This window comes from Eptesicus fuscus, chromosome 12 (assembly GCF_027574615.1).
Source record: "Eptesicus fuscus isolate TK198812 chromosome 12, DD_ASM_mEF_20220401, whole genome shotgun sequence".
Taxonomy (NCBI): domain Eukaryota; kingdom Metazoa; phylum Chordata; class Mammalia; order Chiroptera; family Vespertilionidae; genus Eptesicus; species Eptesicus fuscus.
Genome location: NC_072484.1, coordinates 7,473,760 through 7,617,938, shown reverse-complemented (window position 1 = coordinate 7,617,938; position 144,179 = coordinate 7,473,760). Strand labels below are relative to the sequence as shown.

Genomic DNA, 144,179 nt, shown 5'->3' with positions numbered 1-144,179 from the left:
TTTAGGCTGTTCCGTTCAATTCTGTTTTGTAGACATAGGAACATTTCAAAGTAAAAAGGGCTATTATATAAAAAGGGCACTTGGCTATTCTTTGTAAAGCTTCCCTTGCACTTTGTAGAATGTTTACCAGGTTAGTAAGTATGCTTTTTCATGGCTCTACATTTTAGATGGCTCGAGGTTGCTCCCACGCTTACTTGAGAGTCGCTGAAGCTGCTTGAATCCAGCAGGGGACATCCTTCGTTTCCCGTTGATGTGGAAGCGGAGGACTCCGGGAAGAAAAGTGTCCTCTGCTGCTGAATGCTGTATGCAGATGAGTGCATTGTTGATTAAATGAGTCCAAGGAGCTGAAGACTCTTTCAAGTCCTACAGCCGAAGGACTTAGAGTCATGGCACAGGGTCCAATTTGCCCTCAGCCTTCATTTGCCCCGTTGTGCTGGGGCTGATGTGGGTTCTTTAAGTCACACCCCAAGAATTCAGGAATAATAAAGAGAAACAGCGTCAACAAAGGCAAAAGTTGCTGTGTTGTTTCTTAGGTGGGAAATACGACGTGGACATCAGAGGTAAACAATGCCCTCCACCGGTCTGGTCTTCATCGGTCTTGATCGGGTCCACTTTCTCTAGGCCCAAGGTTCAGACTTTTGGCACTGCTGACACGAACTGAATCACTCTTCATCGTGGGGGGCTGTCCTGTGCGCTGGAGTGTTTACCCGCATCTCCTGCATCGTCATGATAAGCAAAAACTGTGTCCCGGCGCTGCCAACTGTCCCCTGGAGGGGGTGGGTTGCCTCTGGTAGAGAACCACTCTTCTAGGTCATTCTACCCACAGGATCCTGTATGAAGACAGAAGATTACTTCTGTGCTCAGCTAGTTACTGTGAATATGACTGGTTACAAAGCAGTTATTCTAATCAGAACCCATAGAGTTAGAACTGAAAATATGAGGGAGAGAGAATGAATCAATAAGGACTTTGAGATAAATTAATAGGCAGCCCTTCATTTTATAGGTGAGGACCACAGTGGAAAGTGCTTTCCAAGAAACACAATTAATGGTGACTGAAGACTTGTTATTTCTATTTTTTTCTTATTATTTAAGCAGTGCCTGGTTTCATTCACCTATCATCATGATACCATTGCAATTATCTGGTTATAAATAATAGGAAAGGAGCATAAAGGAGGCCAGGGATTATAAGCATGGCCAGCTGGGCAACTTCACCAGGAAGCTGCAATTTCACACTCCCCAGGGAACCGCCAGCCCATCCCCTGCAGATCACTGGGGAAAGAGCCTGGACACAGGGGAGGTTGGACACATGCACAGTGAAGTTGGGTTGACCTAGGGAAGGTATTTGTCAATCAAATCTGAGAACAAAAATCATTGTCTAGAAGAGGTGCAACCAATGCAAGCCACTGAAAATTTGGGGATACATAATCCCTCAAACAAAGGAGTTGGCGCTCTTGGCTAATGGGGCTCTCTTGTTCCTGCTTTCTTGCATTCATCTGTGTTCCCTCCTCAGCCATGTGGCCCTGTGGCCCCCACATGCAATGGACTAATGAAGTGCAGCTGGGAACACAAACTGAGCTAGCCTGATGCTGGATTAGATTGCTCCAACGTGGACCGGAGGCTCAGGACACTGATTTTAGTCCTGCTAAAGGCAAAATGTGACTGGACCTTGGAAATTGGACCTTGGAAACGCGGAGGTTTGCATCCATGAAAATAAGTTTTCTACAATGTTTCATTCTTCCAAGCAAGTCTCAGAAAATTCTTTTTCTGGGGATATCGCAAGAATTCCACTCCCCTGAGCGGCAGGTCTCTCCACCAATAACAACAGAGCCCTCCTGCTGGCGGCATCCATGAATCATTCTTCATTGTCGGGGGCTGTCCTGTGGGCGTTTACTAATTTAAATTTTAGTGGCTAATTAATATTTCATTTTAATTTTAATTAAAATGGGAATGTATTGTGATAATAACATACACTGATATTTCATGGAACACTTAGGATAATACAGAAACAGTGTATTGTAATGATTGTGAATGAATACAGCTATAAGAAGTTTAAAAATATTTTGATATACAAAGATATATCTGTTTTTCTAATATGTATTATTCACATTGACTATTTTTATTAAATATCTAAAAAAGAGAAGCAATGCCCAGAACCACATAATCTGAGCCCTGTATACACAAAGATAATAAAGCTCTGACTGCTTAATTTTTACTTAAAAAATGTTTGACATTGTGGACGAAAGGGGCCACATGCTGACCTGACAAGCTCAGGGGAGGCCTGCATGGCAGTCTTGCAAACTCAGAGACCTAAAGGAACCACAAAGGATGGTCTGAAATTAAACTTTAACTAAAAGCAGTTATGGTGGATAGTTACATCCTAGGCCGGTATCTTCACTGACAAGGTCAACCTTTACCTTAACTGAGCCTGTATGTCTTTTTGCATCTATGATAACATAACCTTGAAATGTCTGGGTAACTTGTAACTTCCCTTTTTCTGGAGCCCCTGGGACACAACCAAATGTGGTGGGCGCCAAGACAGATACCACAGATTCCTTCATTATCATGTTAATTGTTCCTGCACCCACCTGAGTATGTGTCCATCATTTTACTTTTTATCCAATCCCAGGGGTTTGCCCCTGCCCCCTCCCGCCCCACTTTGCTTTATCCCACCTCCTTAATCTATCACCAATGAATTTCATGTAACCCACCTACATCCCTCCTTTGATTGCAATGTATAAATACAAATGTAACCTGCCATTCTCTGGAGCATTATCTCAATTCGTTGAGGTTCTGCTTTCTGGCATATGTTGACAGTTTGGCTCAAATAAACTCACAAAAATTCTTTACAGGTTTCAATGTTTTTTTTTTTTTTTTTTATGTTAACAACATTATGAACAAAATTTTAATCCCCACCTAAAGATATGGTTTTCATTAATTCTAGGGAGAGGAAGGGAGAGGGAGAGAGAGAAACATTGATGTGAGAGAAACATCGATCGGTTGCCTCCCATATGCACCCAACCAGGGATTGAACCCAAAACCTGAGTATGTGCCTTGACCAGGAATCAAACCCGAGACCCTTCAGTGCATGGGATGATGCTCCAACCAATCATCCCTTCAGTGCATGGGATGATGCTCCAAGCCACATTGGCCAGGGCGATGCTATGAAATGTTTGAACACTGTGACAAGCGGGCGGGACAGTGCAATAGTCATGTGATTACCGAGAAGCCTCACTGGTTCTATTTCTCCCATCTCAGGGCCTTTACCGGTCCTTGTGAAGGAGATCATTCTTCCCTCATTTACCTGCATGGCTCCTTCCATCCTTCCCTTCACCAGGTCGCTGCTGAAATGGCCCTCCTCAGGCAGGCCTCTGATTGTCCTCCACAGATGCAACTACAAAATGTACTCTATCCCATAAAACAAAGCACCACCCTTCTCCCCTTGTCACTTGGCATCCAGCTCTGTGCTCATTTTTTTTGTAGCACCTACATTATTATATATAAACTAGAGGCCTGGTGCACGACATTCATGCATGGGAGGGGGTTGTCCTTCAGCCCGGCCTGCACACTCTCCAATCTGGGAACCCTCAGGGGATGTCTGACTGCTGGTTTAGGCCCAATCCACCCTGTGATTGTGTGGACATTTCTCTCACAATCCGGAACTGCTGGCTCCTAACTGCTCGCCTGCCTGTCTGCCTGATTGCCCCTAACCACTCCCCTGCCAGGCTGATTGATGCCTAACTGTCCCCTGCCAGCCTGATCACCCCCAACTTCCCTCCCCTGCCAGCCATCTTGTGGCAGCCATCTTGTGATGATGTGAGGGTGTCGCAAGGGTGCGAGGACCACCTAGGCTTTTATTAGTATAGATGTTTGGTTTACTTATTTATTGTCTGTTTTCTCTAAGTAGAGTCTAGGTTGTGACTCCCTGAGGGATCTGTTCAATCTACAGAGCCCAGAACAATGCCTTGGTGCATATTAGGTGCTCAGTAAATGTCTGCTGAGTGAAAGTGTAATTGTGTGGGCAGACTTTGGGGGCACCCGCTGGCTGGGAACAACTTGGTGTGGGTGGATGAATTCTTGCACTCGTGTGAATGACCTTTGTGTTTTTAAGTATAATAATACATTACACTTAAAAACACAAAGCATATTTATTTAAGCAAATATATTTACTATTTAACTGGTTTGGCATGACAAGTTAAATATTTCAAGCAGTTAACATTTATTCATTTTAAATAATAGGTTTTGTTTTTATAGAGAAAGTGTAATGAAGAAAATACACACAGACTGTCAGGGAAGCCTTACTGACATGTAAACAAGCAAACAAATAATTTTAAAATGCTTACAATTAGGAGCTTCAAATGTTATAGAGAGTTATAGAATGAAAAGTAGAAACATTCTCCTTTCTACTTTTCTGGTTCCTTTCACAAAAAGAAACCCTTGTAACCAAGTTCTTGTGGATTATTCCAGAAATTTTTTATCTATGCCTGTAGGCATAAATTTACTAGCAAAATATACATTCTTTTAAATTGCTTTAAACACACACACACACCCTGGAAGAATTACTGCCACAACCCTATACCGTACAGTTTGTACTTAGTTATTTGCTCAGCTATGTGTTGAACATCTGTCTCGCCTCCTCCTGACTGTCTCAGCCTAGCCACCTTGTCCAGAGAGCCTAGCACACAGCCAGCCTCGCCACCTGTGGGTGAGTGGGTGGCTGAACTGGCACCCACCTCTCCAACAGCAGGCATGATGCTTTTATGAATGTACCTTGACAGAAATGGAATTCTTTTTAAGAATTTATTTATTTATTTAAAATATGTTTTTATTGATTTCAGAGAGGAAAGGGAGAGGGAGAAATAGAAACACCAATGATGAGACAATCACTGAATGGCTGCCTCCTGCACGCCCCACCCTGGGGATCGAGCTTGCAACCCAGGCATGTGCCCCGACCGGGAATCAAACCGTGCGTGACCTCTTGTCATAGGTCGATGCTCAACCACTGAGCCACGCCGGCTGGGCAGAAATGGAATTCTTATACCACTAGTGGATTTCTTTGAGATGCCTATTAAATGAACATTTATTGCTTTAAAAAAACTGATTGTATTCTAGGTGTTTTCACAGGGATTACCTCATGTGATCCTCGGGCAAACCTCCTGAAGTGGTTATTTTAAACCCTGTTCTTCAAATGAGGAAACAGAGACCCAGGCACATCAAAGCAAACTCTAGATTAATATTTTAGTATCAGGAAAATGTTCTAGGCATTTGTGCTCTGTTGATGTTTCTGAGTATCTTCCTTTCGACCAGGCTTAGAATGCTATGAACGGTTAAACTTAGCTCTGAACACCCAGATTTCTGGATGGTTTGCAGTGGGCCCAAAGATAACCTCCAATCTCTCTAATTAGCCCAGCAGAAAAAGCAAAGGGCTGAAGACTCCAAACACTGACGAAAACAAACACCCACAGGGCTCCAGAGAGGCAGGCCGAGCAGCTCAGAATCAAAACACAGGAAGCAAGTTGTAAAGGGCATGATGAATGGGAGGACTGTTGGGGGTGACACAGACCCGAGCCCTCTGGAGTGAGATGTCTCCCCTGGACCCTCAGGAGGGGGCTGGACGGCAGAGCGTTCGCACTGGCTCCATTTCCCAAACGCCACAGCCAGTCCTCAATTCCTTAAACAAGCGAAACCATTGAACTGCACACTGAAAACGGGGGGATTTTGTGGCACGTGAATTATATCTCAGTGAAGCTGTTTGAAAAAGGAGAAAGGCCACATTACAAGTTAAACGTGTTTTGGCCACGAGTCAGCCAGGACAGATTGGGGTCTCGTGTGCGTATGTGTGCCTGTGTGTGCGCGCGTGTGTTTGGAAGCGTGGGCTGTGAGTTTGAAGCACACCAGGATGTGGGAGGCTCAAAGGTTACTGTTTGATAGTATGGAGGAAAGCACGTGAGCGCAGCCAAGGAGGAGAAACAGCTCTCAAAGCAAAGGCCCAGGCCAGGGTCTCCTGGGAAGTCTGTCTGATGGAAAGACTGGCTTGTGCTCTGCAGTGGCTCCCCCTCCTCGGGGCGGGGCTGCCTCCCCTGTAGCTTGTCTGCCAATGCAGATGCTCAGAACAGCGGCCGGTTCCATCTGCTGGGATTCAGAGATGTAGGAGGCAGAGCATGAGCGGAATTATTTCCGGAAGAAATAATCACAGGAGTAGTGACAGGGAGACAGAAAGGGAGGGAGAGAGAGGGAGTGGGGTAAATTAATTTTCAGGACGGAATGGAGTTGGCTGTATTTTCATTAAAATACTAAAATGAACACTGCAAAAAACTACACACTGTCAAGGATGCCTTAAGAAGAGCCATCTGTCTGGCTGGACCAGAAAAAGGCACCTCAGGGGAAGGGCTGGGCGGAGAGGACTTGCTGCTGAGGAGGGCGCGAGGGTTTGCTCCTTCCCGGGTGGTCTGGGGCCTGTGACTCACAGTGTGGGGGGGAAGGGGGGAGCGGGGTCAGGTGGCAGTTCACTCACACCCCAGGTTAGCACCTCCCTTGGAAAGAAGGAGAAAAAGACAAACATGCAGCCTCAACGTTACAAACAACAAAAAATCCGATTCTGTCTAAAAGAAAAACCAGATGAAATATTTTTCTGAGAATTACATGAACCAATGCCCCATGCTTATCTCTGATTATCATCTCTTATCAAAGGCTTAAAAATGCCAATAACACCCGGCCGGCGTGGCTCAGTGATTTAGCGTTGACCCATGAGCCAGGAGGTAATGGTTCAAGTCCCTGTCAGGGCACATGCCCCGGGTGCGGGCTCCATCCCCAATGCGGGGTGTGCAGGAGGCAACTGATCAATGATTCTCATCCTTGATGTTTCTGTCTCTTTCCCTCTCCCTTCCTCTCTGAGCTCAATAAAAATATTTTTAAAAAGATGCCAATAAAACTTCTCTCTCCTGAAAGGCTAGGCCAGTGGTGACCTTGGGGAGGGGATAGTGAGTGAAGGGGCACAGAGGGACTTTCAGGTGCCGGTTACCCAGCTGGGTCACCGTGGGAAAACTCATGCAGCCAGGTTCTTCTGAATCGCCCGCGCGTCTGTCTGTATGGAGGATTGTGCTAACACTACCGAAGTGCCAACATACACCCCCCCGTTCCTACTTCCTCGTTCATTTCAAACTTCACGTGACGAAAGAAAATGTGGGTTCTTCTCCTGCCCTCTGTCCCCTCCTTAGTCCCTGGGAGCCTTCGACCAATTACTCACCCCAACCCTAGGGTCGTCCTGGATTCTTCTTCCTCTAATCCCCTCGGTCAGTCTGTGTGTCCTGTCGTCTGTACCTACAACACAGGTCCCACATCTCTGACTTGTTCTGTCCTCTCCACCTCCCAAGTCAATGTCAGATTTTGGGTGGACAACCATAATAGACGCCCCAGTCTGTTTCCCCGAGTCTCCACTGTCTCCCTCTCGTGCTCATCCATCTAAAGGTCACCTTCAATAAAACAATGAACTCAGAGGCCAGCAGCCTTCCTCCCTAACCCTCCTGATGGCTTCCCGTCACTTAGGTAAAACCCAGGCTGTCGGAAGCCGTCCGGATTCTGACAAGGAGAGCGCCAGCACCTCGCCTCTCTCCTCCCGTTGTCCCCCTTCTTCTGTCCCAGCCACAGTGGCCTTTCTGTTCCTCCACTCGATACGCTCATCGGGTCCTCGGGGACTTGTCTTTGTTGTCCCCTGTCCTGGGTCTCAGCTTTCACGTCACCTTCTCACAAAGGCCACCGATCACCTACAACATAGTTGCCACTCACATCACCTCACCTTAACAGCACCAGCACTAGGTGGCATATATGCTGTCACTAGAACAGGGCCGGGGGCAAGGGCTGTGTCTGTCTGTCCTTATCTCCACGTGGGTGTATAAAAAGTTTCAACCGTCACATGTCCAAACCCGATTCCTGAACTTTTCACTCTCCACCGTCACCACCTCCCTCCAACCTGCTCGTCTCAGTCCTCCCACCTCTGCTCATGGCCACTCCGTCCATTCAGCAGCTCAGGTCCAAAGTACTGGACCTGCCCCTGACGCCCCTGTCTCCTCACGTTGCACACTCAGTCCAGCAGCATCTTCTGCGTTACTGTCAAGGAGCCTGACATTGCTCCCACCCTGGTGCAGCCCGCACAGGGCTGCCTGGAGCTTCGCCCCTTCCCCAGACCCTCTGTGCCTCCTCCCATCTAGTCTCCAGAGCGGGGTTGTTTGAAAATAATGTTAATGCTGCATCTCCTTGCAGACCTCCTCAACGACTCCCATCTCAGAGCAAAGCCTAAGTCGTTCAGTGACCCACACCCTCTTCTCTCTGATCGCCTCATGGCACCCACACTGCCAAGGACAGGCCCCTCAGAGCCTCTGTGCCTGCTGCTCTTTCTGGAATGATCGCTCAGATGGCCACACTGGGTTCCCTCACTTGGTCAGGTCACTGCTCAATGAAGCCTTCTCCAGCATCTCCCTGTACAATGGTTCCCCGACCCACCCTCCCCTACTTTATTTTTCTCCAAAGCCATTATAACTCCTTGGACATACGTCATATTTATGTATTTGTTGATCCCTCTTCCCACTACAAGTTCCATCAGGGTGGAGAGTTTTGTCATGACTGTATTCTCATTGCCCATGCCAGTGCCTGGCAGATAGTATGCACTCACAGATTACTAATGAATTAATATTTAATTGCATGAACTGTCAGATAGGATGCACTCACAGATTACTAATTAATTAATATTTAATTGCATGAACTGTCAGATAGGATGCACTCACAGATTACTAATTAAATAATATTTAATTGCATGAACTGTTCATCATTGAATAGCATATGCTAAAGATTTAAGTCCTTGTTGAGCGAGTGAATGAGTGATAATTATAAGGAACTTACCAACATCATTAGATCAGTAAAGATACTTAGAGTTTCTGTCTCGGGTCTGGAACAGATTTACCCTGGCCTATAATAGTGAACACAGCGGGTAAGCTCTCTGGCCGCCTGGAACTCACAGTGGGCAAAGCCACCGATCCAACCATCACAGAAACATCTCATTACAAACTTGGCATTGCTGGGAGGGAAATGTAGACAGCACTCTGAGAGTGCTGCTTCATTAGAGAGAACTGGGAAGGCTTCCTGGAGGAGGTGACATTTGAGCTGAGATGAGAAGGTTGAGCCGTGCAGGGAAGAGGTTTGGCAAGAACTTTTCTGGCAGAAGAAACTTTCAATGCTAAGTCCCTGAGCCCATGGGTCTGGATTAACCATTTACATCTTACTATTCCTGAGATCCTAGGGAGCCTTTGCATTGGCTGTCTGATGCTGAGCATTATTTTCGTGCTGTAGCTGTCAATAGAGTATGGATGATGGCTTTGCTTCCTTGCCCTGATGGAGATGGGAGCCCCCTCCAAACTCAGGGTCCTGACTGCATCTCGGAGACCTCAGAGTTTATGCAGCGAGGTTGGCTTTGTTCATCATCCTGCTTGTTTTCTTCTCTCGCCAGGCCTTTGACACTGCCTTATCTTTAAAATGTAGAGCTGACCCTGGGTTAAGTGCATGATTTCCTGGAAAACAGCTGGTTGAGCTCCCCGCTCTGTGCCTCTGAAAGCAACATCCCTTTGGGGAAAGGGCTTCTTTACTGCCTTCCTGCTCAGCCTCTCTTCTGCAATTTCCACGCCCAGTTTGTGTGACTTCTCAGAAGGAATCTAGAAGAATAAGTGCAATCACAGCCACGGGTTCTTATGCACTTCACTGCATGACCCGCCGGGAGCCGGGTGCTGTTCTTACCCTGCAGCCAGGTGACCACCCGAGGCTTGGAAAGTTAAGTGATGCGCCCCCATCAATGAATAACCAACAAATGGTGAGGTGGGCTTTGTATCCAGGACTGTCTGACTCAACAGCCTGTGCTCTTAGTCATCAAGCCACAAGGTCTCCCTGACCCCAAATTCAAAAGTCCCCCCCTTCAGTGTCCCAGCTGTTCCATGAAGGCGTTGGACCTAAAGTTCTAATTCTTACCATCCATGTGCAGACAGTTGTGTGGGTCTTTTTCTCTCGCAGAGGTAACCGTCTCTGGCTAACTTGTGCTGGAAAAAGTTCAATGGACTGATATCAAGTCACTCCCACACGGGGAACAGAGAATGAAGAAAGAGAGAAATAGAGAGAGAGGAAAAGAGATTGAGAAAGAGAGAGAGGCTTTCCAACACCAACCTCAGGATTAAATGGTTCCTCCAATTCCAACACAGGAGCAGAGGACATGAGTCCCAAGGCTGCTCCCTACTCCACAAGGAAACTAGTTTTATTCTTCCCAAATTTACCAACCAGCTAGACCAAGCACTCCTCTCCTGGAGCAGAGTGAGTAACAGCAGAGAGAGGTCAGGCGTCTTAGGAGCTGGGCTCTCTCCATGTGGGAGCACCAGGATGGGCAGAAGCACCAGGGTGGGGAGAAGCGCCAGGGTGGGGAGAAGCGCCAGGGTGGGGAGAAGCGCCAGGGTGGGTAGAAGCGCCAGGGTGGGGAGAAGCACCTGGGTGAGGAGAAGGGCCAGGGTGGGGAGACATCCTCTCTCTCAGCTTCCTGACTAGCCGCCATGGGGTCTGGGGAAGGTGCACAGGGGTGCTGCCTCTGAGCTGATAACCATCTACTCTGCAGGCCTGTTCATAGTCTTTGTGGCTATGTACTGATTATGTTTCACAGCTTGTGACTAGAAAAATTTCCATCACCCGAGACATGACATTAAAACACCCAGTTTTGAAAAGTGGAAAAATCTGTCAAAGGACTGTGAACGTTCTCTTAAAGTAGAGACATTAAGAGCCCTAGAAAGGAAGGTGTAATAGTGATTATCATCATTGACCCGGCGACAGCCAAGAGCCAGGCTGCCTGATGCCAGGACTGAGTTGATGGACAGGCCTGAAGGACAGTGGCTCAGCTTTGGAGTCCTGACCTTGACCTTCTGCTCCTGATTGGCCCCTGCTAACGCTTCAGGGCCTGGTGTCCACAACTGTAAAATCGGGGTGAGAATAGCTTCCATGCCACAGGTTTTTTGGGAAAGATCTATTGAGATAATGCATTTCATACACCCAGACCAGTATCTGGCACATAGTAAGCTCTTAATAAATGTTAGTTAATGCTGCTAATTATGATTTTTGTCATTGGCAGTGATGGGTAGGGTCCTTGTGCTGCCACGAAATATAATCTATTTCACCTGTATTATCCTCTGGTTGTCTGCTAATGTCCAGTAGAAAGAATGCTGGGAGAAAAGTCTGGGGGCCAAGTTCAAATCCAAGCTCTGGTACTTTCTGGTACGTGGTAGTTGACAAGATCACTAAACCTCTTTGATCTTCAGTTTTTTTTTATCAGTTCTGGGTGACAAGGAGTACCTGAAAAGCTTCATCTGAACTTGGAATGTGGAATTTCTTTTCCTTGGGACATTCTTCACCCTTTCCACGTATTAACACGTGTTCAGCCAGGGGTCTCAGGGGTCTCAGTTTAGGTGCCTCTTCTGCGGGGCAGTTCTTCCCCTCCTGTCCCCCGTTGTACATATCCATGTGCTCCACACATCTTATTTTATTGTTTTAAAATATATCTTTTTTGATTTCAGAGAGGAAGGGAGAGGGAGAGAGAGATAGAAACCTCAATGATGAGAGAGAATTACTGATGGGCTGCCTCCTGCATGCCCTCCACTAGGTTTGAGCTGCCACCCAGGCACCTGGCCTGACCAGAATCGAACCATGACCTCCTGGCTCATAGGTCAACACTCAACTACGGAGCCATGGCAGCCGGGCCGCTCCACACATCTTAATGAGCAACTGTCCTGCCTGCCAGACAGCATTCTGGAGTTAGCGTTATGAATAAGCAAAACCTGGTCTCCGTCCTTCAGAACTGAGAGGAAAAGTCAAGAGACTTCCTTATCATATTGTGTCCCTTGGGGTGACCCCTCCCCCAGATAGGCCTGCTCTAGGTTGTGGACATGATCCAGACCTACACACACACACACACACACACACACACACAGACACACACACAGACACACACACACACAGACACACACACAGACACACACACACACACACACACACACACACACACACACACACACACTCTCTCTCTCTCTCTCTCTCTCTCTCTCTCTCTCCTCCCTGGAGTAAAGGCCTTGGAATTCTACTTATTAGATAATTCATTAAATTTACCCAACAAAGTCCTCCCCACCTCACCTCCTCTTCACCCCAGAGCAAGATTATTCAGAAGCATTAACAAGCCTTGTCCTTGGAGCTCCCATCAAAGTTCTGACTCAATCTACCAAGTGGTGGGGTGCCTGAGGGGCCTCGCCACAGGCGGACGTGTGCAGAAAACAAAATAAAACAAAACCAGCCAGAGGAGGGTAGGCACAGCCTTTCTCACTGCCAGGTCTGGGCCGCCCTGGGCGAGCTTCCCTGGGAAGGGAGGCTGGAGAGCTGAGCTTGGACAGCACATGCCTGGGTGCCCCCATACTGCCACTTAGTACCAGTGTGGCCTCGGGCAAGCAACTCACTATCTTTAAGCCTCAGTTGCCTCATCTGTAAAATGGGGATGATGGCATTTTCCTCCTGAGTCATCATGAACATTAACGGAGATGAAGTATTAGAAGCATTTAGTGTCATGCTTGGGGCATAACTGCTCAATAAGCATTAACTATCATTACGACCAGGACGTGTGTCATTCTCGCACAGGAAAGAGACCCATGTAGTTTGATAAAAACACGACTGCTGTTCATCTTCGAGGTCATTTCTGAGGCATCATTTCCTGAGAGAAGCCTGCCTTCTGAGGCAGTTCCTTTCGACCTTGGCTGTCCACGGGGAGCACGGGGAGCTTCTGCACCCACAGGTGCCTGGTCCCCGCGAGGTTCTGGTTTAACCAGGTGCTCCCAGGAAACGCTCGTGTTCAGCCGTGGTTGAGAATCTCCCTTTTAGAGAGAGCGCAGCGTGGTAACTGAAAGTACAGGCCCCAGAGCCCGGCTGCTGGGGCTGGACCCCCGCTTTCTGTGATTCACTAGCTGTGTGACGTTGCAAGTTTTCAAAATCCTCAGTGCCTCACTTTTCTCATCTATTAAATGGGTATGATGTTGATAACAGAACCTACCTCATCGTGTTGTAAAGAGTAAATGAATTGATATGCAATACTATGGTTCTGTTGGGCTCTGTGCCAAGTGTGACACTTTGTTATAATCCCTTTTTTACTTTTTTATTGTGGTAAAATATACACAAAAATTGACCATTGTAACCATTATTAATACAATCCAGTGTCATTCAATATATCTCCAGTGTTATATAACCATCACCACTATCAATTCTCAAAACTCTTTCATCATTCAAAAAAAAAAAAAATCTCTGTACCCATTAATAACTCTCCATGCCCCCCTCCTCCCAGCGCCTCTTCTTTATACTCTCTGTCTCTATGAATTTGCCTGTTCTATGTACTTCATATAAGTGGAATTGTACACTATTTTTCTTTTTTGTGTCTGGTTTATTTCATTTGGTGTAATGTTTTCAAGTTTTATCCACGTGTCAGAATTTTGTTCTTTTTCATGGCTGAATAATATTCCATCAGATGCATACACCTGCTTATTCATTCATCTGTGGATGGGCATTTGAGTTGTTCCACTCTTTGGCTAGTGTAAATAGTGCTGCTATGAGGTGTATACATATCTGAGTCTCTGCTTTCATGCTTTGGGTATGTACCTTGAAGAAGAATTGCTTAATCACGTGGTTATTCTATGTTTAACTTTTTATTGTTTCCCACAGTGGCTGCACTATTTTGCATTCCCACCAGCAATGCACAAAGGTTCCAATTTTTCCACATCTCCACCAACACTTGATCTTTTCTTTTATAGAAGTAATAGCCGTCCTAATGGGTGTGAAGTGGTATCTCATTGTGGTCTAGCTATAATTCCTTTTGATCTCACCCAAAGTAGATTATCCACTGCCTATTATTCTCTCAGCCACAGAACAGCTCTTTACTTTCATGCTGTTATCACAGCGTGTGCTCCTGTTTGTTGAATGTTTGTCTTGCTGAGTGGCCCAGGACTTGGCAAGCTCCGGCCTGAGGCTGCGGGTCAAATCTGGCTGCTGTTTGTTTTCCTATAAACCACAAGCTAAAAATGACTTTTTACATTTTTAACTGGTAAAAAAAAAAAAATCAAAAGAAGAATAATATTGTGTGAAATACAAAAATTATATGAAATTCAAGTTTTGTTGTCCATAAACAGTTTCGTTGGCACACGGCCATGCCCTTGTGTTTACTGATTTCCCACTACAAAGGCAAAGTTATGGGGGCCGTATGACCTGGCACATGGAAAACATTCACTATCTGGCCCTGTGTGCTTCTATGTAAAGAAAGACTTGCTGGACCCTGCACTAGACCGTGACCTTAGGGACTGTCATCCTCATATCTCTAGGCCATGGAGTTGTTGGTCCGCTTTCCAGACACAAAAATAAATCGGAGATGGCCCTGGCCAGGCAGCTCAGTTGGTGAGAGTGTCATCCCAGTGTGCCGAGGTTGCAGGTTCAATCCCTGGTCAGGACATGTGCAGGAGTCAGCCAATGAACGTGTGGATGGGTGGAACAACAAATCGATGCTTCTCTCTCTCTTTCTCTCTCTCCCTTCCTTTCTCTCTAGAATCAATCAATCAATCAATCAAACAAATAAAAATATCTGAGATGGATCAGAGGACTAAATATAACAGTTAGAAGAAGACATCTTTTAGAAGAAGACATAGAGAATATTTTTGTAAACTTGGGCCAGGCAAAGATTTATTAGGGCGCAAAAGGCACTAACTGTAAAATAAATAAATTGGACAACATTAAACATTTAAATTTCTGTCCATCCAGAGTTATGATTAAGAAACGGACAAGCCTCAGACTGGGAGAAAATTTTTGCTAGACATAATGCGTGGTACAGAACTTGTATCCCGAGTATGTAAAGACGCCAATTAGCACGTGAGAAGGTGCTTAACATCTTTAGTCATCGGGGAAATATAGTTTAAAACTACCATGAGATATAAATTCATGGAACGGCTAAGTAAACAAAACCCCCAAAACACAGTAGTGAGTGTGGGTGATGAGATGAGCAACCCGAGCGTTGACTATGGTTCCGTTATTTAAGGGCTGAAGGAAGTACATTTGCTTTGGAGAAACGTGTGGCCTTTCTTATAAATTCTATTTTCTCTTGGGTATTACCCAAGAGAAATGAAAACAAATGTCCACATAAAGACTGATGTGTGAATGTTTACAGCCGCTTTATTCAGCCACAAGCTGGAAAGAACCCAACCACAAAACAGACTTTTTTCTTTGCAATATTACTCTGTATCGCCATCAGGTGTACAGCATAGTGGTTAGACAACCATATGCTCTACAGAGTGCTTCCCCCATATTTCCAGTACCTGGCACCACACGGTCATTACATTCCTGACTATCGTTCCCAGGCTGCACTTGGCATCCCCATGACTCCTTTGTAACTACCTGTATGTTCTTGTCAACATCTTCAGCTTTTTCACCGGGTCCTCCAACCACCCTCTCATCCGACAACCATCAGTCTGTTGTCTGTACCTATGAATCTGACAAAACAGACTTTAAAAAAGAAGGTACGTCCACACGATAGACTACTGCTCGGCAATAGGATGGGATGAGCGGATGAGTTACGCAACGGCACAGATGTATCTCAAATTGTGCAAAGCAAAGGGAAACAGCCACAAAGGGGCACACGCTGTAGGATGCCATTTCTATGAGATTCTAGAAAAGACTAATCTCATCTACAGCGACAGAAAGCAGGTCTGTAGTTGCCTCTGTGGGCGCTGGGGGTGTTGGTGCTGCCTAGAAAAGGGCATGGGGGTGGGGGGCTTTCTGTAATGAGCACATTGCATCCTTTGTTTTGGGGGGATGTTAATTACAGGCTTGTACATAATTGTCAAAACTGAGAACAAAACTGCAGACCTGCGTTGTACTGTATGTAAATGATCCTGCATTTACATAAGGGGCGAGGAAGAGCTGGCCTTCACGTGAGGAAACGCCCCTCTACAGCCGACCAGACTCAGTCAGCCTCTCCCAGCCTTGATGGGCGCAGGAAAAGGAGACTCCTCGGTGCTCTGATGTCTGCCAGCTGCAAAGGGCCCTGGGCAGCGCGTTTCCTGTCTTAACCAGAGCTCTCGCTGAAGGAAATAGCAGCGATCACTCCTCTGAGCCCTGGAACTTGGAGACTAGAAAGCCACTTCCTGGCCCTGCAAAATGCCAGCACCCTCTGCTCAGCTGGGAATGGCTTCTACCTGCTCCCTCCTGGAGCCTGCTGGTGGCTGGGCCCAACTGACGGCCTCACTGTCTCTGGCCAGAAGCCTGCTCCAACCCACGCTGCACAGACCCCCTGAGTGAGCACATGGTCCCCCACACAGGGGAGGTGGAGAAGCCGAAGGCATCTAGTTATTCTCAGAGGGCAAGTGCAACACAGCTGCCTCCATCTGGCAAGTCGTCAAGACCTCTGACTGCCTTACAAATCTGAGGTCAAAGTCTGAATCCTTCCTGGCCAGTATGAGCTTCCTGTGGCTGCTGTAACAAATGACGTCAAATGGAGTGGCTTAAAACCATAGAAGCTTATTAACTTGCAATTCTGGAGGTCAGACGTCCGACACAGGCCTCCCTGGGCTAAAATCAAGTGTTGGCAGGGCTCGCTCCTTCTGGAGGTTCTAGAGGAACGTCCATCTCCTGGCCTTTCCTCGCTTCAGAGGCCGCTGGCATTCCTTGGCTCCTGGCCCCTTCCTCCAGCCTCAAAGCAGCAACATTGGATCTCTGTGCTGTTCTTCCGTAGTCACATTTCCCCTGACTCCTTTCTGCCTCTCTCTTCTAATTGTAAAGACCCCTGTGCTTATACTGGGCCCACCTGGAGAATCCAGGATTGTCTCCTGAGGCTACATCAGCTGATGAGAGAGCTTGGTTCCATCTGCAAGCATAATTCCCCCTTGCCATTCGAGGTTCTGGATATAGGATACAGGTTCTTTTTTTTGGGCAGCTGCTATCCTTCCAACTACACTGCCTAATGTTCAAGTCCGACTTCAACTCACACCCTCCTTACTCTCGTAAAATGGGCCTGGATTGATAGTTTGGTTCTGAGATTTACAAGTTGTATGGATAATGACAGCAACAATGATAATGCTCACACATGGAGAACAAGACACAGAGCAGGCACAAGGCCAAGGTACAAGGTCCCTTCTAGGAAACATTACAGATGGGGAAACTGAGGCCCAGGCAGTATAAATAACCAGCCCAAGGTTACTCAGCTTTTAAATGCAGATCCAAGGTGGGAATCCTAGTTTGTCTGACTTTAGAGTTTTTGGCCTTAATAGCAAAAATGTCTTAATAATACTAGTAAACCTTTACAATACACCAACCACCCTTTCTCTGAGCAGGGACTTTATATGAAGATTAAAGATAATGTGTGTCCAATGCCTAGCACATAGGAGAACCCAAGAGATGGAACTGTAATAGGTGGCTCAAAGATAGCCCTGTGGCCTCTTTATGCCTGTCCTGTGCCTATCTCCCTCCCTCCCCTCCCTCCCTCCTTCTCATCCATGCAAGACATCTAAAAAAGTAGATGCCATGTGGTGTAGTAGTGAAGACCTAGGCTTGAAGTTCAGGCTGCCTGGGTTCAAATTCCTCTTGGGCCTACATTGCCTTTATAAGCCTCACTTCTTCCCTGTTTCTAAAACTTGGCATGTTATCTACCTTACCAAGCTGTTGGGAGGATTAGAAACCACCAGGCATGGACACAACACACGGAAAACCATCATGATTAAGCCCCTTGTGTGTGTCCATTACTGAAGTCGGTTGTGTGATAAGGAAAGGGAGTGTAACCTTTGTTCACAAAGATCGCTCTCGCCACACACACACACACACACACACACACACACACACACACACACACGTTAATGACATAGAATGGGAAATTAGGAAGAACTGAACACTGGAGGCCAAGACAGTTGATAACATGGTCCTAACTTGTGGTTAGGAAATCCATCAAGGACGAGGTCAACATTTACTCAGTGAAAGGAAGGACTCAGTGAAAGGAAGGACTCAGTGAAAGGAAGGTGAGTCACACAAACCGTTGTTGTCTGCAGTCCTCGGAGGGGCCCCTTGACCATCTTGCTGGGCTATTTTAACCAGCAGATGTGGTCTACCACAGCACCTCTCAGCACAGCCCCTCGTGTACAAATGTCACGATTTTTGCTGTATCTGTCACGGCCTTGTCTAGTACTTAATTAATATTTTTCTTTAAATCAACTCACTACTTGCACGTAACTACATTTATTTTTTTTAAATATATTTTATTGATTTTTCACAGAGAGGAAGAGAGAGGGATAGAGAGTTAGAAACATCGATGATAGAGAAACATCGATCAGCTGCCTCTTGCACAACCCCTACTGGGGATGTGCCCGCAACCAAGGTACATGCCCTCGACCGGAATCGAACCTGGGACCTTTCAGTCCGCAGGCCGACGCTCTATCCACTGAGCCAAACCGGTTTCGGCAGTAACTACATTATATAAACAGGAAGCTCTGCATCATGATAGTAAATGGGAGACGGATTTGCTTGTCACAGATAGAAACTGTGGAAATAAATACATGACCTTAAAAGTAATAATAATTTTGCCCATATGCCGGCTAATGCCATTCTGGAGCCCACCAGAGGCTGCATAACACACCTGGGATGCAGCGTTCTCGCGGAAAGAACTGGGGATTGTGCACCTTGAGGTCTTCCATGCTTGACCCTCTGCTCCTCGGATGCTTGTCATTGGTGGTGTTCATAAACATAGCCACCGCTGCTGAGGAATGACTGAGCTGAGCAGTTGATGCGCAACAGCTCACTCAGTTCTGACGAAGGTTCCAGAATGATGTGTTATTATTGAGGTTGGATCTGTGAGGAAACTGAGGCCCAGAGAAGGAAAGTGGTTTCACCTCGCCACGCAGCTCATGACTGGAAGAGCAGGAGAGTGAACCCCAGAGCCTTGACTGTTGGGCAAGATGCCTCCCTGGGCTGGCCACTTAGGGCGACTGAGAACCCTCCAGTGAGCTAATGGGCGCTGAGGATGGGCCAAACACACGTGTAAGCATTTTTTTGGTACGAATTCATCTTGTCTTCAGAGCAGCCTGTGATGGAGGTTTCACCAACATCCCGGTTTACAAATGAGAGGTTTGAGGTGCAGACCCTTAAACAACTTGCAGTTAGTAAACGGTGAACCTGGATTGGAACCCAACGGGTCTGGCTCCAGAGCCCACATCCCCACAGCTGATAAAGGCCCCACTGTTTATGTTATCGCCCTGCCGGTTCCAGCTCTGCAACGGAACCTTTATAGTCGGTCCCGGGGCTTATCTAGCCCCTGCCAAGCCCTCCCTTGCTTTATTTCCTGTTGAAGGTGAAACTCAGATGACCTTGGTTTTCTCAGAAATTCACCTCATGCCCGGGAAGGTGCACATTCATTCATTCATCTAACCGACACCATGGGTATCTACTCTGCCAGGCGCTGTGCTGTGTGCTACAGAAATGAGGCAGCAGTTAGGGTGCTGGCTCAGACGGGAGACACTGCAATCGCATGGACCCCCGCTTGCCCGGCACCAGCCTCCGCCAGCTGTGGGACTTTGGCTTCCAAACCCTCTGAGCACCTGCTCCCTCAACTGTAAAGTCAGATGACTACAGCAGCCCATAGGTTTTGTTTTTATTTTTTCACAATTTACTTCTTTGGAGAGAGTTTTTGGGTGAGTGTTTACTTACTAATACCTCCTTAATTCATTTATTCTGTCAGGTAGAGGCATGTCATGAGGCTTGTCATATGTTTTTTGTTTGTTTGTTTAGCTGATTGTAACAGTAATACAGGCTCACAGTCCTTTGTCCCCGAACCGAGGGGCCAGATACATTTTGTGAGTCAGATTTTTTTCAGATTTTAGATGCGTTTTGCTTACACTGAATATCAAATACCACGTCAATATTTCTTCAGAGCAATGTATAAGTATCCCCACCACCTGAGCTCATGAAAGCCCTCATGTAAACTCAGAGGAGTCCAGATTTGCTGCCAAATGAGGTTTGTGGATTTTGGAATTTTGGGTGAAAAATTATGAATGGGACTAACACGTGGTTATGGTGGAAAACTTGAAAAAATACAATAATGTACTAAAGAGAAAATAATCGTTAGTAGTGAGAGATAACTACTGAAATTTCCCTGTATCTTTTCTAATTCATTAAATTATCCAACAATATTTTCTAACACCTACTATATGTTCTAGGCCAGGGGTGCTAAACTAGGGGTGATTTTGTCCCGAAGAGACATTTTGGTTGTCTCAACCAGGTGGGGGGATGGGTACTACTGACATCTACTGGGTAGAGGTCAGGGATGCTGCTAAACATCCTACAGTGCACAGGACAGCCCCACAACAAACAAATTACCCAGCCCCAAATGTCAATTGTGTCATGACTGAGAAACCCAGGTCTAGGCTCTGGGCATACAGCAATGAACAAAACAATAAAAAATTAATCTGCTTATTATGCATTGATACAATATATGTAATGTATACACACAAATATATGTATTTTACAGGTTTAGTATTATTTGCATATAGTTATTTTTAAAAATATGTTTTTATTGATTTCAGAGAAGAAGGGAGAGGGAGAGAGATAGAAACATCAATGAGAGAGAATCATTGATCGGCTGTCTCCTGCACACCCCCTACTGGGGATGGAGCCCACAACCTGGGCATGTGTCCTTGACTGGAATTGAACCCAGGACCCTTCAATTCTCAGGCCAACAGTCCATCTACCAAGCATAACCAGCTAGGGCTTGCATATAGTTTTTTACTTAACATTGCTTCAGGAACCTTTTACAATATTATCAAAAATTCTTCAAAGACATATTTTTTTATGCCTATAAAATGTTCTTTCATCCCTGGCTGGGTGGTTCAGTTGGTTGGAGCATTGTCCTGTACACCAAAAGGTTGCCGGTTTGATCCCTGGTTGGGTGTGTACTGGAGTCAATTGATTGATGTTGCTCTCTGAAATCGATGCTTCTCTCTCTCTCTCTCTCTCCCTCCCGTTCTAAAAATTAATAAACACATCCTCAGGTGAGGATAAAAAAAAAGTTCCTTCAGAAAGATGTGAAATTATTTTTTTAGTAGTTCTGCTATATTAAAATAGATTTATTTCCATTTTCCCTATTATTTAAAACTAGAGGTCCGGTGCATGGATTCATGCACCAGTGGGGTCCCTGGGCCTGGCCTGCGGGATTGGGCCAAAACCGGCTCTCTGACATCCCCTGAGGGGTCCCAGATTGCTAGAGGGTGCAGGCCAGGCCAAGGGATCCCACCGGTGCACGATCGGGGCCGGGGAGGAATGCGGGAGGTTGGTCAGCTGGGGAGGGACCAGGGGAGGGCTCCAGGGCGTGTTCGGCCCATCTTGCTCAGTCCTGATCGGCCAGCAAAAAGGTTGTCCCAAGTTTTATTTTGTGTAGTTTACATTTAAAAGTCAGGGGTCTTATGGTGTTAAATAACAAATATAGCTTACTAGTAAGCTACCATAACACATCTAGAACATTCTGGAAGAGGCTTTCAGAAGGAGGAAAGTAGTATGTTGGGCTCAAATTCAACTGGCCATCTGAACCTGAATGGAAGGGGTCTGTTTCCTCTCCATAAGTCCCATGGTACTCATTGTATTTTAATCACCCCAGAATGCAAACAGATTGATTACAGTTCAAAGACTAGGCAACAATTAAGAAGGGACTGACTTATGGGAAAAGACAAAAAGAGATCAAAGTTGGAAAGCTGTGTGGCAGAAAACCCTGGAAGGAGATGATCACCATTTCCAAGCATTGAAATTCAGTAATTAAAAGGCTAGAAGAGGAACTTCTTGTGGGTCAAAAGGTTATGGGATATGCTGAACAATGAGCCTTCCAGAGGGAAATGTCAAGAAGAAACTTCCGTGTGGTTCTGTATAAGAATAATCTGTTGAGGAAATGCTAGCATTCCTTAAAGAGTCAGTAGGCGAAGCAGCAAGGGAAACAGGGGCTGGTCAGATAATGGGATCTGTTCTCCAGCAAGTGTTGAAGGAGAACTGAATAGAACAGCTCAGATTCTTTCTTCTTCAGTGAGTGGTCTCTGCTGAAACTGCAGTTGACTGGAGAACCTTGATTTGAAGGGAAGAGATTTCACATTTTCTCTCTTTTTTTTCTTAATAATTTTTTTTCATTTCAGTTGACATACAATATCGTATTAGTTTCAGGTGTACAACATGTATATACCTTACGAAGTGATCACCTTCATGGGTCTAGCACCTGACACCCTACAGAGTTACTATGATCTTATTGACTGCTAGAGGCCTGGTGCACGAAATTTGTGCATGGGTAAGGTCCCCAGGCTTGGCCAGCAATCAGGGCCAATCTGTGGGGCAACTGGTGGGGCGATCGGGGGACGCCCACTGGCACCCGCCTTGGCTGGCCTGGGACCTGTGGGCTGGGGCAGCTCCTGCTTTGAACATCTGCCCACTAGTGGTCAGTGCATGTCATAGCAACCAGTCATTCCACCTGTCATTCTGCTATTTGGTTGATTTGCATATCAGGCTTTTATTATATAGGATATTCACTCTGTTGTATTTTACATCCCTGAAACTGTTTTCATAACTGGCAATTTCATCTTCATCTCTTCCTCTCACATTTTCTCTTTATCTGAAGCTAAAGGACAGCAACGATGACAAAAAGCACATATTTTCTATAAAGAGAAGGATCCTAGATATTTTTGGCTGTGCAGACCTCCAGGCTCTATGTTAATTGCTCACCTCTGCCTCTGAAGGCTGAAAGCAGTCATGGCCATATGCCAATAATGCACATGGGCTGTGTTTCAATAAAACTTTATTTACAAAAACAGACAGTGCCCAGGGAGTGTAATTTGCTGACCCTTGACCTAGAGAAGTAGGAAAGAGCCTGTGTAAGAGTGAGGAGTTTCTGAGAGATCTGGGTTCAAATTCCCTTTCATTTTTCTTGAGTCTAAAAAGGGGTTAATCACCCTGGTCCATGTTGCTCAGTGGTTAGAGCATCTTCTCATGCACCCCAAGGGGCACAGGCTCAATTTCAGGTCATGGGCACATATCTGGGTTGCAGGCTCAATCTCCGGTCCAGTAGGGGCTCGCAAGAGAGGCAAACATTCGAGGTGTCTCTCTCACATTGATGTTTCTTTTTCCTCTGTCTCTCTTCAGCTTCTTCCCTCCTTTCCACTCTCTCTGAAAAGCAATGGAAAAAATATCCTTGAGTGAGGATTAACAACAACAACTAACAAACAAAAATGGTTAATCAAAATATCTACCTTAGGAATTTGTTCTCAGAATCAAATCGAACAAGGCCTAAATAATGGTTAGCCTAGGCCTGGGCACACAGACCCCTGGAATAAGAGAAGGGAATGAAAAGGAAGGCGGGTGTTGTTCTGGCTCTTATCTCATTGTTTGTGAGTTTGGGCAACTGTTTGCATGCACCCCTGAAGTTCAAGGCCCACATCTCAGTTAACACACGTCCGAGTCCCTGTGCGTGGGCACAGCGCAGTGGTGTTGCCGGCTGTCTAAAGGAGAGGGGGTGGGGAGGGGGTGAACTTAGGAAAGGCAGCTGGGGAAGGCAGAGAGGGGCCGGGCAGAGCAGAGAAGGAGGTAAGCAGAGACCCTTCTCCACCAGCCCAGCTTCAGCCAGACCCGGCAGCATTAGTCTCCCCGAAGGCAGAGCGGTTGGCCTTTCACCCCGGGACAGTCAGCTGGGCTCCCCTCTGGGGGGTGAAGGACAGTCTCCCAGGTAAACGGGCTCCTGTGGAGCTGAAGGCAACTCTGAGAATTGACAGCTGGGAGCTGTTAGCCTTACAACAGCCTGGGAGGGTGCCCTGCCCTCAGGGCGGTCTGGGGGGACACGCCAGCCTTCCATACAGTGCCCGATTGTTGCCGGTTACATAAAAGCCTGTGTTCTGAGGTTATGCTCTAAGCCACCCAGGACACAGCTGGCTTATGGCAAAAGGGAGAAGGCAGAGCCAGGGTGACTAAGTCATCACCTGTCACTCCAAAGAGAAATTGTTTAGCTTAGAGGCTGACCCCCAGACGGTGAGGACCTTGGTGGTGATGCTCTCGCTCTGCAGGGACAGGAAGTGGCCGCTTTCCCAATGGCCCGTGACAGTTCCTTCACCCCAAGGAGTGAGTGGCATATCCAGATGACCCAGCACTGTGCTGGGCACAGGGAAAATGAGGTCACAGTTCACACCTCCCTGGGTTCTGACGTCTAGTGGGAGTGGAGTCAAATCCTAGCTCTGTCACTTTAGCTTGTGACCCTGAGCCAATTATTTAGCATTACTAAGCCTTGGTTTCCTCATCTGTAAAATGGGAGTAACAGTATTTCCTAATTCACAGTTGTTATTGTGTGTGGATTAGAGTTAATGCTTATAAAATACTTAATACAGTGCTGGGCATGTAATTAAGGTTTAATACACGGCAGTTGTTTTTTAACTTTCTTTGTTGTGGTGGGGTTTTTGTTTTCTGAGAAATGGTATTGCCTCAGAGAGAGAGAGAGAGAGAGAGAGAGGGACAGACAGAGAGAGAGAGAGTATTGTCTAGTACTAGTACACTGTTTCTCAACTGTCATTTGCATATTGCTTTGGATGGTAACCCTATCTATTACCTCACGTACTACTATTTATCTAATGTACATTAATGGACTAAAAAAAAGAACCTTCAACACTGTAAACTTGCAAATCGCACCAGTGCATCACGGTGCAGGCGAGCGGCGCCTGGCACACAGGGAGGTAGCTGTGAGCCTGTGGACACGTCAGCGCCGACACTGCTTCGGTCAGTTGCATCCTACCTGGGAGCCTGCCGGGGTCCATCGCATTCCTTCCTGTTTGGATCCAGGCCCTTGCATCCCCTCCCCCGAGTGAGGTCACCTCTGCTCCTGCATGAGCTCATTGCGTGCTCCTGCTCAGGCGTTTTATGCATCATGTCAGGGCCGTGGCTCTCTCTCTCCGTTAAGCATCGGGCTCTGACAGACTATGAGGGAGGGTGACTGAGTGGAGCTCACAGGGATGACAGGAGCGTGGAAATCCCCCTTCCCTGCCTGAAACAACTGGGACCGGCGCCCGACAATATGAGCTTTGTCCAGGGTGGACACAATCTCCTTTCCCAGCGACTTTGCATGGAGATACTTGCCAATACGTGGTGGCAAGCCTCGCCGACAGGCTGGAGAAGGCTTAGGCGTTCTGGGCTCCGCAGCCGAAAGAGTCATTGTTGGTAAGGATGCGTCCCAGAGGAGTGGCATTTCAGTACGAGGACGTGGGAGTATTGGATGCACCTGACTCTCCCTGCCCCTTATCCCGTTTGATTTCTTTACTGTCGCAGAAATCTAATTGGGGAAATAGACTTGCTCTCCATGGATCTGGTTATGGTTATTGGCAGCCTGTTTGTGACATCCTTCCCCGGGCACTCCCGAGCCGACTCGGAGGAAATGAGGGAAGGAAATGCCCATGTCCTTATGCAGAGCAAACTTCAGAGGGGCTGAGTCAGGACCAAGGTCTGTGGCTCAGATTCCACGGCAGTTTTAATCCCGTGCCTGGACCTGGGTCAGAAGGTCTGTAATTGGAATGAGGGCAGGTGTCCAGCCTGCACCCAACTCGGGAGGCAAACAGCCGGGATTTGGTTTGGATGACTCCCGACACCGAAATGTTATTCTGACTATTGTAGACTCTAAAAATAAAAATAAAAAAATAGACGGGGCAGGATCTCAAGAAAGGCTTCATTCTGTTTTTAAGAAATTTTATTTGTTATCATTTATTAGCATGTATTCAAAGCTAAGAGGAAAAAGGGGGGGGGGGCAGGCATAAAAGTGGGAAGCCGTAAATACACTGTTTCTGAGGCTCCAAGAAATGTAATTATCGCTGCCGTATTTGCCAGTGCTAGTATTTTTCTGGAGACCTGCTGTCGCTTGCAGCTAAAGTAGTCTTGGCTATTACATCTTCCTTCTTCTGACCTGAACTCTAAATAGATAGCTAAACACTTGTTTTGGTTTATGACCAAACTTTGCAAGCAGAAAATCCACTAAACCAAGAAACAAGTGCTTCGGCCCATCCATGCTCAAGGTTGGCCACTGATTTTGAGGAGACGGCCTGTTTCAATTGCAGGCAGTTTGTCCACAGGAACCTAGAAGGTGTTCTCATTGCTGATGAATAGTCACTTATGCATAACCTGGGATCAGTCCAAGCCATCAAATGCGGATATCTGTGATGAATCTTCAACAATCGGTTTCCATCACAGACATGTAAACTCACCCCGAGTCACTGGTTGGCTAATAGTTCTTTCCTGCTCTCTGCGATGGCTCTTCACCCACATTTTTAGTTTGTGACAAACACACTCCCAAATATGTGTCCTTAATGAGCCTCTATGTCACGCTCTGGCACGTGGGATGCTGCCCCGTGACCCTGTGGCCAGGTACCCTTTTCTGTGGCTGCCCACTGAATGGGTGGTGATTTCACCATCAGAGGCATCAGCCTTGGACTCGTTTTTCTCGTGCAGACAACGCGTCATGCTAAGTTACCCACAGAACAGCACGCAGCCAGGAGCAGGGCTGAGCGGTCTAGAGATGCAGGGGAACATTCTGTAAGCCAGTTGCATAACCACCAGCTCCTGTTCGAGCCTGTGTCTGAGAAGACTGTCTTCCTCCTCAGCCTTCCAGAGCTGTGCGCCCCCAGGGCGCCAGGGAGCTGGGAGCGGTCTCCAACAATGTGGACAGGTGGGGGCCCAGGACCACACAGAGGCCGGGAGAGGCCTGGGCCGCGCCTACTCAACAAAGCTTCTGGCATCTCAAGAAACAAAAATGAAGAGTTGCCAAAGCAAGGGTTACCAAAAATTATGGAATGTTTTCAATGTTTACATTAAACAGAATAAGAGCTTGGATGTACATAAACTACTGTTGACGGTAACGACACTGTGCTGTATATAGGATTATAGGATTTATGGGACGAATTATCTTAAAATTCGCTACAGGCAACATAATTCTGCGAATGGGACGCCAGTTTAAAGTTGTCTTATTACTGCTTCCCCCGAAGTGTGCGATCTTTTTGAAGATGACCTTGAAAGTTCGATGAGAGGCCAAGGATCTCTCGACCCCTCACTTCCAGCCCCACTGCATGACATTAAAATCAATGTAAAAAATTTAAGATTAAAAAATGATTACGTTGTGTCTTGTGCCTCCTGCCTTCTTAGACCTGGGCATAAAAGGCAATGTGAAGTAGCAGAACCATTACTTGATAGGAATCCAAAAAATTCAAAGCTTGCTCTGTGGCTTTGCCCCAACCAGCTGTGTGACCTTGGAACAGTCACTTAACCTCTCTGGATTTCCCCACCTATAAAAACGTAAGTGTTGGATGATGATGGTCTTGTAAGTTCCTTCTAGAACTTAATGATTATACCAATTCCATGTGAACGGCCAAGGTAGGAGGGATACAGCGGTGGGGTAAAAACAGAACATAACACAGCGTTCCACACAGATCCAGTCCCTACCTACAGGGAGCTTACATTCTATGTGGGGGTGGCATGGGGATGGGAGTCGATAGTGGTGTGTGTGTGTGTGTGTGTGTGTGTGTGTGTGTGTGACAATCAGCAAAAATGATAGCTGTACAATGTCACAGCTACAGAGTGGTCAGGGACGGCCTCTGTGGAGAGATGAACTCTAATGCTTCCCAACTGCTGGGATGCTGTTTAAGCAAGACACCAACAAAGGGTGTGCCATAGAGGTGGGTGGAGGACTCAGTGGGCAGAAGGGCCATTGAAGGATCTGATGGATACAGGAAATGACTCCCTGGTGAGTCAAGAGGAGGAGAGGAGAAAGAAGAGAAAGGAGAGAGCAGGGAGGATGAGAATGGGATTTCTGTAACACTTCTGGGTACGCAGGAGTGAGGCAGGTCTGGATGTGAATCCGGACTCTCAGTACTTAGCAGCTGTGAGACCAGTCTGATCCTTAGCCTTTTTTTTTTTTTTTTTTGCAAGAGGGTATTAAGAAGCCCCGCCTCCTCAGGGAGAAATGGGCTGTGTTTCCAAAGACAAAGCCCAGGGCTGGGCGCATCTGTAAAGGCCCAACCTGTAATTAGCATAGTGCTTGCTGATATTGACTGTGCATCGGCCAAATCCTTCTTCACCTGCACTCCTTCCTCTCACCCTCTCTCAAACCAGCCTAGGAGGCAGGCACTGCTATGGTCCCATTTTACAGAGCGGGCGTGATTGTGAGTCATCTTTATTATTTGTCCTCGGGCAACCCAAGAGAGGGTAGGAGACCCAACGGCTTAACAAGAATGTCAGCACAGACGGGCAAGACTTTAGCTGGAGGTGGAAAGCGAAGAGATACCAACTTTATCACATACTCGTTTTTTTTTCATCCGACATGCATGTCTTTTTATTGAGGTATAATTTCCATATGACACAATTCCCAGGATTAAAATCTTGTGGTGAATTCTGACAAGTAATCTTCATCCAACCACTGTGATAGCTGATTTGCTCTCTCTCTAGTTTCCCCCTTTCTAGAATTTTTAATAAATGAAGTTGTGCACTTCTTTCACTGAATCTGTTTTTGGGATTCACCCATGTTCTTGAGCAGATGAGTAATCCCTTACCTTCTGTTGCTGAGTGGTATTCCATCACCGGGATGCACCACAATTTGTTTTTTTCACTCACCAGTTGATGTACATTTGGGTGATTTCCAGTTTTGGGCTGTGATGGATAGGGCTGCCATGAATGGTTGAGTTCAGGTTTTTGTGCAGACGAACACTTTTATTTCTCCCGATGACACCTTGTGGGGGCATCGCTGAGTGGTATGCGAATTGTATGTTTCACTTTATAAGAGACACCAACCTGTTTGACACTGTGGCTGCACTGTTTTTGCATTCCCTGTACAGAAGTTCTAATTGCGCCACCTCCTTGCCAACAACTGCTATTATCAATCTTTTAAATTTTAGCCATTTTAGTGGATGTGTGGAAACATCTCATTGTGTTTTTATTAGCATTTCGCTAAGGACTGATGATATGTGCTTATTTGATGTTCTTTTATATATTTTTAACTTATCTGTTTAAATATTTGGCCCATTAAAAATTGTTTGTCTTCTTATTATTTTAAGGAGGTTTTAAAAAATATATATTCTTGATTTTCATCTGATACATATATTCTGAAAATATTTTCCCATTGGTGACTTGCTTTTTTGTTTTCTTAACTAGTATCTTTTAAAGATCATAAGTTTTGGAGAAACCAAGATGGCAGCATAAGGTAAACACCTGTACATGCTGCCTCTCACAACCACACCAAAACTACAACTAAAAGACAAAACGACTACTACCCAGAACCATGGGAAAGCTGGCTGAGTAGAAGTTCTCTACAACTGGTAGGAAAGAAAAAAGTGCATTGAGACCAGGTAGGAGGTTCAGAGGCGTGGAAAAGCAGAGGTACGGAGGCGCTCGAATTGGGCTGGCGACTGGGTGCGCTGTTTTTCCAATTGGAAGGGAGATACAAGCTCCCAACTGCTCTGAACTCATTTCCGGCGAGACTCTGGGGACCCAGAGTCCTACGGGGAGAAACTGGACTGTCTGGCACTGGGTCGGAAAGTGAGGGTGGCTTTCTCTCAGAGGTGCACGCAAGAATTGTTGTTTACTGTGCTGGGGCGTGGGACGCAGGGACGCAGAGATGCGGAGACGCAGAGACAGCTGACTGGCAGCCATTGCTGTTTGCTCTGCCCTGGTGATTCCCTGAGACCGCCCCCCGCCCCCCAATTTATAAACCCACCCAAACTGTGTGCAGCGGCTTTTGCATATGAATGGCCTGCCCTTTCGCAGCTTAACCTAACAAATTGCAGCTGGGTCAGAGAGCTCCAACACTTCCAAACCCCAAACAAAGAGGAGAAATCTGCAGATCTCACTGTAGCTCCTGCTGGGTGGCCTCAGACAGTAGCTGACTTGCACCCCATTGGAGATCCAGGAGCCAGTGTACCTAGTGGTCAGTGTGAGACAACACCAGATTGCAATGCCTCACATACATAAGTGACACACTCAAGAGGCAGACTCAGTGAGCACCAAAGCCCCACTGAAGCAAGTCCTGCCCCATAAGGGTGTCTCCAGCACAGCAGTTCTTCCATTATAGACACAGCTGATCCTCACAGCCAATTGGCCTGGAAGTCAATTCCTCCCAGGCTTAACTACAACAAGACTGTGCACCCAGCCCACAAAGGGGTGCACCAAGAGTGTCCACCTCAGGTGATTGAGGAGGCTGAGCCACTGGGCCCTATAGGTCACCTACCACACAAAGCCACTCCATCAATACAGGGAAGCAGCCAAAATGCAGAGACAAAGAAACATGTCATGAATGAAAGAAATGGAAGAAAGCAAACTACTGGATATAGAGTTCAAAACCACAGTTATAAGGTTACACAAGAATCTTCTAGAAACCGCCGAGAAACTTAGTGAGACCTCCGAGGAACTTAGTGAGACCTTCAAGGATCTTTTTTTTTTTTTTTTTTTTTTTTTTTTTTTTTTACCAATGGTGGTTGTATTTTATTTGTATTGCCCATTCAAATGCAGTTTTTTTTTTTTTTTTTTTTTTTTTTATTTCTTTATTGATTAAGGTGTCACATATTTGTCCTCATCCCCCCATTCCCATCCCACCCCTCTCCCCACGCATGCCCCAATCCCCTGTTGAACTTAACTGTTGGATAGGCTTATATGCATGCATACAGGTCCTTTGGTTGAACTCTCCCCCTCCCCCCACCCTCCCCCTACCCTCCCCTATCCTCCCTCTGAGGCCCGATAGTCCGATCGATGCCTCCTTGCTTCTGGTTCTGTTCTTGTTCCTCAGTCTATGTTGTTCATCATTTCCCCTAGATGAGCGAGATCATATGTCACTAGATATATACTAATAAGAACTGAATGTGAGACGAGCAATAATAGTTATGCTGACAGGCAAATGAATCAATCTGTAGCGAGCTTCCCCCTGGACCAACAGTTCTTTTGAGACCCAATTTCAATGTCCAGTAGTTCCTTATGTGTACATGTCAGCACTGACCCCTCAGCTCTGGATGGTGGACAAATGGTGGTAATGGAGGTCCGACTCCCTCTGGTTTGGTCTCGGCCGAACCCAGGGGCACGGCGTCACCCGGACTAAGGGGCACGTGGCCTCACCCATACCCAAGGGGCGCGTAGTCTCACCCGGGCCTGGGACCCAGCCTCACCCGGATGGATCCATGGGCGCACGGCCTCACCCGGACCCAGGATCTGGCTTCACCCGTACCCAGGGACGCTTGGCCTCTCCCAGACCCAGGGGCACGTGGCCTCACCCGGGCTTAGTTTCACAAGGCCTCACCTGGTTCCAGGGACACATGGTCTCTCCTGGACCCAGGGACGCTTGGCCTCTCCCAGACCCAGGGCCACTTGGGCTCACCCGGGCCTAGGTGCACGAGGCCTCACCCGGATCCAGGGACACATGGTCTCACCCGGACCCAGGGACGCTTGGCCTCTCCCAGACCCAGGGCCACTTGGGCTCACCCGGGCCTAGGTGCTAGAGGCCTCATCCGGATCCAGGGACGCATGGTCTCACCCGGACCCAGGGACGCTTAGCCTCTCCCAGACCCAGGGGCACGTGGCCTCACCCGGGCCTAGGTGCATGAGGCCTCATCCGGATCCAGGGACACATGGTCGCACCCGGACCCAGGGACGTTTGGCCTCTCCCAGACCCAGGGCCACTTGGGCTCACCCGGGCCTAGGTGTACGAGGCCTTAACCGGATCCAGGGACACATGGTCTCACCCGAACCCAGGGACGCTTGGCCTCTCCCAGACCCAGGGCCACTTGGGCTCACCTGGGCCTAGGTGCACGAGGCCTCACCCAGATCCAGGGACACACGGTCTCACCCGGACCCAGGGATGCTTGGCCTCTCCCAGACCCAGGGCCACTTGGGCTCACCCGGGCCTAGGTGCACGAGGCCTCACCCGGATCCAGGGACACATGGTCTCACCCGGACCCAGGGATGCTTGGCCTCTCCCAGACCCAGGGCCACTTGGGCTCACCCGGGCCTAGGTGCACCAGGCCTCACCCGGATCCAGGGACACATGGTCTCACCCGGATCCAGGGATGCTTGGCCTCTCCCAGACCCAGGGCCACTTGGGCTCACCCGGGCCTAGGTGTACGAGGCCTCACCCGGATCCAGGGACACATGGTCTCACCCGGACCCAGGGACGCTTGGCCTCTCCCAGACCCAGGGCCACTTGGGCTCACCCGGGCCTAGGTGCACGAGGCCTCACCCGGATCCAGGGACACACGGTCTCACCCGGACCCAGGGATGCTTGGCCTCTCCCAGACCCAGGGCCACTTAGGCTCACCCGGGCCTAGGTGCACCAGGCCTCACCCGGATCTAGGGACACATGGTCTCACCCGGACCCAGGGATGCTTGGCCTCTCCCAGACCCAGGGCCACTTGGGCTCACCCGGGCCTAGGTGCACCAGGCCTCACCCGGATCCAGGGACACATGGTCTCACCCGGACCGAGGGACGCTTGGCCTCTCCCAGACCTAGGGCCACTTGGGCTCACCCAGGCCTAGGTGCACGAGGCCTCACCCGGATCCAGGGACACATGGTCTCACCCGGATCCAGGGACGCTTGGCCTCTCCCAGACCCAGGGCCACTTGGGCTCACCCGGGCCTAGGTGCACGAGGCCTCACCCGGATCCAGGGACACATGGTCTCACCCGGACCCAGGGACGCTTGGCCTCTCCCAGACCCAGGGCCACTTGGGCTCACCCGGGCCTAGGTGCACGAGGCCTCACCCGGATCCTGGGACACATGGTCTCACCCGGACCCAGGGACGCTTGGCCTCTCCCAGACCCAGGGCCACTTGGGCTCACCCGGGCCTAGGTGCACGAGGCCTCACCCGGATCCAGGGACACATGGTCTCACCCGGACCCAGGGACGCTTGGCCTCTTCCAGACCCAGGGCCACTTGGGCTCACCCGGGCCTAGGTGCACGAGGCCTCACCCGGATCCAGGGACACATGGTCTCACCCGGACCGAGGGACGCTTGGCCTCTCCCAGACCTAGGGCCACTTGGGCTCACCCAGGCCTAGGTGCACGAGGCCTCACCCGGATCCAGGGACACATGGTCTCACCCGGATCCAGGGACGCTTGGCCTCTCCCAGACCCAGGGCCACTTGGGCTCACCCGGGCCTAGGTGCACCAGGCCTCACCCGGATCCAGGGACACATGGTCTCACCCGGACCGAGGGACGCTTGGCCTCTCCCAGACCTAGGGCCACTTGGGCTCACCCAGGCCTAGGTGCACGAGGCCTCACCCGGATCCAGGGACACATGGTCTCACCCGGATCCAGGGACGCTTGGCCTCTCCCAGACCCAGGGCCACTTGGGCTCACCCGGGCCTAGGTGCACGAGGCCTCACCCGGATCCAGGGACGCATGGTCTCACCCGGACCCAGGGACGCTTGGCCTCTCCCAGACCCAGGGCCACTTGGGCTCACCCGGGCCTAGGTGCACGAGGCCTCACCTGGATCCAGGGACACATGGTCTCACCCAGACCCAGGAACGTTTGGCCACTCCCAGACCCAGGGCCACTTGGGCTCACCCGGGCCTAGGTGCACGAGGCCTCACCCGGATCCAGGGACACATGGTCTCACCCGGACCCAGGGACGCTTGGCCTCTCCCAGACCCAGGGCCACGTGGGCTCACCCGGGCCTAGGTGCACGAGGCCTCACCCGGATCCAGGGACACATGGTCTCACCCGGACCCAGGGACGCTTGGCCTCACCCCGACCCAGGGCCACTTGGGCTCACCCGGGCCTAGGTGCACGAGGCCTCACCCGGATCCAGGGACACATGGTCTCACCCGGATCCAGGGACGCTTGGCCTCTCCCAGACCCAGGGCCACTTGGGCTCACCCGGGCCTAGGTGCACGAGGCCTCACCCGGATCCAGGGACACATGGTCTCACCCGGACCCAGGGACGCTTGGCCTCTCCCAGACCCAGGGCCACTTGGGCTCACCCGGGCCTAGGTGCACTAGGCCTCACCCGGATCCTGGGACACATGGTCTCACCCGGACCCAGGGACGCTTGGCCTCTCCCAGACCCAGGGCCACTTGGGCTCACCCGGGCCTAGGTGCACGAGGCCTCACCCGGATCCAGGGACACATGGTCTCACCCGGACCCAGGGACGCTTGGCCTCTTCCAGACCCAGGGCCACTTGGGCTCACCCGGGCCTAGGTGCACGAGGCCTCACCCGGATCCAGGGACACATGGTCTCACCCGGACCCAGGGACGCTAGGCCTCTCCCAGACCCAGGGCCACTTGGGCTCACCCGGGTCTAGGTGCACGCGGCCTCACCCGGATCCAGGGACACATGGTCTCACCCGGACCCAGGGACGCTTGGCCTCTCAGACCCCGGGGCACGTGACCTCACCCATGCCTAGGTGCACGAGGTCTCACCCGGATCCAGGGACACACGGTCTCACCCGGACCCAGGGACGCCTGGCCTCCCCCAGACCCAGGGGCACGTGGCCTCACCCGGGCCTAGGCGCACGAGGCCTCACCCGGACCCAGGGACGCCTGGCCTCCCCCAGACCCAGGGGCATGTGGCCTCACCCGGGCCTAGGTGCTCGAGGCCCCACCCGGATCCAGGGACACATGGTCTCGCCCGGACCCAGGGGTGCGTGGCCTCTCTCAGACCCAGGGGCACGTGGCCTCACCTGGACCTAGGTGCACGAAGCCACCCGGACCCAGGGGCGCGTTACCTCTCTCAGACCCCTGGTCGCGTGGTCTCACCCGGATCCAGGGGCTCACGGCCTCACCCGTACTCGGGACCCAGCCTTACCCGGATCCAGGGGCCCACGGCCTCACCCGGACCCAGGGTTCAGATTCGCCCGGACCCAGGGGCACATGGCCTCACCCGAACCCGGAATCCAGCTTCACCTGGACCCAGGGGCGCGTGGCCTCACCCAAACCCAGGGGCGTGAGGCCTCACCTAGGCCCAGAGGCGTGTGACCACATCTGAGCCCAGAGGCTCGCAGGCTCGCCTGGACTCGGGTCTCAGCGGGGTTTCGTCTTCTTGATCCCAATTCCTGTTGGTCAATTCCCTCTCAGCAATTCCTTCGGTCATTTTCTCAGAGCTCCAGGGCGGCTGCCGCAGAACTCGTTGGGCGGCGGGCTCGGCAAGGCTCCGGTGTGCCCGGTGCCCGGCGGTGGGCTGGTCCGGTGTCGCTGCGTCGGCCCTTGGGTCTGCAACGGTGGCCAGTCGCTGAGCGTGCGCACCTGGCCACTTCGGGGCATTGAGATTCTTGAAGGACTCGGAGGTCAGCAAGCACGGAGTCTCCCACCCCATGTCTCCCAGGGGCTCGTCTGTCCGTGCTCGGCAGCGAGTGGAGCCGTCCCCTCAGCCGGAGACCGCCGGGGGAACTGCGCCGAGCACGTTCCAGGCCACCATTGTGTCGCCTGAGCCATAGTTCTTAAAGTGTGGACTTTGGGTCACCGGCATCAGCATCATCCTGCGTACCCCTCTCTTTTATTCTAGTTGTAGAGCATCTGCTCAGCCAGCCCCCCGGTCTTTCTGGCTGGTGTCTGCTCTGCTCTCCCGTCGTAGTCTCAATATTGTTGTGGTAGGCAACGATCAGGCTGCCGCCCTATGTCTCCATCTTGGTCCTCCTTTGTACAGTTAAGTCTTGATTGTTGTTGGTGTCACTGGGAGGAATTGTCCTCCAGGCCAATTGGCCGTGAGGACCCTCTTTGTCTATATAGGAAGAGTTGCTGTGCAGGAGACATGTTTGTGGGCCAGGTCTTGATGCAGCAATGCCTTGGCGCTCACTGAGTCTGCCTCTAGAATGCCTCCCTTATGCAAGTGATTGAAATCTGGTGTCATCTCACACCAACCACTAGATGCCCTCGTTTCTGGGTCTCCAATGTAGTGTGGGTCAGCCACTACCTGAGGCACTCAGCAGGAAAAAGCTTCTGCTCAGCTTGGCTGGGGCGGAGCTACAGGGTGGAGCCTACAACCTTGGCTTCCTGTCAGCCCCGCCCTATGAGGCTCCTGTGTCTGTGTCCCTCTGTATTCCCCGCAAACACCCCCGAGAGAAACGCGCCCTGGAGTTTCGCCCACTGCCAAACAGTCCAGTCCCTCCCCTAATGAATCTGGACTCCCAGATTCTCGCCTGGAACTGGGCTTCAGTGTAGTTGGAACTGGGTCTCAGCGCAGTCTGGCGTCCCTGTCTCCTTCCCAGCAGGGCCACCCAGTGGCGCAGGCAAAAGTCCGTCCTCTGCGCACCTTCCAGTGCGCGCGTCTGGAGCCGCCGCTTCTCTGTGCCTCCGCCACCACAGCCCAAATTCATTCCCCCAGCGTGCGCCTGGCTTCTCAGGGTTTCGCCCGGAACTGGGGTTCAGTGCAGTCGGAACTGGGGTTCAGCACGGTCCTGAGCTTATGTCTCCTTCCCGCTAGGGCAGTTCAGTGGCGCAGGCAACAGTCCGTCCTTTGCGCCCCTTCCCGTGCGCGCCTCTGGAGCTCTGCCTTCCTCCGCTCCTCTGTGCCTGCGCCCCACAGTCCAGATTCATTCCCCCAGCCTGCGCCTGGCTTCCCAGGGTTTCGCCCGGAACTGGCACTCAGTGCAGTCGGAGCCGGCGCTTAGCGCACTCCGGAGCCTTTATCTCCTTCCTGCCAGTGAACGCCGGCCAGGCCGTCAGCCGCCCCTTCCTCTCCGGCTCCATCCTCCCCGCAGGCGCGCGTGCTCGTGTCTCCGCCAGTTTCTCCATACCTCAGGCTTTTACGGCTCCCCCGATTGTCCCCGTGGCCTTCTCCTTCCCCCCAGCTGTGGGCATTTCAGTCCGCCAGCTCTCCTGTGGTTCTGGACGATGTCCGTTCTGACCTCTAGTTGTGCCTTTGAAATTGTTGTGCCCGGCTGCAGGTTAGGTGTTTCACCTATGCCGCCATCTTGGTTTCTCTCCCTTCAAGGATCTTAATGCGAATGCCAAAAAAAATGGAAAAGGACCAGTCAGAAATTAAGCATACACTGTCTGAAATAAAGAATAATATACAGAAATTCAACAGTAGACTACAGGACCCCAAGAATCAAACCAAAGATTTGAAATATGAGGAAGCAAAAAACACCCAACCAGGAAAACAAAAAGAAAAAAAGAATCCAAAAATATGAAGATAGTGTAAGGAGCCTCTGGGACAACTTCAAGCATACCAACATCTGAATTATGGGGGTGCCAGAAGAAGAGAGAGAACAAAATATTGAAAACCTATTAGAAGAAATAATGACAGAAAACTTTCTCTACCTGGTGAAAGAAATAGAATTACAAATCCAGGAAGCTCAGAGAACCCCAAACAAAAGAAATCCAAAGAGGACCACACCAAGACACATCATAATTAAAATGCCAAGGGCAAAAGACAAAGAGAGAATCTTGAAAGCAGCAAGAGAAAAACAGTTAGTTACCTACAAGGGAGTACCCATACGACTGTCAGCTGATTTCTCAACAGAAACTATGCAGGCCAGAAGCGAGTGGCAAGAAATATTCAAAGTGATGAACAGCAAGAACCTACAACCAAGGTTACTCTACCCAGCAAAGCTATCATTCAGGATTGAAGGTCAGATAAAGAGCTTCACAGATAAGAAAAAGCTAAAGGAGTTCATCACCACCAAACCAGGATTATATGAAATGCTGAAAGGTATTCTTTAAGACGAGGAAGAAGAAGAAAAAGGTAAAGATAAAAATTACGAACAACAAAGTGACAACAAATACATATCTATCAACAAGTGAATCTAAAAATTAAGTCAATAAAAATGTGATGAACAGAATAAACTGGTGAATATAATAGAATCAGGGGTATAGAAAGGGAGTGGACTGACAATTCTCGGGAGGAAGGGGGCGTGAGGGGTACGGGAAGAGATTGGACAAAAATCTTACACCTATGGATGAGAACAGTGGCGAGGGGTAAAGGGATGGGTTGGCGGGGGAATCAGGTGGAGGGGAGCTGTGGGGGGGGGGGCGGGAAAGAGGAACATCTGTAATAATCTGAACAATAAAGATTTATTTTAAAAAATAAAGATCATAAGTTTTAAAATTTTATGAAGACTAATTTATTCATTTTTTAAAATATGGATGATCTTATAGCCTAAGACATTTAAAAAAATGTTTTTACTGATTTTAGAGAAAGAGGAAGGGATAGAGAGATAGAAGCATCGATGAGAAACATCTATTAGCTGCCTCCTGCAGTCCCCCTACTGGGGATCAAGTCCACAACCCAGGCATGTGCCCAGATGGGGAACTGAACCGGCAACCTCTCAGTGCATGGATCCATCCTCATCCATTGAGCCACACTGGCCGGGCCCTAAGTCATCTTTACCTAGCGCAAGGTCACAAAGACTTTTCTCCTATGTTCTTCTGGGAGTTTACAAGTTTATCTCTCACATTTAGGTCTATTAGCTTTATGGTCCATTTCAATTTTTTTAAATTGAATTTATTGGGATGACATTGGTTAATAAAATTATATAGGTTTCAGGTATACAGTTCTACAATGTATCATCTGTATATTGTGGGTTTAACCCCAAAGTTGAGAGTCTCCTTCCCTTATACTGCTGAGTGGCATTCCATCATGGATGGTCCTTCACCATCCCCTCTTTTCCCTCTGGTCCATTTCAAAGTACTGTTTTATGTACACTGTGAGGCAAGGGTCAGGGTTCATTATTTTTGCATATAGATATCCAATTGTCCCAGCATTGTTGTGGAAAAGACTACCATTGTCCCATTAAATTCACTTGGCACCTTTTGGCAAACTCAACTGAACATATCTGGGTGGGTATATTTCTGCCTGTTCCATTGCTCTACATATCTGTCCTCACACCATTAACACACTGCCTTAGCTACAGTACCTTTACAGTGAGTCTTGAACTCAGGTCATTGAAGTCTTCTAAGTGTTCTTTTCAGTGTTCACTTATGGAGGGCCAACTGTATCCAGCCTGCCCACTGTTCACTGACTCAGTCAAGAAATATTTCTAGAGCATCTATTACATGCCAGGTGTGGCTTTGGTGCTGGGATACAGTGGTCATATAAACATACACACTCCCGCCCTGGCTAGTGTGGCTCAAACAAAAAAATAAGTTGGTTGGAGCATTGTCCCATGCTCCTGAAAGGTTGAGGGTTCGATCCCCAGTTAAGGTGTGTAAGCGAAGCAGCTGATCGATGTTTCTCTCTCACATTGTATTTCTCTCTTCCCTTCCTCCCTTCCTCTCTCTTTAAAACCTGCCCTCATAGAGTTTATAACCTATTGGGAGTTGGGGGTGGGAAGCTGGAATGATAATCAGAAATATATAATGCTAGAGGCCTGGTGCACAAAATTTGTACACTGGGGGGGGGGGGCGGGTGCAGGGGTCCCTCAGCCTGGCCTGTGCCCTCTCGCAGTCTGGGACCCCTCTCACAGTCCGGGACCCCTCACTCCTTACCACCCGCCTGCTTGCTGCTCCTTACTGCTCAGATTGCTATTCCTTGGCACTGCCACTGCACTCGCCAGCTGTGAGCCCAGCTTCTGGTTGAGCAGCGCTCCCCCTGTGGGAGCGCACTGACCACCAGGGCACAGCTCCTGTGTTGAGCGTCTGCCCCCTGGTGGTCAGTGTGCATCATAGTGACTGGTCATTCTGCAGGTTGTTCTGCCATTTGGTTGATTTGCATATTAGGGTTTTATTATATAGGATGTTTCATTTGTCAGATATGCACTGTGTGTGTGATGTGTGTTTGTGTGTGTGTGTGTGTGTGTGTTCAGATAGAAATTGCTGCGAAGAAAAGTAAAGTAATAGAAGGAGGAGAGTGGTAAGGGAGGGGCTCTCTGTGGAGCTGAGAGTGAGCATAACCCCACAGAGCTGAGGAGGGGGCGGGGTGTGTGTGAGTGTGAGGTGTGGGGGGCTGAGCCAAGTAAGGCATTCTCCTCAGGGCAGAAGGGACCAGGGGCTCAGGGCCCGAGCAGAGTGGGGAATGTTAGATGAGGTTTCCGCACTGTATTTGTATAGAGGAAACAACCCAAGTTTTCAATAATTCCACTTCGTGGTCATTTCTATAAACAAAATAAAGAGGCTGGACAGCATTGGGAGTAAATGAGGGGATAAAGCAGCTACAGGAAGCACTGGACAAGAGCTTTCCAGGAGAGGGAACAGCAGGTGCAAAGGCCCGGAGGCAAGAAAGGGTGTGGCCTGTTCAAGAACCAAGATGCAGGCTGACATGGGAGAGTCTTTCCAATGAAGTGCCACGGACAGACGGAGAGCGGACGCCCCCCGGGCTTTCTGAGGCCAGGTGAAAGTTAGGATTTTTTCACTGTTAACTTAGTGTCCTGTATTTCAGAAACTTCTAGAATCCCGAGAAACCGCTGACGTGGGGTGGTGCCATCTGGCAGCTTCCTGCAAACCCCCGAATCTGGGAGAATTTATGAAACTGTTCAGGGACAGGTGTCCCTCACATTTTGACTGTTGAGGTGTCTTGGGTGCAAACAGGATCCTTGTTTGTATTGGGGTGAGTGAGTATTCATGGATGGGGCGTGTGTGCGTTTCAGATTCTGAAGCTGGATGACTCATGAAGTATAGTTCCACATTCTGTTTATTGTTTCTAATCGTTCTCTTTTCCCAGCTTCTAAAAACACCTTATATAGAAAAATAATTTCAAATTTACCCAAAAGTTGCAAATGGAGAAATAACATAAAGAATACCTGTATACTCCTTATGAGATTTACCTATTAATAAGTTACTTCATTTGCTTATTGGGTTGAGTTCTCTGTCTCTCTACACACACATACACAATTTTTTCTGAACTATTTGTGGCTGTTACATTTATCATGGCCCTTTACTCCTAAATTCTCCAAGTGTGTATTTGCTAAGAATGGGCAGTCTCGCCCTAGCCGGTTTGCCTCAGTGGATAGAGCGTCAGCCTGCAGACTGAAGGGTCCCAGGTTCGATTTTGGTCAAGGGCACATGCCCAGGTTGCAGGCTTGATCCCCAGGAGGGGGCGTGCAAGAGGCAGCCAATCAATGATTCTCTCTCATCATTGATGTTTCTCTCTCTCTCTCCCTCTCCCTTCCTCTCTGAAATCAATAAAAATATTTTTTAAAAAAGAAAGAAAGTATGGGGCAGTGTCTCACATAGATAGCCGCAGTAAACAACTTCATTCTCGTACACTGATGTAAGCCTTTGATCTAATTTATCATCTACACTCTGGGTTCATCAGTTGACCTTACACCATTCTTTAGGACATCCCCCGCCCCCCCCCCCCCCCGGGCTCCAGCACAGGGTCCAGTCGAGGGGCAGGGCTGGCATTTAACTTTGATGTCCTTTTAGCCTCCTTTAATCTAGAACATTTCACAACCTTTCTTTGTCTTTTGCGATATTAGCATTTTTGAAGAGTCCAGTCCCTCCCCTTCCTCCTGCCCCATATAATGGAGTGCTTCTCAGTGTGTGTTTGTCTGATGTTTCCTCGTGATTAGATATAGGTTATGCGTGCTTGGCTGGAATGTGGGGCTTAGAGGATGTTGTATCCTTCTCAGGATATCGCCGCCCGAGGCACATGATGTCCATCTGTCTGTCATTAGTGCTGTGAAATACCCGCAACCTTTCATCCAGTGTTGGTGGATGACAGGAGGTGGGGGAGGAAGGAGCAAAGTGGGAAAAAAAGTGGGAGGCACATGACTCAGCACTTAGTTGAGTTCTTGAGTCATGTGTATTGCTGACTTAACCACCCAAAGCCAGGTTTTGTCTAATCACAGGGGTGGGCGAATTGGACACACACACACACACACACACACACACACACACACACACACGTGCAAACACATGCACAGACACAGGCTCAGTTCCACGTTGCCTTTTTAAAAGCAATCATCCAAGTCCTGTCTTAGCACACGGGGCATTGGGCGAAATCATTTGGAGAGATTTTCAAATTCTGCATGAAGACCCCACCTATAATCATTACTTCCTAACGATTCCTTGAGTCTTAAAGGATTTGGTGCTTTGGTTAGGGGCTTGGGGGCACGGGGCCAAATGAATGCATTTGCTTAAAGCAGTGGTTTTCAGCTCTGGCGGCTTATTCCATTCATTTATGGAATCAACTGCATCAGAGCCTCTGAGGGTGGGGCTGGTTGAAAGAGGTTTTAAAACTGCAAAAACTTCTAGTGCCCTGCCAGGGAGAGACCCACCAGCTTACAGGCACGGTTCCAGAACGGCACTGATCCCCGTTTGGTCAGGCGCCCCCTGCAATAGCACAGGATATCCTGGTCATAGAGGTCATAGATTCTGTGTTCACAGCGTCCACGTCCACCTTCTCTTCTCTGGGTAAAAAGCTCCCTGCTGTTCCTCTGGCTCATGACCACCCTCTGCTTGCAGCTCATGTGGGTTTGGGGGGCTGACCCTGACCCCCAACTTCAGGGGTGGGCGTTGATGCCTAGGCTTGGCAAATTGATCTAAGTTGTTCTGATGAGACTCGAGCCAAGACTTGTGCTGGAATTACTGGCAGAAAGGTGTTCTGTTTCTCTCATCACACGGAGAGAATGTAAATGTGAAGCTCCCGGGGCTACTAGGGAAGGGGCCTCCCCAGGAGTGGAGGGGACCTGGAAGACAGCAGCGAAAGGCATGCGTGGTGGCTATAGGCTGAGCCCTGGGTCGGTTGTGCCTGAAGCTATCGATTCCTAGATCTTTAACCCTTTGCACTCGCTTGCTTTTTTCTCGATTCCTTTATTCTACTCTGGATTTAATTTTTTAAATAACCCCAGATTTTACAAAGCGCGGCAGTAGAATAAAAAACTGGTTTCTTTTCATACAAACTTATTTATTTGGATTTTTTTTATATTTCAAATTATTGATACATTCAAAGAGTATAAAAAGAGCTGCTACTGATGCTAACCGTGTCGAGTCACACTCGACATCCGAGTGCAAAAGGTTAAGTGAGATGAGCCACTCCATTTCTAGGTTGCTCACGCCCCTTTGAGTTGAGGTTTAAGGAGCAGGTAAGACAAATCTTACCCAAATCCTGATGCCTTGGCCGGAGGCGGGAAGTTCTCAGGCAGCAAGGCCTCTTAGAAGGAGGAGAACGCAGAGCCTGGTGCTCCCGCCTGCGGCTGGGGGACACCCTGGTCGTCTAGTCTCCCTGGCTCCAGCTCGCCCGCCCTCGGTGGGGCCGGGGATGGGCCAGTGGGCTGGCCCCACAGGTTGCCTCAGGCTTCCATTGCACAGCCTGGTCTGGCCTTTGCGGCACATGACCGCTGCCGCCACTCTTAGGAGCCTGAGAAACATCCAAGTAGGTGTTGGGGGAGTTGGTGGAACAGGGGATATGGACGTTTCTAAATGGAAGGCTCCTCCGAGGACAGGCCGGGAGAAGGAGCGGGGGAGTGGAGAGGGAGAAAAGGAGGGGGTGGACAGAGAGAACAGAGACAGAGAGGCAGATTGAGAAGGTGGGAGAAAGGAGAAGAGAGAGAACACACACACACACACACAGAAGGAATGGGGAGAGGGGAGATAGGAAAGAGAATGGAGCAGTGGGGAGGGGTGAGAGAGAGAAGCAGAAAGAGAATGGAGGAGGGGAGGGGAGAGAGATTGAGGGGTTGAGAAATGCTGAGGGAGCAGGGGAAAACAGAGATTGAGAGAGATTGAGAGAAGGGGGAGAAAGAGAAAGCTTGAGAGAGAAAGAGTGACAGATAGATGGATGGACAAATAGATAGAATCTGATAGATGATAGTGAATGTGGACTGACATGGCGGGAGGCAGCCCAGCAGGTTGAACAAAAGTCCCCTGAGGTCCCTGCCACCACCCTGCGGGGCCACCACCATTTTGTTGCCTGGCCCGGGAGTGACATGCTGGGCTGTTCCCGGAGCCCCACAAGGGGGTGCCAGTCCCAGGGGGTGCAGCCTGGGGGCAGCGCCTTGCCCCCCAGGCCTCCCCACTGGGCCGCACGGACATCTGTCCCAGTTTAGACCTCACTTCTCAGGTTCTGCAAAATGGTGTCTGCCCAGGTCCCCCCTGCAGGCTGCGTCCCTGAGCCCAGGCGGGTCCCCACCGCGCGGGCTGCGGCCGGCCCCCACGGCTCTCGTCTCCCAGGTTCGACCACAGGACCTTCAGGTGACCTCTGTTATCTGGTACCTCAGATTGCTGCTCACAAAAAAGTATCACTGAAGAAGAAAAAAATCCCTAATGAGCGTGTAAATATTCTTCACCCAGAATATTAGACTTGGATGCCCTCTGCTGGGCGAGATGGGCAGGGGCGGAGGCCAGGGCGGCGCTGGTGGCTGGTGGCTGGGGCCTGGGGGCCCCCCTGAGGTAAGGGGCCCTGGATAGAGGCTGTGCTGGGAGCTCAGAGGAAAAGTCACAGCGGGCCTGTCCCCCTCTTCCATGACCCCGCACAACTTTCAGAGCAAAAGGGCCCCTCTGAGCTCTTTCCAGCGAGGGGAAATGATGAAACAAACCCGAAGCAGCTCACCTGTTGATCATGCATTTGGGAGAACTGGAAATGCCTTCCCCTGCTTTTTGGCTTCTGTTCCTGACATTGTCAGACTTGGCCGGCGGGAGGGAAGCAGGAGGAAACAACAGGGGCTCTGCTACACTTCCAACGTCTTCATCCAGACAGAACTGTTGGGTCTCAGGGAAGTCGTGGCAAAGACGAGTGGCTCATGGGGTTGCGTAGAGATGGTGGCCAAGTTCATTTTCATTACTAGGTTCCCCAACCAGGACGTGACGAGAGTGAAAGAGGGTGCCATTCATAATTATACCAGGTCAGTAGGTGTGATCCAGGATGTCCCAGGCCAGTCACACAGTCTAGTCAGATGGTCCCAAAAGAACTTTTCCACGACGATAAAAATATTCTAGGCCTGTGCCATCTAATATGGCAACCGCTGGCAGTCATGTGACTACTGTGGCTATGAAAACCGAGATGCATTGGTAGCTTCCTTTCATGTTTGTTCATCTAAGTTTGAACGGAAATACTGTGTGTGTGTAGGGCTAGCGCATGAGTAGAACCCTCTCGCCACGTTATTCCTGGGAGGAGATCATAACCCTGGATGACGGCAGCGAAGCCCCAGGCATAGGACTTGCTGAGAGAGGCCCTCAACGAGAATTTGTTGAACAAATAAAAAATCAACAATCAAAGCTCACTGTGGTCTGTCTCCACAGTGGCAGGAGTTCAGACCACTTCTCAGAGACTTCCAGGAACCTCGAGAGGCCCCGTTTTGCCTGGGAGAGCCAGGAGCCCCGCGACATTTCCCATCAAACGTCTGAGCCTAACCCCGGGTCCGGAGGGTTCCGACGCGGCCCTGGGACCAGCCCTTGGAAAGATTATTTGCCACTTCTTTCCAGTCCTTTCCTGCTTGTGTCCTGAAAGCCAGCGGAGTTTCCGTCTGGCCAGAAAAGACCTCTTTCTTTGACAATTTTTCTAAATTTCTCCTGGTGTCACAGGTTTGGAAAGAGGCATGTTTGTTTCTAATTAGATATTCCTGGGTGATGTCATTCAGCCCCAGCACCCAGTGGGGCTGTGCTGGCGAGGGGGAGACAATATGCTAACAAGCTATCTCAGGGTGTCAGGAAGGAATGATGAGAAGCAGTCCAGTTTGGGGAAATGTTTTCCTGCCTGCTTTCTGGTTTTAGCAACTGCCTTGGAGGAGATAAGATACACATGGCTTTTATGGAGGCAGCGGGATCTCCAGGGGACATGAGGCAGGAGAAAAGAATCAGGCTGAAACATGCAATCATCACAGATTCACTGAGAAGCAGATTACAGTACAGCAGAGGAAGCTCTTTAAGGAAGGGCTCCTGCAGGGACCGTGGGGCAAAGATTCCGTGGGCTCTGGGACAACTTGACTTCAACTCAATGGTATTTGAATAATGTGCCAGAGAGAAAACAGATATAGCACACACTGTCACATTTAGCGTCGAAACTCTCGGTTTGATTATGAGTAATGTTCAGCTGTGCCCAGAGGTCAGGTCTATACTCACTCAGAAACAAGCGGGGAATTGAAGCAGTTATTCAGATAGCCGCAAACACAGCTACTGGCCAGGGTTGCAGCCCCAATTTAGCCCAGAAACAGTAATCCTATTACAAGCTGATTGCGATTTGTGGCGCTATCTTGAATTTCTTAAGGAGGGGAGATTACGGAAAAATCCAGAATGGCCCTGGGAGCGTGTTCAGGTTGAGTCACACAATCAGAGTAAAGTGAGAAATTGGGAGCCTTTCAGCATCTAGCTTTCAGCCAAAATGGAATTAAAGATTTGGGTTTAAATTTTTCAGATGGCTCAGGCCTCCACATCACTGTTTATTACATGCACAGTTGATAAATTTAATGTTGGATTGCATTTGGGCCAAAAGGCAGAAAATGGTGAAATAGCACATGAGGAATTTTGAGATACTATGAATAAAGTAACAGTACTTACAGCTGTCCCTTAATTAGTCTTTCCCTGTGATTTTTGGTGGGCAGCCAAAGGGGGACATGTCCTCCCAACCCCGTTGTTTAGAGTAGCTTGGAATAGAATACAACTTATCTGCCTATAAGAGAAAAACCAAATAGCAGCAGCTTAAATAAGTTATTTCCCCCTATTCAGTAAGAATCCAGAGATAGGTGGTTGCTGGTGTTGGTGTGGTATGGACTTTAAGGCCAGATGTTTTGGCCTTTTTTTCATAGTCACATGGCCTTTCAGGTAGCAGAAAAGAAGACCACCTGAGTGTTCACCCGCCCCCGACTGCCTCTAATGAGCTTTTTGGGAAGTCCACCCAATGACTTCTGACAGTTCATTGGTCAGACCCATTGAAATGGCCATGTATAGCTGCAGAGGATTCTGGGAAATGTAGTTTTCAAAGCAGATCGTCTTAAAGCTACAGCACCCGCGCGCCCCCCCCCCCCAATTAAAGCTGTGTTCTGTGAATAAACATCAAACAGACTTTACCACTTTAAAGAATCTTAAAACAAAACAAATTTAAAAAATTTTTCTAGTTTTGCAAAAATAAGCCTATCTCAATAGTCTTCATGAACAACTAATCACCATGTGATAAAACAATGATCATTTATATTATCAAATTTGTAAAGGAAGAAAACCAGTTAGTTCAGAGGTATGTGTCTGTGTGTGTTCGCCATGAACGTGAGCTGCACTCTTACTGAAGGATCTTCAGTATATTTCTCCTGGGGGTTTCAATGAATTAGGGGTGACTTTGTCGGTCGGCAGCGCAGTCTCCTTCTGTTAGAATCTGACATGAGAGGATACTCCTGAGAACTGAATAAAGAGCTCCAGCAGGAGTTTCTTCAACCTGAAACGCACTGTGTAGAGCAAGTTCAACTTCATTAGTGATTTGAAGAGAGATTTATTGAGCCAAAGGGAAGACCTCTCTGAACGGAGTGTGTCTGCCTTGATTTAAGTAACTAAAACAGTCATGGCATTTGAGTGGTTCAAGTCTGAAACAATTTCTTGGAGAGTCAGCCAGTGTTAGTGATGGAAAAAAGGAAGGGGTGAAGGGAAGGGCTGTGCGTTAAGGCTGGGGGTGGGAGTGTCAGGACCACATCACACAGGGTCTTAAGTGCACATTAACAGAATGGATTTCAGCTCGTGTGTCAGAGGTTGCAACCCCCTTTAGGACCAGTAACACGGGTGCATGAGGCTGACTGAGGTAAGGAAATAGGAAAGGGAGCAAAGTGCCTGGCTTCCCAAAGCCATGGTCACTCCTGGGCTCAGGCCAATTGAGTCCATGTGACAACTTTTGCTTACAACTAATTACCATGTAACAAAACAATGATCGTGCATATTGTCAAACATGCAGACCCAGGGTTGTCAGTCAGTCAGATCTTTCAGGAAATATCTGAATCCAGTATCTGAATATTTATGTGAAACCTGATTTGATAACGTTGGGCCAAATTTTATATTGCTGGGCCACGTGCTGATCAAATGTGGCCGCCATTGGCAACTTTCTTTATGGGGGATATGGCGCCAGGAAGGCTGTCTGAGCAGGGTGGGGACCTGGACACTTGCCCCGCCTTCTCCTCTTCCTTCTCTCTCTCCATCAGCCATGGGGGGTATGTTCTAGAATGGAGAGGCCTGTAGAGCATAGGAGGGAGGGGTGCAGGGTGGTATCAGCTGGTGGCATGATGCTCTAGTCACAGCCAGGATTCGACTTGGTGAGCGTTGGGATGAAGGTAACAGCACTGAGGAGGGAAGGGCGGGCTGAATCCTGGAACAATTTCTGAGGTGGACTCAGGAGATGAGTGACTGGTTGGGTAAGGGACAGAGCCAGTTTAGAAAAAGGGGAATTTGAGGAAGGGAGGGGCTTTGTTGGAGGTGGAAGTTCCAATGTGACATCTTGGCAGCTGAATCAACCTCATAGGTGTGTTTTATGGACCACATGGGACTAAAATTCCCTTTAATTTTATTTTCAACTCTTAAAAACTGTGAGCATTTACATACAAATCTAGAATTCTAGCTCCTTTTGTAAAAAAAGATCTGAGAGTAGTAGGCACAGATTCCAAAAATGCAAGAACAGCTGGAGGTGGGGATGGCGGGGCTTGGTGGTGGGGGACCCGTGGAATTTTTTTACCCACTGGGTTCCTGTAAGCGTTTGAGTCTGTGACCCCTGAGGGAGCTGTTGTGCCAACCACAGGAGTATACGTGGTCACCCAGTTAGAGCAAGTCAGGAATTCCCGGCTCCAACCGCAGCTCAGGACACTCAGGGAACATTGCAAAGGAGACTTACAGACTGTGGACGAAAAGGGGCCACGTGCTGACCTGACTAGCTCAGGGAGGCCTGCGTGGCAGCCTTGCAAACTCAGAGACCTAAAATAACCACAAAGGATGGTCTGAAATGAAAACCTTTTAAACTAAAAAGCAGTTAATGGTGGGTAGTCAAATCCTAGGCCGGTATCTTCCATGACAAAGGTCAGTCTTTACCTTAACTGAGCCTGTGTGTTGTCTTTTTGCATCTACGATAACATATCGTTGGGATGTCAAGGTAGTTTTTCTTTTCAGGACCCTCAAAGCACAGGCACAAATCCCCTCATTGTTATTGAGTTAATTGCTGACTGTTAACTATCCTGCACTCACCTAAAATGTCTATATTTTACTTTTTATCCAATCACTGATGTCCCCCCTCCTCCCACCACACCCCCTTTTGCTTTCTCCCTCCTTTCTTTTTTTTTTTTTTTTTATTTATTTATTTATTTATTTTTTTTATATTTTTTATTGAGGTATTATATGTGTACATATCTTACCATTACCCCCCCACCCCACACCCACACATGCCCTCCCCCCCCAGAGTTTTGCGTCCATTGTTTATGCTTATATGCATGCATACAAGTCCTTCATTTGATTTCATAACTCCCCCACCTCTCCCTAACTTTCCCCCTGTAATTTGAAAGTCTGTTTGATGCTTTACTGTCTCTGTATCTATCTTTTTGTTCATCACTTTATACTGATCTTTACTATCCCTAAATGAGTGGGATCATGTGGTATTTTTCTTTCATTGACTGGCTTATTTCACTTAGCATAATGTTCTCCAATTCCATCCAGGTTGCTGCAAATGATGAGAATTCCTTCTTTTTTATGGCAGCATAGTATTCCATTGTGTAGATGTACCACAGTTTTCTGATCCAGTCATCTGCTGACGGGCACCTAGGCTGTTTCCAAATCTTAGCTATGGTGAATTGTGCTGCTATGAACATAGGGGTGCATATATCCTTTCTGATTGGTGTTTCTAGTTTCTTCGGATATATTCCCAGGAGTGGGATTACTGGGTCAAATGGGAGTTCCATTTTCAGTTTTTTGAGGAAGCTCCATACTGTTCTCCACAGTGGCTGCACCAGTCTGCATTCCCACCAGCAGTGCACGAGGGTTCCTTTTTCTCCGCATCCTCGCCAACACTTGTCGTTTGTTGATTTGTTGATGATAGCCATTCTGACAGGTGTGAGATGGTACCGCATTGTTGTTTTGATTTGCATCTCTCGGATAATTAGTGACGTTGAGCATGTTTTCATGTGTCTCTTGGCCTTCCTTCTGTCTTCTTTTGAAAAGCTTCTATTTAGGTCTGTTGCCCATTTCTTTATTGGATCATTTATCTTCCTTTTATTAAGTTGTATAAGCTGCATGTAGATGTTGGAGATCAAACCTTTATCAGTGATGCCATTTGCAAATATGTTCTCCCATGCAGTAGGCCTTCTTGTTGTTTTGTTAATGGTTTCTTTTGCTGTGAAAAAGCTTTTTATTTTGATGTAGTCCCATTTGTTAATTTTCTCTTTAGCTTCCATTGCCCTAGGGGCAGTGTCAGTGAAGAATTTCTTTTGGCATATGTCTGAGATTTTGCTACCTGTGGATTCCTCTAGTATTTTTATGGTTTCCCGTCTTATGTTTAAGTCCTGTATCCATTTTGAGTTTATTTTTGTGTATGGCGTAAGTTGGTGATCAAGCTTCATTTTTTTGCATGTATCTGTCCAATTTTCCCAACACCATTTATTGAAGAGACTGTCTTGACTCCATTGTATGTTCATGCCTCCTTTGTCAAATATTAATTGAGCATAGTGGTTTGGGTCAATATCTGGATTCTCTATTCTGTTCCACTGATCTATATGTCTGTTCTTGTGCCAGTACCAGGCTGTTTTGAGAACAGTGGCTTTGTAATACAGCTTGAAATCTGGTATTGAGATCCCTCCTACTTTATTCTTCTTTCGCAGGATTGCTGTGGCTATTCGGGGTCTTTTTTTATTCCAGATGAATTTTTGGAGAGTTCTTTCAAGGTCGGTGAAATATGCCATTGGTATTTTAATGGGGAGTGCATTGAATCTATAGATTGCTTTGGGTAGTATGGACATTTTAATGATGTTGATTCTACCAATCCATGAACATGGTATGTTCTTCCATCTGTTTACGTCTTCCTCTATCTCTTTTTTCAGTGTCCTGTAGTTTTCCGTGTATAGGTCTTTTACCTCCTTAGTTAAGTTTATTCCTAGGTATCTTAATTTTTTTGGTGCGATGGTAAATGGAATTGCCTTTTTAGTCTCTCTGTCTGTAAGTTCACTATTGGTGTATAGAAAGGCCATAGATTTCTTGGCGTTAATTTTGTATCCTGCTACATTGCCAAATTCATTTATTAAGTCTATTAGTTTTTTGACGGAGTCTTTCGGATTTTTTATGTACAATATCATGTCGTCTGCAAATAAAGACAGCTTTACTTGTTCTTTTCCAATTTGGATGCCTTTTATTTCTTCTTCTTGTCTAATTGCAATGGCTAATACTTCCAGTACTATGTCAAACAGGAGTGGTGAGAGTGGGCATCCCTGTCTTGTTCCTGTTCTTAGGGGAAATGTTTTTAGTTTTTGTCCATTGAGTATGATGTTTGCTGTGGGTTTATCATATATAGCTTTTATTATGTTGAGGTATGAGCCTTCTATTCCCACCTTGTTGAGAGTTTTTATCAAGAAAGGGTGTTGGATTTTGTCAAATGCTTTTTCTGCATCAATTGATATGACTATGTGATTTTTATCTCTCAATTTGTTTATGTGATGTATCACGTTTATTGATTTGCGGATATTATACCATCCTTGCATTCCTGGGATAAATCCTACTTGGTCATGGTGTATGATCTTTCTGATGTGCTGCTGGAGCCGATTTGCTAGAATTTTGTTGAGGATTTTGGCATCTATGTTCATGAGGGATATTGGCCTGTAATTCTCTTTCATTGTGTTGTCTTTATCTGGTTTTGGTATTAGGGTGATGCTGGCTTCATAGAAGGAGCTTGGAAGTGTTCCTTCCTCTTGAATTTTTTGAAATAGTCTGAGGAGGATAGGTTTTAGTTCTTCCTTGAATGTTTGGTAAAACTCTCCTGTGAAGCCATCAGGCCCCGGGCTTTTGTTTGCCGGAAGCTTCTTGATGACTGCTTCAATTTCGTCCATAGTTATTGGCCTATTGAGCTCTTTAGATTCTTCTTGATTGATTTTAGGAAGGTTATATTTTTCTAGGAATATGTCCATTTCCTCCAGGTTGTCCAGTTTGTTGGAATAGAGTTGTTCGTAGTATTTTGTAACAATCCTTTGTATCTCAGCGGGGTCTGTTGTTATTTCACCTCTTTCATTTCTGATTTTGTTTATTTGGGTCCTCTCTCTTTGCTTCTTGGTGAGCCTGGCTAGAGGTCCATCAATCTTGTTTATCCTTTCAAAGAACCAGCTCTTGGTTTTGTTGATCTTTCGTATTGTTTCTTTGGTCTCTATGTCATTTATCTCCGCTCTGATCTTTGTTATTTCCTTCCTTCTGGTTACAGTGGGCTTTTCTTGCTGCTCTTTTTCTAGCTCTTTGAGTTGTAGGGTTAAGTAATTTATTACCATTGATTCTTGTTTTTTGCAATAGGCTTGTAGAGCTATGAACTTCCCTCTCAAGACTGCTTTCGCTGTATCCCAAAGATTTTGGATTGTTGTGTTTTCATTGTCATTTGTTGCCATGATGTTTTTTATTTCTTCCTTGATCTCTCTGGTGACCCAGTCATGGTTTAATAGCATGCTGTTTAGTCTCCAAGTGTTTGATTTCTTTGGATTGTATTTATTGTAGTTGATTTCCAGTTTAATGCCACTGTGATCTGAGAAGACGCTTGATATAATTTCTATCTTCTTGAATTTGAAGAGACTTTGCCTGTGACCCAGCATATGGTCTATCTTTGAAAATGACCCATGTGCACTTGAGAAGAATGTATATTCTGTGGCTTTGGGGTGAAATGTTCTAAAGATGTCAATTAATTCCATCTGGTCTAGTGATTCATTTAGGATTGCTGTTTCTTTGCTGATTTTTTGTTTAGAGGATTTGTCCAGTGGTGATAGTGGGGTATTAAAGTCTCCTACTATGATTGTATTGCTATTAATCTCTCCCTTGAAATCTTCCAGGAGTTTTTTTATGTATTTGGGTGCTCCTATATTGGGAGCATATATGTTTACCAGAATTATTTCTTCTTGTTGGATTTCTCCCTTTAGTATTATGAAGTGGCCTTCTTTATCTCTTGTTATGGCATTTACTTTGAGGTCTATTTTGTCAGATATAAGTATTGCTACCCCAGCTTTTTTTTCATTTCCATTTGCCTGAAAGATATTTTTCCATCCCTTCACTTTCAATCTGTGTGAGTCTCTTGTTCTGAGGTGGGTCTCTTGTAGACAGCATATATATGGGTCGTGTTTTTTAATCCATTCAGCTACTCGATATCTTTTGATTGGAGCATTTAGTCCATTTACATTTAAAGATATTACTGAAAGGTATTTGTTTGTGGTCATATCTATTTTTGTGTCTATATTCCTTCTTACCTGTTTATTTCTTCTTTTTACAGTATTCCCTTTAGCAATTCTTGCATTGCTGGTTTGGTGGTAATAAACTCCTTAAGCCTTTTTTTATCTGCAAAGCTCCTGATTTCCCCTTCAATTTTGATTGATAGTCTTGCTGGATATAGTATTCTTGGATTCAGTCCTTTGCTTTGCAACACTTTGTATACCTCCGTCCATTCACTTCTAGCTTGTTGTGTTTCTGTTGAGTAATCATTTGACAATCTGATGGGTGTTCCTTTGTAGGTAACTCTCTGTCTCTCTCTTGCCGCCTTTAAGATTCTCTCTTTATCATTTATATTTGCCATTGAAATTATGACATGTCTTGGTGTGTGTCTTTTGGGGTTGATCCTGCTTGGGACTCTCTGTACTTGCGTAACTTTTATCTTTCCCATATCCGGGAAGTTTTCTGTCATTATTTCTTCAAATAGATTTTCTAATCCCTGCTGCTCTTCTTGTCCTTCTGGCAGCCCTATTATACGCATGTTACTTCGTTTCATGTTGTCCCGAAGCTCCCTTAGGCTTTCCTCCTGCTTTTTAATTTTTTTCTCCAATTGCTGTTGAGATTGAGCTTGTTTCTGTACCTGATCTTCTAACTCACTAATTCGGTCCTCTGCTTCTTGTAGTCTACTGTTGAAACTTTCCATGGTGTTTTTGATTGTAGCTATATCACTTTTCATTTCTTCCTGATTCTTGCATAAGTTGTTGATTTTCTCATCCATCCGATGTATAAATTCCACGACCATTACTCTAAACTCCTTTTCGGTCATGTTGCAAGCTTCAGTTTCACTGATTTCCTTTCTTGGCGACTCCACATTTTCTTTCCTCTGTGAGTTATTTCGTTTCCCCATTCTGGCTATCACCAGAAAGCTCAAGCTTCCGTTTGCGTGGACCTGGGCCGTGTGCTGTGGGGACTTCACTCCACCCGAGTTTCACTGAAGTGCTCTGACACTAGGACGTGTGGCTGCCTTTGGTTGGTGGGAACCAGACTTGCCCAGGGTCAGTGTCCCCAGTGTTCCGTGTGGTCTCGTGTGCACACTTAGATTCAGGGGCCCTGTCTGCACCACACTGTTGGTATGTGCCGAAAATGAGATCCTTAGCAAGTGCCAGGAGTCAGAGTTTCCCTTTGTCTGCACCAGGACTAGAGTGTCAGAGTCTCTGTTGCCTTGTGCGGTTTCTCGTTGAGACTCAGGGTCCCTATGTGTGCATGCACCAACAATTGGGGTCGCTGGCTCTTAGTGTGAATGCGCTGTGAGTCAGGGATCCCAGGCAGCTGTGTCCGGCGTGCCAAATTCCCTGAAGTGGAGCTGCGACCTGTGTGTGCTCTCTCTACTGAGCCAAACCGGCTAGGGCGCACACTCTTGATTTCCTGAAGGTGAGCTGGCTCCGTGCACTCTCCCGGAGTCCCGGAAGGGGGGCGGAGTCTGTCCTGCGCGCCAAATTCCCCCAAGGGAAAGCCCCTCTGTGCAAGCACTAAGATTCCCTGAAGGGAGAGCTGTGACCCGCAAGCCAAATTCCCCCAAATTCTCCGAAGGGGTGCCCTCTGTGCGCACTGACAGATTTCCCCAACAGGGAGCTGATTCTCTCCTGTGCGCTCTCGCGCGCGCCAAATTCCCTGAGGGGGAGCGAGTCCCTGCGCAAAGCTCTGCGGCTTGGGCGAGAGGCGGATCTATCAGTTAAAATGGCGCTGTCTGCGCGCCTGCGGGGAAGGGGTAGGCTCTTTGACTCACGGAATTCTGCCGGGACGTCTGGATTCTTGTTGTCTGTTGGTCTGAAGCTGTGATAGCAGTTCTCTGTCCCCAGTGGCTGCAGGGTCCTGGTTTGTGTCAGAAGCCAGGATCCGAGTCTCAGGCAGCTCTGTTTCTCAAGATGGCGTGGTCTCCGCGTCCGCAACAGCCGCAGAGATGTGTCCGCTTTGTGCGCGGGGCTCCGCTGTCTAGGACTGCCCGGTTAGGCAGCCCCTTGGAAGGCGTGCAGAGTCTAACTGACCCTAGCTTATACACACACACACCACACACGTCTACACTCTTCTCTATGGGTTCCTCACTCACACTCTCTCTCTCCCTACCTTCCTGCCGGTCGCCATCTTTTTCCTCTCTCTCTCCCTCCTTTCTAATCTATCACCAACGGATTTCATGTAACCCACTTGCGTCTTCTCTTTTGATTGTAATGTATAAACCAAGGCGCGAACCTGCCATTTTCCAGAACGTTATCTCAAACTGTCGAGATTCTGTGTCCGGGCAATTGTTGGCATTTTGGCTCAAATCAACTCACAGAAATTCTTCACAGGTTTGAATGTTTCTCAGGTTGACAAAACGATAGCCTGGGAGAACGAAAAAGCAACAGGAAGAAGTGGAGGAGGAAGCCGCAGCGGCCGCCTGCTGCTCCTGGAGAGCTCAGGAGTTGAAGGGTGAGGTGGGTGTTCACGTGGATCCTGCAGCCCTCCTGGAGGCCTGGTTCATCAACGCCCGTGAACCGCAAGGGGAAAACGTGGCGCTCACTGGCCTGGAGGCCCAGCGCTCTGTAGCCGCCCTGGAGGAGTGAAATTCCCACGGACCGCATGGAGAGACAGGTAGAGAGAGAGAGAGAGAGAGAGAGAGAGAGAGAGAGAGAGAGAGAGAGAGAGAGAGCTCCTTCTCTGTGTAGAGATGAATTAGAAACGCTCTTATCAGTAGAGTCCCGGGTAAATAAACCACAGTCCATGCTACATCTGTGCTGTGGAGACCCAAGGATTAGTGAAAAAGATAAGATACACTGAAAAACTTTCAAACAATACATAGCAGTTTAGCAGTATTCTTATATTCCTCTCTCTCTCTCTCTCTCTTCTCTCTCTCTCTCTCTCTCTCTCTCCTTTCTCTCTCTCTCTCTCTCTCTCTCTCTCTCTCTCTCTCTCTCTCTCTCTCCTTCTCTTAGACCTGAGGACCCACCACCACACTTAGAATGCTAGATGTCCTTTTTGAAGGAGTAAGTGTCCAAGGTCAGGAATAAGTGGTTAAAAGGGAATCTACCTTTATCTTAAAGTTGTTAATTATTTTACTGGGAAAATGCATTTCTGTACCACTTGTGCAGTGAAACATTAACTGAAAGCATAGAACACTGCATTTGGCAGTTTGCAAGGTCTGCCTCAGCGAAGCAGTGGGATGAAGAGGAGTTGACAACATCCCGAGTAAATGGCAGGTGAGGAGTGGGAATCCAGGTAAGGGAAAGAGGAACACAGGCTATAGGCTGAGTGGGGGTGGGGAGACAGTCAGGGAAAGTTCTCGGTTGGTTTACTTTTTTTTTTTTAGAGGAAGGGAGAGGGAGAGAGAGAGAGAGAGGAGAGAGAGAGAGAGAGAGAGAGAGAGAAACATTGATGGGCTGCCTCTTGCACATCCCCAGTGGGGACTGAGCCTACAACCTGGGTATGTGCCCTGACTGGGTATGGAACCAGCAACCCTTCGGTGCACGGGTGGTGCCCAACCAATTGCGCCACACCCGCCAGGGCTGGTTTGCTTTTAACTGGGTAACAGAAAACTCAATGTAAGGGCATTTTGGCTTCTCCTACAGGGCATTGCTTTTACAGCAGAGCATGGGTTTGCTTCTGAGCCAAGATCGCATCTATAATTTGCATCTCAACTCTTCTGATGTAGAAAAATCTGGAAGGATTTTGATGGGAAATTTGAAGCGTTCAATTGGGCCCTAGCTGGTTATGCTCAGCGGTTAGAGTGTCGGACTGCCGACTGAAGGGTCCCGGGTTTGATTCTGGCCAAGGGCATGTACCTTGGTTGCAAGCTTCATCCCTGGCCCTGGTCAGGCACGTGCAGGAGGTATGCAATCGATGTGTCTCTCTCATATCAATGTTTCTTTCTGTCTCTCCTCCTCCTTCCCACTCTTTCTAAAAATCAACGGAAAAATATCCTGGGGTGAGGATTAACAACAACAACAACAACAAAAAAAGTGTTTGATTGGTGGGATAGGACCCCAATACCGGTGTAAAGGCGAAACATTCATATGGGGACAACGTGGCCTGAGATAGAATACAAAGGAATGTCCACCAGTGGGAAGATGATTAGATATGTTTTAATAACCACTGGGGCAGACTATTAGGCAGTTATTTAAAAAATCACGTTTTCCAAATTTTAAAGTTTAAAACATAGAGAAATGCTTATGGATGAGGTTTGATTAAAAATTGCATGCTAGGAGACTTTTTATGCAGTCGAGTCCAATTGCACTTACAAAATTAAGTATCTGTGCCTAACGAAAACCGAAAGAAAAGCCCTCGATTATTAACAGTGCTTCTCTCTGGGTGATGGGGAAATTGGTGATTTTATTTTTCATGCATTTCTGTTGACACAACCATTTTCTAGCGAAAACATGATCGCTTTTATAATTCCCCAAAGGAACTGCTTTTAAAACTGCAGTTTGGGAATCGTTTCCAAGGGAAGGTAGCCAAGGAAGGATTCCTGTTTGGCAAGGAATCGGGCAGGCAGGCCCCAGGCAGCCTTGTGGAGACTTTTCCCAAATGTCAATGCCGGGCTCCCGTACAGCTAAGAGGATCTAGAACTGTTACCAACTCCCCAAACACTGGGCGACAAATGCGCACCCTCACCCCTCCCAACCAGGGGCTGCTGTGTGTTCTTACACTTACAAGAGGAAACGCAGAGCTCGGTGGGCTGGCTCCACCAGCTGCCGCAGAGGTGTGGCCGCACGCCCAGGCTGCCCCTGAAAGTGTCTGTGACCTGCAGGGAAGCGAAGGCTGGCCTTTTCCTCACGGGATCCCCTCCTTCCCGCCAACATGGCAGGCAGCTCATGATGAAGCCTACAAACTCTGGAATCAAACAAACCCTTGGAATCCTTGCCCTTTTACTTCACAGCTCTGTGGCTTCCGGCGAATTCTGTGACTTCTTTGTACTTGAGTTTTCTCATGTGTAAAAAGGGGGTGAAGATCCCCGCTTCATTGGGTCCCTTTGACGACGAATGAATGAAATAAAATACATAGAGTGGGCCTGTGGCAGTCATCGAATGGGTGGTCTTACTCTCGGGTGGAATCTCATTTTATTTCCTGCTTACCCCACCTGATGGCCATCAGTCAGGGGCTGAAATCAGGAAAGGCGGTTTGGAGAGAAAGATAGTCTTGTTAACCTGCAGGTTTTCCTGTGAAAAGCAAAGGCACCCAATTCCACCTTGGTATCCATTGAGAGCCAATGACCCCATTTGCTGAGCGCTTCGACCTTCCAGTCGGCGTGCTTACGCCCCCTTCAGGTGCATGTGTGGGTTGCACATAGACTACATTATTGTGTCAAGTTTTATTCAAAACAATCCTGAAAACAATTCCCTCCACCTCTTAAGCACCCACACTAATCTGAGCTACCACCCTCTGAAGAAGTGATCGCAATAGCCCTGTCCTGGGCTATTCTTCCTGGTGAAGTTTTGAATCAACCAAAATCAGAGAAGAGCCAGTCTGGACAGAGGAGCTTTATGTGTGGGAGCTCAGGAAGTTTGGAGGCAGGGAGACTTGGGACTGAACCCAGCCTTGGTCAGTTACTAACTTACCTAGGTCCACAGGTAGCCCGTGGCAAAGCCGATCTTCACACTTATGACTGTCCGCCTCCCAGACCCCACTCTGGACCAGCAGGCTTGCAGCCCTCATGGTTGCTGTGAGAAGCGAGCATTGATGTGCAGCGAGCTGTCTCACTCCTGTGCGCTGGCTGTATTCAGCTTCCTCTTGCTTTCCCAGGACCAGGAGGGAGGAATTTATCCACCCAGCACATCGTAAGATTTTGGGGTGCTGCTTCAGGAAACATAACATGTAGCTGAAAAATTTTCTTTGCAGCTTTTTAAAGCCAGTCTATGCATTAACCAGGTCGGATGAGATCCTACATATGTACTCAGGGTGAATTTGTTGGTTTTGTTCATGAATACATCAACATACTCATATCTTTTATTGATCTGTGTTGGGGATTTATGAGTTTTACTGGTTTTTTCTTTTGAAAGAATAAAAAGCAAAGCTTCAAATGAAAATAGGATCACTTCATAACCTTATCACCTCGTGGACTTAATGTTGTTACAACCCAGTCTTATGGAAGGAACCCCATTTTGGTTTCAACTTTTTTGGGCTCCCCTCCAGCTAACTTAAAGGGAAAAGAGCAGTGGTTTAGCCAAGGTTTGCAGAGTGACACAAGAAGATATACTGGAGCCATAAGAATTATAATCACGTAGCTTATAAAAAAATAAGGGGAATGTACATACTATAATTATAATATAATATAGTATTATGTCATATACTAGATTTGTGCACCAGTGAGGTGCCTTGGCCTGGCCTGCACCCTCTTGCAATCTGTGACCTTTTGGGGGATGTTGGACTGTTGGTTTCAGCCTGATCCCCGAAGGCCAAGCTGAGGGACCCCACCGGTGCACAAATCTGTGCACCGGGCCTCTAGTATGCATATAAGATCTTTGGTTAATCTCTTCCTGCCCTCCTCCCTCCACCCTTCCCTCTGAGATTCATCAGTCTGTTCCATGTTTCCATGCCTGTGTGTTGAGCATCTGCCCCCTGGTGGTCAGTGCGTGTCATAGCTACTGGTCAAATGTCAGATGGTTGGACGGTCACTTAGGCTTTTATGTATATAATCCTATAAAATAAAAGGCTAGTATGCAAATTGTCCTCTCAGGAGTTCGACCGACCGGGAGTTCGACTGCTCACTATGACATGTGCTGACCACCAGGGGGCGACGCACAATGAAGGAAGGCCTCGGCTGGCAGCTGGCAGCCAGGGGAAGGAAGGCCCCAATCAGCCCAGGTCGCCGGCCAGGCCTAGGGACCCTACCTGGGCATGAATTTCGTGCACTGGGCCTCTAGTATAATTATAATTAATGTACAAAGAACATAAAACAAAATAGTTCACATTGAATTGGACAATTAGGCAGTAAGTATGCATTTTATTGAGCACCTGTTATATGCCTGCTTTCATGAAAGGTCAATATAAAAATATTTGAAAGGACTATTTAAAATTAAGATTGATTCAGGGAGATGGGATTATAATGGTCTGTTTTACCTTTATTCTCCCCTAAGATTAAAAAATATTATGTTGAGACAGCATGGAGGGACCTAGAGAGTATTTGCTAAGTGAAATAAATCAGTCAGAAAAAGACAAGTATCACATGATCTCACTTATATGTGGAGTCTATTGAACAAAATAAACTGATGAACAAAATAGATCCAGAGACATAGAAGCATGGAACAGATCGTGGAATCTCCGAAGGAAGGCGGGGGAGGGTGGGTGGATGGGTAGAAGTCAACCAAAAAATTTGCATGCATATATGCATAACTCATGGACACAGACAATAGGGTGGTGAAGGCCTGGGGTGGGGGATGGGGCAGGCTAGAAGAGGTCAATGAGGGGAAAAGAGACATATGTAATACTTTCAACAATAAAAATAAAAAAAATATGGTGTTAGCCCAGCAGGTGTGGCTCAGTGGTTGAGTGTTGACTTATGAACCAGGAGGTCACAGTTCATCCTATTCCCGGTCAGGGCACATGCCTGGGTTGCTGGCTCAAACCCCAGTAGGGGGCGTGCAGGAGGCAGCCCATCAGTGATTGTCATCATTGATGTTTTTCTCTTTCTCTCTTCCTCTCTGAAATAAATAAAAATACATTTTTAAAAACATTATGGTTTTATAATAAAAAAGGAAAGAAATATTTGAAACAGCACAATGATAAAAGTTGCACATGCTAATTCTGTGCTGACTTAATCCCAGGCACTGCTCTGAGTAGTCTGTGTATATTATCTGATTTACTTTATAACGATGATGGTCTCTGTTCCATCAGCCCATTTTACAGTGAAGAAACTGAGATGTGCTATTTCTTACCAAGTCCAATGTCTCAGAGCTAGTTCGTAGAACTGAGTTCCAGAATGTTCTTAGCTGCTACTGCAAACACATCACACAAGGGCACATAACCCAGTGATGCATGTGAGATTTCCCCCCATGTTTCCTTGTTATATGGCCTTTGGAATGGATGCTTCCTTAGCTATAGTGGAGCATTCTCTGCTTCTCTTGTTTATCACTCTCCCAGACCCAGACTCACAGCTGATAGTCGATGAATCAACCAATCCCACTCTGATAAAAGAGGCCAGGAATTGGGTTGATACTTCATTTTTTGAGAAATGTCTGTAACTTTGTGGGGCTTTCATAGAGTTCTTTGCTGTGTGCCCACCATTCCAATTGAAACAGATGATGCCAGCCCAGTTCACAAGACAAGCAAACACTTAGGCTGAGAAGACACTGATTAAAACAGGAAATTATTTCACCCTGGGGATATTCCAGAAAGCAAATCGGAAAAATTGCTTCATGTTCAGTTGGACACAGGTTCATTCCCAGGTTGACTCACATGTATAAATACTCCTGATTACCTTATGACTGTCACACATGCACACATGCACGCACACACACATACACACATACACACACACACTTATCTTTCCAAAATGCTAACATGAATCAGTCACTCCTTTTTTTTTTTTTACCATTAAAAAAAAAAGGTATTTTATTGATTTTCAGAGAGAGAGAGAGAAGGGAAGGGAGAGGGAGAGGAGAAACATTGATGTGAGAGCAAAACATCCATCAGCTGCCTTCTGCATGCCCCCTATTGGAAATTGAGCCTGCAACCCCAGGCATGTGCTCTGACAGGGAATTGAACTGGCAACCTCTTGGTGCACAGGATCACACCTAACCAACTGAGCCACACTGGCCAGGGCACAAGTTGGTCACTCGTGGCTTCATAGCACTGAGTCCTTCGTCATCAACGTTGATTCCTTTTTCTTTCATACTCACATCCAATCCAATAGCAAACCCTGTCCACACACTCTTCTAAATTTGAGACGTATTCCATAGGTCAGCACATCTTGATTTTGGGAAATGTCCCTTGTGCCCTTGAAGAAGAAGATATATTCTGCAGTTTTTAGTTTCTTTGTTTTATAAATGTCACTTAGGTTAAATGTGTTGGTCAAAATTTTTCTATTCCTACTGATGTATTTTTATTGGTTAGTTTATTAATTACTGATAAAGGAATGTTAAAGAATGTCACTATGATTGTAGGGTTTCTTTACTTCTTTTAGATCTGTTAGTTTCTGTTTTACTAGTACATATATGGAGGCTACATTAGCAGGTATTTGTAGATTTAGAAGTTTTCTATCTTTCTGGTGGGTCTCCCTTGTATTGTATTGCTTCTTACCTTAAAATCTACTTTAATAACTAATCAGCTTTCTTTTGGTTAGTGTGTGTAGGCAATACCTTTTTCCATCCCGTTTATTTTCATCCTTTCTGTATAGGGATCGGTTATAGGGGTAAGCCTCCGACTGACCTGCTGGCAAAGCCGCAAACAAGTCCCAGCTTAGAGGGCACAGCCCACTTAGCATAATTAAGCTTGATCTTGTGACTGCTCCCTAGATCTTTCCTGAGTAGCTAATGGGCTATGGGAGGTGCAGCAAATGCTGCCAAAATAAGTGAAACTTACAAGAACATTGTAAATTACTTTGCTTACCTCTGACTATAAAATAAAGGCTCAGCTAGCAGTCTGGATCTGTTCTGTGGTCTCAGCCAGGCACAGAAGACCCACCTAGACCCAGCTTATTTTCTTTGTCTGTCTTTTCTTCATCCTTCGCCGGCCCTCCCTCAGGCTCGCCGAAACCTTGGCTGTGCTGGCGCAGCACATTTCTGTATATTTAAGGTTTGTCTCTTGTAAGCAGAATATAATTTTTTTTTAAATTTAGTATGACAATGTCTTTTAATTGGAGTATTTAGTTCATTTACATTTAATGCAATTGTTAATATATTATGAACACAATACTAATATATTATTAGCTATTTTCAATTAGTTCCATCTGTTATGCATTTATTTTTTTTCTCTTTTATGACCCTTTTCATTGCCCTAGCCAGTGTGGCTCTACATTAATGAGGTCTTATTTTTTTAGATCATTCTATTTTTCCTCTCTATAAGCTTGTTATTTTTATATTTTCTTTTCTTTTTATTATTACCCCACAGAGCACAAATGTGATCCTTGTTTTAATAGAGTCTAATAAAATTAGTGCTTTTACTACTTCTCAGGCAATGCAAGGAATTTAGGACATGTTTAATTCCCTGTTCTTTCTTGCCTACCTTTTGTGCTATTGCTGTAATATATTTTAAGTCTACATATATTTAAAACCCCATGAGACATTATCATTATTTTTTAATACAGTCAAAATATTTATTTAGACTTATTAATACATGTATCCTTCTGCTGCTCTTTATTCTTTCCTAAATTTTTATTCTTGTATCTGAGATAATGATCTTTCTCCCTAAAAAACTTTATTTAGTCTCTGTTTAGAGTCTGTTGGTAATGTATTCACTCAGTTTTTGTTCTTCTGAAAATGTATTTATTTCATCTTAAATTTTGATGTATTTTTTTAGGTGGGTGTAGAGTTATAGATGGGCAGTTATTTTCTTCCAGCTCTTAATTTTTTCCTAAAGAATTCTAGAAGAGTTGAGCCAGTCTCCTTGTCCTCTCCAGGGAGGTGGGCATTGTGTCTCTGTGCTTGGTGCCTTCACAACAATTTTTTATTTTTATTTTTTGTCTAGCTTTTCTAGTTGTTCTCAGTAGGTGAGATAGTCTGCAACTAGTTATTTGGCCAATTTTCCAGAGAGACCTTTTATATATTAAACTAGAGGCCCGGTGCATGAAATTTGTGCACAGGGGTGTGTGTCCCTCACCCCAGCCTGCACCCTCTCCAATCTGGGACCCCTCTCACAATCTAGGACTGCTGGCTCCCAACTGCTCACCTGCCTGCCTTTCTGATTGCCCCTAACCACTTCTTCCTGCCAGCCTGATCACCCCCTAACCACTCCTCTGCCAGCCTGATTGATGCCTAATTGCTCCCCTGCCAGCCCGATTGCCCCTAACTGCCCTCTCCTGCCAGCCTGGTCACCCCTAACTGCCCTTCCCTGCTGACCTGGTCTCCCCCAACTTCCCTCCCCTGCCAACCTGGTACCCCCCAACTGCCCTCCCCTGCAGGTCTGGTCCCTCCCAACTGCCCTCCCTTGCTGACCCAGTCACCCCTAACTTCCCTCCCCTGCCAGCCTCATTGCCCCTAACTGCTCTTCCCTGCTGGTTTGGTCCCCCTCCAACTGCCCTCCCCCGAAGGCCTTGGTCCCCCCAAACTGCCCTCCACTTCAGGCCTGGTCCCCCCCAACTGCCATTCCCTGCAGGCCTGGTCTCCCCCAACTGTTCTCCCCTGCAGGCCTGGGTCCCCCCCCCCCCCCCAACTGCCCTTCCCTGCAGGCCCGGTCACCCCCAAATTCCCTTCTCTGCCAGCCTGGTCACCCCTAACTGCACTCCCCTGCAGGCTTTATCACCCCCAACTGCCCTCCCTTGTAGACCTGGTCCCTCCCAACTGCCCTCCCCTGCTGGCCATCTTGTGGCAGCCATCTTTGACCACATGGGGGCAGCCAACTTGTGTGTTGGAGTGACAGTCAATTTGCATATTACTCTTTTATTAGATAGGATAGAGGCCTGGTGCACAGGTGGTGGCCGGCTGGTTTGCCCTGAAGGATGTCCTGGATCAGAGTGGGGGTTCCCTTGGGGCATGGGGCTGCCTGGGTGAGGGGCCTATGGTGGTTTGCAGGCTGGCCATGCCCTCTGGCAACCCAAGCGGAAGCCAGGGCCGGCTGGAAGCAGGTATCTGGGATTTATTTATCTTCTATAATTGAAACTTTGTAGCCTTGAGTGGAGGCCAGGGCAGGCCAGGGTGGGCGGGAAGCTTGGCTTCCTCCATTGTTGGGGGCAACCCAAGCCTCCTGCTTGATCCACCTCCATGGCCGCTGCCATCTTTGTTGGGTTAATTTGCATACTCGCTCTGATTGGCTGGTGGGCGTAGCGGAGGTACAGTCAATTTGCATATTTCTCTTTTATTAGATAGATGGCTCAGGTTTCCCTCAAATGATTAGCAGTAGTCTGGAGGCAAAGGAAAGATATAGGGGACAGAATGGCACTTTCTGAAAATAGATGGCCCCAGAACCTCAGAGATGGTGATATCCAATATCACATCTTATAGTTCTCTTTATTGTGTTACTAGAGGCCTGGTACACAAATTCGTGCATGGCTGGCCAGCCCTGCCCCCATCGGGCCTGTTGGCCTGCCGCAGTGCTTGTCATAGCGACTGGTCGTTCTGGTTGTTCCGGTCACTTGGCTTTTATATATACAGATACTTCCCTGAAGTAACTGAGATCCAGGGGGGTAAGTGAACTTGCCCAATCTCACACAGTTAGTACACCTACTGAGATTCCAACCCATACCAGTAGACTACAGAGCCCACACTTTTAACCACTAAACTATACTAAAGGACAGAGACTTTTAAACTTTTCTGATTAGAAACCATAGTAAGAAATAGATATTGGATCTATATATACATATTCATAATTTAAAAAATCTGACCTTTCACTAATCACTATTACCGATATTACCTATAATTAGACATGAAATGTTCTTTCCCATCCCATCCCATCCCATCCCATCCCATATGCTGGCTCAACATTAATGGGTTGGTCCCCAGTTGCAGATAAAAATCACAGGTAAGACAGTGCCTTCCCTTAAGGATTAATAAAGTACATAGTTCTGATTTGCCAGGGAAAGCTCAGAAAGGAAAAGTGATTGTCTTCCAGGGATTTTAATGACCCAACAGCTTTGGATCACCCACTGCAGGTTCTGGTAGTAGGCAGTCTCTTGGAGGCCCTTGAGCTTTCACCTGGCATGAAAGGGTTGGGGGGAAGTTACTCTGCCTGTTGGACACTTCCCCCCCCCCCCCCAGGTCCTCTCTACACAGCACTGGGGACAGTGAGCACTCAACAAACGTTTGCTGCCTGGGTCAACTAAAGGGTTGGATGAATCTTCGCTGCTCCAATACTCTCTGTGAAGCCCCTGAGTGAAGAAGGCCACACATTTCCCTCTGGGTGAGCATCATCAGCAAAAGAATATGCTAGAATGGTCATTTTGCCCAGAGCTGCTGTCTTAGGCTGCCGTGGCTCTCACTGAGGAATTAAAGAAAAATGCTCCCCTCATTCCAGAATTTCCTGTCCTGTCTTGTGGTTGACGTAAAGCATTTTCAGCTCCCGCCTCCCTCTTTCTCACCATCTCTTTTCTATTCCAGAGTTAAAGAGGTTGTACATTTGCAAAGGAAGTGATTAAGCAGACCAGGAGATCTTGGCGAGGGGACCTGGTTTTTCAAGGCCCCAGGTTCTGAGAGCTGGAGCAATCTGCCTGATGAAGGGTTTGCATAGTCAGGGCTGTGCATAATTTCCTGTTTTGTATCCTCAATACTGCTAAGCTACTTGTGAACAACTGGCCGGGAGAGGGCGGGGGTGGGGCTGTGGCGAGAGGACTCAGCCCAAGAGGGAGGAGAAGGCTCTTTCTCCCTCAGTTCTGGCAGAATTTCTCTGAGAGTGGAAATACTTTTTTAAAAAAGGCAATGAAGTAGAGACGAGAGGCAGGTTCTAGACATTGACATTGGGGGTTTGGGTGGCAAAGAGCAGAAACAAGATTGAGCAGGAGTCTTAATGGGCTGCCAGATATCCAGAGAGCAGCTTAAGTCTCCAGATGTTCTGATAAGCATGAGCATTTATTAGGCACTTACTGTGTGCCAGGCACAGTGCTAACTGCTTCCCCTGGAGTATATCATTCAATCCCCATGGCAACGCCACAGGTGGATTCTGCTCTCACCTCGTTTCATGGCTGTGAAAGTGAGGCTTGAAGACGTTGAGTGATTTGGGATTCCTACCAAGGCCTTTGGACCAGGCGCCTGCGTGGTTAACCATGACTAGGATCTGAAGATAAAGGAAGTGGCAGGGCCGTCCCTGGAGCCATAATCTCCATGGTCACTCTCCTCTCCAGGCTAGGGAGTGGGGCCCTAGCCAAGTGGTGCCCTGGTTTCCGTCTTCCCTCAAAGCAGGGCTTCCGGGTGTGCCTGGCATTTGCCGATTCGCTCTTAGCCCCTCTTGCCATGTTGCCCTTCCAACTGCTCTGCACAGGATCCATTGCCAACTGGCACCCTCTCGTCGTCATCAGGCCGGGCTTCTGGAGAGCCCTCTAGCCCCGGCTCCCCTCCCCCACTCCCACCCGGTGCTCCGTTTCTCCTCCGGCCCAGGTTCCCTGGCTCTGGGCACGTCACTCCTTTTGGCTGCCTGGCCTACTGTAGTTGCCGCTCCCTTCTCCGTCTAACGTCTCCTTGTCACAGGCTTGCCTGCTCCCCTCTCCCAGCACCTGTCCAGCTGGTGCCCATGTGGGTTTCCCTCCATGGAACCCCTTGGCACCAGCTAGGTTTTCCAGACAGGACCCTATGTGAGACACTGACGTGTGTGCCTTAGACACAGACCCTGAGACAAGAACATGGATGCAGGCAGTTTATTTGGGAAGTGATCCCAGGACGTACATATGGGGGTGGGGTGTTCATGAGTATGTTACTGCTGGGGGCAGCTAGGGTTCTGTCTTGCTGGGGACCCTTTTGGGAACATGGATAAGAGACCTCCAAATTGTCCAACTGAGAGATGGGGAGCTGAGATATTTGTCTGCTGTTTTCCATGCCTCATTGGTAGAGGGATGCCCCGGGGCATGAAACCTCAGTGCCCTGCATTCCCACAGTGCCCTGCAACATGGGCTGAACAAATCCCCAGCACCCCTGGACAAAGCCACCCAGAAGGACAGCAAATAAGGGAGGGCTCTTTGAGGTGGGAGGCTGTCCTTGCCGCAGGTGAACTCAGAGGTGGGCTGGAGAGATGCTGCCATGGCAACCTGGCTAATATTATAGATACATGCAACCGAGGAAAGCCAAGGGCAGTCCCCTTCCCACAAATGGGACTTTCCTTTAGAACGAGTTGGACACCAGGGAAATCAACATTTTTTTCCCCTTCTCTCCTCCCTTTCTCTTGCTTTGGATAAGCCAGCCAGCCAGCTGTTACCTGGGTGGGGAGAGACTGGGACACACTTTAAGGGTGTCCCAAAGATGCGGTGGTCTCTCAGCCTGAGCCAGAGAACACATCCATTCTACGGTGGGCAGATGTCATCAGTAATGCTGGGTGAGCACTTACCACTCACCGGCACTGTGGGTACTTGCTCTAAATGCATCGTCTCCTTCCTCTTCCCTCTAACTCTCTGGGATAAGGACCCTTGTTACTCCCATTCTACGAGGGACAAAACTCAGGCTCTCAGAAGTGAAGTCACTTGATCAAGATCTCACAGCCTCGGGTCATAGGTGGGGAACATCTGAGTGGTTGGGGCCAAAGTCCAGATTCACACCTATGACCCTGGGAAATAAGCATTTAAGCATCCACTTAAGGACCAAAGCCATTTAGAGGTTTTATGTAAGTGGGAATTTATTATTATTATTATTTTAATCCTCACCCAAGGACATGCTTAGAGAAAGGAAGGGAGAGAGAAAGAGAGAGAAACATCGATGTGAAAGAGAAACATTGATCAGTTGCCTTCTGTATGCTCCCTGACTGGGGATCAAACCCACATCCCAGGTATGTGCCCTGACAGGGAATTGAACCAGCAACCTTCCAGTGCACGGGATGACACTCAACTAACTGGGCCACTCCGGCGGGGCAAAGTGGGAATTCCTTATACTCTTTAGAAAGGCTTAAAAAAAAACGATTATGCATTATTTCTAGTATACAGTTCCGGTCACTCAATGAATATTAGTTCTATTGACTTGGCATTGGATCCTACCTGCAACCAAAACACCAATCTGAGTAAGTCGGATCTCTCCAAGGCTCCCTATTGCCCTTGGGAGAGAGTTTAAACTTACTATGGGCTCCTTCCCACGTGTCCTGGTGATCAGGTCTGAGCCTGCTCTCCAGCCCCAGCATCTTATCGGTCCTCCCGAAGCCTCACTCCAGCCACGCTGAGCTACTTGCTTTTGCATTCCTCATCTGCTGCAAACCCCTCTGACTCTTATCTGTGCCTTCCTGAGTCCCACAGCACCTGCATCTCTCTCTCTTACATTACATTATGACCGTCCTTTGCTCGCCCGTCTCTCCCACAAACATGAAAACATGCCTTTAAGAGCTTAGGTTAAGTTCCCACCTGGCATAGACTCAGACCCAATGTTAGCTGCTATCTTTGCATCTTCAGGGCTGTTTTTCTCAAGTTGATGATCAGTGAAGTGGTAGCTCTACCCTGATCAGTGATTTTCAAATTTTCTTGTGCATTAGAACCACCTGGGTCCCAACCCCAGAGGTTTTGATCTAGCGGGCCTGGAGTGGAGTCCAGTAATTTGCAGCTTTACCTCGTTCTTAGGGGATGCTGCTCATTATGGGACCACACTTTGAGAACCACTGGGCTGGCCACCTGGGGAAGGTGGATGTCTGGTTAGAGTGACCAAACACTTGGAGCTAAAATCAACTCATACTAGAGGCAACTCAATTTCCAGTGGATGTGGCCACAGAATACTGATCTACCGACTTACCCATTCAGCCGATAATTATGGAGAATCTACTATGTCTAGGTCTCCTGTGATTCCCAGCCCAAAGTTAAAGTTGGTTGGTTTGTTTTTCCATCCCCATCAGCTCAGACTTGGAAGAAACGTGAGGAAGGGTAGTGTGATTTCAAACATTGAAGTTATCCTCACCAGCCTTACCTCCCACACTCAGCTGGAGGGTGAGACACCTAACCTCTAGCTCCCTTCCTGAGCAACGAGGTAACAGTGGTGCCTACTTGGCGGAGCCGAGCGCGAAGGGAGATGGCACATGCCAGGTTTGGCCCCTTGTTTTAGTTCTCTTCATTCAACTTGACTGCTCTCTAGAAATCAATCAACAAACACATTCTTAAGAGCTGCTTCGCCCCAACCTCCATTTAGACAATCAGGGAAGAGTCTGGCTAGAGATTCCAGACCCCCGGTCCTGGAACTCCCCCGTGTGGCCAGATTTAAAGAAAAAGTCCTTCTGGAGAGTACTAAATTACGTAAGCAAGGTGCTCCTTCCGTGGCCACCATTGTCAGCAATGCAGCTGGGGGCCATTTTGTCAATAGTGATCCTTTGGTGAGGAGGGGGGAGCGGGGGAGGGGAGGGGGAGCCATACAGGTGCACGACAGTCCCCTCATAATGAAATTAACAAAGTGAGGGGCGTGCAGCTTTCAATTAGATAACGCATCCAAAATCCATTCTACAAGCTGTGAAATGTGGTAACCTAAGGTATTACTATGACTTCCCTTATTTCGGTGAAATTGCTTGGGCTGCTACGGCTAGCTGAAGGGTGGGGGATGGACAGGCTCCAGGAGTAGCTTTCTGGGGAAGGGAAACAGAAGCGAAAGGGTTAAACTCCCCAGAAAACCAATTTATGCAAAGGGCCGGATGCTGACCGGCCTCCAGGCCAGAGCTAAAGATCTGAATTACAAATGTACCGACTTCACTGCTCAGTCAGGAATTTCTGCTCTTCCTAACGGAGTCCTTTCTGTTCTTCCCACTGAGATCTAGACCACGGAGGAGCCTGATGCTACTCACCTGGGAACTGCCTGTGACAAAGGCTTAAGGGGCACGTGGGGGGGATGGTTGGAACCAACCCTTCCCATCTCCCGTTTCTGCGAGCCACGCTCTGCGCTTGCTCCGGGGGTGAGTGAATGAATCAGTGCAATCGCTTTCCTGCTCTTTGAGGAAGGTGGGCTAGCCGACTGCATTTTTTTAAAGCTGAAGATCAACTTGGGACTCTGACATAAGAAATGACGTTTGTCAGGTTCAGTGGGTAGGAATCTGCTCCCTCTCCGAGAAGGAGCCAGCGGGGCTTGTAACAGAGGCTCCGGCCTCCGGCCTCCTGGAATCTAATAGGAATCTGGGCTGTTTGCAAACAAACTAGGACAATCAGCTACCGCGTCTGTGTGTTTAAATCCCTGATAATTTGTTTAAAGAGGGGAGGGGGTGGGAGAAGGGGTGACAACAAAAACAAAAGAACTTCACTTTCTTTCCCTTTTTCCTCCCTGTGGGCATTTTTAGGGTATGTGTTCCCTTCCACTAAAGGATAACGTTATGAGGGCACGGAAGGGCCGCTGAGAACAGCTGTGCTGTGAATGGGTTAATATGTGGGCATCAGTCAAGTCACCGGCAGCTGGACCCGGGAGCGGAGTTTTCCTGTGTTTTGTTTCCCCAGTGGCAGCCATTTCAGCTCAATAGCTCAATTCTTGGGAAAGGCCACTTCTTGACTTTGGAGAAGACACACTTCCCTGTGCACCTAAAAATAAATAAGCAAACAAGTAAATGAGAGCACACACTGTAACAAGCCCCCGCCCCGCCCCAGGCCATGTCTCTCAGTTTCGGGTGTTGGAAGGCTTCGCTGAGGCAGTTTTGCTGCCCGAGTGGCTTAGTTTGAGGAACATCAGCCCCTCTTCGTGTTAATTGTCCATGCTCAGGAATAGGCTCTCAACTAAAACACACACACAACCAAAACCAAAACCAAAACAGCCCCCTCCCCAAAAAACAAAATCCACACAACACTCCGACGTGGAGTTGAACTTGCTTCCTAGCGCTATGTTAACAATTCAATATAGAGCTCCCCACCTAAGTCAGCTGGGCTCCATGCTCATGCCTTAGGAAGCCAGCCATTTCATTAAAAGATTGCTTTCCTTCTTGGCCAGGAGGATGGGAAACCAGTCACAGACACTGTTGGCATGCTCGGCAGGGGGATTCTCAGCAAAGGGCCTCTTTTAAGGTTTTACATTTTCTGGGGGGAGATGGCAGATGGGAGGGCTCCTTCGGCTTATGACTCAGTTCCTCCTGGGTATTCTCATCAGGCCCAAAGCCCCAGCACCCAGTGAGGCGAAACTTGCAAACGAAACTGTCTCCTTTCTCAGTGGACCGGTGTGGCCCGCAAACCCCCCGCTGGTGTGCTGACACAAAGGAATCCCCAGCTGCCTGGCTCCCTGCCCTCTTCCCATGCTCTGTGACCCTGGGCTGGGGAGCGTCACCCCCAGCAAGGGCTTCCCCAGAGGGTTTTTCCCGGATTTGTGCCAAGTGAAGCTTTGGGTCTTGAGGTGCCATGAGGTCATTCTCAAAGTAACCCCCAGGCTCAGGCAGGCAGTCTGAGGAGTCACTCAGTGGCATGGAGACACCTCGGGTCTTTATTTGAAACCGAGCACCCAGCAGGCCCAGCAGCAAAGGGCCCCCTAATCTGTTTTCTTAGAGATACCATTTTTCTTCTCCTCCCAAACACACTTTCTAAACACCTTGTTGCCCAATCCATGGTTTTATTTGGCTAAAGTGCAGTCTTAGAATATATTCAATTGATTTCCAATCAATGTGTGGTGGGTCACACATGTGATGGATTTGTATGGGCAAGTGTGTGTGTGTATCTGTGTTAGTTATATGCACCTATTTGTATGTGTTAAATATGAATGTATGTATGTATCGATTCCTGTATGCATTTATGTTCATATGTATAAACATGTGCATGCATTTGTTTCTGTATGCAGTGTATGTGTGTATGTATAAACACATGCATTTATGCTCAGAGGTATGAATGTGAATCCCCGTGCGTGTATCTGTGAGCGGACACTGCCCATGCAGACGTCCTCCAGCTGCTCAGGGAACCCCGCTTCTCAGCGCAATGGAAGCAGCTTGCCCTTCCTGCCCAGAAGGGTGGCCCCTGGGCTTAAGGAGACACCTGCTGTGAGGCGCACTTCACGCCGCAGCGCCCCCTGGCATCGTGCAGCCCAGCTCCAGCTGAGCCCAGGCTTCGCTCAGCTCCTCCCCAGCCCTGCTCTCTTCCCGCCTTTCTGAAGGGAGTCCTCCCTCGGTATTTCACATGCATCGGGATCAATCCCGTCTCAGGCTCAGCTCCAGGCAGCCTGGCCCAAGGCAGCACTTTTATATGCAGTAGGTGCGTGTGCATATGCAAACGTACATGCGCACATGTGGTCTTCCTGTGAGCCCACACACAGGAAACCTGGGAGGAGCTGGGAGAGAGGGCAAGCTGGAGGAAGAGCACTGATTTTTTTTTTTTTTTAAACTGGGAAAGGTAAAGGCATCTCAGACATAGGATGTGAGAGACCTGCTTTAAAAGTGGAAAATTACAAGATGCTTTAGATGTCAATGTATTTTTTTTATTAAATCAGAGAAAGAAAGATACAGTACATGATATCAGCCAATCATATACGACTTTTGAATTACATTTTAATAGACTGGTGGTCCTATTTACCCCTCTGTACAAGTATTAAAAAAACTCCTGTGTGAATAATCTTCTGTAACTTTTTAATAAGGGGGTTACGGGGAGGGTTTTACCAGAGCACATCCGAGAACATTAGGGAATTACAGACAGACCGGAGACAAGTGCCAGACAGAGCAGATGAAGCAAGTCCCTCAGCCATCTGAGAGACGTGAATAACACAGGGACACAGGAGGCAGGATTCACACGGAGCCCTGGGCGCCCCCTTGTGTTGCAAAATAAACTAGCAACTTCATTTATTTGTGTGTGTTTTTTTTTTAAGTTGTAATCCTCGCCCTTGTCACTGAGCCTCAAAAAAGCAATGGTTTACCCAAACCGTTTCAAGCCCTCTCCAGTCAATCTGGCCCCTCTTGTCAATAACGTTCAAGGACCCTGTGTAAAAAACAACTCTTATTCATTCCTTTTTTCACTCCTCACACATGCCACTCCAGGAAATTGGCAACCTCCCAATACGGAGCCCATGTCCTCCCTCCTTGAAACGTGAACTTAAACAAACAGATTTTCCTCTCTTCCTGGGTGAGCCCGTTTACGACAAACCATTTCTTTCCTGCAACTTGTCGCTGCCATGCTTCACAGTTTAGCCAGAAGGATTCCTTCACCCCACCCCACCACCCACTCTCTGACCTGACGAGTTAACCTGCTAAGCCATCCTTACGATTATTTACCAGCAAAGATCGGACCAGAGACGTAAATAATACACCTCAATGTACAACAGCTCAGGCTTGGTGTGTAGGCAGCATTTCATTCGATGGCCATCAGAAGAAAAAATATATACATGGCGTGGGTTGGGGAGGAGACGGATAGGGAGGAGGCATCTTGGAGGCAGGAGGACGTGGTGGGAACTGTGGCGATTTGTTTACTTGGGTTTGCCAACTGGTCCAATGGATACGGGGTCTGTTTGCACTTGAGCGTCCAACATCCGCTTTGGTCCCTGGAGAAAAATAATCAGAAAGTATGTCCTAATGAGGATCTGTAATATCAATAGCAACAACTGCCATTTATTTAGCACTTACTCCATGCTAAGTTCTGTGTTCAATAAATGCACCTTACTCGCCAGTGGTGGGTAAGAGAATGGTCTCCCATCGGATGCCCAAATTCAATGCCTTGTTATATTACTTTCTAGCTCTGTGAAATCTTAGACAAATAACTGGTTGTGCTTCAGTCAGCTTCTTTCTTTTCTTTTCTTTTCTTTTTCTTTCTTTCTTTCTTTTTTTTTTTTTTTTAGAGAGAGAAGCATTGATTTGTTGTTCCACTTATTTATGCATTCATTGGTTGATTTTTGTTTGTGCCATGACTGGGGATCGAACCCGCAACCTTGGCATATCAGGACAATGCTCCAACCAACTGAGTTACCTGGCCAGGGCCAGTTTCTTCATGTTTAAAATGGGGTGACAGCCCTGGCTGGTGTGGCAAGGTTGGCTGAGTGTCATCCAGTGCACTGAAAGGCTGTGGGTTTGATCCCTGGTTGGGGCATGCAGGAGGCAGCTGATCGATGTTATGCTCTCACATTGATGTTTCTCTCTCTCTCAAAATCAATAAATTATTGTTTAAAAAAATTGTGGCTGATACAAGTCATCGCAGATAATTGTTCTAAGATAAAGTGAGTTTGTACTTGTAATGCATGTAGCACCATGCCTGGGGCATAGAAAACCCTCCATGATTATAGCTCATGTCAGTCACCCTCTCTAACCACTTTCTAACCACACTGTCTCCACCTGCATGGAGCTCTGTGGACTGCTGGCTGTATCCCGGTGCCCAGCACATGCCCAGCACACAGTAGGTATCACCTGAATGTGGCTGAATAAACTCTAGGAATCAAGTACTATTATTACTGTTATTATTATTATTTAACCTTTTCTGTCAAGTATAATTTACATACAATAAAATTAATCCTTGTTTTTATATAGTTCTATGATCTTTGACCAACACAAGTAGCCATATAACCATCACCAAAACCAAAATATGGCGTTCAATCGCTTACAAATCCCTAGGCCCCTTTGGAGTCAACCCCTCCCCCAGCCCCAGACACTGGTAACCAGGGGCTGTTCTCCATGCCTAGACTTTTGCCTCTTTCAGGATGCCATAGCAATGGGTCACAGAGCATAGAGCTCTGAGTCTAGCTTCTTTCATGTAGCTTAATGGGTTTGAGATTTATCCATCTTGCTGCATTATCAGGGGTACTATTATTACTGGCCCTGTTTTACAGTATAGCAAATATATTGTAAGGTAGTATAGTATGATATGGGATAGCATATATAGCCCAGTGAAGTACATATACCCTAACCCTAACCCAAGTGCCGATAGTATATAGAGTGAAGCACATATAGTAAAATGCATATAGTATAGAGTAGTATAATAGATAGTATATACAGATAGTATTATGTAGTATAATGTAGTATAGGATAGTATACTATAGGATAGTGTATATTGAATAATATATTATATATACATACATATAGAAACCTAGTATGGTTAATATAGCATAGTATATTATGATATAGTACAGTGTAGTAAACCATTGTATATATAATATAAATATATATAGGGTAGCACAGTATAGTATAGTATATACAGGGGTGGGCAAAAGTAGTTTTAATTGTATTTTTTGTATTGAAAATACAATATTTAATAAATCCATGCATCCATCCATTTATCCATCTATCCATGCATCCTTTTCTCCATCCACTCATCATCTACTCATACATCCCCTCATCCATCCATCCATTCACCCAAGCATCCATCCATGCTCCCCTCTGCCCATCCACCCATCATCTATTCATACATCCCCTCATCTAGCCATCCACCCACTCATGCATCCATGAGGCATGCATCCAGCCAGCCGCCACACCGGGGAGGACAGACATTTGCCATGACAGATATGGTCCCGGCCCTCCCAAAGCCAATAGCCTAGGGAGGAAACAACTGAATAGACAGAGATGAAGAACACAAAAAGGCTGATTAAGTATTTAATGTCTGGCCTCCTCTCATGCCCACAAGGCTTCCTGGGATGGAAGCAGCTAAATTTAGTCACCTGTGCACCCAGCCCGCAGGGTCAGGCTTAGAGCAATCTCCCCGGTGTAAATTCTTCAAGGCTCCGTTTGGCCACAGCCATCAATGCTTCTTGTCATCCCCTGTCCCTGCCAACATCTCCTGTCCTTGCTTTCTCTCATCCAGCCAGACTGAACTCCAGTTCTCTGCCACCTCTCCAGCATGCCTTGGCACCTGTCTTCCCGCTGCCTGGCACACATTCTGCCTTCAGACCTCCCCTTGTCCCTCTGTCTGCAGACTAGTTTGAGACTCCACTTCCTCTGAGAAGCGTTCCCTGACTCCTCTCAAGGCCAAGGCCAGGCCACGCCCTCACCCTCAGGGTCCCCTCACAGGCCTACCTTCTGCCTCCCAGCTGTTGCCAGACTCTGCACCCCCACCCCATCCATCCTGCCAGGACTGTCACTCCAGACAGCAAGGCCTGTGTCCACCTTCTCTCTCTGTGCCCAGCACAGCGCCTGGCACAGAGCAGGTGCTTGATAAATACTGTTGGACAAATGTCCCGCCAGCCCCTAGCCAGTGAGGCGGGAAGCTCACCACTGGCCAGAGCCCAGAAAGAAATGCGGAAAGCTCCACCTACCAGGCCCTTGAAGAAGCCCCCGAGGGACTGGCGCCGCTTCTCGGGTCTCTTCTGGGGCCTGTCCCCGTTCTGCAGCGCGTTGGCCTGGGCCACGGCCACGGCCGGCTCCGCACACGCGCATGGCGCCGGCTCTTTGGCTTCCTGCTTGTTGTTCCGCTGCTTGTTGCTCTCGGCCACCGTCTTCTTGTCCTTGGCGGAGCCCTCCTTGCCCTTCTGGCTGGCTCCTGCCGGCTCGGGCTCGGGCGGCGCGGTGGCCTTCTGCGGGGAGTGCGTGGCCTTCTGCGGGGAGTGCGAGGTCTACAGCAAGTTCAAACAAATGCATCTCAGTGGCTGCAAGACAACTCTCAATAAATATGTCAAAACAGAGCTATTCAAACGTTGGATGGGATCTAGGTTTTCATGAGTCCTGGGTGAAATGAAGAAAAAAAAATAAAAAGAAAACCAAGAAATGCACCAATATTTATTATGATATAGTCACAGTAGGGGACATTTATTTATTCATGTAATAATTTGTTAATTTCATGCTTTCCCAGCAAGCATTCTTCTTCCTTTTTCTGGTACTAGAACCTGGGTTTTCCTTGGGGAACCACTCTTCCCTCTTGTCTATTCCTTAGGGTTTAGGCCAGTGATGGGCAACCTTTTGAGCTTGGTGTGCCAAACTTCGCCAAAAAACAGCATAACTCGGGTAGTGTGTCACTTTGAGGAAAAAACATTATTTCGCAAATGTTTCATCCTCAGGAGCAGCAAATGTTTCATCCTCGGCATGCGGCCGCCTCAGCGGCCGCGTGTCATCAGAAATGGCTACACGTGTCAGTGCTGACACGCGTGTCATAGGTTCGCCACCACTGGTTTAGGCAAACAAATGATAACCCTGGTCAGGAGCACGTGACCCAGCCTGGCCAATCAAACCATTGCATGTGATTGGGCTGCTGTGATTGGTTCAGGATGGCCAAGCAGATGAAAACTGAGCTAACCTCAGAGCTTCGTTCAAACACCTGTGTGAGAGAGTCCTGCTCCTTTTCTGCTGGGTTTAAAGATAAAAGCCTGCAGCTTCCAGAGCCACGGGCACTTCCAGGAAAAATATGTTTGAAAAGTTAGCTAACACGGAGGAAAGCTGAGAGACAGGAGAGAAAGAGCCCACCTATTGATGGCATTGTGTGTGCGCCTGGATCTAGCTGTTCCTGAAGCCCTTCATGCTAATGCTAGTTTGGAGATGTTTCTGCACCTGCAACTGCATGCGACTCTGTTCTTGGAGATACCGTTTCTATTCTATGTCTACCATGAAATTGTAGAAATCATCCCTTTGCTTCATAAAGCAGTGATAAAGGAGATGATTGTTTTATTTTTAGTTTTGAGCTTACATCCTTTCATGCTAAAGTGAAATGTTTATAATCCTATTTGGTTTCTACAATTTGGAGGGATGAGGCTGTAAAATCCAAAATTCTAGAGAATACTGGGTACATTACAGACAGATTAAAAAAAATCTATTAGGAAGTAAAAGCCTTTTCTCCACAATTTACTTGAATTGAAATGCCTACAGGGGCCAGACAGATAAAATAAAACATGACCGAGGCTACAGGTAAGAATAATTTCATGGAGACCTTATTCCCCCAGTTGCGAAACCATTGTAGGGACAAGGAACAATTTCTCTAGGCAGTGGTCGGCAAACTGTGGCTCGCGAGCCATATGCGGCTCGTGAGCCGCGGTTTGCCGCTCTGTTGACTAATGAGTTTGCCGACCACTGCGTAAGGCATTACCCTTACCCAGAAGTTTTGACTTCAGGTTAAAGACAGTACACTATTAAAATGTTTTTTAAGTGTTTTTCCCTAAGGCAGTGGTCGGCAAACTCATACTGCTCTAGCGTAAGAAAACACCAGTTCAAGCAATGCTGTCTTTGATGTTAGGGAGACAGTGTGGAGTAGGGGGACTGTGGTGAGCTGTATGTCACATGCCCTGGTTAAACAGCTGCTCAGACCCAGCCTCGAGATGCTATGTAGGATTACAGCCCAGTGTAATCGTCAGATCTGGTTTTTCAATGGAAACTTAAGATTTATTTTTTTAAACTGTGACATATGTGCATTTTTAAGTACTGACTTCTAAGTTTTAAAGCGCTGTTTACAGCAAACCACAGCCCCAGTACCCTGTGAGCCACATTTGACCTACTGGGTATATGTTTACTATCTCTGATTTATGAAGTTATTACTGTCCCAAGGACCAGAGATTCTATGACAAGGTGGCAGGTTGATTGAGAAGGAGCAGCCGGAGTGCTGTCGCTGAAGGGCTTCAGGAACAGCTAGATCCAGGCGCACACACAATGCCATCAATAGGTGGGCTCTTTCTCTCCTGTCTCTCAGCTTTCCTCCGTGTTAGCTAACTTTTCAAACATATTTTTCCTGGAAGTGCCCGTGGCTCTGGAAGCTGCAGGCTTTTATCTTTAAACCCAGCAGAAAAGGAGCAGGACTCTCTCACACAGGTGTTTGAACGAAGCTCTGAGATTAGCTCAGTTTTCATCTGCTTGGATTGAACACATCCCTTGGAAGGAAGTGGGAAGACAGCCAAGTCCCCAGGCCCGAGGTCTCTGCAGGTTGCAGCCCCCGGAGGGCAGCCTCGCCTTCAGAAAGCAGCATCAGACACTCAGTGCACCCGAGAAGCTGCTCTGCAACCGGTGTCCTCAGTATTTCTGTCGGACCCCTGCTGCCTACGTTCTAGCAAATGCTAAGACACAGAAGTCCGAATACAGCAGACAATGAGCCAGAGGCTCCCAGTCAAACTACAGAAAAGACCAGTAACCAGTGACCCCATTCAAACAGCTCACCACTGTTTTTGTTGCATGGAAGGTTTTAAGACACAGGGAACAGCTAAGAGCTTGGTGTCTGAAGTCTAAGGGACCAGGTTCTAGTGCTGTCACAGCCTTGCTGTGTGGCCTGGAATAAACTGTTCGGTCTCTCGGCTTCCTCATCTGTAGGGGGGTGATTAAAGAAATCATACCTTGTGCCTCTGGGAAGACTACATGAGCTGGTAATGACACTGTGCTGGGCCCATGTGAATGGCCAAACATAAGGGGGCCAATCGTCTGGGTTTGTTTGAGTATTGGGGTGGGGGTGGGGCGGGGTTCAGGACATGGAACAGTTTTAAAACTGGGAAAGTCTTGGAGAACTGCTCATCTGATTTAACATCGCCAGAGGTGATCCCGAGAGACTGTGTGGATCCGAGTGCCGGTACAGAGGAGGCACTCAGGAAATACTCGTTGATTCGAGTCCCCCTGTGTTGTTTAGGTGAAGACTTCAAGGACAGGGAGGAATTTTCCATGTGGAGAAGAGGGAAGAGCAGGTGGGAAAGCTTTGCAATAAGAAATAGCCGGGGATCTGTGGCTTGTTCCTGCTTGTATCTGCAGAGCCCATTAATGCTGATAGGTAGTAGGCGCTTTACCTGGAGACATTGAATGAGCTGGCATGGTTGAGGATTGCACTGGAAATGAGGCTGGAAAGAACCGAGAGCGTGACAGCCAAACCCACCACCGAACCGAGTTCACCAGTCACTTACTTGGTAGCTGGAGTCTTTCCCATTTACTTCTTCTGAGTGGGCGATCCCTCCATCCCCTTTCACTGACTAAAATAACAAACAGACAAGGGCCTTTCAGCTACCGTGCGCACAGCAAAATAGAGTACGCAAAGGCAGTTCTGATATGGGTGGCCGCAGTCATTCGTTGTTGAGGATCAGATCAAGACAAATGGCAGACCAAGTGGAAATGGATTACTTATGAGATACACAATTTCCACATGGTCTGCACCCAGAGAGTCTAATTAAGTTCAAGTGTCAGCATCCAAAAACGACAACAGCAACACAAGTCTTCAACTGTAGGCTTAGGTAATTCTGGGATCAATAAGTGGTGATGAAAATACCAATGTTGGAACCAGGAGGTGACTGAAAACAGTGACGAATGCATCAATGAACAAACAGGTGGCCCAAAGGTGCAAACATCCAGTTATAAGATAAGTACTAGGGGTGTAATGTACACGAGAGACGACAGTGACCTCTGCTGGATGATAGAGAAAAGTTGTTAAGACACCAAGTCCTAAGAATTCTCATCACAAGAAACATTACCCCCCCCCCCACCCCCCCGCCATTTCTTTTCATTGTACCTGTATGAGACCATGGATGCTAACTAAACTTTCAAACCTTTATGCTGTACACCTGAAAGTCATACAGTGATATATGTCCATTATCCTATCTAATCAGGAGGGACTATGCTAATTGACTGCCAAGCCCTCAAAGATGGCAGCGCACACAGCTATAAGATGGCGGCGCCCAGTCCCTTCAGCCCCGCTGGGGCGGCAAGCACATGGCACGTGCCTGACTCCAGAGTCCCTCCATCCCCTCAGCCCTCTAGCTGCCCAGGGCCGGCCTCCAGAGTCCCTCAGTCCCCTCAGCCCCCCAGCTGCCCACAGCCAGCCCGAGGTGCAGGAAAGCCTCGATGGTGGCTGCCCAGCTGCCCAGGGCTGCCTGAGGCTCAGGTAACCAGGGCCGGCCAAGGCTGTGCTGCCGGCAGTGGCAGCAGCAGAGGTGTGATGGGGGCATCGCCTTCCCCTGATCACCGGGTCGCCTCCCAACCCTGAGGGCTCTCGGACTGTGAGAGGGGGCAGGCCAGGCTGAGGGACCCCCCTCTCCAGGGCATGAATTTTCATGCACTGGGCCTCTAGTATCTTAATAAAACTGGAAACAATAAAAATAAAGTAGATGAATAAACAATTAAACCCCTGGTAGCCTTTTATTGGTGACATTTGGAGGTCCTTCATCGCTCCTTCCCTCTCTCCCTCTGTCCTTAATTACTTCTTTTATCCCTTGTCCATTCTCTCTATTCCCCTTCTCTCCTCTGGGCAGAACTCCTCTCCAGAGACGAATTGGAATAGTTCATGTTGGGCTCTGTATTAAAAGGACCATAACCACAGAAACTTACTTTTTCAGCTGTCAAAAACAGCAGAGCTCCTGCTTAAAGAGACTAAAATTCCTTCAGAGACAAACACTTTAAAGAACAGTCTGAAGACTCCGAAATCATTTCAGAAACTTTCCAGCGTGATACAGAGCAACTTTCTTCCCGGGGTTTATTTCTGCTCGTGATCGTCAAGGCGTGGAAACGGGACCTGGTTGTGTCATCCAAGCCTTGGGTATTCATAACATTATTTTCGGTTTCCTTTGCAGGGTCTACATTCTTATTGCTTGATACTCTGAGGCACGTTTGAACCATTTCCAATACATATATCTCTTAGGTACTCAACATTCTCGTGGGGACGTGTGGTGTGTATTTTGAGGGGAATGTTATCCAACCCAAATTGAGATTTACAAGAAAAATTGGGAAACCATTTTAATTTAGTGTGAGCATATCAGCAACACTGTTTACTTGACCGGCCTCACTACAAGACATCCAAGGAACAGGACCTGCCCGAAATTTCCAGGATAAACAAAGGCTATGAGTCCAAACTTGGTGTTTTACCAAGATGCCCACTTGAAATGAAATTGGACAATTCAGACAAAATTACAGTGGCGGCCAACTTCATTTTAGTGACAAAGTACATTCAGAAAACTATGTCTAAGCTTTACACCAGCCATGTATTAATTCCTCTCCTTTTGCCTTGTAATTTCAAGAGAGTGTAATTTTAGGGAATCTCAGGTAGGACCACGACATAAAAGTGATGTTTGCTCAGAAAGCATTTCTAAGAGAATCACCAACACGGAGCTATGGTTGTCCAGTCTCCAGGTAGTCTCAGAGAAAACCAGCTTCCAGGAGAAGCCAGGAAGCAGAAATAGCACGAGTATAAGGGCGAATCAACAAAAACTGAGTCTGAGCTCTGGCTTGGCCAGTTAGCAGCTCTGTGACCTTGGGCAGGTCGCTTCAGCCCCGAGTCTCTGTGCCCTCACAGCAGGGCAGGAGGAGTGCTTGTTTCACAGGGCTTTTATATTAATAAGTGAGTTGGTACATGAGATGTGCATATTAGCACAGTGCCAGCCACACCATTTGCACACAATAAATGGCAGCTATTATGACTATTAATAACTGAGAAGTGCAGAATTCCTCCCCTTTAAGAGTAGAGAGAAATGCAAACTGCTGGTGAAGACAGAACTTGCCCAAACAAATGCTGCTTCCAGAAACCCTTCCTTAATGAGCAGTTCAGCATTTATATTTCATATTCAGGAAAGAATTTGAGATCAAGAACTTTGGCTAGCCTGACCGGCGTGGCTCAGTAGTTGAGCGTTGACCTATGAACCAGGAGGTCAGGGTTCAATTTCCGGTCAGGGCACATGCCTGGGTTGCGGGCTCGATCCCCAGAGTGGGGCATGCAGGATGCAGCAGATCAATGATTCTCTCTCATCATTGATATTTCTATCTCTCTTTCCCTCTCCCTTCCTCTCTGAAATCAATAAAAATATATTAAACAACAACAACAACAACAACAACAAAAACCAGAACTTTGGCTAGGAAACTCTTGTGTTTTGTTTTATAATTACCATGACAAACCACTGTCTTCCCCACCCCCTTCCAGATAGTAAATTTCAACAGGTTTTCTTACACTCAATAGATTGAATGTACTTTGCCCAACTCTGAAGCTCACAGTCTTTCTTACTTAAGCCTGAGAATGTTACTCTACCCAAGAGTTTCTTACAAAACTAATGGTCTAAGGAGACTGGAGGAGGATTCAGTGGAACAATGTATATGACACTAATTTGGAGGAGGAACGTGCTGTACTTTTCAAGTACAAGGTGCTATTAATATTGACAAATGATAGATCTGTATGTCTCTATTTCTCTCTACCACCTTTATGGTTTCATCTGCCTACCTGGTTTGCAGGTACATGAATACAGTCCTCTACCCACTCACTTTATAAAAATATAATGCTTCAACTATTCAATTTCTTGACATACAGTTGACTTAATGCATAGAAGAATCATTTTTGATTGGGGCATGACAGATGTTTCAGCTGTTCCTTGCAATTATTTTGAAGATCTGTAGGAGCCCACAGGGTCTTTGTGAAGTGCCATATCTACCTGTAATGTAAGTACTTACATGAGTCTATTTTTCCCCCTCCCTGAAATAAAATTATTTGGGAAAAAAATGATATTCTTTTTATTTTTACTTTTATAAGGTTTATTTCTGGAAGGAAAAAGCTCTCTTTAGAAATGAACTGGGCAATGCATTTATTAAAATAAAAACTCAACCAAGAGTTACTTTGTCATAGGATGGTGAATGCATTATCTGAAGGAAAGTTAAGGGTGACAAAGACTAGAAGGTAGAAAATCAATGACCTGATGACGGGAAACATAGCTTACAAACAAGGAGATTCATTTGAAATTGAGTTTTCTCTTTTACTAAATCAATTATTTAAAAAAACTACATTATGTAATAATATCTAAAATCAGTGGAAACATTTCCTTATTTTGCTCAAAAAACAAAACAAAACAACAACACAAAAAACAAAGAGCGCCATAGGGATGGACCAGGTACTGTCTCTATTTTCAAGCCCTTAGAGCAGTTTATTTTTTTCTTCCTGCACAAATACAAACACCTTTTAAATATAATCTAAATATTTGGAAGCCATTAAATATTATCTAAAAATATTTCCTCAAAATAATTGCCAAAGCTGACTTCCAGGAGGCTACACTAAGGGCATATTAACACAGATGCATAAAAGTAGGGGGGCAGGGGTGTTCATGCCAGTTAGCGAAGGAGGTGAGACCTTGTGTGTAAGACACATGGTTCCTGCTCACTGAATGTGGCAGAGAGAGAAAAATAAATGCTTGTTTTCCTCATTAGCTTTCTTCTCCACGAGGACAAGAACCATGTCTACTGATGCTCACGGCTGTATCCCTTGTGCCTGAGTAAAGTGGGTGCTCAATAATTATTTGTTCAATAAGTGAATGAATGAAATGCAACAAGCTGGAAACAAACCGATTGTCTACCAATAGAGCAAGGGTGAATCAGAGTCTAATAAGTCCAAACGATGAGACTCAATGAAGTTATAAAGGATGATGTGGCTCTGTATCAGGGGCTTCTAACTCAAATCCCACAGAGATAGGGCCAGCGACATAAATGAGTGAGCTGGGCTGGATGTGACAATAGGAAGTAGTGGGGATTGTGGTAAACTAGAAAACCCAAGTCTTTTGTGGATTTGAATTAATCACACTATCTCTCTATAAAAGCCTATATATAAAAGCTGCCCCCTGGTGGTCAATGTGCTCCCACAGCCAACCTCCCATGGCCGGCCAACCTCCCATAGTCCCTCCCTCCAAACTAGGCAAGACAGCCCCGATTGGCCCCGATCGCCGGCCAGGCTGAGGGACCCTACCCGTGCATGAATTCGTGCACTGGGCCTCTAGTCTATAATAATAAAAGTGTAATATGCTAATTAGACTGGACAACCAAACGACCTTCTGGACGAAGCCGGGGCTGTGAGGGCCAAGCCCCTTGCACAAATTTTGTGCATCGGGCCTCTAGTAGTAATATAATGAAAACAAAACAGACTGTAAAACAAGGGTCATTAGGACATCTAGAATTTTAGGGGAAATTCCAACAGTCATGGAAGCTTTGGAGTTTACACATTCAAAGGAATAATATTTAAGCTCCCAGGCACCACCCTTTTATTGGGCAACAGATATTAAAAACAATGGACATTGTGAGACCTGACACTATGAATCCCCTGAAGTCTGCTTCGGAAAATAAAAGTCTTCTACCTCTATCCCTATCCTATGGAAAATCAATTCCAAAGGACTTTTGTTTCCAATTTTGTTCTTCTAACAGTTCAGATTACCCAGTTTCTACTGCTAGAAAATATCACCAAGCAATGGATAGCTCTGGAGGATGAATTTAAGTAATGTGGGACTCATTAGAGTTTAAGGATTTGTTTTGAATGGATAGTTTACACATCTTTCATGCTTCATTTGGGGTCTCTTGTGTTTTCCTCTCTTATAAGTAAAGAAGTTTAGCATGTTCGTTATTTGGAAGAGAAAGTCATTTTGTTTGACATACATGTTATCTCTCAATTCCATTCAGACATGGGCGAGCTGGATTACACTCAAGGCTCTGATGAGCTATTTGGGGACCCCATTTGTAATGCAGATGGGTTTCCAGAAACAGGCCAAATGTTCTTTTCTTTCCTAACATTGTGTACAAATTGGTTTAAACATCTCCAATCTTGATCCCCATTTTCAGTGCCAAATTGCAGAGTAAATGGCCAGGAATATGGATGGGGTTCCCGCCACATAGGCTGCCCACGCCTACCCCTACGCAGCTTCTCCATGAGAAATCAGCAACGAAATAGAACAGTTGCTGCCAACAATTTCTAAGAGTTATTTCTCATATGCCTCAACTCCCACTGGCAAGGGTGTTGTGTTGTTTTGCTTTGAGGACTAGAAAGAATTCCTTAACAGGTTGGGCCTGTGAAATTAGAGTTGCTTTCTTAAAGGATTAAGTTCCCAAATACTCATGAACACGAAGGCACACGATAATGAAATTCTTGTTTTTCATTAAAAGAGAATTAAGCCAATGACCTTTTACGTGCATTTTTGTCTTTTGTCTTCCTACTGATTTGGGTGTTAGTTCATTATACTATTTAAGTTCTTGGACCTTTAGATATTTAATGTGGATGATGCTTTATAGACACCAAAGGCTGTATGCCTGAATTCTTTCCATTCTATATAACGAAGAGCATGGCGAATTTACCAACTAAGTTATACATATTCATTCTAGAAATTTATGTTCTCATTTCCTTATTTGAATATCTACAAGTCAGCTTTATCCAAGTTTGTGTCACCTTCAGAATTTTTCCAACATCAGTATGTAACTTTGACTATTCATTACTTAATCCTTTAAAAATGCCTATGTTCTTTATATCATAAATGTGTTTTCAAAGGAAACCGCATATAGTTCCCGTGAAAAGAAAAGCAGTGTCTTTTGCCATAAATAGGTAGAATCTTCACAAATAAATAAAAGTAAACAATATTAACTTCTAGGTGGATACTGTTGTCTGCTAAAACTCAGGACCCAAGGCCAGCTCTTTCTTTGTTAGGAAAGGAGTTAGTAGAGCCCTGGCTGGTGTGGCTCAGTTGGTTGAGCATCATCCTGTGTACCGAAAGGGCACCGGTTTGATTCCCTGTTGGGGCACAACCCCTGGTGGGGGGCGTGCAGGAGGCAACCGTTGGATGTTCTTGCATCGATGTTTCTCTCTCCCTCTTCCTTCCTCTCTCTGAAATTAATAAAAAAACATATTTTTAAAAAAGGGGTTAGTAGAGGTTAACGAAAGGTTATGAAATATTAACAATAAACAGACTTCCTCTATGACTGAATCTGAAGCATAAAAGGGAATTTTCTCACTGTACAATTCATATGCCCTCCACCCCGCCTACAATTCTATCTCATGCACGTGTACATGTGTCTTTAGCCTCGGAAGCTGCGTGAGGTGTTTGGGTTTGCCTGCACCGGAAGCGAGTGGCTTACCATTTGTCTGAGGAATGCCATCAGGGAGTTTGTCGGTGGCTTGCGTTCTTCTCTTTTGAGTTTTCCTTCTGGGGGTGTAGGTGCGGCCTCCGCCTCATCGTTGAGATCCACTGTTTGTAAGGCGGAGTCTACTTCCTGGGACCTTCTAACCTCTACCGGTGACTCACACACCACCTGGATTATTTCGCCAGGTAATAAGACAGTAAAGAAAACATTGCCCCCAACCATGTTTGATAAAGCGGGGTCCAGGTTGCCCTTCATCCGCCCAGTGGCTACAGGTTAGAGTCTATGACCGTTTCTACGCAGGCCCATCTTCAAGAGGGAACACTCATGTCTTACAAGGTGCGCTCACAACAGCTGCCAAACAGACGGCTTGGGGGCAAAATCCAGCCCCAGGAAGGCACAGGCTTAGACAGGAAGTGCCATTTGGGGACTGCCCCTCAAAGCATGCTCCGCATCCCTTCCCTTCCAGAAGGCCCACCTCTGGTGTGCCATCAGGTAAAGTGCACCTGCCTGTGTAAATATCAGGGGGATCATTCCCCTAGGAGTTCAGCTTCAGAGACCGTGACCTCGACAACTTCCACTCCACATCCTAGCTCCCTGCACCCGGGGAGAAGCTGTCCTCTGTGCGGAAAGGATCATGTGAAAGCCCCTCCATCAATAGACTCCACGTCCTCGTTAACTCATTTCCTTCTCCATCCCAGACTGTCATTTGCCATGGTTGCTTAGCTCAGTTCATACTTTCAGAAGAGAAATGAACTTGGCGAAGTTGCTTACGGCCCCCAGCAAGGTGCCTGGTGAGCTCAGTGTCCCCTGATCGTCTGTGGGGACGGCTGGCCAGCCCTGGTGCAGAGCTGGGAGCCCGGGTCACCTGCCTGTGGGGACGCTGGCCAGCCCTGGTGCACAGATGGGAGGTCTGGGTCACCTGCCTCTGATCCTACATATGTCCTTGTGCATGGCTGCCCTGCCTTTGTGCGGGGCCCTGGTCATATCTGGGCAGTTTCTGTATTGGCTTTGGCCCCTGCAACAGGACCCAAGTTAACTGAGAGGGTTTATAACTTTTATTTGCTTGTTGTTTCCCTCAGGCAAGATTGGCAAACCATTACCAGATCCACCCGAGTTCGTTGAGGTATGGCCTCCAAACTAAGGATGGGCTCACATTTTTAAAGGTTGTAAATATTTTTTTAAATGATAGAGAGTGTCCATCAGAGACTGTGTGTGGCCTGTGAAGTCTAAAATCTTGACTCTCTGGCGCCTGACATGCGGTTGCTGTTCCTGCCTTGGAGGGAAGCAGTGTTTGGTTTCCTGGTGCCAGACCCCAGCTTCCTGTCTTGTGCTCACTGTCAGGGAGGAGGGGGAGGAACGTACTTCCAAAAGCAGAGCATGTGCGTGGGGAACCCTCTCCTGTCCTTCAGGATTTGCAAATGACCCAAATGGTGAAACTCAGTATTGTCCACGGAAGCAGGAAGTTGTCTACCCAACAACAAATCAGCATGCAGGAACACCCCGAAATGAGGCAGTTAAATCTCAGCTCTCTCTCCCCCCCGCCCCTTTTCTTTCTTAAAATATCGGCACGACTTCCAGCATCTTCGCTTTGTAAACAAAGATCTCGGTTGGAGAGTTACAAACTCAAAAGTCCCAGGAGCCAAGACGCTGGCTTTCAGCAGGTGATCTCAGCGCGGACTGACCAGACAGAAGACAAAAAGGAGTGGTGGGAACTACCATGAACAAAAGACAGGTTGCCCCATCTACAGGGATTCGAAGCATAAAGCACGGGACCCGCCAAAGCAAACACGTGTGCGAGGAGGCTTCGCTGCGGGGCCTGGGACCCGGTTCTGGCTTTAGGAAGCCAGCTCAGACTGGAGCCAAAGGGGAGACTGGACTGGCAGTCAGGGGTGGGCGTGGACTCACACATGTAGGCCCGATTTATTCAATTGCATTTCTGAAAAACAAGCTTCAGCCACAGGAGCCCTGGGGTCAGCCTGCAGTGCAGCCAGCGGACACGGTGATTATGAACGTAGCCTCCGGCACCAGCCTGCCCGGCTCTAAGTCTGACTCTGCCCCTCAGAGTGGCTCTCACATGCCAAGGTCCCCTTCAGCATCTCTGTGCCTGCATTTGCTCACCTTTCCATGGGAACAGCATATACATCAGAACGCTGTTTTCAGAATCAAACCAGGCAAAGCAGGTAAAGTGCCTAGAACAGTGCCTGGTGCGTGATACGCTCAGTTCACACTCCTGCTGTTGCGTGTGCTGCTATGAGAGCTGTTTACCCCATGGGCATGGGTTTCCTGGAATCACCCCCATGCACACACGCACCGTTTAGAGATGATGCTAATAACTACCTGTTACTGCGCCTGTCACTGTGCAAGGCGGTTTAATACAGGCCTCGGTAAGTAGTTTCAGAGACAGCTCAGCGCACAGCGTTATCTCTACCGACAGGGGAAGAAGTGGGATGATTGAATGACTTGGCCAAAGTCACACCACAGGTCAGGAGCCATTTCGGGGAGGATGAAGTTGTCTACCAGTAACGGAATATCTAATAGTGACTTAACCAATAACGCTATGGAACAAAACGTTTGAAAGTCGGAAGTTCTGGGATTGGTTTAGCGGCTCCACGATTTCTCCAAGAACCTGAGCTCTTTCTACCCTTTGGCTCTGACATCCTTGGCATGCTGGCGTTTCAGCCTTTTATTTGCTACCTCATGGATATAAAGTAGCTGCCACAGGTCCAGGCATCACTTCCTCCACCCAGGGTCCTAAGAAGGAAGGAAGATCACAGCAAAAGACTTTGCTCCCAATGAACTTCTGTACTTTCACCCCCTACCTCAGGAGACATTTCATTGGCCAAAAGTCGGTAGCATTTTTACTCCTTCACTAATCACTGGGGAAGAATATGGAATTATTGGTTTAGACTAATCATGATCAAATGCTTTGGGGGTGTAGTAATTGCCAACCTTGTCTAAGATCATGGGAAGACAAGTGGAGAAAGAGAAATGGCCTTAGGTAAGTAATGAACAGTCTGATTCACTGCCTCTGGTTCAGAATTATTCTGGCTTTGAGGCAGGGCTGGAGGGAAATTTACTCACATAATAAAGCGATCAGGTTGTACGGCAATTCCTCTATAAATCAACTTGATCTGCTTGCCAATGGTTCTCTTGCTGGGCCTTTCTTAAGGTTGCCAGGTATCAACTCAGAAATCCGGGACCAGAGTCTATTCTAAAAAAAAGGACTCCCCAAAAGTGGGCTTTCAGCAGCCAAGGAAAGTCCAGTGTGGAAACCTGGAAGGATTTAGCTACGTTAGGAGCTTATTTGCATATAAAGACATGAGAATTTCACTTTTATTTGGGTAGTTTTCTGATTTCCTTCCAGGCCAGGGCTTTGGAAAAAGTTGTTCCTTATTTAGAATGTATGATTGCATCTGCACATTTTAATGAACACAATTAAAGTCAGATTTACACTATAATTTAGGATTAAATCCCCCTTGCTTGATGTCAGGAGGGGATATTAGATGTTGCATGAAGACACACATTTTGGCAAAATACAGTTTCACTTTTTGCCTCAAATATTATACCATACTTATTCTTAAAATTTGGTTTATACAGGTTTTTTTTTTTTTTTTTACTAGAGCTGTGAGTTTTGTAAACTGATTTATAGCCAATTTTTGTAATGCTTCTTTATTTTCTTGAGAAAATATTTTGCTTTCTTTCATTTATCTCTCAGCTTTTGTGTTCATCTTTGGTATCAGTAATTTACCTCATGCTTATATTTCTGTTTTAAATTCCTCACTAGAAAGTGAAATACTTCCTGTTTGCCCACCAGACATTAACACTGCATCGTGGCGTGTGAGCTGTGAGGGACCCGGTGCCTCAGACAGGCCACCACCCACGAATGTCTAAAGGAAGTTTCTCTGCAAAAAAACTCAGGACCGCGAAGTTTTTGCAGAGAAAACAAACAAACACAAGAATGATAACATAGCCATTGTAATTTCTATTCCACATCGCCGACATTTCTGGAATGTACTTGGATTTTCAGTATTTGTTCAGTTCCAGCAACTAAATGAAAAGGAAAACACACCCCTATCCGTGGCAAGTACACAGAGACACCCAGAAGAGCAGAGGATATTCTGCTCCGGCAAAACGATGGTGCTCGGTTTGTAAGTTGAGGAGCAGTGATCTCACCCATCCCCACCCATAAAAGTTTCCAGGGACTGCCGCTTTCAGAGCACGAGGCCAATTCATTCATTCCCCGGAAGATGTTTTGGAAAGATACATTTTCGTGGCGTCTCTTGTGGAGCCAGCTCCTTCAGACATGAGTGCACAGTCTTGAAAACTTTGACCATTGCTCTGAAGATCAAGGCCAAACAGACAGTGGGCTCCACCTAAGTCTCTCAGGTATAGACTCATGGAGTTGGCTCTCCCACCCCAGGCCAACAGTCTCAGCATCTATTGCAGCAAGAGGCTCTCATGCCTGGGGCAACTGCCCGTCCCGGGTACCCGCCCACCATTAGTAGAGAATCTGGATTGTCATGCAAATGAACGTGAAAGAAGCCACCAGAGCAGAATGGAGCAGAGGGTGCGGCATCCTTGTCCAGGAAGGAAGTATAAAGAGGTTCATAGTTAGTAGACTCTTTCAGCCCCTAAAGGATAACAAATGATAAACGTGTGTGCTCTGATTTTGCATTTAGTTGGCACTGATTCAATGGGCATTACAAATGTTCACCCAAGTTATTCCCCAGAGGTCCCTGATCCCGTGAAAGGGTGAAAGAGTCCACGGCAGGTGAACAGCCCTGGGAGCATGCAGGAACACAACCGGGGAGCTGAGGGGCCCGTGTCCAACATGCAGATGAGAATGGAATAAGTCTGTGGCATCGTGCGTCACTTACATTCTCCTCTGCACCTGTGGGGACGGAATCCTCTTTAACTGACTGAAGGGAAGATAAAAACAAAAGCAAGAGTCAGACTGTTACAGACACCAGGGCTGACAGCCTCCGGGTGCAACTCCAGGACGATGCTTATGTGTGCCTTGTTCCAGAAAGAACTAGAAGGAGCTTACACAAATGTACACAGTATAGCAAGGTCATATACATTATGTTTTTTTAAAATGCAACAAAGGGAAAACGAACAGCCAGATGCAGCCAGGAGAGGGGTCGCTATAGAAAGCACCAGCCACAGTCTTGGCTGGAACACGTTTCTCTTGACATTTCCTGGTAGCTGATGGAAAGGGGGAAATACGTTCGGTCGCCCAATACACAGGCACTGCTAGGTAAAAACGAATGTCGATCAGGAGAATTCTGGTGCCAGGACCAGAGAAAGTCACCCCATGGTCCTCGGAGAGCAGCAGGCGCTGGGTAACAAGCAGGCCCTCGGCCTTGTTCCCACCATCGCACAGTGGCCAGAGCCAGAAGCTGCTTACGTCAGCCCTCAACAGGGGCCACGTTCACCATGGCAAAGCCTAATTCTGGTAAAGCACTTCAGTGGATGGTCAGAGGGCTGGGGTCTAACACATCCAAGTTCAAACACTGTTACTCCCTGTCCTGCCCCAGACAGGAGAGGAGTTATCCCAATTCTACCCAAAGCGGATGCCACCATCATTATATTATCCGGTCTGCCAAGCGCCAGCTGTGGAGCTCACCTTTGCATCTTTCCTGCAGCTGTCCCTAAACTTTTTCGGGTGATGGTGTTTATAGACCACTTCAGTCCAGGTTCTGGGCAGTCTTCCCCGAAAAGTAAGCATGAAGAACGTATTTTGCACATTGTTTCCAGCTGTTCATACACTCTCACATCTCTTCTCTTGGATTCAGGTTAAGAACTCTTCCCCATATCTACCTACTTCCAAGTCCTGCCTTTATTTTTACCTTTAAAACATCCAGTGGAAGGGAAGACAGGAACTGACATTTACAGATCCATCTTTTGCACTTGGCGCTTTGTATACGTTCTCTCACTTACTGTGGCCCGAGCGGTAAGAATGGGGATCCTCACTTACTCAGCAGGAAATGGAGGCTCAGAGAGGGGCAGTCACTTGTCCCAGGTGGAACAGCTAATAAATGGTGGAGATGGTTCTTGGGACCAAGTTTTCCTCCTGCCACGATGACTTCCAGGATCAGAAACACATTTATTTTATTTTATTTATTTATTTTTTTGGTGCTGGTGGTGGGTGTCTGTGTGTCTTTCCCCATTACCAGACTTCTTTCTCTCTAGACTTCAGTGTGGATCATTTATTTGTATTTATCTCCTTCTCATACTGACATTTACCTGGGCACAAACATGCCCCTAAAAAGGTTGTAGGTTTTCTGGAAGCTTCTGATTGTCAAGAAGCCCTAGGCCCGTGGTCGGCAAACTGCGGCTCGCGAGCCACATGTGGCTCTTTGGCCCCTTGAGTGTGGCTCTTCCACAAAATACCACGGCCTGGGCGACTCTATTTTGAAGAAGTGGCATTAGAAGAAGTTTAAGTTTAAAAAATTTGGCTCTCAAAAGAAATTTCAATCGTTGTACTGTTGATATTTGGCTCTGTTGACTAATGAGTTTGCCGACCACTGCTCTAGGCCATTCAGAAGTGTAGCTTCCTTGGAATTATACCCTTTCTCCTTGAGACCAGTTGCATGCTACTTAATATGATGAACAGGTGAGGAATTAAACAATATTTTGAAAGCCAGACCGCCTCAAACTGGACCTGCCAAAGTTTCAAGAGGCAACATACTGCCCACGTTAGGCGGAGACAGTCCTCCCACCATTTCCGAATAGCAGCTTTCAGTTCTTCAAACCTCCTTCCCGGCCCAGCTGGCTGGGACGAGCTCAGTTTGTGTCTGGTTTCCATGTCGGGAAGTCCTGGCCGTTGTCGCTCCCGGTGTTGGAGATGGGACTGGGATCCTGGTGGAGGCGATGGTGAGAGGCAGGAGCGGCTTTGGGACACGGTGCTCCTGTGATCGTTGTCATGGTTTCAGACTTCCAGATCTTCCTGACGTTTCACAAATGCGCATTAAGTTCTGATTACGTAAAGTCCTGTTGGGAGGGAGGTGGGCACGGTGGCAGGGAGAGAGGTGCCTGCCCACAGCAAGGGGAGACTTTCCTCTCAGTGTCACCGAGGAGCGGGGTCGGGAAGAGGAGGTAACTCCAGGCCATGTGACTGGTTACCTAGGGCCACGTCCCAGAGCCCGCAAACCCTTTTTGCACGTTTCTGTGCATTTGCACACTGGCGTGCGTGTCGTTTTTATGACAGCGGGGCTGAAATAGCCAGTTGGGGTAACTGGGTAAATGAGCGGCCAGGCTCCTGCCCCTTCCGTGTTGGTCACACGTCAGAGACACCTGCTCAGAGCCCACGTCTGGAGCAGCTTGCACGGCGGGTTTGTGGCTGGAAACACCAGAATTTTCTAGTGCTTCTCAGCATTTTACAAAATGTTTACAAGGACAATTTTATAACTAAAACATTTTAATTAATTAATTTTTTATCCTTATTGTTTAAAGTATTACATACATACATCCCCTTTTCCCCAACTGACCTCTGCTAGCCTGCCCCCGCCCTCTCACCCCAGGCCTTCACCACCCGATTGTCTGTGTCCATGGGTTTTGCATATATGCATACAGGGTCATCGGTTAATCTCTCCTTACCCACCCTCCTCTGCCTTCCTTCTGAGATTTGACAGTCTGCCGTGCTTCTATGTCTCTGAATCTATTTTGTTCATCAGTTTGTTTTGTTAATTAGATTCCACATATGAATGAGATCATGTGATACTTGTCTTTCTCTGACTGGCTTATTTCTCTTAGAGTACTATGCAGCGGTAAAAAAAGAAGGATCTCTTACCCTTTGAGACAGTATGGAGGGACCTGGAGAGTATCATGCTAAACTTATTTTGATTTAAAGGAAACAAAGGTCTCAATTTTATTTCCAATTAGAACAGAAGCTCCCATGAGACTGTAAACTGCAAGAGGTCGGCAATCTCCCCACTGCTGCCTTTTCTTATTGATGGATCGATTGATTGAATTTATTGGGGTGACACTGGTTAATAAAATTAGGTTTCAGGGGTACAACTCTACAACACGTCATCAGTATACTGTGTTGTGTGTTCACTACCAACGCCCATCACCACCTATTCTCCCTTTACCCTCTTCTGCCTCCCCCACCCCCTTTCCCTCTGGTAATCCCATAAGGTTGTCTGACTATGAGGTTTTGTTTTGTTTTTTCTTAATCCCGTCACCTTTTTCACCCAGCCCCTCTCCCTCCCCTCTGACAGCTGCAGGTCTGTTCTCCGTATATATGAGTCTGTTCCTATTTTTTTTTTTTTTAGAGAAAGATAAGACCTGTATGATTTCACTTATATGTAGAATCTAACGAACAAAATAAACTCACTGCTGTCTTTTCAATGCTGATTACTTGACACAAAGTATTTAGCACAAAAAAAGTCAAAAGTCAGCACTGATGAAAGAAACCGATTAAAAATACACTCCCCATTTTACCTCCAGAGGGCACTGTTCTTTCTGACCCGGTGAAAGAAGGAAAGACAAGATTTACCACACAGGGGATTCAGCTTTTAGTAATTTTTATAATCGACTAAAGAAGTAAAGCCAGATAATGTCAGAAAAAAAGAGGGAAACAGAAATAAATGAAATTCTGTTATTAGGGAGATAAATGTCAAGTGCCCCCCTTTTATCTCCATGGGAAAAGCTTGAATTTCAAAGAAAAACCATCACACCTCTGATAGATCCCTAAGGGAAGAGAAGATGAAGCACTGAGGCTTGTTGGCTTAGAGGCATCCCCAAACCAGGTGGCCCAGAAGGGTGAGAAGTGGATGTGGGTAGTGCCCGACCCTCCCGAGCGGAGGCCAGGAAATCACTTCTGTGCTGGGCACGTGTTAGGGTTTTACCAGAATGATTTCACACAACCCTGGCTTCCTTTCCATGATGTAGGTGCTCTTATTATTTGCATTTTACAGCTTAGGAAACTGAGGCTCATCCAAGCAGACTGGGACTCAAAGTCAGATCTGTCTGATACCAGACTTTTAACCCTTACGTAAGGGATCCTCAAACGTCTGATACTTGCTGGCCTCCTATGCGGATTTTGCCTTGTTGTATGAGCCACCGGGTGGCAGCCATGGGGGTGTGGCATTCAGATTTCCCCGCCTCCGACTGTCACACCTTCAGCATCCTCGATGCCCAGGCTGGCTCTCGCTGGCTGCTCCCAGCCCATGACTGAGCACTGGGGGTGCTGGGCCATTTCTGCCCAATGTGTGGCCCCAGAATGCCCAGTGTCTGTGCTGGGAATCCCCTCTGGCTCAGCCCACCCTCAGGTTGAGGAACCTTCTCCCCCTCCATTTCCTCCCTCAGCCACAGGTCACAGGTGACCGGCTCTCACAGGTGGGCAGGCTCCCTGCCTCCTCCTGCCACTCCCCGTTATCCTTCATACTCATTCTCCTCTGGCACATCGATTCTGTTTCGGGGTCTGCTTCTTGGAGGACCCAATGTACCTTTATTTACTTACTGTCAGTACCATGATTTATGCTGCACTTTCCTTGCAATTGGGCTGCTTTTGAAACCTATCTCTTACCTTGAACAAAATATATGTTAAAACAAGTTCAATGTGCCAGTTCTGTTTTTCCTAATACACTTTAAATGTATATATCTACCTAATAAAAGAGTAACATGCTAATTGACTGTACCTTCACAACACCCGCCAATCAGGAGTAAGTATGCAAATTAACCCAACAAAGATGGCGGGTTAATTTGCATGGTGACAACACAGGTGTTCCACACAATCCCAGCCACTCAGGGCCTCTGGGCAGCATGGGAAGGCAGAAAGGCGGCTCCGGGCCAGAGTGGAAAGGCGGCTCCGGGCCAGGGCAGAAAGGCTGCTTCGGCCAGAGCAAAGGCGGTGCCGGCAGCCAGGGGAAGGAAGGCCCATTCTTGCACTAATCTTCATGCATCGGGCCTCTAGTATTTAAATAAAAATAAAACTGTTTGAATATGGGCCACCAAACTCATGTGCCCTGCCACCCCTATGTGATGTCACTCACTAGAAATTGTCCCCTACACTATATTGCTGATAAAAAAATTTTAAAAATAAGCGATCGGTGGTTGGTGAGGGAAGAGGGTTTGAACTGAACACCAAATGACATCACCCAACGTTTTCACTTCATGTCGGAGTTTGTTTCTGGGCAGGACCTGGACGGAAGAATTCCTCAGGACAGGAAAACACACAGGGAGGACATTCAGAAATCCAGCTAGAAACCCAGGATTCTAGATGAGAGAACAAACTCACTCCCCAGCGGCACCCGTATCATCACCTGCCTGGCCAGGTGGCATGGGTTTTGATGAAATTACTTAATTAGATTTCCCCAGCTCTACAGATCACACCCACCGCCCACCTCACCCACCATGTCTTGCTCATCGTTTGGCCACGTTGAAAACAGGCGAGACTTGGGAACATGGGTGGCCGCTGGGGTGTACTTGCCGTGACGACCAAGCAATAGCTCTCAGAATGACTCAGCCCCACCCAACCATCTCCTCGCACGGCTCCTCAGTTCTAGAGAGGAAAGAATCAGACCCTGGTTTACATTTTCCCATCACAGAGCACGTTGTGTGCTTGCCCTGGTGGGAAGCCGATGGACACCTTGGCTTTTCCTAAGGACCGTGAAACCTGGTGCTTCTAGTGACTGATTATATCTGGCGGGGCAAACAGAGCCCAGCGGGGCCTCGTCTCACCGGGAAGAGAGCGCTCAGAGGAAGCCGGGGGGATAATGAGTGATTTTCAAAAGACAATGAAATCATGAAATACCACAACCCTCAGTCATGAACTGGAGTAATTCCAAGAATGAAATATTCTACTTGTTCATTTCCCTTCCTTTCCCACGAAACACATGTTTATACTATGCTAGGCATGCCATTCTGAGTCAATGAGTAAGTCTTCCACTCAATGGCTACTTGAGTCATTTTGGAGAAGAGAAAGAAACACCACATGTTGCTGATTTCATTGATTGGCCCAATGGAAATAATTTCTCAAGTCATCCCGGCCCCATGCACCCTCCACATCTTGAGACCAGCACTTACCTTTTTCCAGAACAGTTTGCCCAGAGGCAGAGAGGAGGGCCCCCCCTTCTGCTTGGCACCCTCCTTTGCCGTTTCTGTGGGTGTAGGATTCTTGGCTGCCCCTTGGGGCTCCTGGGGTACAAAGGTGGCTTTGTCTGACTTCAGGTCTGCTGACGGAGCAGGTGACTTTTCAGCACCCTATAGAGTTTAGAAAAAAATTCAAAATGATTTCCAGATCTCAAAAGTGAAAGATCTCTCTTTTACCAACATGGGCTGAGGTTGTGCATGTTAATTTTCTTCATACTTTTCCAAATATGCTACTATGAATGTGAGTTTGTGTTAAAATCTTGGAAAAAGTCAAGAGATGTTCCTTTTGGACAAAAATACCTATGGAACCGTTATTGATCATGTTTATGTAAGTAGCTCATTAGGAATCCAGCTGATTGTAAGAGGCACTTCGCTGTTAGAAGGTTAATGCGTACCCAGGCCATTGGTCTTCAGGTGATGTTGATTATGTTCCTATCAGTAAAAGCATTTTGAACATGCACCTCCAACACGCATGTCTGTTTATCGTATAGAGATGCATTGTTTTACTAACTTCTGTTCAAAATTAAAGAAGGGTTAAATAAATATAATTTAAAATGGAAGTTCTCAATTTTCCTCCCATACTCCACGGTGGCGATCCCTGACCCAGGCATTGAGTGAGTAGGAGACAACTAGACTGGGTGAAAGGCTCTTGAGTGGGGAGAGCTCCCCAAACCCCATTTCTTCACCTTTAGATGGAGCCTCTATATCTAAATTAGAAATAATTGAATAGATTGTAATTGACTCAAAACTTCAAGTGTTATTAATTTGACCCCTATTTTCTCTCTCTCCTTCCTTCCTTCCTTCCTTTTCCTTCCTTCCTTCCTTCCTTCCTTCCTTCCTTCCTTCCTTCCTTCCTTCCTTCCTTCCTTCCTTCCTTCCTTCCTTCCTTCTCTCTCTTCCACTCTCTCCTCCTCTCTCCCTCTCTTCCTGTCCTCCTTCCCCATTCTCTCTCTCTCTCTTCCTGTCCCCACTCTGGGTGGCCACGCTGAGGTCCAATTCCAGGATGTCTGACTTCCTCAGGAACAGGGCCAGGACCTCCCATGCTCTGCCTCCTCCTGAGTCTTGGGGTAAAGGGAGAGTTAGGAGGAAGATAATCTCAATTGATCTTGACATGAGTGAACACTGGCATTAGCAATTTTTTTCTCTTAAAAAATATTTTTACTGATTTCAGAGAGGAAGGGAGAGAGAGAGAGAGATAGAAACATCAATGATGAGAGAGCATCATTGATCGGCTGCCTCCTCCATGCCCTCCACTAGGGATTGAGTGCGAAACCCAGGCATGTGTTCTGACTGGGAATTGAACCATGACCTCCTGGTTCATAGGTTGACACTCAGCCATGGAGCCACATGGGTCTGGCCGGCATAACCAATTTTAACACTGGGTCCATCTGACCTGACCTCTTTTAAGCATCTTCATTTTATGATTTGTGCTCCAGGAGTTTGTGACACAAGCCCTTTCAATTCCAGGGATGTCAGATCTCTGACTAAAAAATAATAAAAATCTGGCAGTAAAACTGGGGTGTGGAAATTCAGGAAGTTTCAGGGTACTTTTGATGTTGGACAGAGTCTTAGAGACGCTCTGGGCCAATGCCTGCATTTTCACGGATGGGGAAACTGAGGCCCATGATCAGCCCGACATTAATTAGGGGCCACAGCCTGGCCTCAGCTCTGAACTTTGGCTTTCTTTCCACACAGCACATCACCTCTTCAAAGGGTGTTGGCAAAGAACATCAATTTGACTATCTGAAGCCACACGCTATGTTTTCTGTGCTTCTTTGAAGAGGGAGAAATTCTAGAACATGAGCATCTAGGGGGTTTCATTTGTGTGTGTGGAACCCTCATGCGGTTTTGGCTGAATGGGCTGAGCACAATAATGGGGCAGCCACGAGCTGGACAGATACCACAACACCTCAGGGCAAGTAGCAAGCACCAGGTTTACCATCCAAACAGCGTGGGTGGGGTCGCTAAGCAACTGTGATGGCGCTAGCAGGACTGATGATTGCCCCTGGAAAAACCTGAGTGGGGACAGGGGCACTTCTGGGCGTGGCAAAAGCACTCTTCAACAACGCCCACCTGTGAGCCTGTGGTCACGCCCAGTGTTTGGGGACGTATGAGAAGGTTCCAATCTGAGGCATTTCGGATTCAGATTCAGCCAAGGAGAGCTGACACTTTTATTCTTTATAGCAAGAACGTTATTCCATTTATTAATTCCAGGCTTCTCCACTTTTTTCAACTTAAGAATTCTTTTCATAGGAAGAAAATTGAGACTTAGAGAAATGAACCTACTGGTAGGCATTAACCAGAACTGGCAACCATTTAGAGCAAAACTAGAAGATAGTAGTTCATCCTTGAATTTCTTTTATTTTGTTTTGTTAATCCTCACCCCGGGATATTTTTCCATTGGTTTGTAGAGAGAGTGGAAGTGAGGGAGAGAGACAGAGAGAGAGAAAATTGATGTGAGAGAGACACATCAATTGGTTGCCTCCTGCACGCACCCTGACCAGGCCAGGGATGGAGTGTGCAACAGAAGTACATGCCCTTGACCAGAGTCACACCCAAACCCGAGACCTTTCCTTTCTCGAGACGATGCTCTATCTACTAAGCCAAACCGGCTAGGGCTTGGATTTCTTCTTTTCTGATATAGGTTACAATAAAATCAAGAAGAATGATTTTAATCACACCTCCTATAATCCTGTCACAAGGTTTATTGATAGAATCTGGCTGGTCAGTTTCAATGGCCCTATTTTCCTATCTTTTTGCACAACAGGATAATCAAGTAAAGAAAATAAACTGTCCTAGGTCTGGAGATAAGAGCCAGGGAGAGCTAAACTGCTGCATATGAGAATTAAGAACACTTGGGAATCCCCTTACTCCACTTTTACATGAAAATAGACTGAGTGTAACTCAAGACAAAACCCCAAAGTCCTTGCACGCGAATGACAGCATCCCAGAAAGGGACTGCCTCTGCACCTTCCAGTCGTTTCCGAATCCCGTCCTACCCCATAGGCACCTCAGGGGCAGGAGGGAGGCCCGTGACTTGGGGAAGTCCTAGGAAGATTGAACTTGGGTGGTCCAGGGGAGGGGGAGGGGATTCTGAGTGTGAAATGAATGCCATCGGGAAATGCAGGTCTGGGGCTGGGTACTCATCTCACACTTCCAAGGCCCCTACTCACGGAGGCTCCGGAGGAGCTCAGCTGGGTTCCCTGTATGAGGCCTATGACGTCTCACTAGCTCTTACAAAACGGGCTCCCACACACAGTGCCACTGCTTTTTAACGTTCCCTCTTCCATCGCAATTTCTATCACCCCTTTCTCTCTTTCCAGAACAAAAAAAGCCTGTATGGAAATTGAAGGGTGGCTTCCTAACCCGTTTATGCAAATATAGATCCACCCATGAGGATTTCTATGGAGCTTTTATTTGCATACACAATCCTGGGACTATCACATCCAGCTGGGGACATTTGTTAATAAGATCATTCAACTTAGTGCAGAATGGTTGATATTTTAGACAAATTTCCAAGCCTGCTGGCCCAATTCAAGGGTGCTTTTAATTGATGGTTTCAGACCAACACTGGCATCTCCTTAGACATTAGAAGAGTGAAATCTCCCAAAGGACTCCTAAGGCCATGGAGATAGAACTTGTTCTGCCCATTCATTGTTTGGTTCTGCCTGGGTTTTCATGTGGGTTCAGTATAAGCTCAGTTAATACAGGCAATGGATGGAACAGGCCCCAGAAAGATACAATTGTTATCTTTAAGTTAGAGGAGTGTTTCCCAAAGTGTAGAAAGCATCCCACTGATGGCATCAGAGATGATTTTACGTTGTACAGAGATATGACATGAAATGACACTCAAATAGTGAAAATGCTTTCCCTTTTTCAACTCTCATTGAATTATTCCATGAAGACTTGGGGGAAATTCTTGGTCTGCTGGTGGCTAACTGCCTTTCGGTAAAGCTCCAAAGGGCATTAGATTTGGACTTAACACAAACAAGGTAACTAGAATGTAAGCTCTTTTTTTATTAGCCACATTAATAGTTACCTTCCCCTTATGAGGGTTCTGATTTCCTATGTAAAATGTAATATAAAGTTTCTTTTAAAGATGCCTTTCCGTAGGAAATGGGTTGACTTCAATATAAAAATATCAAATAAATAATAGTGTATATGACAAAAGTGATGGCGGTAGCATGCATACTTTCAACATTTGGGAAACACTGGGTTAGAAGAACAGTTTCAGAACCCTGGTCCACGCTAGGAAGAAACCAGTGTGAGATGTTTATAAATATGGAGACTTTAAAAAAATTTACTGAAATTTGATTCACAGAATCTTGAATCCCCTTTTAAAGTCCCAACTAACCACCCAAGGCTCTCTCTTCCCTGAAGCGGAGCTGGGTGGATACGGAACGGCATGTGCGTTGTGTGGTGAAGACCAGGGTTCCTTTTCCCCCTCCTAGATCAACAAATACAGACCTTATGCCTAAAGAACCGTCTAAAGGTGAGTCCTAGCCTGGGGCTATTCAGGTGCTTTTTCTTGGCGCCTTTCGCCTGGATCTCGGATGTCTTCTGCCCAGCTTGCCCATCACAGACACTTTCTGCTTTGCACGCCTTTTGGGCAACAGCAGTCACAGCTTAGAACTTTCTTTTTAGACAAAATCCATTCCCTCCATTGTTTTTAAGCACATTCAAACACTTGGACAATTCGCTGCTGGTATATCAACTGCATCCCCCAACCACAAGACATCATGTGATTGTTTCTCTCTTTAAAACTCTCAAAGGTGATTTGCTAAAGAGCACAGTCCATGGCAGGCACACATGGGTTTTCAACAGGGCAACCTGATTCAATGATCCAGATGAACACAACTTTATTTGCTAAAGACAATGACAGAACATTTCAACTCTGTCTATAGGACATTAAAATACCCAGATGAAAAATCTACAAAGTTAAAAAGGTAACACAGTCCCTACTTGATAGATTTTTGCATCCTAGAATCAAGTGACTTTCATTCCCAAATGAACCTCCTTTAATTCAGTGTTAGGGACTTTAGGGATGCAGTATCGCCTACAAAAATGTCAGCTGACTTCTAGATAGGCAGATCTCCCGGGCCAAAGAAGTTTCTAACATGAGCCAGTCCACTGAGCCAAAGTGGGGAGTGATTGGAACTGAAGTAGCCCAGCCACAACCATTCAGAATTGTTGACTCAAGTTACAAATGGGGGGTGATTTTGTGTGGGGTGTACAGTGTGCTATAAATTTCCCAAATGGAAGGATGGACAAATGGTATAGACATTTCAAAAGTATGATTCCAAGAACTGCAGTAGAAAACATGTCAAAAAGACCAGGTATGAGAACCAGGGCTGTAGAAAGAGGTCTATGTGTGTCAAGGACAACCTACATTCACAAAAGCCTCCTTTGAAACTGGGCTCCACCAGCAGGGACCCCACAGCTGTCTGGGCCGGACAGTGAGATTTTATCAGCCAGGCCCATTCAGTTGGGACCACATTCTGGGTGGAGGACTAGTATCTGAGCAGCTGAAGGGACTGAGAGCATCATGTCACTTAAGCCACAAAACACACCCACATACCCCACTGTTTATAGCCTCTTGTGCTATGTGTCCTCAATCAATACAAAACACAGATCCAAAAGAGAAACTTTGGACCCAAACATTCATTGAACTTGACACTGGCTGCCTTATAGCAAATGAATAATTCCATCGGAAAACACATGTACATGACTCAGATATCTATTTTTCTTTAATTTTTTAAAAAAGTATGCTTTTATTGATTTCAGAGAGGGAGAGGGAGAGAGAGATAGAAACATCAATGATGAGAGGAAAATCATTGATCGCTGCCTCCTGCACGCCCCCTACTGGGGATTTAGCCTGCAACCTGGGCATGTGCCCTGACTGGGAATTAAACCGTGACCTCCTGGTTCACAGGTCGACACTCAACCACTGAGCCACACTGGCCACACTCTAGTCCTATGTAATAAAAGGTTAATATGCAAATTGTCCCCTCAATTGGGAGTTTGACTGGGAGTATGACCAGGGGGCAGGGCTGGCTGGCCAACCGCTCCCCCAGCCCACCCCCGGCTGGCTGGACCCCACCTGTGCATGAATTCATGCACTGGGCCTCTAGTTTTTCAATAAAAGAATAAAGTTTTAGAGAAACCAGCCAATACCAGACAAATGTAATCATGGTGCTGTCTGCCTTACAGTGGTTATGGAAATAGGGATTACAGACATTTGAATAGAGTTCCATGGTTTACCAGGCATTGTCCAACTTTCACTCAATCCTGGGCCGGAGAGATAAAATTTTTACTGTCCCCATTTTACAAATGTGGAGATTTGGGTTCAGACAGGTTAGGATTACATAGCAATTGGGTTGTAGGACCAGAGCTCAAACACAGGTCTTCTGTGACAAATTCTAGGATCTTTTTCATAACTTAGCCCCTTCAAATATGGGCAGCAGATGTATCGGGCTGGCCAAACCATTTATCTGGTCCTTGTGTCTTTCAAAACACTCTCAGTTATTAAAAGGAGGATGCAAGACACTTAGCTGTCACCAAGTTAAACTTTCCTTAGGAGCCCGTGGACTTTAAGCCACGTGATCCACTAGAGATAATCAGTTCTGTCAAGTGTGAAGGGAAAACATCTCTAGAAAGTAGTTACTCCAAACAAAGTTTATTTTGAGGGGAATTGGCTGAATTTCAGGATGATAGTGAAAAAATCCTGGCTCTCTAGGGCATCCTAACTCCTTGGGCGTGTCCACTGGTGACTACCTCATTTCATCAAATAATTGCCTTTGCAGTGAGATTTATTTTTCCCCCAAATGACATGAAAAACAAGGAACATATTTTTTAAAGACCAAAAATATAGCCGCCTTTACTTCCACTATAAATTGAGTCTCACCTCGTCCTCATTTCCATGAGCTAATTTTGACTATATTCCCTGGGTTTCTCTACATACAGATAAAGAGACCAAGATGATAGATAATTATTAGTATTCTACACTTCTTCTATATAAGAAATGGGTTATAGTGGCATTATTTAGTCAGAATTGGCATGTATTTCAAGCTTCCCACTAACATTTTTATTAAAATGCCATTAACATAAATGAAACATTTAAAAGACAATCTAACAGTGCTATTAAATTGCTAAAAATGTACATATGCGCATATGCATGTCCACACACAAAAATTCAAGAAACAAAGAAGCAGATACCAATTCAAATCCAATTCTACACACGAACCTAAACACAAATACACTTCAAACTACCTACCGTGTCTTCCAGATCTTTCTTTGTTTCAGCTTTGTTAGGTGACACCTTAAAAATTTGAGAAATCAAATGTTAAAACTTATAGCTCTTTAGGGTGATTTTATTTCATAGACACATAGTTTTTAGGTCATTCTAATTCACTCTACAGGTAAAGAATGTAACCAAAAATCCTTTTAATAGAGTAGAAACCCACAGACTTCTGGTATACCTAGTATACAAAAGTTAACAAAAGAGAATGTTTTATAATGAAATGCATCAGATCTCATACATTCCCCAAGAGTTTGACCACAATAAAGACTGATTGATGGAATGCCACAGACTTTCCATCGATTCTGCCACTAATCCAACAAATGCACAACACTTTGGTGCTTTTTGGGTTTTTCCTCTGAAGTTAGTCTTGGCCTTTGGAAGTAGCCCAGACACACTTGGAGTTGTCTGCTTAATGACAACTTCATTTACCAGCTCCTTTCTGAGTATTTGGCATGTGCCAGGCTGTGGGCTCTTCCCCAAGGGGTTGGAGATGAGCAAGCCATGGGAGACATGGGTCCCTGCCTCCATCCAATTCAAATGGTAGACTGAGCTGGAACAAGATAGAAAGTGGTTTCTATCATTTTATTTGCCATGTGAGTGTCAAAATGCTCTGATGGGTTAAGAACTTGAGGAAGTATTCTCCAGTTATTTTTATGATCAATGACCATCCAATTGCAATAGAGCTCCACTACAATACAGCCCAATGTTATGGAGTTTGGGCACCCATGGTTTCCATTTCCGAAGTCTCCCTCACCAAAGGCCAGCTATAACAGTTTCCTTGCAAAACACATCTTGTCATTGTTCTCCAGTGTCCCAGCTGCATCATTCAGAACAATGACACGCAAATGTGAATTATTCTTAGAATAACAAAACGTTTGAGCAATAGAATTGAGGGGAAAAGGAAGGAAACGACTTACCAGTGTTTTAAAGAAGCTCATGATGGAATTATTATCCTCAGTGATAGCTGTCGTCTGGGGGTCCTCCTTGGCAATCTCCAATTCTTCGGGGTCCCGGGGGAGAGAGCAACTCACAGGTGTGACTTCCTGTCCCTTGTCTTTGCCTTCAACTATGTCCTAGGAGCAAAACAGCGTTTTCACAGTTGCAACTTGTTGAATGCGGACTCTCAAAGTAATATTTTTGCTTCACACCCCTCTCTCCCTTGCCCCCTAATTCCAGCCATACTTCATCTGCCCACGGGTGTGTTGAACAATCAGGAGCTTATGAGAGTCACCCTTCCTCCCCCTTCCGCTCTTTCTAACATATTCAGCATTTGCAGCTAGTTGGAGGGGCATTGTTTGGAGGGTAACAAACACAGCCGTGCACGTTGCATTCCAAACAAAAACCCTTTTCTCCCAATTCTGCAAAGAGGTTGTGTATGATGCCAATGGTCTCCATCTTTGTGGTCTCCTAGTCCAGTGATCCCCAGAGACATGTCTGAGTTCTCACAATCCACACAATGGTGAATCATCGCAACTAAAAAAAGAACTGGTATTTTAAAATAATAATTGTGTTGTCTGGATCTGGTTGTTTGTTGGTGCCAGGAAGGTGATATAGGGACTGAGTTTCTCTCTAACTCAGCCAGGGGGTAGGATGCATTCTGACTCTGTCCTGTCTCATCTCCACTTCTATGACCCTGGGTCAAGCCCTGGCCATCTCTCCACCCCGTGCCTGCAGTGACCACCCTCCGCCCCTGTCAGCTTGGACTCCTCCAATCCATTACTGACTCAGCAAACCCCAGCCTCCCACTCCTTCTTACCCTCCAAAGGCTTCCTATGGCCCATGGAGTCAGGGGCTCCCATGTCTTACATGGTCTGGTCTATGTCCTCATCTCCAGCCTCTGGGTGGCTCTCTCTCCTTCACTCCACTCTCTCTGGCCACCTTTCTTACAGTTTCTCAAACATACCAGAAGCTAATTCCAACCTCAAGGCTTTCTATCTGGAACATTCTTCCTCTCTGTCTGCCTGTGCATGATTTTCGTTCATCCTTCAAGTCTAAGTCATCTCTACCCCCCACCCCCACTGTCTTAAGAGTGTCCCTTGCCCTTTTCTGTCTTAGCTATGACAAGATTTTCCTTTATTTACTCTGAATCTGTCCCTTTCTTCCTATTCCCACTAGACTGGAAGCTTGACAAAGACAGGGGTTACATCGGCTTTGCTCACTGCTGTTTCTTTAATATCTAGGGTAGGGAGGCCCACAGCAGGCATTCAATACATATGGACCATTTGACTACTTAATAGGTGAATGGATGTAAATAAATTTTATATAAATGGGATGGTGCTACCTGTATCAACTCATTTTTTCCCTACGTAGTAAAATAGCACAAACACCTTTCCATTGCAATACATTTAGATCTGTATCATCCTTCATGTCTCAGCTGCTGTTCTATTGTCCAGTTGTGACATTATTTACTGTCTCATATCCTTATTGATGGGCATTTATTGTTTTACATCTAGGATGTTATAAACAGTGGTTTTAATCAATCGTGTGTATCAATACATTTCCTTTGAGTAAATTCCCAGAAGTGAAATTTCTGGGTCAAGAAGTGTGCACATTTTATAACTTTATACATATTCTCACACATAAAAAAGGAAGATTTCACCAGGTATGACTTTGGGTCTGAAAAGCTGTTTGGTTCATTGGCAGGGGTGGCAAGTGATACATAGAACACATCAAGGACAGCCTGGGGACTGTGAACTCAGAGTGGGGAGCTTGGCCTGGAGGTGGGTAAAGTGAGGGAAGCTGATTCCTTGACCCCTATATTCCCCCTCCCCCCCACTCCCCAGAAAACAAATAAACCAGTAAATGTGACACATGACTCAGGCAGTGAGGACTGCAAGGGAGAAACTAAAGACGAGGAAAAGACTTCTTTAAGAGGCTGTGTGTGGGGATGTGGGGGAGGCATCTATTCTGGATGGTCCCTGACCCCTAGGCTGGGCCAGCTGCTCTGAGCCACTCCGGTCTCACAGAACCATGGGCTGGGCCCCAGTGCTCACAGGGAATGGAAGGATCTGGGTCTCGGTCATCCTGCTCCCAGGACTAAACACAGGGAACATTTATTGAACTACTTGGAAATAACATGAAATACAGCAAAATCAACTGAAAAGGAAATAAATTGGTAGAATGTCAGGTGATCTGCACGGACCAGGTTGGGTCACATACACCGGGTTGAATCACATGGACCAGGTTGGGTCACATGGACCAGGTTGGATCCGCATGGACCAGGTTGGGTCTAGACAGACCAGGTTGGGTCACATACACCGGGTTGAATCACATGGACCAGGTTGGGTCACATGGACCAGGTTGGGTCACATGGACCAGGTTGGATCCGCATGGACCAGGTTGGGTCTAGACAGACCAGGTTGGGTCACATGAACAAGGTTACTATCAGGGAAAACTTGCCATGATGGGTCTCCTTTGAGCAAGGGAGAGGGGACACTTAGTACTTCTTCACCGAGGAAAGCGACTCTGACAGGGGGATGCAGCTCCACAGAACTCAGGAAGAGAGGAGCCCTCCAGCCTTCCTGTCTGCCCTGGGAGTTTCATCTGAAGGTGTTCCCCTGGGAGTCCTTTCCCCCCTGACCCTAGGTGCAGCAACATCTCAGGGCTTGGACAGCAACTGAGGGATGACCAGGCGCTCAGTGCAAGGAGGTGGTTTGCTTACAGGGGCCTCTTTCTGAGGGAGAGTTCTATTATTTTTCAAATTGAAACTAAGCTTGAACTTGAGCCCTTTTCTGGAAATACTGTTTTTCTTCTCAGACTGCCTTTTAACAAAGAACATAGAATTCTTTTTCCAGGAAGATGAAGAATACCTACTTTCCCTCATCCTTCTATTCACCACAATGGAAAATTCTCGACCTTAGATAGGAAACAAACACAAAGGCTTCTGAAAGGTGGAGAGGAGAAGCAGACCAGCTGGGACCTGAGGAACAACATGGGCGGTGAATCCCCAGGTTTCCTTTTGGCCTCATACATTCTAGACTTGGAATTAAAGAGACTGGCTACCTGAAAATACCAGTGGGCACTGACCAAAAAAAATCCTCGCAAAAAGCTATTCTCTCAACTGAAGGGGCAGTCCAGCAACACAAAGCTTTCAGACAATAACTGCTCTGCATCAGCCAAACACCAACTATGTGAATCTTCAAAAATTTCAAGGTTAAAAAGTTTTAAAGGAGCATTATAGAGTACAATAATCTATAATAATAAAAGCGTAATATGCTAATTAGACAGGACAGCCGAACTACCTTCCGGACTTTATTCCGGATGTCCTTCCAGACAAAGCCGCAGGGGCAGGGGCCAAGGTAGAGGTGGTTAGGGGTGATGAAGCAGGCAGGCAGAGTGGTTAGGGGCAATCAGGCAGGCAGGAAAGCGAGCAGTTAGGAGCCAGCGGTCTGGATTGCGAGAGGGATATCCGACTGCCAGTTTAGGCCCGATCCCGCAGGGATCTCAGGCAAGTGATTAGGGGGATCCCTGTGGGATAGGGCCTAAACCGGCAGTCAGACATTCCCTGAGGGGTCCCAGATTGGAGAGGGTGCAGGCCGGGCTGAGGGACCCCCCCCCCCCCCCCCGTGCATGAATTTCATGCACTGAGCCACTAGTATTCTAATAACTAGGCGTGGTGCTGGATGGGTGAAGGATTTATTGGGGTGATCACTTATTAAGTTAGGTAATAAGTAATGAAGTCTGGTCACTGAGGTGTACACTGAAGCTAATATAATAATGTAGGTCAACTGTAAGTGAAAATTAAAAAAATGATTAAACAAAAAAATAAATACCAAAAAAAGCATTATAGGGCAGTGATGGAAGAGTAAGGCTGAAGACCCATGAAAAAGTCTGGAACAGGTAAATAAGGCAGCACATGATATTAACACTTGAGATTTACCTATGACCACACAATGGAATATTTTGCAGCCATGAATTTTTCAGGAATGTATAATGAGAAAGACAAATGTCCATGACAATAAGAAAAATGACCAAACTTCATGGGTTAGGCTCAATGCTAAGCTAGTTAAAAAGATCAAATTTAATTCTTAGAATGATCCCATGAAGTATGTAGTATTTGTAATTTCATGTTTACTGATTAATAATTGATGCAAACTTGCCTATGGTCATAGAATGGAGCTGGGGTTTGACCCAACACCCAAGTGATTTCAGAGGCAAAAAGCTCTTTTATTGATTTGTAGAGAAAGAGAGAGAGAGAGAAAAAGAGAAGAGAGAGAGAGAGAGAGAGAGAGAGAAATTGCTTTGTTGTTGCACTTATTTATGCATTCATTGGTTGATTCCTGTGCCCTGACTGGGGGATTGAACCTGCAACATTGGCATATTGGGATGACACTCTAACCAACTGAGCTATCTGGCCAGGGCCAAAAAGCTTGTTTAAAGTACCACACTGCATTGCCTCAATCATCTCCCTTCCTTCAGGTGTTTACTTAAATATCATTTTCTCACCAAGGATTTTCCTATTTTACTTTCCTGGCCTTGGGCTCTGCCACACCCCAACGTCCCTGTGACAGTTTCCTGGTGGGCGTGGCTTGTGGGTGTAGCGAAGGTACGGTCAATTTGCATATTCCTTTTCGCTATTCCTTTTCCCTGCTATATATACTAGTATTTTTCCCATTTTTGTCATCATCCATATACAATACGTTTTATCCAAAGACATATGGGAATTTAGTGTATAATAAAGCTGACATCTCAAATCTATCAAAGTGAAGAAGGACTTTTAAATAAATGATGTAGGAACAACAGGGTGGCCACTTGAAAAAAAAATTAACTTGCTGTCATTACTCAACCCTATAATAGGGTAAAATCCAAAGGAATAAAAATACTAGAAGAAAACATGGAAAACATTTTATAATTTTGGATTAAAAAGGCTTTTGTAACTTTGACTCAAAATCCATCAGTTATGAAAAGGAAGATTGAAAGTGAAAACAAACAAATGTTTGGAAACATTCAGTTGGGAGGCTTGGGTGAGACCCAGGCACTCATTCAGACAATGCTGACTGGAGTGTAAATTAATTCAGTCCTGATAACATTTGGACATTATCAACCAAATTTTAAGAAAATAATATGTTCTTTTAACCAGCAATTTCACTTCTAAGAGTTAATACTAAACCCCAATTCACACATGTGTGAAATAACAAGATATGAGATTTGCAGTGAGGCAATAGCGAATGTTTGGAAACCAGCCAAATGTCATTAATAAAGTCCTAGTTAAATATATTATGGTACATCTATTCAACAGAAAACTTCGCAAGTCTTGCAAATGAGCAAGTGGTACAGCTGCAGAAATCAGTGTTCTGCAGCGCTAACTGAAAAAGGGCACAGAATAGAACAGTGTATATTATATTACCTTTTGTGCAAATAAAAAGGAGAAAGAACTTACACTTGTATTTACTTGTGGATGCCCAAAGAAACCCTAGAAGGATACATTTAAAAATACAAACATTGATTGTCTATTGGGGTGGTATTGGTAGACAAGGATACCATTCTATAATTTCTTAATTTTCATTAAAAATTACAATGAACACAAAATGTGGGCCACTAATTCCAAATTTTTAAAACTCTCCCACGGGCCAGGCTTCACATGGTTGGGAAGATGACCCAACCGAAGGCCACCAGTGTGTGGCCTGTGCCTTAACTATTGGGTTGTTTGTAGGATCTTGGTCCTTAACTACCAACATGGTTTTGCTCTTCTCATCAGGCCTCCAGATCATTCTCAGCAAACAGAAATCTTAGGCAGAGGCACACACGCTCTCCAGGCAACGTCTGGAAGCTTCTTTGAAGCCAACAGGTGTCTCTGGTGTCAGCTTGTGCTGCATCGTGTGGCTGAAGCCTGCATTTCCCCCCTTTCTGTTGGCTTCAAAGAGCAATCAGACAGGAACACTGGTTAAGTGATCACAATTTGTCATGTTGAAAAATAATGCCGCTGTATCATAATTTGATTGCCTGTAATAAAACCCATATGGAACTTCTGGTGCCTTCTTTCATCCGTAAATTGTCAACTGGATTTCAGGCTCCTTTAAGCTAAGTCGACAGTGTCAAAGTGAAAGTATAAGTGAAGGCAAGGCGATCAAGGCTAAAAAACGGCTCGTCTGGAACATTTTGTGATAAACGTCTACAGTTCCCCATTGATTGTACCTCAGTGGTTTCATGTTATACCTCTGTACCAAGAGTCAGGGCCTAACGTACCGTTTAACACAGGGAAATTTGTCTGAGAAATGTTGAATGGTACAAAAACCCACTACTCCGCTCCTCTCCATCTGTTAGAAATTTGAGCCACATGCTGCCTAAAATAAAAGGAAAAGCCCAGTTTCCTCTCCTACTTGGATGACCCAACAGCACAAAGGGCAGGATTTGCTAGGCAACGGTGTCTCCAGGCCACCACTAAGCCTTTACTTTCCTCCTTCTGAGAGCACCGTCACCTGCATAGAGCCTTTGTCAGATTTAGGGAGAAAAATGGCATTGCTTCAAATTCTTGAAGGTGAAATTTACTTCTTCCAATTTGCCTTGAAAAGAAAGCAAATTAATAAACAAGGAGGAACTCACTCCAAACCCAAAGTCTACTAAAAAATGTTCTGTGGAACATCACAATTCCCTAAGCAGATTGGTATTAAGTAATTAATATTGTTATTTTACTTTGCTTTACTACAAATCTGAAACTCACCCAAGGAGGGTCTATCACTGTAGCTAATTTTGTATTTTTATTTCCCTCACTATTCCTGCCCCATTTGCATCAAAGGATAAAACTGTATCCCCATCTTTCAACCCTGGGGTAAAAAAGGGGAATGAACACAAGTAGCACCACCATAAGAAATGCCAGTTATGAGAGGGCTCCCCAAACTGCCCATCAACTACAAGATCTCTCCTTCCCGTCTCCTACTGGGGGTGACCGCACAGGAACTCTAAGTGTATCTTTAAAAGTCAGCGTGATTTCTGAGCAAGGACTTGCCATGCAGGCTCAGGGCCGCTCAGTGTGGGAATGATTGTAAGCATCAAGTAACCTTAGGAGCTGCTGTTGGGTTTCTACTGAACTCAGGATGCCTCAAGCCTCACAGCGCAGCCTAGTGGAGAAATCAGGAAGTTATCTAGATTGTAGTGTTTTGTTTTTAATTGGCAGTATGCAGTGCTTTCTCCTTTTCTAAAAAAGAGAAAATATAGATGCACAAAGAGGAAAAATATAAAATTCTCCCTTTATCCTCCTACTGAAAGAAACTACTACTAACAATTTACAAGTTTTTACTCTCCACGCCTTTGGGTGGAAGGATGAAACGTGGGCCAGCGGGCAGGCAGGCATCACTTCCCCCAAAGGGATCCTTCTGCATATGCTATTGTGGAACCTGCCCTTCTTGATTAACATTATATTATGACTGTCCTCACACGCCCACGATTCTATTTCTATGTCATCCTTGTTTCTGATGTCCAGTGGAAGGGTGGTACCGTAATCATTATAAAAGCCGTCCTATTGGAACTTTTGTATCTTTCCAGCTTTTCTCTTGTAATGCTGGAACTAAAAAAAGTCTTGTGCATGAAAATTTGCTCCTTTTCTCAATAAATCCCTCTATGTCAAATTGCTCATTGAGAAAGCATGCGTGTTTTAGGACTTTAAAACTGGGTACTGCCCAAATGCCATGGTTCAAACAAGCCTCCCAGCGGTCCAGGTAGATGATTAAGAGATTTCTGCCCTGGACGGTGTGACTAAGTTGTTAAAGCATTGACCCGAGCATCAGGGCACGTACCTGAGTTGCAGGTTTGATCCCCAACTCTGATCAGGGTGCGTGCAGAAGGCAACCAATTATATTATGTATCTCTCTCTCTCCTTCTTTCTCTCCCCCTCCCTTCCTCCCTTTCACTGTCTCTAAGAAGAAATGGGAAAAATATCCTCAGGTGAGGATTAACAACAACAACAAGAAGTTATTGGACATTTTAGAGGGCAATAAAAAGAACATAAAATATCGAAACGTGAAAGGTAGATTTCTGTTTCCTTCTGAAATGTTTTCCATGAGGCGGATCTAAGCTGCAATGACACTGATCTAAATCTGCTCCTTACCCATTGCTCCTTCTCTCTTTGGGAGAAGAGAGGCAATAGTGTTCATTTTATCTGCTTACACTAACTGAATCAAGCTAGGCCGGACCGGTTACCCAGTAAGATGCTTTTTATTGCACATCATCAGATCAACACCTGTTATAATGCTCTGTAGACGTACCCTCAGGATACTACACATCGAATCTTGGCTGAAGTCTAGCACCCAGCACCTTCATGGAGGGGCCTCATTCATCTGCGGCACTGACTGAGGCAGGGATGCTATCCTGAGATTAAATAAACTGGTTGCTCATCGTAGTCATAGATGGAGAGTGGGAAAAATCAATCAAAGAAAGCAATTCATGCTTGCTCCCTATAAACAAGGGTTTCCCACTTTCCCAGCAACTCCTCCACTGGAGGAGGAAATGAATTTCCAATGGCAAGTGAAATATGGGCAGAGAACTATGCAATAAGATATTACTTTCTTGTTTCTTTTCTTTTTTCCTTTTTTATTTTTTATTTTTGGAAGCAGTCATTACTTTGGGGACATTCCTAAGGACATGTGAGTTGGCACACTCTCAAACAAAGTCCATTGTGTGTGAGATGGAACAGAAACGTACATTTGCTGTGGGCATAGAGTGGGTGGACAGTGATCCCGAGGTAAGTCATGTTGGGCAAAGAGATTCGTGGAAGCTTCTTCTGTTCTACGATTAGTTCCAACAGGTTCTGACAATGGCATTTCACATTTATTAGAGGAAAAATATCTGTTAAAACATGACTTCAAAATGCAAAAGCTAATAACCCAAAGCCTAGAACCTGCTTGCCATCTGTTTAACCGACACTTTCCCGTAGTGGGAGAACTGGTGAATGCTGGCAGAATTAGGCGGCAGACTAAGAATGGCTTGGCATTGTGCAGAAAAGGGGAAAAAATCACATCCTTTCCCCTGAATTTCCTGATTAGACCACCCTCCTCCCTGACCCAATTTTACTGATCAGCCTCCGACTTTCTTGTGGGGAAGCACGGGACTTGGTTGGAAGGTCTGTACGGAGGATTCTCCGAAAGGTCGGGGCCTCTGAGGGGACCTTGCCGAAGGCAGCAGCTCCTGCCTTGACTTTTCCAAGTAATTCCGATCCCCGGGGTGTTTTGCCAGAATCTCTGTGTTTAGTCTTTCAGACCCGGCCTTGTAGAAGAAGCATGTGCTCCCTCAAGGATACCTACCCTGCTGATTGTATCTAGAGCTTAATTCTAGCTCAAGCTGTTGTGACAATAAAAACCCAAGAAGGCAGGCGAACAGGGCCACTTGGCGGCGATAGCCAAGAGGTGCCGTAGCCTCTTTCACAGAAACGTGTGCGAGAGCAGTCTGTTCATCGGCCGCTCGGGGCCTGCCCGTCAGCCCCGGCACTTTCTATCCCAAAACTCTATTACTTCATTTATAGCCCTTTTCATATCCAGGAATGATTTGTTTTGTTTGCTAATTTTCTTGTTTATTGTTTATAGGAAGAAAGCTCCCCTGAGGTATGTGGTTCTATCACCCCAGAACCTAACACCATTCCTGGCTCAGAGAAAGCACTCAGATGTTTGTTGAATGAATAAATAAAATTATTCATGGCTCCTATTTATTGTTTGACACCTGTCAACGGATGGACTCCGGGCTGGATTTGCAGTTTATTAACCAGATGGTCACCTCAAGTGGCTTCAAATTGTGATAAGTGCTGTGAAGGAAGTAAATATATTAATTTACTCTCAACTCTACCACAGACCAGTGGTCGGCAAACTCATTAGTCAACAGAGCCAAATATCAACAGTCCAATGATTGAAATTTCTTTTGAGAGCCGAAAACCGACTTCTGCGCACGGGCCACAAAGTTTCAATCGCACTGTACGTGCGCGCCTGCACGTGGTATTTTGTGGAAGAGCCACACTCAAGGGGCCAAAGAGCCGCATGTGGCTCACGAGCCCCAGTTTGCCGACCACTGACACAGACAATGACAAGGCAGTGTTGCAGTAAGGGACACCGCCCCTGGCTGCCCGCTTGGATTCCATGGAGGGGTGGGGACTCGGGTGACAGGAGAGCGAATGCCCCATCTCAAGGGAGAGTCACAACTCACGTCCCACAAAATTTCCCATTTTCCAGAAATGTCTGAAATGTGGAATTGTATTTGAGATCTCCTAATTTAAAAATATTGTCAATTAAAATATTATCAATTAATTAAAATATTGTTTAACACATTATAGGTCAAATAATACCATTTCCCAACGTTGGTCTACGTGCCTAACAGCATTTCTTAGAACTGTTCCTTGGAAGACATGCCCGGCTGACTAGACAACTAATAGTTATACGGACATTTGAGTTTGAGAAACACTCAGCTAAACAAAGTGAAGTGAGTGGCTTGCTGCAGGACTTCTCAGAGCCTTTAGTAGACTGGTGTCCATTGTGAACCAGTAGTATAAAGCAAGTAGTATTTTCCAAAATTATCTGATGGTGGAGTCCTAGGTCTAGGTTGATTTTATTGTACTGATGTTTCCAGAAATTTTATACATATATTAGATGTCTCAAAAGGTTCAAAGTGTTCCCTCTTGTTGAACTTCCAGGCACAGAGGCTAAGCATGTAGGCTTTCTAGCTGTGTGCTTCTATGCAACTGACTTCACCCCTCTGTGAGTTAGTAACCGCTCAATACCTCAGGGCTTTGTTCTAACCCTGGAGGGAGTGAATCAAACTGGATAACATGAAAGGGACAGTTAATTCACAATTTATTTTGCCAACTCTGCATCATACCCTTCACTTGATATTTCAACCATGATGAACACCATGGCAGGTTAAAGACTGAGTTAAAAATACCAAATAAATGGTACACTTATATGATTTTACCTAGTTTACCTAAGCGAACGCATCTATGTCAGACATATATTTTGAAACCATGTTCTATTTAAAGGAGCGTTAGGCAGAGCTGACAATGAGATTGCGATAATATATTCAAGCACCCACTGGAAAGTGAGTGGTAAAGTAGGCGTCGTCCTCAGCCTAGTCAGGCAGCTGGGACACGTGATGCCTGCTGAGTGTGCTGGGCACGGAGCACCCAAGTGCACGAGAAACAGCCAGGCAGCAAGACCACTGTCTCCATGTCTGAAAAGAAAGTGATTACGGTGGAATAGAGTTTTGCAAACTTTAGATTGTGACTCTTAGTGGATTAGAAACTAATTTCGTGGTTCAAAACTGACATCGGACGAAGTGAAAAAGAAAAAGGAAATAGCAGCCTGTGTTAGTGCTGTATGAATAGCATCATTTTGTGTTATGATGTATGTACATGTTTGTTTCATGTATGCACATGTATCTCTGGTCAAGATGTGAAAATCTATTCTTACTGTGGGTCATAGTCAAGGTAAAAGTTAGTGCAATAGTGTATTGAATAAATGATGCTGCAGCAGCTCTATAGTTCCACACACTTCATGACTTCCTGATAGAAAGTTGGGTAGGAAAAAATGTATCTTCTTCTATCTGTGGTACATCATCTTTACCAGCAAAGCCTGCTTTCTTTTCTTTTCTTTGGTTAATCCTCACCTGAGGATATTATTCCACTGATTTTTAGAGAGAGTGGAAGGGACGGGGAGAGACAGAGAGAAACAGCGATGTGAGAGAGACACATCGATTGGTTGCTTCCCACATGTACCCTGACCAGGGCCGGGGATCAAACCACAACTGATATGTGCCCTTGACTGGAATCAAACCCAGGACCCTTCAGTCTGCAGGCTAACCGGCTAGGGCAGAGCCTGCTTTCCGCTGAAGAAATTTCCCAAGCCTCCTTTCTAAACATAGACATGTGACTCAATGTAGCCCCTGGGTAAGTCTTAGGAAACCCCTTTCATTTGATAGGACATTGTGACGATGACAACTTGCAACCAAGGCAGCCATCTGAAACCACAGGGCTGACCCTGTGAGCCTAGCCAGTCCACGGAGGACACTGGAGAAGAGGGACTGGGCCCGGGGCTGTGACAACCCTGAGCTGCTCCAGCACCCTGCCTCTGGGGCTCTTACGGCCTCACTAACTAAGCCGCGATGGCCTTGGGGCCCTGAGGTAAACAAACCAAACCAAACCAAACCAAACCAAACCAAACCAAACAAACAAAACACACAGATTATAATTCATTTGGCCTTCTAATGTTGGACTCAAGTGATTCTTTTTTTTAATTATTATTTTTAATTTGAGATTAACTTGGTATTTATGATTTCCCATTTACTAACATTTTTGAATAGCACTCCCTCAAAGTAACAGTATTCCATTTTGCCTATTTGCAACCTTATTGCACAGGTTTCAAATACTAGTAATTGGTAAAAACATAATGTGGAACATGGTAAGTATGGAGTTGGCCAATTCTCCTTTAGCTGTGAAACTTGGTTGAATAAGTGAGTTGGTTTCTCTCAGGCTTTGATTTCTTCCTCTCCATAAATGCTGAAAACACAGACATCCCCTGGGGAGTTGGTGTTTTAATGAGATGATTCCTTCAAAATGACTTTATCACAGAATTTAACTTAAGATAGAGCATGTGAAACACGCAGAGGGGTTCCGCTGCCAGAAGCCCCTCAGGAGGGGGGCATCCGGTCAGTTTCAGAACTTGGGTTGAAGGTGAAGGAAATTTTTTTTTTTTATATATATTTTATTGATTTTTTACAGAGAGGAAGGGAGAGGGATAGAGAGCTAGAAACATCGATGAGAGAGAATCATCGACCAGCTGCCTCCTGCACACCCCCTACCAGAGATGTGCCCACAGCCAATGTACATGCCCTTGACCGGAATCGAACCTGGGACCCTTCAGTCCGCAGACCGACGCTCTATCCATTGAGCCAAACCGGTTTCGGCAAGTGAAGGAAATTTTTGATGAACAGAGAGAAAAAGAAATACAGGCAGAGAAACTGGGAAGCAGTGGACATCTGCCAAGGTTAAGGCCGGCCATACTGACGGGAGAAGTTTAAGGGAATAGTGGAAAGTACACTTGGAAATATAGAGTGAAGGGTGTAGACACCCTTAAACAGCAGACTGAGAAACCAGGTATAATGGGTATGGGCATTTACATTCTATTGTTTCTAAAAATAATTTCACACTCCTGCACTTTTTAAAACCTACATTTGGACTTATGTCTTTGGTTATGTAGCTTTCAAATTAGATTCAACTGTGCTACCTCTGGAGTTCTGGTTGAGGACTATGGAAAGGAGGAATACAAAGACTAAAATGTGGGGTGACAGACGGAGAAAAACCAACATCCTAATAATAGCTACTTTTTCTTCAAAATGCAATATCTCTATGTTCAGTATTTTACATGACATTTAATTTCCACAAGTGTGAATCATGTGAGCACATGCTGGATACTATTATTATCCCCATTTTACAGATGAGGAAACTGAGGCTCAGAGAGGTTAAGTAACTTGCACAAGGTCACACAGCCAGTGGGCGACAGAGGCAGAGTTGAAACCTAGGCTCCTTGACTGCAATGTTTCTATTTGCATTGACTACTTTACTAAAGGTATTGATTCTATAATTCCAATCCTAAATGACAGCGGCAGGACGGAGTCGCCGTTCACTGAGATGAGGAAGCCTGTGCATTGAGCATGTAGGCACTCTGTGGTTGTGGTTGTGGACATATGGAGGTTGAGATGCTCAGTGAGCGTTCAGATGGAGATGCAGTGAGCATTCAACTCGAAGAGGCAGCTGGATAGTGCAGCCTGGATTTCAGGGGTAGATCTAGGCTGGAGAGAGAAATGTAGGACTCGTCAGCAGATACTGATATTTAAATCCTTGGGACCAGGGGGTGATTTGTAAGAAAGTGAGGGTAGTGAGAGGAAACAGCTAAGAGCTGAACTCTGGGGGATGCCAAGGTGAGAGGGCAGGATCCAGCCGAGGAGCTAAAGGACAGCAGCCAGGCAGGAGGGCCCGGGAAGCAGGTGCGGACGCTGCTTCAGGAGGGGCCTATTGTGTCAGGTGTGAGAGGCAGGTCCAGAAGGGCAAGGACGAGACACACCTGAGCTGGCAGCTGCCCTGAGGGTGGGAGGTGCCACATGGCGGCGGCTGTGACAAGAGCACTTTCTGGGAGGACAAAACCTGGAAGGAGTGGTTCAAGACAGAAAAGAGGAGGAGGAGGAAGCCAGACCACTGAGGATCTCTCTTCATATCTGTAGTCAGAACGAACTTGCGGGTCAATGCAAGGATCATAATTCTCCTTTAAAAAATGGTGCCTCTTACGGAACTGTATGCTCACTGAAGGGCTAGGATGGTGATTCATCTCCTAAATGCCTTGCACAGGGTTGGTGTTTAAATAACAAGTGCCGAATTCAATTAAACGTTGAAAAGGAAAGGAATATTCCTGTTTCCATCTCACGCATCTGTGCTGGACACCACTTTTGAGGGACCTCCTCCTGCCCCCAACACTAAGACACTTCTGGAAGCCGGGCTGACAACAGAAAGTGTGTGTGTGTGTGTGTGTGTGTGTGTGTGTGTGTGTGTGTGTTTTAAGCAGTAAAGGTCAAATTGTCATTTTGTGTGTGTGATGAATCTGCAATGCGTAGCGCTGGTTCAGTGGTTGAGAGGAGAGGAAAATTAAAAAAGGAAGTCTTATCCTTGCCCACACGCTGGCTCGTGGGAATCCCAGTGCAGCGAAACCTTCCAGGCATAGAATTTATCTTTTCTTGGCCTACGTAGTAAATGCTGCGTTTGTTCATGAATCCTGGCCTTGTTTGAATCCTGCTTTGCCCTGAATGTAGTTTTATGAGGCACAAAAATCAGACTGTCGAATGGAAACAGAAGATTTGTGTTTCCCCACAGAATGAAATGGTGGCATCTTTCTCCCAATTCACAGCTCGGTGGGTTTTAGGGGCGAGGGGCTGGGCACACCTCTTGGCTCGCGTGCGGGAGGGGAGGGAGAGCCACATGGCTGAGCCCGAGGCATCATTCACTCCGCGGGCTCTGAATCAATACACTGACGGCCATTTATGCATAAGTGCCACTCCCCCCAGAAGGCCATTGATTGAGGAGTTTTCTTCCTGCTACTCTCTCAGGGCTGGGTTCTCTCATGACCCTTCTAGAACAATTGGTGTGTGTGTGTGTGTGTGTGTGTGTGTGTGTGGCTCCAGAGACACATTGTGCCGCTGGCGACCAGATGAGAAACCAGAGCAATCAGAAGGCTGCTTTTTGTGTGTGAAAGATCTTTGCAGGCCTATGTACTTACGTATCCCCACGTTTACAGACTGAAGGGGAACAGGGAATGGCTAGTTCATGACATGTCTGTGTTTTATATGCAGAGTACGGAGTGGCATCCAATTCCAAGGTACCGCCAGCAAAGACTGGAGGTTGGTGGTGTCACAAAAACAGATGCACATTTTGTTCTGGGACCTAAGGGCGCGGACTCACTCAGAGAGGAAGACAAGTTATAACGGGGGAGGGGGGTGGTCTTCTGAGAGGTCACCGTACCTTCTGAGCAGCTCTCGGGGCTTGACTATATCAGATACCAGCCATGCTCCCTACACACGCCCCTCTTCTGACTCCAAAATCATTTTGAAAGTCATTCCATTCAAATTGAGGTGCTCCCTCTCAGAGTCCTCAATGAAAAGGAAAGCTGAGCTGAGAAAGCACAGCTTGGAACTGTTCTTGAAACAGGAATGGGTTGGGTGCGCTGGGTTTTATGGGGAAGTGCATGTGTGTGCGTGTGCGTGTGTGTGTGTGTGTGTGTGTGTGTGTGAAGCGTGGCGATCAGATGTTGACCTGGTTTACTTCCTTAAGATGGGGATTAGGAGGAGGCACTCGACACCTGTCCCAAGGTGGGTCTCCCACCAGCAGCTCAGTCTTTCCCTACGTCAGGCAATGGCTGGCTTCGGATGCCCCTGTGAACACAGCAGTGACTATGCAGAGGGTCACACGCTCAGGATGGGCTCCGGAGCCCATGGCCAATAGCGTGGGCTCCATCCGTGTCTGCACTCCGAGTGAAGTAGTTCACAGCTTCTCAGATATCCACGAATCCCGATGACCCGTTTATAGCCCCGAGACAAGCACCGTTCTGCGAGAGGGTTATACAGCGAGGGACTGTTCCCTGGGCCAGCGAGGCTAGTTCTCCTGTGTCGGGGCTCCCTCTCCAACACCTGTCCCCCTCTCCCCCCCAGCAGACACCTGACACCTCGTATTAACACCTGTGGGGCTTTTATCTCTTCCCTGCTGGACTGCACACTCTCTGAGGACAGGAACGCTCTGTCCTGTCCACCATGTGGCCGGGCCTCGCCCGTGCCTCGCTGTGGCACACTCAGCAGAGATTTGGTGCCTGGATGCATGGAAAGACCTACTTTGAATTAGACAGAAAGCAAGTCAATGGGCTCCCGAATTGGTGCATTTGGGGAAGAGGGCATTTGAAGGGCAATTGTTCTAAACTTTTGAAGGAAAATTTGAATATCGTATTTCTTGGACTTAACTTTTACAGGAACAGCAAGAATACTGATAGTAAGAAACTAACAACTGATAGCCCAGTGATCTTTTCCCAGTTTTAACAGTTCGGAATTTTCAGCTGCTGTTTAGTATTTACAGTTTGACTCTTCCCACTACCCTAGGCGCCTGAGACTGCAGAGCAATGCACACCATCTATGCACCGTGTCTAGAACAGGGCCTGGTACGCTGTAGGTGCACAACAAGTGGAGCCAGCGTCAGCATCCGCAGAGTGGCTGTTCTTAAGACAAATATATTGGTCATCTTGACACATGAGCATATAATCAATAACTCAGCCCAGCTAATTCTTTCCTGGTTCTAACCTCAACTAGAGGCACTTGATTTAACCCTAAAGTCTGAAAAAAAAAACACTGTCATTTAAAAGTCCATTAACGAAGGAAACTAATCCCTTAAAAGACAATGTATTCATTTTTATTTCCTTCTTCATTCAAGGATCTCTTCTCTCTGCCCTGAACACAAACAAATAATTTCATGGTTCAAAGCTCATGCTCTTCTCAAGATCAAAAGAACCCGCGCCTTTCTTTGTTCAGGCCAAAAAAGTGTCAAGAAAAAAAAAAGATGAATTCTGGATACCTCCTTTAAAAAATAATCTAGTTTTTACAAAGGTATTGCTCCAGGTTGTTGGAAAATAATTAGTACATAAAGAGTCAGCCCTTATGGGTAAAAGCTTTTTACATAAACCCACCCTTTACTGGAAAAGACAGTGAAAGACCAATCCCGGCTATGAAAAGTGGGAAACGAAATGTGTTGCACGGAAAGCCCCTCCGCCGCCGAGTCGGGAGGGTAGTTAAGTCTTTAGGAACCATTTTTATTCTGCTAACGCCTTTCCCTCCGGCTGCCATTGATCCCAGATGCAACCTGTCTTGCTTCCCCTTTGATAAATGGAAGGAGGGATTCATCTGTATGTAACCCACCTCCGCTGGCTTTTACATAAAACAGACGCCCCAGCTGGGACTGTCTGCAAACAGATGTTTCTGCTCCGGCACGGGAGGCACCGCCACAATGTGCTGTTTGTTCCGGGGGGCGAGGCCCCGACACCTGCCGGGGCCCGGGTGCCTGCAGAGGCATCTGTGGGCCACCGTCCTGCCCAGCGGCCCCAGAGGAGTTCGCCCCAGAGGGGACGGACTGTCCCACCCGCACTTACCCTCTCTGCGGGGACATCGTGGGCCGGCCCGGGGAAGCCGGGGATGTCGAAGGCCTGGTCCTCGCGCGCCGCACACTCGGCCTCCTGGTGGCTGACAGCGGGTGCCTTTTCCTGTCCCTTGTCCAGTTTGAAGAGTTTGTTAAAAAAGCCGGAGTCCTTGGGCTTTGAGGGGGCCGCTCCCCCTGACTCAGGTGGCAGAGGCGCCGGTCCCGGGGTGGCAGCGAGGCCGTGGTGGTCGGCGGGGGTCCGGCCGGGGGTTTTATCGGGGCCGGGCCCCCGCGCAGCTGCCGGCCGCAGGGCCATGCTGTCACTCGCGCCTTTGTCCCCTAGGCCGCCCGCGGAGCTGACATCGGGCTGCCCTGGCGCGCGGGGTGGCTCCGATGAATCCTCGCCTCGGTCTCCGGTACGCCCTGGTACAGGCCGAGGGAGAGGCAAGAAAAAATGCGATTTAGCAGCTGGTGCCCGGGGTTTGGCCTCCTTCCCGGGATTCTTTCCGCTGGCAGCCGCGACGGCGCTGGCGTCCACTGTCTTGGGGGAAGAAGCGGCCACACTGTCTTCCTGGACACTTATCCCCAAATCCACTGCAAACACAAACACAAAACAAACAGCCGTTATTCAGCCCAGCCCCGCGAGGAAACGCAAGTGTGGGCAACGGACGACTCCGCTTCACACACAAACGCCACCGCGCACACGGGGTGGGGGCCGCCGCCTGCAGAGCAGAGGGTGGCTGTCAGCTGTCCCCGGACCCCGTGCCTCTCGGGAGAGAGGGACAGAAGGTCCCGAGGAGGAAGCCGTTGTTGGGAAGTCCACACCAGGTGCTGCATCCCCCAGGCTCAGGTTAAGGACCTCCTGCATCTCCGCAGGGACCCCTGAGACGCACACTCTCACGCTTTCCCCTGGGAGGCAGGAGCGGGCAGGAGCTTGGGCTCCGCATCTGGAAGAGGTTGCTCAGCCCTGGGACTCCTGGCATCTGGGTTGGATCCTTTGTTAGGGGGCCCATCTCGAGCATTAGGGTGTTTGGCGGCATCCTTGGCCTCAACCCACCAGATGCCAATAGCATCCCCAAGTTGTCACAACCAAAAATGTCTCCAGACACTGCCAACTGCCCCCTGGTGGCGGGCAGGGGTGTGTGTGTGTGTGTGTGTGTGTGTGTGTTGCGGGGCGGGGGGTGCTACTCGCATTTGAGAACCACTGAGCTCGAATGCCTATTTGAATCCAGGTTACTCACCTATCCTGTGCCTTGGCGGTCTGGTACAAGGAGGCATTTTGTTATGAAGATGGCGTGCGTTAGCATTCTTAGAGCACGTAGAACTGTGCCCAGAACACTAGCTGTTGTCAGGATGCATGAGTGAGGAAACAGGCGGGGAGGTTATGGGTAGAAATCTGCTGAGAATACTAAAGGAGCTCAGAAATGAAGACTCAGGAAGTTTCTATTTTAAGGCTAGAAGAGCAGATGTCCACACGAGAAGGCAACTCAGGCCTCAGGCCGGCGTGGCATCAGGCACATGGGGTCAGACATGTGGGGTGAGCTGCCCGGGGCTGCACCTTCTGCAAGGAGGACACTGCTGCCGGCACCCCTTTTGCTTTGACCTCTGCATTGACCTTCAACTGCCTTCTTCTCTAGGTCCCTGTTATAAAGCAACTAGAGGCCTGGTGCATGAAATTCGTGCATGGGTAGGGTGCCTAGGCCTGGCTGGCGATCAGAGCCATTCTGTGGGGCGACCAGCGGGGTGATCAGGGGGACCCCCGCTGGCACCCGCCTTGGCCGACTTGGGGCCTGCGGGCTGGGGCAGCTCCTGTGTTGAGCGTCTGCCCCCTGGTGGTCAGTGCACGTCATAGCAACCGGTCGTTCCAGCGGTTGGTCGTTCCACTGTTTGGTTGAATTGCATATTAGGCTTTTATTATATAGGATATGATATACCACACATTTTGGAACCACAGTTGAAGATCAAGATTTTCTACTGCTAAGTTGTATGACCTTGGACGAGTCACTAAAATTTTGGAATGTCCTCGTATGTACAATGGGAATAATGGTAGCTCCCTTGCAGGGCTGTTGAGACGTTTGAAGGAGGAAACTCTTGCCTAGGACCTGGCACACGGCCTTCGCCATAGTGGGTCTTGATAGCTGACAGATACTGAGATTATTTTTAAGGTTTCTGCCATGCCTTTGCCAACATTGCTTTCTGCTTTATAATTTGTTGACAGCTACTTCTTTAAAAAATATATTGATTTGAGAGAGAGAGAGAGAGAGAGAGAGAGGAAGGGAGAGGGGGAGAGAGAGGGAAATATCGATCGCTGCCTCCTGCACGCCCCCTACTGGGAATTGAGCCTGCAACCTGGGCATGTGCCCTGACCGGGAATCGAACCAGTGACCTCCAGGTGCATGGGTTGACGCTCAACCACTGAGCCACACCGGCTGGGCGACAGCTACTTCTTAATATCTGATTGTAGGAAGACAGAGAGAAAGAGAAGGGGGGACTGAGGATCTTTTGGTCTGCTCATAGTGGGCGTTAACATGGAGTGAGGCATACATCCATCCATTAGCAATTGTTGCCAAATTCTAGCATCTCCCAGTGTCTAGAGTGAGGAACAAACAAATATGGAGGGGGGAGGGGAGAGAGAGAGAGAGAGAGAGAGAGAGAGAGCGCACTGGGTTCTTGTGCAGAAGGGCAGCCTCCCCGTTAAGCTCCGAGGAGCACAGAGGAAACCCACGGGAGGCCCATGGCAAGCACCAGGGTTTCCTCACAAACTCGGACCTCAAGGAATCGCCTGCAGGAACAGTGACCATAACTTCTAGCTCTTCTTAGCCTTTTCCCTGTGGTCCCAGAATTCATCATCACGGTCAATGTTATTCTCAGGGGTACAGGCCGGAGGGGAGCGCGGGAGTAGGAAAGTGATAGATGAGTATGTCGGGTGCCAGGAAGCCAGGAAGCGGCTGAAGTGTCAGAGTGAATATAAAGGAATTGCGGGGATGGTCCAGGCCAGGAGAAAAGGAAACAGCTGACAAAAAGGGAGAGACTACGATTCAAAACAAGGAAGGGCTTTTCAAAATGCCAAGAGCATCAACTGATCTCTCTCGGTCCTTGTCCTCTCTTCCTCACTCTCTGGCTGGAAACCAAAGGAACAGTGGTGAGTGCTACAGCCGCGGAAAACGGCTCTGAAAAGAATTTCCTGTGGACAGATTTTTAAAAAGTGCCAATAAATTGCTTTGATCAAGGATGCATTTCCTACATCCCGGGATCTAGACGAGACTTCAATGCATTTAGAGATTACAACAGATGCAAACCATAGCTCTTGATATCACGGAATGGGTGAAGTGCTTTTTGATAACTTGTGAGATCTAGGACTTCTTCCATGGGACATTCCATGACATCGAAGCTCGGCCCCTCAAATTGGGCGAGTGCATACCCATGTCCATCACCTAGTACTTCTATTTCCTTTGCTAAAATGCTCACCTCCCAGGTGGGCACATGACCTGAGCAAGACTAATTAAAGAAATCCTGGGAGTTTTGCTGAACCTATTAGAACAGAGTTTTGCCCTTTGTGCTTGGGTTGGCAAACAAGTAGGGGGTACATCAGAGCGGGTGGCCTTGGCCATCCCTTTTGGGAATGCTTGCCCACAGATGACGCTAACACAGATGAAAATAGAGCCAGAAGATCCAGGGAGCGGTGGCCCAAGGATCGCATTTGGACACCTGGATCCAGCTGTGCCTGAAGCTGGACTTTACCATTACAGGGCTAACAATCTCCCACCCTCCCCGACTTATGTCAGTTTAAATTATGTACATACGCAGTGACTTGGAGAGAATTTCAGGGGCTTGGTCAGTACCTATTTCACTAGCCAATTAGTGGCAACCAATTCTCTCCTTGAAATGGAGTCTCCAGGCTCCTCAAGTCTGCCCAGGAGGCAGTTAGTATGGGAGGAAAGAAGGTAAAGACAATGAAATGGGAGGAAGTGAGTTTTAAGGAGCCGGATAGAAGTGAAAAACACTTTGTCTTCTCAGTTCAGAGGAAAAAAATCCACTTGGGGAAATGAGATTACAGTCATTTGAGACCTTAGATAAACATTAAAAACAAATACGTTTTAAGACATTAACTTACACGTACACATACTCACACACACAAATCCAATCTGCGTGAGTGAGCAGAAGGAGATCCACTGGAGCCCTGGCCGGGTGGCTCAGTTGGTTAGAGCGTTGTCCCGATATGCCAAGGTTGCGGGTTCGAACCCTGGTCAGGGCACATATAAGAATCAACCAATGAATGAATAAGTAAGTGGAAGGACACACTGATGTGTCTCTCTTTCTGTCTCCTTTCCCCTCTCTCTAAAATCAATAAAAAATTAAAATAAAAACCCATCAGAGTGACAGGCTTTATACTCTTGCAAAGATGGGGATAGTTTACACGCCTTCCCGACGTGATTCTGGAAAGAATAAAAATGCTCCTTTCGGATGAGCCGAACTGAGTCTTCATTTCCTAGGAGGAAGCTTGGGAGAAGCCAGCCCATCTTGAATCTGGTTTCAATAAAAAGTTTTCTCGCAGAGCACAGACAGACAACATACCAAAGAGTTTCACTTTCCATGGAAACAATGTGCAGGAGTTCAGGGAAGATGAAAAGGCATCAGGTGAACGCCAGGGCAGCCCGCCGTCAGGAGGGAGGGCATGGATCCTTCAGGGCAGGAGAGGCACTTTGTGTCCGGCGCTGGTTTTCTTTCCTAAAAAGTCATGCTGTCCAGCGGGGACTGAGCACTTGCTTCTGGGGCAGCTCAGAGCCCTTGTTAAAGAATTTACCTTGTGGATCGGAAGGGCCTGGGTTTAACGCTGAACCCGTCATTTATTAAACACCCGACCTGGTCAGGTTACTTCTTCTCTTTGTGCCTCCATATGATTATAAAGCGAGCAAGGAAATCACAGTGCCTTCTTCAAAGGGTGGCTGGAAGGCTTAAATGCCATATTTCCCGGAAGACACTGAACACGGCAGCTGGCAGCTGGTGGATAGTCAGTGAACATCAGTTGTTTCCTAACATTTATATATTATCACTACCACTACCAGCTGACATTCCTAAGTATCAGTCATAAAACAAGGAGTTACTCCAAGGGGTTAGCTTACAAACTTGAGGGCTCTGGAAAGACTTTAAAAATAGAAATGAAATGAATTAATTTATCCTCGGAAATCTGAGCATCAGGTATGGGTCTCAATTAGGCTCCGAGTATTCTTAGTCAAAGCAAGCTGCTTCCTCAGAGTTCTAATGAGATATTTTAACAAAATATACAGTTTGTATTACAATACTGAGAACTTCGGAGGAAGGATTATCTTCTCAGAGGTCATTTTAAAAAGACTCATGGCCATGGCTGATTTAGCTCAATGGTTAGAGTGTTGGCCTACAGACCAAAGGGTCGAGGGTTTGATTCCTGGTCAAGGGCACTGACTGACCTTGGTTGCAGGTTCCCCAGCCCTGGGGAGGGGCTTAGGGGTGTGTGTAAGAAGGAGCCAATTGATATGTCTCTCTCATGTTGATGTTTCTCTCTCTCTCCCTCCCTCCCCGCCCCGCCATCCTCTTTCCCTTCCACTCTCTCTAGAAATCAATGGGAAAATGCCCTCAGGTGAGGATTTAAACTTAAAATAAAATTAAAAGAACTCATGATTTAACCCCCTGGGTGGTTTATTGGTTTAAGAGGAGAAAATAGAGCTGAAAAGGGAACCGGCCACTGGTGACCTCCCACCCAGGTGGTCCCTCCCTGTGGGCACACACAGGAACACCTTATTGTGGGCAGGATGCCTGGTGAGCCCCGAGCCAAGCAAGCATGCGTGGAGTTGGCTACAGGGTTTAAATGTTTAATGCTTCACGCTGGGAGAACCTGGTGGTGGTGATTAAAAAAAAAAAAAGTGACCTTTGTTAAGAGACGTGAAGTAGGAAAAACTACAATAGCAGAGGTTGGCATTTATGATGTGGTCAGCCTGGCCCTTAGTGTTTAGATTTTTTTGAATTGGAAAACTTCATTTGAAACTCCTAAAATCAGGCTTTCATTGCAATCTCTTCTTATCTGCTGAGGGATTCCCGCAGGGCACTGGGCCGGAGCTGAGTGGCTCCTTCTAGAATCTAGACGGAGCCATTCCAGTCCTCTCTATGCCTCCCAGAGGCGCCTGCCGGGTCTCTGAAGCAGGGGTCTGAGGGAGAGTGTGAATCCCTGGAGGACATTCGAGAAAACACGGGGGTGGGGGTCACCACCCCCAGCATTTCTGATCCAGGAGGCCTGGCGGGGGCCCCGGAATCTGCAGGTCTAACGGTTCCCATGGTGGGAGGGAGGCTCTGGCCCAGGACCACGCTGGGAGTCAGGGACACAGGGCACAGCTCGCAGTGACAGATGGCACCAGGCTTGGCTTAAATGGAAGGTCAGAGCAGGGTTTTAACCAGGAGGTCTGTCTGCCTCCACAGGCCACCCTCACTGATTTTACTCCGTTGCTTTCCTCTCATCGGCCCTAAATCTCGGCCTCCTCAGCTGTCACGCACCAGGAGGGCTGAGAGTTGTTCGAGTTGAGTTGTGTGCCCACAGAGGATGGAGCCCTCACCCCCCGTGCCGTGACCTCCTTTGCAGATGAGCAGGTAAGATGAGGTCCCCGAGGAGGAAAACCCAGGGTGACCGCGCCTTCTTAACAGGGGGAGTTTAGACACAGACACACAGGAGGACGATGCTGTGGGGACACAGAACACCATGTGGAAGCCGAGGAATGCCTGAGGCCCCAGGAGCTCACCCAGAGGCAGGGAACAGCACCCCCTCCCCACCAGGCCCCCCCATCCCTCAGAAGGCGCCAATCCCTCGACACCTCGAGCGGGGACTTCTGGCCTCCGCACTGTGAGACGACCCATTTCAGTGGCGTCAACCACCCGCTTGGGACACTGTTAGGGCGCCCCGGGCGACAGACACAGGTGTTTCAAGGTGAGCCTGTGGCTCCGATCCTCCATCTCATTTCCCCTAACCAGGACCAGCAGTCCCGGCCCGAGAGGGCCCGTGGCACTGACCTTCGTCGTAGAGTTGAACCGTGTGGGTTGACACCATCACCGGCGTCCCGTTGTGAACACAGGCCCTCTTAGACGCCACCTGCGCAGACACGTGCCAGTATCAGTCAAGTCTCCCGGGAAAGTCAGGGCTCGAGGCCACGGGGTGCCTCCCAAGATGAAACTTAATTTAAAGCCGTGTTTCTGGGAACTCCCAGCATTCCATCAGAGAAACGCGATCCCCCCTAAAGATGGATTCCTGGAACCCTGAGAACACCCCTTGTCTGCGTCTCAGCTCAGGAGCCTGCAGGCGCAGCAGGGGGGACCCACGGGCGATGGAACGCCCAGGCTGACTGATCAGTGGGGAACGTTCAGCATGTGACTCCGAAGCCTGTGAGGTTAGCCTCGCCCCACCGTCCTGCACACACAGCCGGGCCCTTAGTCAACACACCTGCACACACAGGGAGCTCGCTGCAGTCTTTGCCTGTACCCACACCTGCCTCATCTCATGCTGCAGCCTTTTCCCACTTTTAGGGCCCTGACCTGATGTTTTTCTTTTCTGTTATTTATTGTAGACTAGAGGCCCAATGCACGAAAATTCGTGCAAGAGTAGGCCTTCCTTCCCCTGGCTGCCTGCACCAACTTCCCTCTGACACCCAGGACCCGGGCTTTCCTCCTCCGGCCGCTGGCAGTCACCTGGGACCTGAACTGCTTCTCTCCTCCGGCCATCCCACAGCCACCGGGACCCGGGCTGGCTTCCCTCCAGCCCCGGCTTTGTCAGGAAGGACGTCCAGAATGACATCTGGAAGACGTCTGGTCTAATTAGCATATTACCCTTTTATTACTATAGATATTAAAGAAGATTTTTTTTTGTGTGTGTGTGTGTGTGTGTGTGTGTGTACACAGATACAGACATACACATATACACACATGGAAAGCAAAAAGTCACAATAGAGAAAATAATGGTATGTAATGTCATTTAAGGAATAAAATCATCTAAATTATACCACTAATCATTGACATTAATTGAAGATTGATGTTATGCTAAGTGCTTTGCACACCATGTCTTATTTTGTGGTTCTGTTAGTAGTGTAAGCCGTTAATAAGTGCAGAGATAAATAAAAACAAAAAGTTTCTAAACAGCAGCAACCAGCTAAAAGGTGGGCCTTCCTGGGGGGGACCCAGAAGACTTTTCCTTCCTTTACATTTTTGAAATGGTTTTCGTTGTTTAAAGTAAGCCCGTGTTCTCGAGTTTATCATGAACTCCACCAAGAATTCATGAAAGTGAAACACCAAGCCCACGTGACCATGTGGCCCTGAGGTTACTGCTGGCTTTCCTGGGCTAATACTTGGGGTGCAAAGTGGGCTTATTTGGCTCACAGAATTTTAAAAAGCGTTTTGGAATCAGTTGCCACTATTTAAACATCAGGAGATTTCATCAACACCGTTTCCCCACTCCTGATGGAAGTAAGAGTCGGGAACCTCTTGGCAGTGGACGTTGGGCAGAGCCCGCACCTTCGAATGGGCCCAGCACACGGCTCGGCTCCATGACTGCCTCGCCCTGCAGGCCAGAGGCTCCTGGGCCGGACATGGACTCACTGGGCAGCTTAGAACCTGCTGCTGCCGGGCCCCACCGGAGGGTTTCAGCTGGCCGTGGGGCCAGCCATAGGGTTTTAAGAGTCCTAGGCAATGAAAGTGTGCAGTCAGGTTGAACACCCGCTATGAGTTTCCAGCCCGTTTCTTCAAATCCAGCCTTCCATTCCGAGCAGGAATCCCCCTGTGATCTGATCAATACTCGCTCACAGGCATTCTCTTCCTCCTGGCAGAGTTCCAGGTCTCACACTGACTCCGTCTCTGAACCCTGATGGTGGACGTGCAGGCTCTCTGCTCCCCGGTCACGGAGACGCACTCGGCGTTCCTGGCCTCAGCCTTCCAGAGAAGTCTTTCAAAGACGAATTCCTAAACAAGCAGCCCCTCCCCCCTTGGCTGCACAAGCAACAGGCGAGGGGCTCTGGGCATTTGGAAGCCTGCCCCCCTCCCACACATGTTCTAATGCAATTGGTCCCGGGTGGCCTCTGGTTCCCAGCTGATTCTGATGTGCAGTGAGGCTGCGAATGACGGATCGTCCCCGGGGCTCTCATCCTCGCATGGTGACATTTGACCCCTGTTCTGTGCACGGAAGGGTGTTTAGCGGCATCCCTGGCCTCTGCCCACTAGACCAGTAGCACTACCTGAGTTGTGACGACCACAAATGTCTCCAGACATTGCCAAGTGCCCCCTGGTGGGGACGGGCAAAACCACCCCCAGTTGAGACCCACTGGTCCAAACCCACCTGGGAGCAGGTATCAAATTGGCTGCAGAGGGATCACCTTGGAGGTCCTTAAAGACACAGGCTCCCGAGGCTCCCAGCCCTGCCGCTTCTGATTCAGGGAGTCTCAGTGGGGCCCTAGAGCCTGCGTTTTTGCCAAGCTCTGTGATGGAGTCCGGAGGTTTGAATGCAACAGGACACGCCATGGGGAGAGCAGGCCCATGACATGAGCACTGGGCAGGCCGTGTATTCGTCCCCCCTGCCCCTTACCCCCCGCCGCCCCGCTCCGCCTGGTGGTAGCCCATGCTCAGTGACCGCAGCCACTCTACCTCATGAGCGTCTGTTTCTGAATCATTCTCTTGCTCTTCAGCTCTTTGGGGAACACTCATTTGGTTACCCATGGTTCCTGCAAGAGAGAAAAAAGAGAGAGAAATTAAAATTCAAGACAAACAAAAGTAGAGACCTGGCAAGTTACTGTGGCATGTCATCACAATGGCCTACATTTATTTGCGGGGAAAGAGACATTTTAGACCGTTAATCCACAAAGTTCAAGTCAAATGCAGCCCCGATTTTCAATTGCGTTTCATTTCTGGGGTACATATTTATCATGATGAACCGTGTATTCAGTGTGGGTAGCATTTCTTCCCTCTTGGTTACAGCTTCTATACCAAGGAGATTTTAGTGTGAAGATAATTAAAGGAATACTTACAAGTTTTAGTATTCTCTGTTCCTCAAACTAAATTAGGTCCCCTGTTAAAACCTGTCCTAGCACTGGATTTGTTTTTTCATAGCACTACTTGTAATTATATATTTATTTGGCTATATTTTCATCATTCACTGATTAAACAAATATATACTGAGTTGCTACACTGCCCCAGGCAGTAGGGTTACAACTATGAATTAAAGAGATGAGGCCCCTGACCTCACAGAGCTGCAACCTGGGGGGCTGGGGGGGGGGGGTGTTAGTGGTGGTGGGTGGACAAACAATAAACAAATAAACAAGAAACCCACAAACCAGGCCATTTCTGATGACAAGGCAGCTTGGTAGGTGGTTATGAGCACAAAGCCAGAGAAAGACAACCTGAGCTTCAACCCTCTCTCTGCCTTCATTGCTGTGTGTCCTCAGGTGAGTTAATTAGCCTCTCTGTGCCTCACAGGAATCATACGTACTAAATCAATTAAGTCTTGCTAAGTGGTTAGAATAATGTCTAGCTCATAATAAACAAAATAGAAGCGTTTGTTAAATAAAAGACCTCGGGTATGATGCTATGAATAAAATAAATTGCTAAGATAGCAAGAGGGGGCCATGGTAGAGGATAAGAGGCATAAGTAACGACTGGCCCAGACTTGGAGGGCAACACTGAATATGTAACTTCTGTCCCCCTCCCCCAATAAAGTGTAAGAACCACAAGGGCAGGACTGTCCGTCTTACCCACCATTGCCTCTCCTGTTCTCCGCACTGCATTTACACTTTCCACGTGCTAACCATTACTTATTGGTTGAAGGGAGGGATGCATCATTGGTAACTACCCTTACCTGGCATGTTGGGTCAAGCAAGCCCACACCATCGCTAAGCCTCTGAGAGTGTCTGTTATCATCACAACTAGAGGCCCGGTGCACGAAATTCATGCACGAAGGTGGGGTTGTGGGGGAGTCCCTCAGCCCAGCCTGCAATGACACCAGCATCCTGTGCCTGGCCTCTGGCCAGAGGCCCCTCCCTCCCTCTGCACGGCTGGGGCGTGGGACGCTGGGCTTGCGTTCTGGGGAAATGCCGCCAGCATCCCGCCCTGGCCGCTATGGGCGCCGCCATCTTTGTGATGGAGTGATGATTAATTTGCATATTGCCCTTTTATTAGATAGGGTGATAACAGCCAGCAATTACTTAGCATGCTGTCCTCCACACTCTATTTTCCAAGTGCATTTCCTGTATCTTCTCATGTGGCCCCACAGCACCTGTGAGACAGGTGTCATCATCTCACTCTAGATACAAGGAAGCTGAGTCCCAGGAGGCTCCATTACTTCCCAAAGGTCACCCAGGTGTATGGCAGAGGCAAGATGCAAACACAGGCTGCCGTGCTCCTGACCGCTAGGATGCTCCACGTTTTATCACCTCCCTCAAGAGGAGGGAGTCGAGTCTCCCAAACCCATCCGGGACACATGGCCGAGCGCGGATCTGACCCAGAGTCCGTCCAATCCCAGAAGTGGGCTCTTCCAGCCACTCTAGACCTGCTGCCTTGCTACCTAAACACTACTTCACACACGCAAGCAATTCCAGCGTAGCCCCACCTCCAAACACCTGGTCGCTGGCCCACCCGCTCTGGTGGCTTTCAGAATACAAGCCAGGCCTGATTTCTGTCTGAAAGCACCAATGCACCTGCAAGGGTCCCATGGGCCTCTCGCCCCCTGTGTGTTTTTATGCCCTGGAAATTGACACGTCAAGTAAGCAGAAATTACCGAGGCTGGAAAGGGCCATAGATCTCACCTCCCGTTCTCTTGGGGGAATTTGGCAGATAACAGGATCTGGGGATTTTACATGTTCTTTAGTTGCACCATGTAATAAAGCTGAGCAGCACTAAAACATACAGGACACTAGGTATTTCGCAGTATTTATATTTGTAAAATCCATGGTGTGTGTAATCACAATAGGTCATCACTTCATCTACAAATGGGGCACCCTATATAATAAAGAGGTAATATGCAAATTAACCCTCACACCCTCACAAGATGGCTGCCTATGAGCAGGCTGGCAGTGGGGTTAGTGAGGGATGACCAAATGACTGAACAAGCAGGCTGTGTGGGGCAACCAGGCCAGCAGTGAGGGTAGTTGGGGGCAACCAGGCTGGCAAGGGAGGGCAGTTAGGGGTGACCAGGATGGCAGAGGGAGGCCGTTGGGGGTGACCAGGCCGGCAGGGTGGGGATGCAGTTGGGGGCAACCAGGCCGGCAGAGGGGGGTTGTTAGGGGCAACCAGGCAGGTCGGCAGGTGAGCCAGTGGTCCAGGATTGTGAGAGGGATCCATATTGGAGAGGGTGCAGGCTGGGCTGAGGGACCACCCCCCCTCCATGCATGAATTTCATGCACCGGGCCTCTAGTTATGAATATAATACTAAATCCTCAAGACCAGGGTTGGCAAATGGCAGCTGAGGGACAAAGCCCGCCTCGCCCACCAGCTGTTTGGTACAGCCAGTGAGCTAAGCACATGTTTTACATTCATAAGTGGTTGGAAAAAGCAGAAGAATCATGGATTGTGACTCATCATAATTATGTGAAATTCAAATGTTGGTTTTATTGGAAGATAGCCAAAGGGGCAACTCACCTCTCGAATATGCCCACACTCCCTTATCTGAGAGTGTACTTCTGTTTTAATTAATCTCTGTGCTTTACTAGAAAAAAAAAAAGAACGAAAAAAAGGAAGACAGCCACGCTCATTTAAAAAAACTTTTTTTAAAGCTTATCAATCCCTGCGCAAGATCATTCTGGGTAATATACACTCATTTTGCAAATAAGTGGATTGAGGCGGCTGAGAAATTATATGTTGCCCATAGTAAGACTGACCAGGATTTGAACCCACTGTGTATAAAAATAACGACAATAACAGCTCTAACAACCATATTAATGAAATAGTAACAACAAGCAATTTGGTGAGTGCTTTCCATGTGTTGAGAAACTGTTCTAAGAGGGTTGCTAGCAGTAAACTAATTCACTCCCTTACAGACAATCAGCAAGACAATTTTACAGGTGGGAAAACTGAGGCTCCGAGGTTAAAGGTTGTGACCAAGGCCACATGCACAACTACACACACACTGAACTCTGTCTCCCTAAATGCAGCTTTTTACACAACCTTTAAAGCTCCTAGTATTCAATTTAAATTCAGTCCAAGTTGGGGTTTGAGGTTATGAAAATGTTTGAGGTTATGCAAAGTCTTCGGCTGGGAGAGGTGTGATGTGTGCGGGCAGGAGAGAAACCTTGTCACCCGCAGAGCTGGGGTTGCAGCGTCCTGCCATTGCACATTTTCAGAGCCTCTCTAGATTTCAGGGCAGGTGGCCGGAAAGAAGGAAAAGCCATTGGAACGTCTGTGGGAGTAACAACCTGGATTCAGGTAATATTGCTTTCCGCAGCAGTGATAATGTGTCTTGTGAAATCCCTCCTGCTCTTGCTTCAAATTTTGTGAGGAGCAGGATTTACATGGGACAAAAACAAAGGGGTGCTGCCACCTATTGGCCAATGTCAGTATCAGCAGAAATGAATATGTTCAGCCTACAAGGTGAGGTCAAAATGTTTGGGGAGGGCAAAGAAGATGCTTCACAATTAAACCTTCACAATTAAAACGTCAGTTAAAAGTTTAGCAATTAAAAGTTGGCAATGGAATGGCAAGTCTTTTAATGCCCAAAAGATAGTACAAAGAATAGAATGGTTACGATAATCACATCTGACGTGCAGGATGGGCCTGCCATGTGCCAGCCAGGGCTGGGCGCTCTGGGCAGAGAGCAGTGTAGCATGTAGGCAGGGATGTGGGCTCTGGAAATGAACCCTGAGTTTGGAAGCCCTGCCGGGCTTCATTCTGAGCACGTGACCCTGGGCAAGTTACTGAGCCTTGCTGGGCCTCAGTTTCCTAATCTGTATAATGAGGATAACCACAGCTCCCATTTTAAGAGGTTGTTGTGAGAAATAAATTAATCTATGCAAGGTGCCCTGGGCAGGGCCTGGCACACGATGATGCCCATGCAAGTGTTGCCATGGTTAGGATTATCGCCATCATTATTATTGGTACTAGAGGCCTGGTGCATGAGATTTGTGCATGGGTAGGGTCCCTAGGCCTGGCCGGCGATCAAGGCCAATCTGTGGGGTGACTAGTGGTGCGATCCGGGACCCTGCTCGCACCTGCCTTGGCCGGGCGCTGCCTGCTTGCTGGCCCCACCCCTGCCACCACCGCTGGTCCTTGTCTGTGGGGCGACCGACAGGGTGATTGGGGCCCCCGCTTGCACCTGCCTTGGTCTGGCACTGCCTGCTCACCTGCTTCACCATCCCGCCATGGTCCCGCTCTTGTCAGGGCCCATTGGGGCCGGCAGCGCCTCCACTGCCGCCCGCTGCCAGCACGGTGTCCCTGACACCTGCCATGTTCCACACCGCCCCCTGGTGGTCAGTGCATGTCTAACTCCCGGTCAGTCAAACTCCCACCCGTGGGGACAATTTGCATATTAGCCTTTTATAATGTAGGGTTTCCTGTCAGTGCCCCCCCAAAGCTCCCTGATGATAAAACTCAACTGAGGAACCCGCCAGCACTTCTGATTCTCCCCAAAAAGCCAGGTTGGGGCCCCGGAGCTGTAGTTTTAGCAAATACACAGGTGATTCTATGATCAGGCACGTGTGGGAAATACAGTGATGGTGACCTCTGTTCCAGGGACGAGGGCGTTCTGGGAGGCAGGACTTTCCTGGGACAGCTAGGATGGGCTGACCGCCTTCTTAGCCTCTCCAAGACTTTGTGAGGTAAGGACTCCTTTAATCTCCATTTAACAGATGGCAAAACTGAGGCTCAGGGCCGTTCAGACAATGATTCCTGTGCCGTTTTCTCAAGTCTTCAACAAATGAGACAAATAAATCAGATAGAGGTTTTCATCCAGAAAAAGTCTTCATTTGAAAGAGCTAGCTTTTATTTGGAGAAGGGCAGCGTTTGAGGGTGGTGTCACCTCGCCCTTTCTTTCAGGAGTCGATGGTGTTGTTTTGCTTGGTGACCGTGGCTGACATTAAACACGAGCTGCCCTGTGGCAGGCCGCTTTGTTTTTGAAATTGGACTCGTGTTTGAGGGCCTCGCATTTTGAGAATGTGGGGTAAACCTTTCTCTGGGTGGAGGTCATTCAGATGAGGAAGTCCTTTATTTCTCCACTTCCTGCTGTGTCCTTGAGGCCAGTCCTCAAACTGGGCCACAGTTTAGAATCATGGGTGACATTCCAATTGCCATGCTCAGGCCCCCGCCAGACCGATCCCACCAGCCTCTCCAGAGCTGGGGCCCGGCATCCTTATAGTTTCAAGATCTCGAGATGGTTTCCATGACAGCCAATGCTGGGAGCCACTGTTTTGGGTATTTTGGGGTGAACGAGTGTCCCTGTCTGGGAACCTCTTGGGTGCAGCCTTCCCTGACTCAGAGAACCAGGCTGGGGATTCCCAGACGCAGGCAGGGCCCCGGGGACCAATCACTGCCAGCCGGGGCACCTGAGCGTGTCCCCAACCCTTCCGGGGCACGCCTTGGTGGCCGGTTGGGTCAGCCTGCAAACAGAGACGCACCTGGTCTGCAACGTTCTTTTCCTGAGGATGTGTGCAGGGCATGCTTGCTCCTGGGCAGCCTGCCTTCCCGCTTGGCTGTGAGAAGGGAGGAGGGTGTGGGTGCCCTGGGGGAGGACGGCGGAAGGGCTGCCTGAGTGGGGAGCACTCACCCTCCTTCTCCAAGAGGAAGCTAAGGCCTGAGCCAGCCTCCGTCAGTCTCACCATGATGAGGCCTCCAGCAAGGCATGCGCTCTCCGAATGCATTTGCCTTGTGGAAAAGGCCAGTGTTCACCATGATGACTACATTAAACACCTCGCGTGTTTGCCGTTATGAGTGTGCTGACTTCCCTGGCCTGGGCAACCACCCTCTGGGTTAGATGCTATTATTTACTCAATTTTCTGGTGAGAAACTGAGGCACAGAGAGGTCGTGGCACCAGCCCAACAGGCCTTGTACATCAGTGTTTCAGGGAAGGTTAGATGAGGCGGGCACCCAAGTGGTCCTGGGACAGGTGTATAGATACACTGAAGATCTCTCTGTTATCTTATTAAAATGTGCTGCTCTCCGTTTTGACTCTCGGTAACTCACAGGCAGTGTTTCTCCATCTGGGGCAGTTTTGGCCCCCTCCCCCCATGTAGACATGTCTGCAGACAGGTTTGAGCGTCAGGACTCAGAGTGAGCACCCCTGTGCACAGGACGCCGGCGGCAGAGGACCATCTGCCCCAAATGTCGCCAGTGTCGCGGTGGAGGGACCTGCTCCGGGGCTGGACCTAGCGATTTTCTCTTCCCGGTGGCCCAGTGCCTCCCGGGACCTGCTTTTCTGAGAGCTGGTTAGGGAGCCGTCCCTGGTGAGGAAACAGCAAGCCCTCCGCCTGGGGTCAGGCCCTCCACTGGGGTCAGGCCCTCCGCCGGGGGTCAGGCCCTCCGCCGGGGGTCAGGCCCTCCGCCGGGGGTCAGGCCCTCTGCCGGGGGTCAGGCCCTCCGCCTGGGGTCAGGCCCTCCGCCTGGGGTCAGGCCCTCCGCTGGGGTCAGGCCCTCCTCTGGGGTCAGGCCCTCCTCTGGGGTCAGGCCCTCCGCTGGGGTCAGGCCCTCCGCCTGGGGTCAGGCCCTCCGCTGGGGTCAGGCCCTCCGCCTGGGGTCAGGCTCTCCTCTGGGGTCAGGCCCTCCGCCTGGGGTCAGGCCCTCCGCCTGGGGTCAGAACCTGCTCGTACCAGCTGCAGGCAGTTGCCTCCTCTCCTGTCTGTGAGGTGAGGGCCGGAGAGGGGACAACACAGACCCAACCTCATGGGCTCCTGTGAGGTGACAGTGGCCTTTACACCCCTGATTGGAGTTCATTGGGTTCACATGCAGGTTATCAGTGAGCCCACCTCCTGGGAACCCATCGAACAGCAAACCCGGGCCCAGAGGCCGGAGAAAGAGCAATCAGTCTGCAGCCGGGGCTGCCAAGTGACTGTCACAGGGCGGGGCAGGTCCTCGGAGGGTGGATGGTGACAGAATTAGTCACCGAGCAAACAGAAATGCTTCGATCGATGCAATGGCCTGTAGGCAAACTGTGAGCTTCCTCACCCTCAGTGGAGGGCAGTGCCAACATGGCCAGGCTGGCACATGCAGCAGAACAAGCCCTGTGCCCCGTCTCCAAAGGCAAGGTCAAGGTGAGTGAAGAGAACAGACCTGCTCTCCCACGTCCTGTGGTCCTGCATCTCCCAAGTTCCCCAGCACCTTACCGCCAGATGCAGTGGTATCACCTGCCTCCTCCACAAGGGGGCGCACGAGGACTGACCGCCCTGTGTCCTGCTACGGGACCGCCTGGGTCCAGGGGAGGGGTGCCGTCATCAAAACGGAGCTGTGTTTTCAGGATACTTGCTAATTGATGTCTTAGTCGATTATCCTATCTAATAAAGAGGGAATATGCTAATTGACCCTCACACCATTGCAAAGATGGCTGCACCCACAGCCAATAAGGAGGGAATATGCTAATTGACTGCCGTGCCCTCAAAGATGGTGGCGCCCACAGCCAATAAGGAGGGAATATGCTAATTGACTGCCCCGCCCTCAAAGATGGCGGCACCTACAGCCACAAGATGGCAGTGCCCAGTCCCCTCAGCCCCCCAGCCAGCCAGGGCTTGCCCGAGGCACAGGCAAGCCTCAGATGGTGGCTGTCCAGTCGCCCAAGGCCACCCAAGGCTCAGGTAACCAGGGCCAGCTGAGGCTTGCGCTGCTGGCAGTGGCAGCAGCAGAGGTGTGATGGGGCATTGCCTTCCCCTGATCGCCGGGTCGCCTTCCATCCCTGAGGGCTCCCAGACTGTGAGAGGGGGCAGGCCAGGCTGAGGGATCCCCCGCCCTCCAGTGCATGAATTTTCATGCTCTAGTGTTTATATAAATGGTTGATGCTCCCAGAATCTTAGAGCTCACAACCTTATTCTCAGTGTTGCCCAAACATCGTTAAGCAACGGGCAGCAGGTAACACTGACCGAAGGCTTATTGATGATGAGCCAGGCAGGCCCAGGATCGGGAGAGGCCCCGGGTGCAAATGCAAACAGGCGCCCTCTCAGGGTTGGGCAGGCGTGGCCAGGGAGTGTCTCCCAGCTTTGCCCCAGGGGCCTGGTTGGCCTCACCCTAGTCCCAGCCCTGGGGCAGGCATTGTATTTCCATCATCTGCATTTTCCTACAGCAGCCGGTCACTCCCCATTACACAGATAAAGACACCCAGACAGTGATGCGATGCCCTCACCCCCAGAAGGCAAACTGTGTGAGGGCAGGCACCTCGCTTGTCCTGCTTGCTCATGGTGAGCCCCAATTCATATTGGGTGGTTAAGTGGAGAAACGGTCCCCAGGCCAGAAGCTCTGAAGAGGCAGTTGGGGTCGACCTGTTTCCATGTGACTCAGGCACTCGAATCCTTAACCACTTCCCGCCCAGCTCTGGGCAGAGGCCAGAGGCGCTGCTGACAGTGAGCCAACAGCTTCGCACTGGAGAGGACGGTGCGCCTGCGTGGACAGGGCCCGAGCCTCCCCAGGCCTTCCCACGCCTCCCCGTGCCCCTCCTGCCAGCAGACCCCAGCCTTTGTGGGCTGTTCTGGACCAGCACTCCCCAAGTGCCTGCCTTCTCCCTGAAAAGCCCCCCACCCCCAGCCTCAGAGCACTTGGGGAAAGGATCTCCCAGGATTTGGGCCACGGGCTGGTTGGCCCACTCTCCTTAAACTGAAAAGTACCTAGCGTGCCCCTCTCCCCTTTTATTTACGGAGGGAGCAGGACTGCACACCCCAGGGCTGACGGCGATCACAGCTTGGATGAGGGTGGGGGGGTGAGCCACCCGTGTGAAATTTAAGGAGGACCCAGAAAACTCAGTCCTCAAGATGAACAATATATTTTCACAAAACCTTAAACGAACCCAAATGAGTGCTGTTACTGATCCCATCTGTACCTAACATCTTATTTTTGCTCCCCATAGATCTCTTGGCATTAGTTTAAAAATTTTAAAATATTGCCTTAAAGTATAATTTATTCTGGTGACGGAGTTTTCTGGTGTTGCTTAAAGTCTGCTCCTGAGGCGAGTGCCTCACCCACGTCACTCAAGCCCCGGCCTTGACGTGACCTCCTTTCTGGGAGACCCCGAGGTGTCCTCCCCCTGCCCAGCCTCAGCTTCCTAATTGTAAATGGAGATGACGACTGGATGGCAGCGACAAAAATCACAGCTAACATCCGTCACGAGCGCAGGTGTTCCAGCCCTGGTCCTCTCCGCCCTCATGGCCTTGGCTTTGATCTGGGCACTATTATTATCCCATTTTACAGATCAGGAGCCTGAAGCTCCAGGGCACCCGGCCTTGAATCACCAGGGCTCTCCAAGCAGAGAACACGAGGCTGCAGAGGGCCATGCAAGTTCCCGGAGTCATGCAG

At 47.6% G+C, this 144,179-nt stretch overlaps 1 protein-coding gene across 5 annotated transcripts; it reads right to left on the bottom strand.

Annotated features, from left to right (window-relative positions):
- Window positions 1-74,425: 74,425 nt before the first annotated feature.
- On the bottom strand, window positions 74,426-134,428 carry BCAS1 (brain enriched myelin associated protein 1). Of its 5 annotated transcripts, XM_054724153.1 has the most exons (11): window positions 134,352-134,428; window positions 131,744-131,808; window positions 124,722-125,302; window positions 107,001-107,156; window positions 106,057-106,101; window positions 98,718-98,894; window positions 92,564-92,605; window positions 87,681-87,854; window positions 80,738-80,803; window positions 77,195-77,470; window positions 74,426-74,500 (listed from the first exon to the last, which is right to left on the bottom strand). In XM_054724153.1, exons 1-11 carry the CDS (start codon window positions 134,426-134,428, stop codon window positions 74,426-74,428), a joined length of 1,734 nt encoding a protein of 577 aa, XP_054580128.1. The 5 variants fall into 5 exon arrangements, with proteins under 5 accessions (XP_054580128.1, XP_054580130.1, XP_054580129.1 ...); XM_054724155.1 differs by lacking the exon at window positions 80,738-80,803; XM_054724154.1 differs by lacking the exon at window positions 92,564-92,605.
- Between the last annotated feature and the right edge of the window lie 9,751 nt (window positions 134,429-144,179).

Excerpts from the sequence above, each read along its gene's own strand:
- BCAS1 (XM_054724153.1), bottom strand. The coding sequence starts at position 134,428 with ATGGGTAACCAAATGAGTGTTCCCCAAAGAGCTGAAGAGCAAGAGAAT. Across the intron at positions 125,303-131,743 it reads GGTTCAACTCTACGACGAAG|TGGATTTGGGGATAAGTGTC; the intron begins GTCAGTGCCACG and ends TTGTGTTTGCAG. Across the intron at positions 77,471-80,737 it reads GGAAAGACTCCAGCTACCAA|GCCACGCACTCCCCGCAGAA; the intron begins GTAAGTGACTGG and ends TCCCCGCAGAAG.